The sequence below is a fragment of the Mixophyes fleayi genome, chromosome 1 (genome assembly GCF_038048845.1).
Source record: "Mixophyes fleayi isolate aMixFle1 chromosome 1, aMixFle1.hap1, whole genome shotgun sequence".
NCBI classification, from domain to species: domain Eukaryota; kingdom Metazoa; phylum Chordata; class Amphibia; order Anura; family Limnodynastidae; genus Mixophyes; species Mixophyes fleayi.
In genome coordinates, this window is record NC_134402.1 from 284,976,213 (window position 1) to 285,078,882 (window position 102,670).

The window sequence follows — 102,670 nt, forward strand, 5'->3', positions numbered from 1 at the left end:
CAATTTTATATTTTTTTCATGTTATTGCAATAACTAGTAAAAAAATGCAAAGTATTTTACACAAATGTCAGTGACACATAAGGTATCAAGCGCACTATGCAAACTATTTGTATGCTTCCATCCCAAAATGTTTTTAAAAAAATGTGTCTTGATAGCATTTTAGAAAATAAAATACATTTTAGTTTTATACTTGAGTTTATACACATGCATCATATAAGGTATGTAACTGGATTTTTGATAAAGAACATGTACTGCAGTTTAAATTTGATAAATTTAACTCTTGTCTGAAACAGTGCTTTTAAACATCCACAGGTGATTGTGTGAAGATGTATACAAACTGAACTATATATGCTCTGCAGTATGAATATATATGATATACTCTATGCTATATATATGTGTATATATATATATATATATATATATATATATATATATATATATATATATATATATATACTCCCTCCCTTATGTCATAATGTAATAGTTTGATTCTGTGAAATGTGATAAGAAAATGTCAAATGTCCCTTTCCATTTGAAAATGTTTATAACCCACCTCTTTCTTCATTGCTGCCGTCCCATTTCAAAGTCAGTGATTTGGGTTCAGTTTAATTGTAATACTGCTTTTTGAGTAAACCAAATTTACCCTTATGTCTGATATACTCTTTTCAATAAATATTGCTTAGTAAGTAAATGTTCTATATTTTATTTTAACTTGACCACTGAGAGCACTGTATTACTTAAATCTATGTCTGATGCTTTATTCCACATAAGTAATATCCAATACCCATTAACAGAGAAATAATGTATTTTATGAAGAAACATTTTTGGCTATATATTATATATTTGTATATAGTTCTTATTTATTTTGGCTATATGTTTATATTTATGTATGCTACATATTTATTATAGAAATGACCCTATTTGTAAATAGGTTATAGATTAATTTACTATAATATACTGTCTTTGCATTATGGGATTTTAATTACTTCTTAAAGAACAAATACCTACTGTAAATATTTATAATGCAGATAAGTTGAGTCCTTTGTGAACATTAGTTTAGTATGTTTCAATTTCTATTTACAAAAATATGTAATATATATGTAAAGTATGCAATTACATACTGAGAAATTAGTTTAAAAAAAATCATTGCTCAATAATTAACATATGCATTTGTTTTTGCCCTCAGTACAAATTGAAGTAGAAGAAAATGCAGGTAAGACATAACTACTTAAAATATACTGTACGCTATACATATTATATAAACAAGTAAAATAATTGCAAGAAAAAAATGTAATCACGGTTATTTACTAATATTGCATTTGGCTGCAAATGTGCACTAAATCAAAGCAACCAATTGACTTTTATCTGTCTAGTGGAAGTTAGGCAAAAAAAGTGAATGTCTGATTGGTTAAGTGCAAATTTAAGCATAAATGCAATATTTCTGAATAACCCACACTGTAGGTAACATTAAAACAGATGGCAGATTCCTACAATTAAAAGGATATCACTGTGCAGTTAATCAGGAATACAACCATTATTTTCATGGAGTATATAAGGAAAGATTGGCTCTAAAGGATGAAAAGAAGATCTTAAACAAAACCTCCTGTAGCTTGTTGTTTCTGATCTTAAAAACACTCAGAGGAAACCCTGGAAATATGTTATTGGAAATTATCTTGCCATAGTTTGATGAAAGTACTAGGAAAATACACATTTATAGGGTTAATGTTTCTTTAACTGTTTTAAAATGTTAAAAGTACACTGTATGTGATTATGAACAATTATTTTGCTACATATATTAAAAATGAGTATTTCAAATCATTCTAGTGACCTCCATGTGCATTTCTGGCAAACAGCAAATTAATTTTAACTATAACTTTTCTAGAAGTGTCCAAATGACATTAGCAAAGGCAGAACATCCTATTCACATAAACAGACTGGGCTTGATAAATCATTCTCTTTACTTAACATCAGAAAGCAAAAAGTTATTTCCTGTTCAACTATTCTGTTTGAAAATGCAGAATATGAAATATTTCAAAAAGCATATTTCCTAAATAATATAGTACTCTACTCATTTTCATGAGGCTCTTTAAAATTCCAAAAACTCACAAAAATCCTTTTTTATTTAGAAATAATAATGGTAATTTTTGGAAAACAATACCATAAAATATTTTGTGTAATATTTTAACATAGAATAAATTATCATAACATTTAATAAAGCACATTATTAAGTAGAACAAATAGGGTATATTTGCAATAAAATATATAATATTAAAATTATTCATGTGAAATAAAATTCTTTGTAACAGGGCTTCTTCTTTGTAATAGCTTTTAAATTACCCTTTTTAATTAAGCGGTATGTTTACTAAACTGCAGTTTTGAAAAAGTGGAGATGTTGCCTATAGCAACCAATAAGATTCTAGCTGTCATTTTGTAGAATTTACTAAATAAATAATAACTAGAACCTGATTGGTTGCTAAAGGTAACATCTCCACTTTTTCAAACCTCCAGTTTAGTAAATATACCCCTAAATGTAATTTAATAAAGCACTCCCCAATTCTTTATTCACCACTTCATTATAGAATAAAATCTTCTTTCTTAGTCCATCATAATCCAAAGGGAAATTATTCCGTTGTTATAATCCAAAGAGAGAAATCCCCAATAACTGCTGATGCAACTGTTTACTATTAACATCTGCCACTGAATTACTGTGACTTGAAGTAATCGAGACTACCATTAGCCATTCAGCCAATCAGAAGTATTTTCTCACACTAGCCGCTTCTGATTGAATAGCAGCTAAAGTAAATCCAGTTAATTTATCGGTAGTTGCTCATAGCAAACAATTGTATCAGCTTTTATGGTTTGAATTGTTCTCCCAGTGGATTAAAACCACAGAAGAATTTCCATATAGATTACAATGAAGAATGAAGAGAGAAGATTTTATTTTTAAATGGTGAACAATTGCTACCAGTTAATGTTTCATTCAATTAAACATTATATTGAATTTTTTTTTATTGTGGAACTTCATGTCACAGCATGCTTTGGTAGTCATTTACTGGTAGGGCATGCTGGTGCATGTGGTTCAGAATTAGCTGCTGAGTTACCTGTTGCTCAAAGTTGCATGGGTTCTACGAGACTCCATTGAACTGGGGGATACTTTAGATACGATAAAAGGAATTTGATGTGAAATGGTGTGCTTTTTCCAGAAGCAAAAAGTGCAACTTATTTTGCTGAATTGAATCGGACCCTATACTGGGCTATATGTTATAGCACTTTACACTGTAAACTAGCATTAAAATAAGTTATTGAATATAGTACATTACAGTGCTGCAACAGATATGTGGAAGAGCTGTAGGGAAATACAGGTCTGTAGACACATCATATTGATTCCATGTTGACAGAAAGTATGGAGATGAGCTGTGTGCAGTGCCTTACTCTGCTTCGTAAGTACTGAAATTACTTGCTGAGCAAGTATAAATAAAAATATAATATATATATATTATGGGGTGGTTGTAAATGGCTGTTTGCTTGTGTGCAGAATTTATTATTTTTTATGAGGAAATCCTTTAAAAAATTGTTGAAATTTCTTCTGCCAAAGGGGAAAATGATGGCTCGGATGATGAGGAAAATCAACCTCCAAAACGGCGAGAAAAAAATTGGAGAGTACCAGATATGAAGCCTTGGTTGGCAGAAACTGATGATGAGAACATAAATGCCACAAATGAAGAGATAAATGAGGATGGAGAAAGCCCTCCCTCTGGGAGGAGGGGGAGAAAGGGAAGGAAAGGACCTAGACCAGCCAAAGGAAAAGCAAGGGACAATGCCAAGAAGAAGGACAAGAAGAAAAAGGATGGTGATGGGTAACTTCAGTATTGACTTATTTTATAGTCTACGTTATTTATTTTAATTGTATATGGAGTAAAGTACACTGTTGTGTAGATTATGAGGATATTTGTTATTGGAACACAAAGGTAAATATAAATATTGTTGTAATTCAAAGAAGCACACACAATTTTGTTTGTTATAGAAAACAATAAGGGCCTGAATTTAAGTAACCTTCTTGCATCACTTCTGTAACTGATTCGCTGACAGTCGGCATGAAAGAAGCTTGCAAGTAAGAGCAACCATTTCTCTAGAGAACCACAAGTCGCAATTTTGGAAATTCTGATGGCCCCCATCTCAATGCACTCTAAACAGTAGAAATAGATTATTAGCAATCCTGAAAAGCGTAATATGCCCCTAGTAATAATCAATGGCAGATTAGCATAGGGAAATTTTGTAGACTGCCAGGGCTACAAGGCTACAGGTGTCCATTTGAAAGAATTTATTGCTCATGTTTTGCTGGCATTCAGTAGCTTCTTAGTGCCTGAGACATGGTCTCCCCTTACCATGACAAGGAGTGTCACATTATGTGATGTGAGGGTCTATGGCACAGTTTTCTAATTGGATACTGCTGGGCATATTACATCTTGCTCTACATTGGCCACATTTTGGGCATATTACATCTAGCTGACCACCTAGTGGTCATATTAAATCTTGCTTTCCTCATATTGCCATTTTACATTTTGATGGACAATACTTTGGTATTGCCAATTACTTGGCACATAACATCCTGCTTGGTAATGAGTTTTGAAGATATCTTGAAGGCAGGATGGGGTCTCATGTCTTGATTACTGCGTAGAGTTCAACAGAATATTAAATTACCACTAGCACTATACCAGTGTTACAAATAGTGTAGAGAAATAAATCTCTTCTATATTAGGCACCCTGCAGCCAGTTGTTCTGTAGCCGGAGTGACTGGAGTGCTGTGAAAGCGTATATTCATTACTTATGAAATGAAAGTAGGTGACAATAAAGACGCAGAATGAGTGAGATTGTCATCATCGTCATCATTGGATATTCCCCCTCGCGAAAGTCACACTCTCACATCCCAATTCAACTTCAGAACTACCTGGGCCTCTTTGCTAAAATCTATATTCCTGACATTCCCTAATTATATCGTGGCTGGGCAGGATCACTGCCGTGAAAATTACTGTCCTTCTTTAGCTCTACCTTTTTCAGACAGCCACTGTCTCTGAATTATCCATTTTTCAAAAGCACTTGACTAAATTTATCTGAAACAACAGGTCTCCCAAGATGAGTGCTCCTCAAGAAACCCAAAATTTGTGGTGGTAGGGAGTTTCTTGACCTCAAAGCCTATTACTGGGCAGCCTATTTTAGTCAAATTGTGGCCTCTTTTACTCGCCTGACCTCTCTCTTCTGGGCAGTCATGCAGTCCATTTATCTCAAAGTAACGACACCACTCTGTACCCCTCCCTCTCCTGTCTATCACACCCTTGTAGCTTAACCCCGATTTCCTTCTGGGACATTTTAGATTTTTTTACCAAACTAGATGGACTCAGGTGTACGTTCATTTAGGACCATTTGAACCAGGGAACTCCTATATCCTATGACGGTCTCCAAGCCAAATATCCTGACCTCAATCTGAAATTTGCTTAATATTTGCAGATTAGGCATTTTCTTAACTCCCTCCTGTCGGCCGGTCCCCTTCACCCGATCTCACATTTTGAGACACTGTGTCTCTCCTCTTCATTACATAAAAACATGATTTCATTCCTTTATAATATTATCTATGACTACATACTAGACTAGGAGGGAGTGGGAGCAGGACATGCACCTGCCCCCGGAAGAGGACTATTGAGAGACCATCAGATTGAAGGTGGCTTCCAGTTTGATCTCTACCATGATCAAAGAGAATACCTATAAAGTTTATTTAAACTCTCTCAATTTTATCCACCTACCTCTTTTGATTGCTGGTGAGGCTGCGGGAAAAGGGGTATCCTTCTTCACATATGGTGGTCCTGCCCTAAGATCCTTCTGGGATAGGGATTGGGTCAGTAGCTTTCTATCCTCGCTCCTCCAGTGCCCAATTAGGAAGGACCCTTGGTCCTCCCTAATGTCGACACTTTCACATCATGGCCGTGTTACTTGATGGCCATATCACAAAAGTGGGTTAACCCTCCCTGCGTCATTACATTTAAATCTCGCATTTGTTTAATATCTCATATGGGAAAAAATCACCTTCCAACTGCATGATTGGAAAGATAAATTTCACCAGATTCGGACCCCCTGGCTATTCATGTAACCCCCCGCCCCTTTTTGCTGTCTGACACCCAGATGCACTGACCATCTCTCCCATTGCTTACCCATACATTGAGTTACATTTCCTTTCTCATGCCGTCTTTGACTATTCTAATAGGTCACGGTCCCGTGAGTGAGTGTACAGCAGAAAGATGTGGGGGAGTCAGGTGAAGTGGATGGAGATGATGGAGTCCACAGATGAGTGGTATAAATACAGACACAACAATAAGTACTGGAGCAGCAATAGTTCAACACAGCCAGAGGCTGAAGGCTGACTGGAGTGGTGGAGGTAACTTGTAGTAACAGCTGATGAGTCCCAGATGAAATAGCAGCTCTGAACGGTAGTGATGAGAGAACTGGAGCTGTCACAATAGAGTACACTGGAGATGGTAATAGAGGTACTGGAACAGCGATAGTTCAACACGGCTGCAGACTGAGAGCAAACTGGATTTGTGGAGGTAACTCGTAGTAACAGCTGATGTGTCACAGATGTAGTAGCGATTCTGAGCGGTAGCGATGAGAGAACTGAAGCTGTCACGATGAAGTACACTGGAGATGGTAATAGAGGTACTGGAACAGAGATAGTTCGACACGGCCAGAGACTGAGAGCAGACTGGAGTAACGGAGGTAACCCGTGGTGACAGCTGATGAGTCACAGATGTAGTAGCGGTTCTGAACGCTAGTGATGTGAGAACTGAAGCTGTCACGATGATGTACACTGGAGATGGTAGTAGAGGTACTAGAACAGCGATAGCATAGCCGGATTAAGGGGGGGCACAGGGGGCAAGTGCCCTGGGCCCCCCTCTCTCTGAGGGCCCCCCGCCGCCAGTATGACTTTCTCTACTGTCAGTTGTGGTCTGACAGCAACTGACAGCTACCGCTCCGTGCCCCCCTCTCTCCGCAGGTGTCCCCCCGCCGCCAGTATGACTTTCTCTACTGTCAGTTGCTGTCTGACAGCAACTGACAGCTACCGCTCCGGGCCCCCCACTCTCCGCGGGTGTCCCGTCCCCCCCTACCTCCGCCGCCAGTATGACTTTCTCTACTGTCAGTTGCTGTCTGACAGCAACTGACAGCTACCGAACCGGGCCCCCCTCTCTCCGCAGGTGTTGCCCCCCGAATTACCACTCCTGTTTATAATCAGCTGTCAGTTACTGTCTGACAGCAACTGACAGCAACCGCGGCCATCTGACAGCTGACGCATGCGCGATGTGCGCCCACTCTTTCCACCACAGCTGCTGTAATACCTCAAATGTACGAAATGGAGCTGCTGCGCATGTGCAGCTGCAGCAGCTCCTCCTCAGCATGAAGACCGAATAGAGAGGTGAGTGGGAGAAAAAATTATACTAAAATACTAAAACTAAATATAGAAAACCCTTAATAACATGGTTATTTCTTATATGTAAAGTGTAGCCACCTATAACAGTAAGAGTATATATATATATATATATATATATATATATATATATATGTATATATATTCTGGCTACATTTTACATATTTAGTCAAGCAATCTAGTAATAATCATGCTATGAGGGGTCTTCTTAAATATGTATATGCATATGATTATTAATTTTATCAGTAGTGTTTCAATAAATATACATTAAACTGTAATATTAGGCTGGTAGAGCCAATGTCAGAGTGGCAGATTCTATTTTATTAATCATTAGTAATTACTGAAGCCGTCCAGTTATATTAAAGTTTGAATAAAATTGTAGTACATTATACATAATTTATATTTATATTTATTTATTTATATACACATATTTATGTAATCTAATTAAAGCTTTATTATAAGTGGCAGATTTCGATAATAACTTTAATAATGATTAATAAAATAGAGGGTCCTGCATGATTTTATATATATATATATATATATATATATATATATATATAGTCAAAATTGGTGTAACATTATCAATGTTTATTTTTTATATTAGTTTAAATGTACGGTATCATTGCTAGTTTTAATGTGCATTATAAATTGTATTTTTAAAGTGCGGTATCATTGCTAGTTTTAGCGTGTGGTATCATTGCTAGTTTTAGCTTGCGGTATCAGTGCTAGTTTTAGCTTGCGGTATCATTGATAGTTTTAGCGTGCTGTATCATTGCTAGTTTTAGCGTGTGGTATCATTGCTAGTTTTAGCGTGCGGTATCATTGCTAGTTTTAGCGTGTGGTATCATTGCTAGTTTTAGCTTGCGATATAATTGTTAGTTTTAGTGTACGTCATCAATGGTATTTTTAATGTGCGTTATCAATGCTAGTTTTAATGTGTGGTGTCAATACCCATTTCAATGTGGGCTTTTGATGATTGTTTTAATGTACAGTATTTTAGTTTGTGTAAGCAATGATTTGTCTTATGCAGACAACCTAGGCGAGTCCTCTGGGAGAGCTGTAAGTGTCATACTGTGAGCTGTAGGTGATGTAGAATGTGTCAATGATTATAGCCATATACCCAATGGCGTTATTTTACATGCGTTTTATACAGAGGTGCTTGTACATTTTACAAGTACCTGTACTAATATTAATATATATCTATATATATATAGATATATATTACATCCAGCGTGACGGCATCATGCCCGACATTCAGTGAGCAGCGGCAGGAGAGACGATGCTGGGTCCCAGGCACTGCCGAATTGGTAAGAAGAAAAGACAGAAGAAATAGAAGAAAGAAGGTCAAGTATGATCAGTAAAAAAAAGGGAGGGGAATGGTGATAGGAAACAGCAATGGAGGGGCAAAAGAATGAAGAAGGGGGCAGAGTGAGAGGATGCAGAGGGGCACAGAGGGTGTGGATGCAGAGGGGCACAGAGAGTGTGGATGCAGAGGGGCACAGAGAGTGTGGATGCAGAGGGGCACAGAGTGTGTGGATGCAGAGGGGCACAGAGTGTGTGGATGCAGAGGGGCACAGAGTGTGTGGATGCAGAGGGGCACAGAGTGTGTGGATGCAGAGGGGCACAGAGTGTGTGGATGCAAAGGGGAACAGAGTGTGTGGATGCAGAGGGGCACAGAGAGTGTGGATGCAGAGGGGCACAGAGTGTGTGGATGCAGAGGGGCACAGAGTGTGTGGAAGCAGAGGGGCACAGAGTGTGTGGATGCAGAGGGGCACAGAGTGTGTGGATGCAGAGGGGCACAGAGAGTGTGGATGCAGAGGGGCACAGAGTGTGTGGAAGCAGAGGGGCACAGAGTGTGTGGAAGCAGAGGGGCACAGAGTGTGTGGATGCAGAGGGGCACAGAGTGTGTGGATGCAGAGGGGCACAGATAGTGTGGATGCAGAGGGACACAGATAGTGTGGATGCAGTGGGGCACAGAGTGTGTGGAAGCAGAGGGACACAGAGTGTGTGGATGCAGAGGGGCACAGAGTGTGTGGATGCAGAGGGGCACAGAGTGTGTGGATGCAGAGGGGCACAGAGTGTCTGGATGCAGAGGGGCACAGAGAGTGTGGATGCAGAGGGGCACAGAGTGTGAATGCAGATGATGCAGGGGCACAGTGTGTGTGGAGATGATGCAGGGACACAGAGTGAGTTAGCTGTAAATTGGATTTATGTGTATTATTTTTGCATACAACTAAATGAGTATTTTTGTCCTGATCTAAATACTTATTACGCTATTTTGACCCAACTACTGCAGGACTGCTCAGTAAATATTTTGGAGGGGTGCCTTGAAAAAATTATGGAGACTCTAAGGGCTAGATTTACTAAACTGCGGGTTTGAAAAAGTGGGGATGTTGCCTATAGCAACCAATCAGATTCCAGCTGTCATTTTGTAGAAGGTACTAAATAAATGAAAGCTAGAATCTGATTGGTTGCTATAGGCAACATCCCCACTTTTTCAAACTCGCAGCTTAGTAAATCTAGCTCTAAGTGTGACGCAAAATGTAAAAGTTGGGGAACCACTGTCTTAATTTTAGATCTTAGGGGCCCCCCTGTTTTAAGTGCCCCGGGCCCCCCAAAGCCTTAATCCTGCTCTGAGCGATAGTTCAACACGACCAGAGACTGAGAGAAGGCTGGAGTAGCGGAGGTAACCCGTGGTAACAGCTGATGAGTCACAGATGTAGTAGCGGCTCTGAGTGGTAGTGATGAGAGAACTGAAGCTGTCACGATGATGTACACTGGAGATGGTAGTAGAGGTACTAGAGCAGCGATAGTTCAGCATGGCCAGAGACTGAGAGCAGGCTGGAGTAGCGGAGGTAACCCATGGTAACAGCTGATGAGTCACAGATGTAGTAGCGGCTCTGAGTGGTAGTGATGAGAGAACTGAAGCTGTCACGATGAAGTACACTGGAGATGTTAGTAGAGGCACGGGAGCAGCGATAGTTCAACACGGCCAGAGACTGAGAGAAGGCTGAAGTAGCGGAGATAACTCGTGATAGCAGCTGAGGAGTCACAGGTGTTATAGTGGCTCTGAGTGGTAGCGATGAGAGAACTGGAGCTGTCACGATGAAGTACACTGGAGATGGTAAGATGGTAAGTGAGGTAATGGAGCAGCGAAGGTTCAGCACAGACCACAAACTGAGAGCAGACTGGAACACAGGCAAACCAGAAGGAGAACAGGAACCAGAACCACAGGCTACAGGAAGTGAGCTTGAAGAACAGGCATCAGACAGGTGAATCCAGGAGGTTTAAATAGTGCTCCAGAAGTGGTTAGCCAATGAAAAAGAGGGAGAAGGTCCTGAAGTGCAATAGTCTTGCACCTGCACAGGTCTGAATATAGCTGAATGAATGAACTGAAGAATGTCTGATGCTGGGACATGGCAGTTTCCAGATGAATGGACTGCTGGTAACGAGACAGGTGGGACCGGAGCGTTACAGTGGTCAACAGTGTCAAATGCAGCCGAGAGATGCAGGAGAATTATAAGAGAGTAATGGTTTTTTCTTTTTGCTGTGATCAAATCATTGACAACCTTGGTCAGCGCAGTCTCTGTGGAGGTTGAGAGCGAAAGCCTGACTGAAGAGGATCCAATAGGTTATTTGCTGTAAGAAAGTGTGTGAGGCGAGTGTAGGCAATTCTCTCGAGAAGCTTGGAGGGACATGAGAGCTGAGAGATGGTGCATTAATTTGCGAGAGAGTTTGGGTCAGAATTTTGTTTTGTTAAAATGGGAGTAATCACTGCATGCTTGAATAGTGATGGAAAAATACCAATAGAAAGAGATAGATTAGAAAGAGATAGATTACAGATTTAGTTAGAGGGGGAATGAGCACAGGAGACAGGGACCTATTCATTTGTGAATGGATGGTTGGATAGTATAGAGTAATGATGTGGGGAGCCATGTGGGGGAGTGGGTGGAAGTGTTGAATGGAGAGTAATAAAGAGCAGGTGATGGAGTAGCAGAGTCATGAGAGAGGAGAGTGGTTCAAAGTCAGTATCATTTCTTCCTACTTGTGATGGCAGACAAAGCCTTAAGTAGAATTGAAAGTACAATCATGAGATAGGGGACTGAAATAGCTGTAGCATGGGGAGGGAGTGGCTGAGCAAGTAGTACAGCAGGCTGATTAAACAGAGGGGATTTTGCAGGGGAAATAAACTGACAGATAAAACAAACGTTCATGAGCTGAATAGAAAATAAGAGCAGAGTCCAAAACAGTTCTCATGTTGAGTGAAGCTTGTAGCCAGGGAGAGATGGAAACATCAGGAGCAGAATATGTTTTTTCAAGTGAATACTGACTGTTATCCTTGTGTAACTGTGATAATAGGCAGAATGTTCTTTTCCTGTTTCCTCCTGTTATAACTCTGAATTATGCTAGTTAATTTTTTTAACACTTGCAACTATACACTTAGAGCTTTGCAGCCATTCTACAATGAATATATATAGTTAACAAACACATGTGATCAGTGTTCTTCAATCAGCCCCTCAATAAACTCCCCTAACACTAGCAATAAAAGGTTTAAACAAACAAACAGTGAAAGGACAGCATACCATTAGAAATAAAAATGCACTTTCTTAATTCAGATCAAATTCTGGTACAATAAGGTTGAAATAATTACCATTAGAAATAAAAATGCATTTAAAAGGTCTTATGAGGAAATTAATGACAAGCAAATATCTCACCACTTCCCTACCCCAAAAATAGTAGACTATGGTAGAAAAGGCTCCAGAATAAAGTCGCTGGTGTCAGTTTTCCTTAGCTTTGTCAAACATAAATCTCTTTTAAGGGTAACACCCTGTAGTATCCCTCACTTTTTCCCTGGTCAAACACTGTTTAAAGTAATATACATAGATAAAAGCTCAGTGTTGTTAATATTTGTCTGGTCATCAAAGGATTATAAATGTTCTTTCAATTGAAATCCCTCAGTTTATGTTTTTAGACACTGACTGTACATTACTGAAAGGTGAAGTGTATGTCTATATTAATGCAGGTCTGACTCTGAAGATGATGACATAACAGAAGAGGAATTAGACAAATTAAAGGAAGCAGTAGAGGAAAAAAAGAAACTGATAACAACTATAAGGAACAAACCTTGGAAGATGAAACAAAAGTTGGAAGTCCTAAAGTAAGATCTTGCTGGATGATACTTACAAGTATTGACTTTTGACAGACTATTTGGAATTGATGCTGACTAAAGTTATGTAATGAAAATCAAGTGAGAGGTTTCTGTGTATTAAATATCTGTATTGGAGGTCTGTGTAATCAATTTCAGTGCTCATTTACTGTGTGGATATAGGAATGAACAAGGTTAATGGGAATCTGGATATACCGGTTTCCCTATGTTTTCTATTAAAACAAACGTAAAAGCATCTGGTGTCTTTAAGATTATTGAAGAAAGTTTAATGTTACATAAAGTTATGTTGAGAGAAATACGATTTAAAGAAGCACAAATGACTAATTGATGTGCCACTGTCCTGTATATTTTGGAGATTTCACACATATAGGTACATTTTTAATTTAGTCGGACTATAAATAAAGACACAAAAGTAAATATTTGTTGGAAAAAAAGTAATTTCAGCATGCAATATTTATTATAGAAAACACACACTGCTTATATATAGTTAGACTATTTGATATTTAATGTATCCAGTGAAGTTTATATAGGCAACTTAACCATTAACATTCTAGAGAACATAAACATATACTTCTTAGCTGAAATACATGTTCAGATATTAAAAATACATTTTAAACAGGATAACATTACTAAATGTAGACATATTTTCTGTACCATGTACTGTTTTGCTTGAAACGTAAATATTTTGAAAAGCATTGCTGTTGGCTATTTCAGTGCTACAAAATAATTTTTCTAAACTGTAGGGATGCTCAGCAATTTGTGGAAAAATTTGAAGGAGCACTCGGCAAAGGAAAGGGTAAAAAGTTGTATGCATACAAAGTCATGATGCTTAAAGTAAGTCTATGTTAATTCGTAAATGGAATATAATGTTGTTTAATGCACATTTTACTGTACCAGATTTAAAGCTGTTGATAAAATATTTAGCATAATTATAATAATTTTGTCAAAGATTCCACAGAAGTACAGTTCACATACTTTATTTCAAAATAAAGCAAACTTCCGATCTTGAAGAATTGATAACCCAAGGTCACCTGCACTAACGTTAGGCATATAATGGTTAAATCATTTCTTAAAAGTTGTTGCCCATTGATCATTGCAAGGAAATTCTTTTTCTCTAGAATTACATTTGAATTTGTTGTTATTCAATTAATTATCCATAGTAAACTAAAATATTACACGTACCTAAATATACAGGTACAATAGATGATAACATTTTAATGTGACTGCAGGATGCACTAACTGTCTGATAGTAATTATAGATAGAACCATGACAAACTGTATTTTGTTTGTTTTGTCAGTTTATTCTTTATGTAACTGGCATAAAGGATATTTTATCTTGTGTAACAAAACATTTAAATATGGTTTTACTAAAATGCACATTTCTCCTAGAAATGGATGAAATTTCAGAGAGATTTTGAGAATTTCAAAACTGCCTGTATACCATGGGAAATGAAAATTAAAGAAATTGAAAGTAAGTGAATTTCCTATACCTTAACCGGATGAGTTAAAAATGCAAGTGTTTGAATTTAATATAATTTCTTGAACGTCTAGAAAAGCACATCTAGAAATTAAATGTAACAAACAAATGTTAATAATTGCATCAAAAAATCATGATCATGAATGTGTTCACCGGTTTCATTTAGTACACGTTCAGTGGTGTTAAAATTGACCCACATATTATTCTACAGATACGTACAGATGCTATTAATATACGACAATGGTAGCAAGTTTTATCTTCTATGCAAAAAATCATTTAGTGATTGTTGTGGATTTAGCCACTTGGGTTTCACACTCTCAATGAAATAAAGTCTTCTTCTATAGGAAGCTCTACTCCCAGTTCCAGCTTCCCACCTGTCTTCAAATGAGGCATTTATATGTGACTAGCATGAAGCTGTCACGAGCCGCGGTGGTACGTCGCATCCTGGCGTGATTTGGTTACAATGCACTGTTATTTTTCCTTGAGCTTATCTTTGTGGCATAGAGTAGGAGGGTGTAGAGACATCCTCCAACACCAGAGCGAGCTCTCCTATGATTTAAATTGGTTCATTTATATATTTATACATGTTCCTGGTTTATGTTATTACCTATGCCAGTTCTAGCTAGTAAATTAATCAGCAGCCTCCTGAGGCTGATTGTCAGCCCTGTCCTCCTCTTTTCTGATTGGCCATTCATAGTATTTAAGGCAGGGAGGGCTTAGCCTCACTGCCGGTTATAGCGTCCAGTTCCCTGTCTGCTAACCTGCTCCTGTGCTGTTTGGTGTATACCTTCTGGATTGAACTTCTGTGTATGACCCCTGCCTGTACCTTGGACCTTGCCTGCTTGCCTGTGACCCTGATTCGTTTGCCTGTACCTTGGACCCCGCTGTATTGCCTGTGACCCTGACCTTTGGCGTGTTACCTGATCATTCTGCTTGCTAGTGACCTCTGACCGCTGCTTTCGTCTGACCATCCGCTGCCATCTACGCTGCCTCCTGGCCTGCCGCTACGGTTTTGTATTACAAACTTACTCTACATCTGAAGTTAAGTCCTGGGGGCATCTGAGTACCGGTGAGCATGTTAAGCTCTATGGGAAAGGCAGCTGCTAAAGGTGAAGACCTCCGCCAACTAGTTCTGTAAGTTTGTGAACAGACCATCAGCGTAACAGAAGCCAAAACACTTTTAATTATTATTGTTGAGAGCTCACACTTACTACCCTATTAATTGCATGAAAGCCTGTTTAAGTGTGTTATTCTTAAGCAAACTAACTATCAACAATACTACTAATAAATATCTAGCTAAATAATTTGTTAAATGTCTAGCTAATACCCCTTTCTCACCAAAATCCCGGGGATAATGAACATGGCTTTAACCTGTGTTGCAACCTTCACACCTCACTTCGGTCACGGGTATATCCCAGGTTGCCGCCTTTCACACTGGACCTGTATCATCAAGTTGAGTCATTAAGGGGACAGCAGAGGCTCATATAGATTACAAAGCAGAGGCCAATGAGCTGCTTTTAACAGAACCCAGGTTATTCTAGAATAACCCGGGAACACCTTTCACACCGCAGTGCATTCGGCTCCAACATGGGAATAACCCTGGTTGCGACCAGGGTCGTGGACAATCGTAGATAATTCTATCTGTTGATATTGAATAGCCCTTACAATTGTAATGACAATAATTGCAATACAACTACAGCTACACAAAATTTCTATTCCCAGGTCACTTTGGTTCTTCAGTTGCTTCTTATTTTATTTTTCTTCGCTGGATGTATGGAATCAATATGATACTCTTTGGACTGACATTTGGCCTAGTCATGGTGCCTGAGGTGAAGTATTAAACTGGTTAAACTAGATTTTGAACATTTATATTTCATCATCTAATGAGTTTCACATGATCTTTAACAAGAAATATATGATTCATCATTAGATAATGTATAAAAATAGGAAATAAGGCACTGAAAGCCCAACCAGTTCTATATAAAACAAATATTTACGTAGAAGAAATATCATTAATATTATATAATGTTTCTAAACTGTTATGAAATATTTTATTTTAATCAGTGTGTTTAAAGCCATTATATAAAAGAGACCAGTATACTTAAACTCATGTTTGCACAAATAACTAAATATCAGCTAAACCATGTTCTAATGATATTTTATAAAGCTTTCCTCCATATTCAAGGTTCTCAAATAAGGTTTGTGTATTGTTACATCTATAATACTTTTCTGGAATAAATTCTATCAGTTCCAAATTTGTCCTACTGTTTATCAATGGTTGATATTTAATTTTGTCACATCAGAGGATACAACATGATAGCCCTCATTTACTATATATCAAGGAATGCAAAATGCAGAATAATCAGTCTGTCTGTGCAGTATAGCTGATACCTAGATGCATTGCTGTTGGTAGCTCAGTACACCAGGATCACTCACAGAGGAACAATCTTCCCTGTCTTTTTTGGCACAAAGCCTTTTATTTCTACAACACACTGGCACAACACAGGAGTGATAATTGCAACCTTGGCCAGGAGTAAATTTTGCAAAGGATACAACTACTTCTCTGCAAAATATTCTATTATGCCATGGTGGCAATGTAATAAAATCCGTTGTGGCAAGAAAAACTTGTGATGCCTCCATATCTCTTCTCCTAATGTTTTACTTAACATTTGTAGAACATTAAAGGGAACCCTTCTGTTACATACAGTTTGATGCATTTCCCATTCAGTATAACTAAGTAGAATATTTTGTGTTCAATGTTGTAATAGTATTTTCATGCTGTATGTTCCTATTTGTAGGCACTAATGGGGAAGCCGCATGGTTCAATTCCAAGGAAAACAGTTCCACGTGCCGAACAAGCCAATGCTATGAATTTTGCCACTCTGTGGGACTTTAGTGTAAGAAGCATTTAGTATATAAGTTTACAAAACACAGTGTAATGATCTCATAATAAAACAACATTTTGGGTGTGATTTTCCTCCCATGTCACGGATGACATTCCTCTGTTTGAAATCATACCAAAATAGAAGATTGTGCTATGGAATCAGTTGAGGCAACGCCAAAATAATATCATCATATCATATTAAATAATCACATATAATTTCTACAGTGTAATCTTATAAACATAATACACAGAGGTCATTAAATAAATAAGTACATTTTAAAAGTAAAAACGGCAAACTATATATAGGCTGCTTAAAGAAATATATTTTTAAATGCAGTCCTTTTCTCAGCTTGTGTAGATAAGAATAACAGAAAAACTTTAGTGCATAGTTGTGCAATGTGCTTGGAGCAAGTAGTCATGAGAATTATATTATTGACAACCTGTAGAGCTAGTCACATACTAAAATGTCTGTAATATGTGTTTCCTGCTCTCTTCTTGTTTTTATTAAATCTAGTGATGTATTTTTGTTTTAGGGGTTTGCACAATATTCTGTTCTCTTCTATGGTTATTATAACAGTCAAAGGACCATTGGATGGCTCCAGTTTAGGTTACCTCTTTCTTATTTGCTGGTTGGAATTGGCACCATTGCATACAGCTTCATGGTTGTCATCAGAACGTAAGTTTAGTACATTTAAGTTTTTATTACAGCTTAGTTATACAGATAAGGAACTTAGGAAAGGATACTATTTTGCATATTAATGGCTACAGAAACAATATGACAAAATTATACACAAGTAGAAATGTGCACTTGGTTTGCCCAAACATTTTGCCCAAACATTTATACAAACCTTTGCACATAATTGATTTGGAAAACTGCCCATTAGTTTGGAACTCTGGTGGAGGCCAGACACTGGAAGAGAGAAAGAGAGAGAGACAGAAAAAGGGACGAGGTTAGAGAGAGACAGAGAAAGGGACAGAGGGAGAGGGAAAGAGAGAGATGGATAGGTAGAGAGTGAGAGGTAGAGAGAGAGGAAGGGTGAAAGGAAGCTAGAGGGTGAGGGAGAGAGGAAGGGAGAGGTAGAGAGGGGAGAAGTACGAAAGGACAGACATGGAGAGGGAGAGGGAGGTAGAGAGATGGGTGAGCTAAAGATAGAGGAGAGGGAGGATGCAGATGTGAGAGGTAGCGATAGGGGTAGAAGGAGGGAGAGTTAGAGATGTAGAGAGAGAGAAGTGAAAAGATGTCAAGATAAAGATAAAGAGAGAGAGGAAAAGAGAGTTAGTGAGAAGGAGAGATAGAGAGGGAGAAAGTGAGAGGTAGAGCGAGAGGGAGAGAGAGAGCGAGTTAGTGGTAAAGAGAGATGTAGAGGTAGAGAGGGGGGGGAGGTAGAGAGAGGAGGAAAAGGAGGTATAGGCAGAGAGAGAAGAGAAGAGAGAGAGAGAGAGGGAGGGAGTTAGAGGGAGTGAGCGAGAGGTAGAGACAGAAAGAGAGATAGTCAGAGGGATGAGAGGTAGAAGAGTAGAAGAGGTAGAGAGCAGGAGAGGTAGAGAGAGTGAGATGGAGAGAGGGAAGTGTAGAGAGATAGTAGGAGAAGGAAAGAGAAATAGAAGAGTGGGAGATGTAGAGGTAGAGACAGGCCCGGAGCTCCCATTAGGCAAGGTTAGGCAATTGCCTAGGGCGCCGGGCTCTGCAGGGCACCTCGAACTAAAAAAAAAGGGAAATCCACGGGGAGGAGAGGAGGGAAGGGGCTATGAATCTTACCTGCATGAAGCTGCTCCTCTCTGCTCTGTCTTCTCCCCTCCGCTCACTGACAGTGACAGGCTGTGATGATGTCATCATCGCGGCCCGACAGTGTCTGTGAGTGGAGGGGAGAAGACAGAGCAGAGAGGAGCAGCTTCATGCAGGTAAGTTAAAGAAAGACATGGGGAGGGACGCGCAGCGGTGATTTTTTAAAGGGGGGGGGCGGCGATTTTTAAAGGGGGGGGGGGCGGCGATTTTCAAACTTTGCCTAGGGCGCCAAGGACCCTAGCACCGGCGCTGGGTAGAGAGAGGGGTAGAAGGAGGGAGAGTTAGAGGAAGAGAGATATGGAGAGAGAGAAGTGGAGATAGAGAAAGAGGTGGAGAGAGAGAGATAGGTAGAGAGAGCTTGTCACAGTCACAGAGCATCCACATATGTTTTTCCTCAAGTAAAAACCAGTATGCATGAGAGTAAGCTCCTTTTTTAAAGATATAGGCATGTGACATTTTTTAATGCTTGCTGATTGGCTTATATACATTCCATGCAATTTGATTGGTCTGAATCTCTATTGGGTATTAATTATTCACTGAATTATGGGTCAATCAATTCAAACATTGTCTGAACTTTGGAGAGCTGGCCGCAATCATTTAGCGATGTCAACATTTACGCCAAAATGCGCAGGTGTAAAATGTTGCCCTAAAAAATGGAGCATTTACGTGTTTGTATTCAGTTGAATATATTCCATCAATTGTACTGGGAGCTCAGTTTTGAATATAGCACTCAACTTACCTAAACCTGACTTATTTCAATATTGTTTAAAGTAAGAGATTATCAAATAAGTAAGACGTGTTAAATGCTCATACATTTGACCAAAATGTTCCTAGTAGAGGCAGCAGAATTCAGAGCTAAGATTGAGATTTACATAAGATAAAAATGTCTTTCTTACCCTAAAATCCTCTTCCTTCTCATCTTACAGAATGGCTAAGAATGCTAATGAGGATGGCGGAGGCGATGATAACAGCTTTAATTTTAGCTGGAAAATGTATACAAGTTGGGATTTTCTCATTGGAAACCCAGAAACAGCTGACAATAAATTTGCATCTATAACAACTAGTTTTAAAGTAAGACTATGATCTGTATTTTCACTGTTGAGCTAAAACACTAGACTGATGACTCCGACTCAGCCGATCAGAGTGTTTAGCACTCAGTCACATGAGTGATGCCTTCTTATATATTCAAAGAATGCAGTATTGATAAAACACAAACTTTTACTTATTTCAGGGTCTTGCACCAGCTTGTGAGTGTTGTGTTAGACTAATAGTGCCTTTGCCAACATATTTATACTGCTAAACCATCCCAAAAGTTCAGAGCAGACAGTGTTAGAGTATATACAATATATTGTAATAAAACCAGTGTTGTATAAGTATATAGTAGTATCCAGCCATAAAGAATAGACACACCGTTTTTGGTTTTTTTCTAAGCTTTTTTTTTTAACTCTTACATTACAATAACTTTAATTCAAGTTAAAACTATCTACTGCAGGCCTGGCAGGAAATAAAGGATTTATATAGTTTTGCTGCACCAGCACCCTCTGCTGGCTTACTACACCACTGCATCAGGTGCAGTGATTCCAGTGTACAGAGCATTTCCATTGCTCATTATTTGTGCTTCAAGTTAGATCTTCAGGTCCTGCATTTTTCCTGAGATCCTCATTAGTAAACTGCATTGTTCTCTTACTACGCAAGGTATTTACTGCTAGCGTACATTTACACTTACCTCCCTCTACAGTGTGCCCCACTAAACAGCAATGTTGAAATAAAGAACTACAATGAGTAGCAGTGAATATAATATTGTAAATAATTGATGTTGTAATGTCAGAACAAGCACTTGTTAAAATAAAGATACTATATATATTTTAGTATACGACTATCTGCCTATTATTAATATTAGCCGTTATTTATATAGCACCTAGATATTATACATAGATCATACTTGCCAACTTTCTTCAGCTCTCTTCCAGTGGAGGTGGGCGTGAGGGGGGCGGGGCGCGAAAAATTGTGTCATTGTGGCCCCACCCCCTTGACATCATGATGCAAACGCGTCATTTGACAGCGGGTGGCGGAGCCAAATGCCGTGATTCACCAGGAATCGCGGCGTTTGGGACCTAATTCTGCCCACTTCACTAGGAAGTGGGCAGAATATGGGAGATTGCCACACTCCCCCGGGAGTCCGGGAGACTCTCGCAAAATGCGGGAGTTAATGGGTTAATGTTATCAGTAGCCATTTAACCTACCAATATGTTTTTGCGGTTTGGAAATAAACCAGAACACTCCAAGGAAACCCACGCAGACACAGGGGCCCGATTCATTAAGGAAAACAAAGCAAAAATAAGGAGTCAACTTGAACCTTGGCAAAGCCATGTTGTATTTGAGGGGAGGTAAATTTAAAACTCGGGCACAGATTTATAGTTGGGGTAGGACATGTCCTAGATCAACTTTAAATTTGGGCGTAAAAATAAAGCTATCAGATATTTGTGTGCTATTATTTTCCTTATGTGCAAAATAATAAGCAACTTTGAACCCCTTGCATTGTAACATGGTTTGTCCAGGACTAAATTTACTCCTTTTTTTTTACTCTTTTTTTGCCTTACTTTCCTTAATGACTCAGGTCCTGGGAGAACAAATTCACATACAAAAATACATTAAGTATATCATGCTAGCCAACTAGTTCTGTTTTTCATAATCAGAAGAGAAACCTGTACCCCCACTCATATTAAAGTTTGATTAGATAAAATAAATAAGTCCTCATCTTGATGTGCTATAGTACAAGTGCACAAATGGAACTGAGACTCGGTGGTAGTCAGTTTAACGATCCTGTAAACACCGACAGTGTTTACAGCGACACAAATAATCAGAATCATAACACACCGACATGTCACAAGCACAGACTTTCATATACACAGACACACCACGGCCCGGCGTAGGATCCGGCGTAGGATTATGTAATGTAAGTATGAACTTTACCGTACTAGGATTAGGGTTCGGGTTAGGATTAGGGTTAGTTTAGGGTTACATATGCCGGGTCCGTTGCATTGCCGCTTTAAATATGCAAGTCGCGGTTCAAAGCGATGTCATTTTAAAGTGTTGGGTTCTCCTCACATCGGATCAGTGGTGTGTCTGTGTATACGAAAGTCTGTGTGTTATGATTAGAATTATTTATGTCGCTGTAAACACTGTCAGTGTTTACAGCATCATTAATACGTACTACACCCCTGAGACCCCCCTTTGCCTTTGATTAGTTGGTGCTTACCCATATTTATTGTCATCTTTTTTCATGTAGCTGCTGTGAAAGCAAATGTGCTGTAATTCCTGCTAAGTAAGAGCAACTGTGTAACTTCATAGAAGAAAGTAGCGGTTTTGCCACTATTTAGTCTTTTACTAGAAGACACCATGTTCTCTTTGTTTTATGTGATAGTGTTACTTATATCAATTCATATTTTCAGAAGAATTTGATTTGTTATCACCTCTATTTTACAGGAGTCAATCTTAGAAGAACAAGAGAACAGGAAAGAAGAAAATATTCACTTAGTCAGATTTCTCAGAGTTCTTGCAAACTTTCTAGTTATGTGCACTCTGGCAGGAAGTGGCTATCTTATTTATTTCGTTGTGCGAAGGTCCCAGCAATTTGCTTTGGAAGGTCTGGAAAACTATGGTTGGTGGGAACGGAATGAAGTTAGTATTTTCAAGTTATAGACCAATGTTTTGAGTTACTATTATTTTTTTTGTCACTGTGCACTTTTCTTTAATAGTTGATTTCACTGTAAATTCCAAACATTTACATTAGTACTTTGATCAACCTCATTGCAACTGTCTGCTATCTATGAGCAGTCACTTAAATAAAGTTTAAAGAGCAGCCATTTTCATGACTAGAACCCAAAACATGATTAATTGTTTGTTGTGATCACTCATCATTACAATATTTCTTCTTTTATTTTAGTTACTATGACAGTAAGGTTATTTATAATTGTAAGAAATACACTGAAAAGCTCAGGCAAATATTATTTTAGATAATATATAAAAACATATTTTGTCTTTACTTACAAACTGCTCTACTACCAAAAAGATATGATGTACCTGTGCTTGTGTTGAGCCTCTTCTTGTCCTTCACAAGGGAGCATGTCTGGATTGGTGGGTTTTATATAGTTTAGGTGCTCCCAGTGACTGATGAGCCCGTGTTCGGTCACATGCCTGTGGTGTCACGCACTCTCTAATTACACCACTCAGATTATTCTCTGGTGCGTAAGTAACAGATGGTGTTTGCATTCATTTGGTATCATTTAGAGTTAAACTGTATATTAATCATCATTTCTAAATATTGTCTCATCTGCTATATATATCAGCTACTGACTAGTGAGGTTAGTTCTTGAGGCCATCAGCTGTGAGTTCTCTGTAACGAACCACAGTAATGCTTTGCAAGGGTTCTTGGTGAAACCTGGGGTACCTATTAGACTCTGCACCTCGCACACAGCAACACCAATCACAGCAGAGTGGATTCACACCCTAAGCTATTTGTAACAGTTTGCACAGGAAACAGACCCCACTGACATTCCACTGTCAGTTGGTTAACAAAATAACCCTTAGTTCCAAAATAAGCCCAGTGGTCTGTTGGTATGTTTCTGTTTCAAGGAATAGGAATTAAGAAACGACATAGGCTTTTTGCTGTAAAGAAGCAAGAGTTGTTGGGAACTGGGAGCCAAATGAACTTGTACTGTCTTTGTAAAATGATTAGTCTATTGATTGCATTCTCTAAAATGGAGATTCACCTTCTTGTATAGGGGAATCAGGTCATCAAGAGTATCTGGGAGATCCTAAGATGCCAACTCATCCTTGATGCATTTTGAGAGACCCATTAGCAAAGCAATAACTAAAGCCTCATTGTTTCAGTCCAGTTTTGAGGCTAGGGTTTGGCACTGTATCATCATCATCATCATAATTTTATTATATTGGGCAGCACAGTGGCCTAGTGGTTAGCACTTGTGCTTCGCAGCACTGGGGTCATGAGTTCGATTCCCGACCATGGCCTCATCTGTGTGGAGTTTGGTTGTTCTCCCTGTGTTCACATCAGTCCCTGCCCCATTGGAGCTTACAATCTAAATCCCCTAACATACACACACAGACACACACACACACACACACAGACCAAGAGAGACTAAAGGCAATTTACAGCAGCCAATTAACCTTCCAGTATGTTTTTGGAGTGTGGGAGGAAACCGGAGCACCCAGAGAAACCCAGAATATACAAACTCCCCACAGATGAGGCCATGGTCAGGAATCAAACTCATGACCCCAGCCACTTTTGCTAAAGACCTTGCAGAATGCAGAATCAAAACAGAATACATTGTTTTAATATGTCTTTTCATGAAAAACATTATTTACATCTGGTTCATTGGACTCTAGAGCAGCTGTTTACCTAATTAAATACAGTCTCATTCAAAAACTTGGAATCCCCAAAGTATCCTTGGCTCTTGGTGTTTTAATGGGTGTCTCATCACTAGAGTTTCTGTTCAGTTTAGAACCATTCCAATTACCTTTCAAATGTCCAATTACCTTTCAAATGTCCTTTTTTAAGGTTTATAGAATCCTTAATGAGCTACTTCTTGGCCTTAGACTGGACTGGCACTCAGGACATTCTTTTTCGGGGACATTCTTATTTCATGTCTTGCCTATATAAATTTTTCTCTACCTGTGACATATATGAAAATTATCTTGACTATTCTCATATATTATTCCCAGTACTCTGCTATTTTCTACATGCAATGCTGAGACCTTGCCACCTCATCGTTCCTACAGTTGTGTCCTCAGTATCTATTCATCTAAGTGCAGACTATACTCTTTATCCATTGCCAAAAATAGAGCAATATTTGATTATGTTAAAGAAAACTCGAACAGAGGTTCCATCCAAAAATCCATCTCTTTTTCCGGTACAGGTTTCTTCATTGTTGAGGAGAATCTTCATGTTCTCAGCCTGTTCATTGACTACTGAGGCCTGATCAAAATCACTCTCAAAAACCGTTATCCTCTTACTTTGACATTTGCACTAACTTTGAACTCCTAGTGCTTCAGTATTTATAAAACTATTTGGAAGTTTATAATTTAATCTGGAAGGAAATTAGTGGAAAACAGCTTTCAATATTCAGAGTGGGCACTATGAATACTTTGTAATGCCCTTCCACCTCTGTAACACACCAGCAGTGTTTGAAAATTTTGTTAATGGGGTTTTATATTATTTTGTCATGATCTACTCGGATAATATTTTAATTTTATCTTCAAATTTCCCCTCTCACAGGAAACATGTTAAGACAGTAATGGAATTCCGAAACAACAACAGCCTTTATGAAAAATTAGAAAAAAATCCATTGCTTGACTTCACCAAAGATTATTTCTCTTCATTGTCTCATTCTTCTTGGGTTGCTCCCATTGCCAGATATTTCTCCAGTTTGCCAATTATTATTGCTCATATAATTTCCTTTTACCAAGAAAGAAGCTAACTCCAACTCCAAGGGCTAGATTTACTAAGCTGTGGTTTTGAAAAATTGGGGATGTTGCCTATAGCAACCAATCAGATTCTAGCTTTCATTTATTTAGTACCTTCTACAAGATGATAGCTAGAATCTAATTGGTTGCTATAGGCAACATCCCCACTTTTTCAAACCCGCAGCTTAGTAAATCTAGCCCCAAGTGTTTTTTCTTTGACTAGGGGCAGCGTTGGCTAACCTGTGACACTTTAGGTGTTGTGAAACTAAAAGTCCCAGCATGCTTTACCAATATATAGAAGCTTATCGCTGGAAGGGTATGGGACTTGTAGTTTCACAACACCTGGAGTGTCACAGGTTAGCCATCACTGGACTAGGGTAATCTAGCACATAGCAGTTACCTTTGTTGCTAGAGGTAAATGCTTCCACAGTTGCAGCAGAATGGTTTTATCTAAATTTAAGAAAAGTCATCCTTGCAACTTCTTTTTCGAATAATTTCTTATTCTGAAATCCCTGCAGCTGATGACACCATTTACCAATATTCTTCCTATCTGGTCTGAAGGCCACAAAAGCATTAACAAAGCTACTTTCCGTCAAACGCAAGCAATCAATATACATCATAGACATGTCACTCAAATAATACCAGGAGATTGGCTTTCTACCAGGAATATCAAATAGAAGTGTCTTCCATGGAATTTGATCCATGTATAATTGGTCCGTAATCTTTGAACGAATCAACCTTCCGTATTCCATGCATCTTTGCTAAAACTTATTCTTAATTGTTTTTTCAATAAACCTCCGAAAACACTGAGTGTGGACGATCAAAAAGGGATTTGAAATGAGTTACGTCATAGATTCTACATTATCCTAGGACTAATTATTCTATTCAATGGATTGGAAGGGTTACAGCACTGAATAACACTTTCTTCTATCAAGGCATTCAAAGCTCATTCTCCACTTTTGGTCCAAAAATTTTATTGGACAAATCCTCTTAAGCCAATCAGATAGTGTCTGATTGGCTCGAGAGTGACCACACGTTAAAAAGTAGGTACTATTACAAACCTGTCCTTGTATGCATGCTGACTCAAGTGCTGTAATTCTTCATGCCTTCACTCTCAGATAAGTGTATTTTACATAGCAGAGCTCAAATAGTTGTTTTTATACACTCACACCCATTTAAATTATTCCATTAACTGTGGTTCAGTTGCATGCTGTGGTTTCAGGTGTTTTCTATTAAATTGCTCCAGTGCCTAAACAATGGCTTGTGTCTGTATTCAGTATTATCTACCTCACCTTATGGTACTGACTTGGATTGTTTCTGACTCTGATTGTTTGATAGTTACCCTGATCCTATTTACAATTTCTGAATGTGTTCTTCCTGCTATGACCTTGGATTGTATATTGACCACAATTTCTGTCTTGTTTCTCTATATAGTCAGCTGATGCCTGGTTAGGCTAGTCCTGGGAGCCATGGATTTCCCACAGCAAACTAACTTGCCAGAGTCCATAATGAAAACAATGGTCCCAATAGAATTAGCTTCTCAGATCTAGATGGCTTCAGTTACTTGCAGCACAATGGTTTTACATCATAGATTATTCATTCATTATTCAAACAAAATGACTGCTCCTTAAAATTTCTTAATTGTGTATGTTATTACATAATAATGTAAGATTGTTTCAGATATAAGAGTGACAGATGAAACAATGCATTATTTATAGGTAATATATATATATATATATATATATATATATATATATATATATATATATATATATATATATATCTGAATGTCTAATACTTGCAGTTTCTGTTTAAGATGTATTGTTTCCTGACTCTCAAAAGAAACATGTGTCAGTGTACGTTTTAAACATATCTTAGCATTAAGTAATCATAATCATAATATATATTTGTGCTTGTTGTCTTGGTAGGTGAATACGGTCATGTCTCTGTTAGGAATGTTTTGCCCAACAATGTTTGATGTGGTCAGTGGACTGGAAAACTACCATCCTCGAATAGCATTAAGGTGGCAACTTGGCCGCATATTTGCTCTGTTCCTGGGTAACCTGTACACATTCCTAATTGCTCTCATGGACGAAATTAATCTTAAGGTATAGTAAAAGAAATATTAATCAGATAGTAAAATAATATTAATCTTTAGTCATAGAAAAATAAATCTTAAGATGATTGTTACCTAATAGAAAAATTTTCTCGTATTTACATTTTGTTCATATTTTCTTTTTCCCAGCGGCAAGAGGAGAAGATCGTGCAGCATAATATGACACAGTGGTTTGCAAATATTTATAATGCATCTTATTCCGAAAATTCTACAGGTCCTCCGTTTCAAGTTGACCCAGCAGATGTTCCTAGAGGACCATGCTGGGAGACAATGGTGGGCCAGGTCAGTCAGTTTACAATGGAGAAATATATTCTTGGCTAGTGACTTTAAACAGGTAACAACAATGCAGAGTAAACATTAGATGGAAAGAACGGGATGTGTAGAGTGGATGAATGGTAAATGTATAAGTGTAAGAAGTAGAAATGTCTTGAGGAGATTCCAAATCAAATGGAAAATATCCCCCCACTGATAATAGTGTTGTATGTATAGTTCAGACAGCTGTGTGTGATTGATAAAGATGTAATTTGTTTGTGACAGTGTGGGTGTGATTTTACTGCTGTAGCTGTCTGAATACATTACTCCATCAAAATGGAGGGCTGTTGGGCCTGGTAAATATGCAAACTATGCTATACAGTCGTTCAATGGTTTACTCCAGCGAATCCCAAACTTTCTCAGTTCGAGGCATCCTTAGGCTCTCCATAAGTTTTTCAAGCACCCCTAAGCAAAAATAATTAAGTAGTCCCCTGTCTTATCACCTGCCCTGGCCGAGGCACCCCTTTGAGATCGCTGCGGCACCCCAGGGAGCCGCGGAATACAGTTTGGGAACCACTGGTTTACTGATTTTTCTTGGATTTAAAAAATGAAATAGACCAGCTACAAAACTAAAACCAATATGAAATAAAATGTATGTTTTTTCCTGAATAATACTTCTTTAGAACTATATTTATATATACTTACATGTTCCAGACATTGCTAATTTATGATGAAATATATCCCCCCTAATTATGTGGTCTCATCCCCAGCTCCCACTCCTCCAGGCCATATTTAGCGAAATTGCATATATGATTTATTTGCTCTATGTTATGTTATTATCAAGTTAACATTACTATGTAGAGTGATAATCATTGCTATACAAAGGTAGAACAGTACCATGTTAGCAGATTAGATTAATAACCAATGACTGCAGTGCAGCTTGAGAGAGGGGAGTGGGCAGACTGGGAAGACCAGATATGTGATGAGAGATTAAAATGGACATTTATATGAGTGAGATGCTGGGGACTTGCCAGCTAAAGGTCTTTGGAATATTAATATGCTGTGTTGACAGTTTGGCAGGGAGAAAGGAACTTTGGCAGTATGCGCTAATTATGTCTGTGGAATTGTAGGAACAGTGGGCAATTAAAACTTACATAGTTACTATCTCTGCTCTGAACCCTTTAAGGCAGCTTGGGTGGTTACAGCTGAAGTTACGCCTAAGAATGCTTCATTAATGGCCATCCATCAGATGATGAAAGCGTTGCTATATTTACTGTGGTAGTAACCATAGGGCCCCTGTTCTGTACAGACCTCTCAACTTCTAATGGAAATAATTGCCCATTTTCTACACTTATACTAAAGTTTTGGAATTATAAAGTCATATAGAGTGTGCTAGGAAAAACAATAACATTGCATTGTACAAAAACGTATATAACATAAATAACAGAAAAATACATTTATAATTTTGCGCAAAATGTTCTTCTGATTCCAGGAATTTGTTCGACTTACTGTAAATGATATTATGACGACATATATCACTATACTAACTGGGGACTTCTTGCAAGCAGTGTTTGTACGTTTTTTTAATTACTGTTGGTGCTGGGATCTGGAATATGGATGGGTATGTAACTATTTATTTAATTTGATGTATTTCTGGATAATAGTTATTTCGCTACGTACAAATAATGCATTTATTAACATTTCTTACTTAAATATTGCATTTTCAGGAAAAGTTAGCAACTTAATTGCCAAATACCTCAGACACTGGAGAACTAGAAATTGTAGAAAAATACAGAAGTGCAGCAATAAAACTATTACTCCTTCTTTTGTGAAAGCACGCGATGTGCAAAAATTAGCACTGCAAAGTGATGTCAGTTGCAGACACAGCACATTTTTGCTATTTCTTCCATCTGGGAGATCTGCAAAGCTGCCGCGTCCTGGGCGCATGGCCATGTGAATCTCGCCATCCTGGCCTATTAAAACAGGGGGCGGGGCACGGATGACGGGAGTAGCCCCGCTCCCACCTACTTTACTAACAAAGTGGGCAAGACGCGGGAGGTAACTCTGCTCTCCCCAAAATTTCGGGAGTCTCCTGGCTATTCCAGGAGAGTAGGCAACTATGATATTATAAGAGTCAAAGGGGTAGAGAATGAACATATTTGAGTGCGCAAGTAGGAGCAATTGCACAAAAGCAAACTTAATGGTGTCACAAATAATGTATTGCGCTGTGCTGGTATAGTGTTATTAGTTATTATTTTGTCATTGTGTTAATATTTTGTTGTCACTACATACAACATATTGTCCTATATTGTTCTGACACTATGTACTGCTTTTTGGTAGATACCATATTAGAATTGAGAAAACCCAGTTGCAAAATCTACCATTGGTATCATTAAAACAGGGCAAATTTACTGTCAAATCTGGCAAACCTGTACATACCTGTGTGAATACTGACATCTCCATCAATGACAATCTTTATTTTTCTAATTGTAGCCTTCATATTGTGAATTTGATATAAGTGGTAATGTATTGGGCTTGATTTTCAATCAAGGAATGATCTGGTGAGTACATGTTATGAATACTGAACTAAAAAGGTAAAAGCACATGCATATAACATATTATAATTTAATATTATTTTTGCTTTTTCATTTGAAAAACACAGTTTTAGGATTGCTAGATTACAATATGCACACATTCAATCCGATCCTTTAAAGAAATTGTGTTGGCAATTTACATTTCATTATATTGTAAATAATCAGAATGAATGATGCCACTTAATTACAGAGGGGGTACACAAATCCAGTTCCTAAACATGAAGAGGTCATTGAATATGAAAGATATTATTTATCCATTACATTTTTTTTTCGAAGTAGACAATTGGAAACCCTTTTAGTATGAAATTTACTATACATGATCAAACCTCTATGCTAATAGCAAAGTGTGGGAAGACTGATTTCTGGGAAATCATATTTTAAATGGATTTTAATGCAAAAAAAAGGAACAAATAGTGATCACTGAGATTTATTATTGAAGATAGTCCTGTGTTTGGCTACAATTGCCTGTTAAATGAGTGCTTGTGGAGCAGTGTTCCTCTAAGCTGAGCAATCTGGAAAGGAAAGAGTTAAAAGGTCACTCTAAAGAGGGCTCCACCCGAAAGGTTTGCATTCACAATCTGCAGGATGTTTTGTTTCCTAGTAAGATACAGGTTTAACTCTATCATTTCCAGATTGATCAGCTTAGAGGGAACAATGTTGTGGAGCCCCCCTCCACCAACCTCTTGCAGTCACTCACTGTGCTTGTTTCCTGACTTACCCTGTCATTACCCTGTTTATTCAGTAAGACGCCTCTCATATGAGGCATATTGGTGACGGTGGCATACAATATAAGTGTAAATGTTAGGCAGTGTAGCGCTATGTATATCAATATAATGGGGAAGATGACTGCTGCTTTAGAGGGCAAACAATACTGTATATGCTTCAACTGCAACTAGAGATGATCAAATGCTCGTACCAGTTTGTTTAATCAGTTCTATAGTTCTAAAGTTTGCAATACATTTTCGAACTGTAAAGAAACTAAAAAATGTAGGTTTTTCTGAGCTGGGTCAAAGGCTTAAATGGCTACATTGCATAGTATTTTTTAAGGTTTTCTGCGCTAACGGCAAAATCGATCTTCAAACTTGAACATAGTAGTATGCATTGTTTTAACAAAAATAAAAAAATTGAAATACAATAAAATCTAGCCAATATTTTATATTTTAAGATCTCTTGTTCTTAACTGCAAACTTCAATTGTAAAATAAACGTCTACCTAGAAATTCAAACTGCAAATTTGGCTGCAGTAGTCAAACTCAAGGTGAACCGGTCCAAAAATCCTGATTATATCATTTGAGGCCATTAATCGAAGTTCTAACTGGTTCTAATAATTTGAGCATCTTTATCTGCAATATCTCCAAATCTACTGATTTAAATAATGTAATTATACTATAACCAGTGGTTGAAGTGGGCTGGTATATGATGGTACGCCATACCGCCACTTCTACTACTGCCTTCATTGTAAAACATATCCCATTCACTTACATTTTCCGTACTGCCACTTCTAAATTTCCCCTTCGACCACTGACAATAACTATGAGGACACCAATTATTTAGAGGTCAGCAGAGTATTTCATAATACATACAGTGCATTCCAGTCTTCTTCTAGTGCATTAGGTTTGATATGAGAATGTGAATAAAAACTCTATAATATAATATGATAAAAAGATAGTGTACTTTTCCAGATAAATCATATTAATAAATTATATTTTCATGTTGTTATGTTTTTTTTAGGATGGGATCATTTTATGCTCCATGCCTTCCAGCCATTAATGTGTTCCGTCTTCATACATCCATGTACTTACAATGCTGGGCAGTAATGTGCTGTAATGTTCCCCATGCAAGGGTGTTTAAAGCCTCCAGGTCCAACAATTTCTACATGGCCATGCTGCTTTTCATCCTCTTCTTAGCCATGTTGCCAGTGATCTATACCATCGTTTCCATCCCACCATCTTTTGACTGTGGCCCATTTAGGTAATACATTTCATATCAACTTTTAAATGTATTTTCAATACATATGCTACATTATTTATGTAGACATTACTGTAAATAGTGGTTTCATAAACTGTACTTTCTATGTCCACACACAAAGGAATATGAACCTGTAGAAAATGGGTGCAATCATTTAAATCCTACTTATTTAATTTAATTTAATTAATCTGTAGTATTTTATTTTTTATTGTACAGTAGCTTAACAATGTTCACAGACTGCATACAACAGGCAGTATTTGGTTCTGGGAGTCTGCATAAAGTATTTGTTATTGCTACTCATTATCAGCACTTCACTTTTAGGGGTCTGGGGCCTGATTCATTGAGGATCTTAACTTGAGAAACTTCTTATTTCAGTCTCCTGGACAAAACCATGTTACAATGCAAGGGGTGCCCACAGCTCTCTAGTTCTGCCTCTGAGGGAGGGGGTGTGTGGCAGATGGGTATCTGACAGCAGGGAGGGAGAGTGTGGCAATTGGGGTGTCTGACAACAGGGTAGGGTGTATATTTACTGACATGGTTGACAACCATAAGAAGAGCATTCTAGGTACTTATATACAATGCACAATTTTCAAATAAAGGTTCATTAAATAAATCATCATCATCTTCTTAATCTATTTACAGGTTGCCACAGAATCTAAAGCACCACGCAATAAGCAAACAAATAAACAAAACAATATAGATAAGTAAGGGACAAGAGAAACAATAGAACCAGTAATAATCAGTACCAGAGACTATAGATAAAAACTACATAAAAAGACACAACTAGAACAAAGGCAGTGGCGGATCCAGGGGGGCGGGGGGGGGGGGGCGATCAGGGCGTTTTAAACACAATCAGAGCATCCGGGGAGCACACTGTCCCTGCCTGTCACTGCTGAACGGACCTGCACATAGTGTGCAGCAGCCGGCAGCCTCAGATGTCAAAAAGGGGGCAGGGCCTAAATCGCCTCCCTCTACATCGCCCCGGGTACAAATATTCTCTAGATCCGTCCCTGAACAAAGGAAACATTGAAAAGAGGATGAGGAGATAAGAGGGAGAGAGGGGCAAACTTGTGGGAGTTAACGTTAAAAGGAGTAGGGTAGTAAACGGAGATGATAGAGGTAGAGAGAAAGGGGCAGGTGGAGCATGAGGAGGAAATTGTCTTAGTATGGAGCTGTGTTGCCAAGTGTGAAAAGTTGAGTTTTTAGCTAGTGTTTGAAATATTCGAGGATGATTGGGTAAGGGAGTTTCAAATGTTAGGAACAGTTCTGGCAAAGTCCTGAAGATGGGAGTGTGAGATGGTGATAGGTGATGAGGAGAGGAGAAGGTTATTGACAGAACATAGAGGACAAGTACAGAAGGAGGGGGCCATTAAAGAGTGCTTTATAAGTGAGAGTGGGCAACTTCAATTGTATACTCTCATGTAACATGTAAGGACTGGCAAAGTGGAGATGATGTAAAAGAGAGCTCAATCACAGTAAGGTTTACAGTAAGATTCTCCTAGGCTCGGAAGCAATAGCTTCAAAATGCAAAGCAGCGGAGAAGCATATTTAACAAGGATGGTGATAATGAAAACATTTTTAACCTTAGAAAAGCATTTTTTCAATGGCCAAAATGTTAACATATTTTTTTATTTATTTTTGAAAATAAATATTTTCATCTGTTTATTTATAATTTTATTTTTTTATTATTATTATCATACTGTTTGTATACCTGTTGAACATATATAAAATTGTATGCATAATGTAAGAGTAACTTGCACAATATTTTAAACATTGGCATCCCGAATGATTGAGATTGGTTGAAAGTGAGCACTGAGTAGGGGTGGTGAGGAAAGAGATATAAAGAGATATAAAGGATGTACATAAAGAAGCACCGCTGCAATTTACTATGTCAGGGATACTCTAGAAGCACCTGCTTTGACTTCCTTCCTCAATGAAGACTTTTTTCAGTTCACTGGTAGCTTAATGCTGCTGGCGAACAGAGAAAGCGCTATGTCAGAGAGGCTTTTGCTGGATCACATAAAAATAGACCAGTAACGTCATCCTTAGGTGGCGCTACTTTGCTTGTGAAAATCATTGCTTTTCGCAGCTTAATAAATTAGCTAATGCGGCTGTCCCCATGCAGTAAGTGCTAATGATTAGGTTAGTGCTAGAGGAATCTATGACTTCTCCAGCATTAACCCTTTGATATATAAGAGTGGTGAAAGAGCCTTTAGTTGTCGTTTACGCTGGCAATTTGACTTTTCACCGCTTGTTAAATAGGCCTCCTAGAATAGAATATGAATTAGATTAATTATAACAACTCTTTCTGCAACGGCACCAGTTCCTTAAGTGGAGCATCATCCGATAAAAATAAAATACTTCTACATATGCAGAAGAAGGGGGTCAGAATAGCCTTGCATATAAGTATGCCTGTGTTTGTTCAGAAAATAATTAAAAAGTTGCTCTTTGGATGCTGTCTATGAATAGTAGGAATCCAGATTACCAGACTAGCACCACTTTATGAACACTGGATCATCTTGTAAGGTTTTGCAAAAGATCTTGATGAATAATTCAGACTGCTATGGCCTCAGTTTCCAGGTAAATAAAGATTGTAAAGGGGAGAGGGGTGTTTAAATCTAAGGTGTGAGGTGTTGATTGGCGTGAACTGCATGTGAGAAATGTTTTTGCTGGCTAATAATTGGGCTGTCACGTTAATATAGAGAATAATTCAACTCATTAACTGTCCAAGGATGACTCATTGTCTGCAGCCTTTACCATGGGAATATATCATGAATAAAAACTTACTACATTTTTCTTTCATGTTTAATTTTTTATTTTGGAGAACAACTATTCTCTTATATTTTAAAATTAATTTCAATTTATACTTCTCACAGTAACAACTTTGCACCTACCAATTTTGTGGGCCCTCCCAAGCCTATTGGATAATAAGGCCCTGCTCATTTGTTTAGCAATTTCACTTTTAATATGTTTACTTTATGTTAAAAAAAAAACCATTAATAGTATTTCTATTATGACACTAGGCCACAAGCTGAAAGTGCCCTCTACTTTCTTACAACACATAAGCACTCCTAATAACATCACTAAGTATCTTTTTATAGATTTTATTTTATTATGTATTAAAGTCACTTGAGTATTAAAATCTGACTGAATACATTTACATATAATAAAAATAATGTATAACTAGCTCAGCACTCACCATTACTTATAGTTAGAACTTAAAAATATATGTAGGTGTTTAGCACCACCTAGTGGATGTGAATGGATGTACATGGCAATAACTCATGGAAGAAAACCCTATACACAGTGTATACAAAAAATAATGCAAATGCTTTACAAAATGTATCTGTTGGTCTACACATTAAATGATGCATTCTTACTTACACAACACAGGTTTTGGATGTGTATGTATCCAAAATACACATCTCTGACTTTTGATGTGCTTTCTCTAATGCTTTGAAACACATACGCTAACTAAATGCACTTGAAATTGGAATAAGTTTAATGCTGTCATTTTTATCAACAATATCTACATACAGAAAAAGAGCAAAACAAAACACATAACAGGTGTGCCTCTACCCCTAAAGAGAATATGACAAATATGAGTAAAACCTAAACTTAAATAATGATACCTAATTACTAGCGAGTGCATAGTGATAATAGTACAATTTAAAAAGAAAACTCAAATGAATTCTAATGGCAAAATAAGAATGAAAACTCTGCAAGGCCCTAGCCCAGTGGTTCCCAAACTTTTTCAGTTTGCTGCACCCTTAGAGTCTCCATAATTTTTTCAAGGCACCCCTCCAAAATAATTACCAAGCTGTCTCGTTTTATAAGTAGTTGGGTCAAAATAGAGTAATAAGTATTTACGTCAGGACAGAAATACTTTTTTGCAAAAATAGTACACATAAATCCAAAGAAAAAGAATATTTTTATGTATTTTTTTCAATTATATTTCTGTCAAAGAATAATTTACAGCTGATATTAAAAGGAATACGATCAAACAAAATAAAACAGCATGTACAAAAATCATCACACTGTGCCCCTTCACCCTCACACTCTGTGTGCCCCCCTTCACCCTCACACTCTGTGTGTCCTCCTTCAGCCCTTTAAACTTTCACCATGTGCCCCTTTATCTGTGGACCTCTGTGCCCCTTTTATCTGTGTACCTCTGTGCCCCTTTTATCTGTGTACCTCTGTGCCCCTTTATCTGTGGACCTCTGTGCCCCTTTATCTGTGGACCTCTGGGCCCCTTTTATCTGTGGACCTCTGTGCCCCTTTATCTGTGGACCTCTGTGCCCCTTTATCTGTGGACCTCTCTGCCCCTTTATCTGTGGACCTATGTGCCCTATGTGCCCCTTTATCTGTGGACCTCTGTGCCCCTTTATCTGTGAACCTCTGTGCCCCTTTTATCTGTGGACCTCTGTGCCCCTTTATCTGTGTACCTCTGTGCCCCTTTATCTGTGGACCTCTGTGCCCCTTTATCTGTGGAACTCTGTGCCCTCTGTGACCTGTGCCCTTTTACCTGTGGACCTCTGTGCCCCTTTATCTGTGGACCGCTGTGTCCTCTGTGATCTGTGCCCCTTTGCCTGTGGACCTCTGTGCCCCTTTATCTGTGGACCTATGTGCCCTCTGTGACCTCTCTGCCCCAAGGAGAATCAGTTCTCCTTGTTTTGTTCTGCCTCTTTCCACCTCCGTTTATTTTCTTACCTTTTACTTGCCCTTCTTTCTTCTGTTCTGTCTTCTTCTGTTCTGTCTCCTTCCGGTGTTGCTCCTCACTGCACTGTTCTTCACTTCTGCATGTCGGGCGTGATGACGTCACGCCCGACATGCAATGCAACAGAGCAGGGAGGAGTTTTTGTTTTTTTTGCTGTCTGGCGACCAAGCGGGGAGACGGTGGCAGGCAGAGGGGAGCGCATGGCGCACCCCCACTTTGCCCACCCCAATCACCGCAGGCTCGCGGCACCCCTGTGACCACGGCGTGGCTCCCGCACAGTTTGGGAACCGCCGCCCTAGCCTGTTCCTCCCTTAAGGCCTCTTCTGCAATGGCACCAACCAAGGGGCAGCAAAGATGAAGTTTTCACCTATTTTCTGATCCTCCTGCTTCCCCCAGTCACTGACCACTCACTATAGGAAAGAGCACTGTGCAGGGTTCTGGCTGGGCTGGGGACAGGATGCCATCTTTCTCCTGGGACAGTCCCATAGTGTGTCATCTTGTTCCCCATAGGCTGCTGAGCCAAATCTGGCCTCCCAGGCTAAAATTTGCCACCTTGTCCCAGGTGCTGTGACTGAAAGTGACAGGAGTATGGAGAGAAAGCGGAGAGGAAGTATTCTTCCTTTCCTGCTCCTACTCCTATTACAATATCAGTCCTTAATTTTTATGAAATATGTCTCATAAATGTAATGATTCGGGTTAATCCGATTAATCCCAGTTTTACATCAAATCAAGGCTCGAAAGGGGGCCAAAGCTTAATTTTTCCATGATCTGATCTCACGAGATTCTTCTGACTTTCTGGGAGTTATAGTCCATGTCGTTATTGCAATCCTTGTTCTTTATCATGTGTTTAATGGTCCATTTGTTTATATGGTTTGCCATAACCTTGTACTGTGTGTAATGTCATCATATATATATATATAATCTGATGTCTTTTGATTTGAATTACCTATGCTCGGGTAATGGTGATTATTGGAATATTTCTGATAATCAGAATAGATGATGAGAAAAGATAATAAAATATAATACATAGACAGAAACAAAGTCACAAATGTATATATTGTGTAACTATAATACACTGAGTGACTGCTTATACAAACAAAGAAGTGTATAACATGATAAATTGTATTGGTACAAAGAGGATATCACTGAAACAATAGCAAATGATCTATAAATAGACTGCAAATGAGTGTGAATGCATATAAATTATATAGCTACCAATGTAGGCAAAGAAAGAGTTTCTTAAACTTTATGTGGTTTTAGCATTTTTCACCAAATGTACATTTTCTTTTTTTATGGAAATCCAGAAATTAGAGCAAAATTTCAGTCAGATTTTGTCAGAACCAAAAGCAAGACCAAAATATGAGGTTGGTTTTGGAGACAAAACCGAAACATGTTTTGGCTCGCTCACCTCTAATTATTATATTTTTAAGAATCAAAATTACAGTGCAGCCTTGTAATGTAATGCTGCGGATACCACAATTCTAGACTAAATGTGATTGACTAAGTAATTCCTTGATATTTTAAAAAAATCAAACTATACCATGATTAGTGTACAGATAGCAATATCCAGTAACTAAACAAGAAGTGTGAGCTAATGAAATGCTGCACGCTAACTACCGTTCTCTAGATACAATTCATAAAACATAACTTTTATTGATTCTTTAAAGTATGAGGATTGTGATTACATAAATGTAAACCTTAATATGGCATAAGTCAAGCTCTCTAATGTGACAAGATCAAGCAAATATCTTGCTGCTCATATAAAGTGACCTATAAAAGAAAGACTAAACGTGTCATCATTAATAGCTCAGAAGACTATAGGATTAACTCCATCATATCCAAAAATGTGCTAAAATGTTTAGTTGAATTAAGAGCTAAGAGAGACAGGAGTTAGTAACACATGTTTTAAACACTCATTTCCTCTTTCCAACATGCTTTAATGCACTAGAGCTTTACCCATAAACAAAACAAGATTCAGTTCCCACGCACATCACCGTACAATGCAAATATATTGGCGCTTGTATTTCATGCAATATATATTCTACTATAGATTCAATAGATATGTTTAAGAAAGGGTTAGATAAATTTTTAGCGGAAAGGTGTATCCAGGGATACGACCGTTAATTAAAATGAAGGATAGTAGTGGATATAGGGTAAAAATAGGACTGCAATATTGAGTCTGGGGGGATTTTTCACAATTGAAACAGATTGGCGGTTGCTTACTCTGGATTAATTTTAAATATAAGTGCAGAATCGCAGGAGATCCAAAATAGGTTGAACTTGATGGACTGGTGCCTTTTTTCAACCTCATCAACTATGTTACTATATTGCAAACTGCATATTAGATTTAACCATATATCAAATTGCACCCATTTTGAGTTTAATATCTGGGTTAACAACTTGTTTTCGTAAACCAAAATAATGTTTTAGAAATGACATTACACAATCCTGTGTGTTACAGTTATTGTACATATTAGTAGGCACTTTGGAGCACTATGCTTCATATCCCATGTTGCATTCCTTTCCATTTAAACTCTGTGTTCATATATATATATCACATATTTACAATCTCATTCTATTAGAGGGCACTAGGATGCTTGTGAATACCAACAAATAAAAGATGACAAAACATGAAATAAATAAAAGAATGCAACATTAACAACATTTTTCAACTTTCTTTTATTATATTTATATATGCACTCTTCTTTATAAAAGTCATACAGATTTTTCCAATTACTCTAGTGCAAATTAATGTAACAGAATGTGTTGTAGAATTAGAATGTAAATAAACAACTGTAATGGTACAGTATGCTGTAACAGCTCATAAAGTATGCTACTTCTATTTTGATCAATTAAGGATCTCATTTATTATAATATGAAACAATATTTTAGATGACATTTTATTAGTTAAGGTGTGGGTGACACACCTTGCTATAAATTAAAAAGATCAAACCATGGGGTATATTTACTAAACTGCGGGTTTGGAAAAGGGGAGATGTTGCCTATAGCAACCAATCAGATTCTAGCTGTCATTTTGTAGAATGCACTAAATAAATGAAAGCTACAATCTGATTGGTTGCTATAGGCAACATCTCCACTTTTTCCAACCAGCAGTTTAGTAAATCTAGCCCCATATGTTATATTTACTGTATGTAACATTTTCATCTATATTCACCAGTTTTTATATAGCTACGTGAAGTAAGCCATCTTCTGTAAATATTCCTGAGTATCAGTGATGGTGTGAACATTTCAAGTACTACGGGGTCATGCTCATTTTGCTCCCGAGTAGTTTCTGTAGCATCCTCAGCTTGTAGGGAGTGTTCCAGTTTTCAATACAGGCTCCTGATTAGGCCTGAGTTATCTAAAAGTCGTGTCACAGGATATTCAGCCCAGATGATAACCCATGCCACCAGCTATTTTAAATAAGACATCATAGCAGACAATACAATAGAGAGATAGAGACATACATGTTTGCATAAGACTGGTGTGTACAGTAATATCTGTGTATTGCAAGGATTTTACTCAAATTGTCAGTTGACAATTTTTTCGTTGTGATTCTGTAATCAGTAAAAATCACAGCTGAAAAACACTGGACATATGCTGCTATAGACATTCATTAAATATAATTGAGGATGTGACACCAGGGATTCAGTGTCAATGACTGATGACAGAGTTTTGGTCCAACCGATAAATGGTACTGAAAATACACCTCTGTTGAAATAATGGTATATAACAATTATCTGGCACACAGAGAATTTTGAATGCTGTTAAACATGTAATTTACTCAGTGAACTTGAACTTTTTACTGCGTAAGAAATCAACTACAATTGTACTATTTTTATTAATGGCATAAACCAACATGTGCGTTATGTGTATTGTGTGGTTAGTAAATAATATTCATTAATGTTTTTTGATTAGTGGAAAACAGAGAATGTTTGAAGTTATACAGGAGACTCTACAGAATGACTTTCCTGCATGGTTTGCAAAAGTATTCAGCTATGCCTCAAACCCAGGACTTATCCTACCTTTCATTCTGCTTATGGTGTAAGTATACTTATACTAGTGAGATGGTAAAAGCTAACAATTTCTTTTACTTGATTAATACAAAACATGTCCCAACTAGTCTGTACTGCTGAAAACAAGTTTGTGTGCTCCATGCAAAGCTGTCGGGAGCATTGTGTACTATGTGAAAGAACCATTACCACTTGAGTAACATTACTTTATTTAGCACTTGCCAATATGGTTATATATCTCTCTCATTTCATTAATACTGCATTGGTTACAAATGGATATATTGGTATTTCATTATACCAGTGATTACATGGTAACATTACTTTTCCTGACCAGTAATTACATCGGAACATTACTTTTCCTGTGATAGATACATTTTTACTTTTAAAGGTATAAAAAAACCTGTAGGTAGGCCACTCAAAAGCTCCATGGTAACTTTAGAAACTCAATATGGCTTCCCTTGCAGAATAACCCAAATTCTCAACAGTTGAAATCTTATCTCCCTTTTTTAAATGACAAACTAAATATATTTATAGTTACTGTTTATTTGGAGAAACATGCCAGATATCCTCTCAATTGTTGTATGCATAGGCTCATAGTTCTATCATTTTACTTAAACCACTGTTAAATGACAATGATTGTAATGTTACAATAGACAGACCCCAGTTATATTTCTTATAATGTTCACATTCCGCTATGTTCTTGTATATCATTCCTGGAACTCATATTGACTGGGATTTGGAACATCAGTGTTGATGAACTAGTTGATACAAGTTCCGTCGTTAATAGTTTTTAAAATGATTCAAGCCTATTCTAGCACTAATTATATTTATAGATTAAATGTCTGTAACTAAAAACTTTTATTTATGGCTCATTAGCTCTGAAAGCTTCATGCAAATAGTTTTCTGTACAAGTTCTTGCAACATCCTGATTTGAATGTAACTGAAATTTTATATGGGAACAATTAATAATATTAATAATAATAATAATAATAATAATAATAAATGGTTCAGAAATATAAATCATGCATTGAATAAATATAGATTAGACAAACACATGCATAAATAATAACAACAGCCTCAATATTTATGTATCAAAATGACCAAACCTACAAATGCTCCCTGAATTTTAATATTTTCTAGTTGAATATTAAAATACATGTGTTTGAGGGACCAATGGTTGTTGTTTGGCCCAGACCATTACCACTTAAGCTCAGTGATGCATTTATGACCTTGAAATGAGTTAATGTGAGCTCTATGTGTAAGGTTGATGTATGTTCCCCTAAACTTGGGAAATGTTCCTGCTGTTTATTGCAAAGTACTTTAGGTATCTGTGTATATTAGTATATTTTGGGTGAAGGTCTTGTGTGTTTTACCATGTTTTATTTTTTTTAAGTAGACACTTTTGAACTTCTCATGGGAACATATTTAGCACTTAAAAATGATCTTGATGTATGGAGCTATTTGGTTGACCATTTGTGTTGTTTGCTAGTTTTGTGTGCTTGTTTATTTACATATTGTTTTGTTGGTTGCATTGGTGTACAACCTATTTCAATCCCAGCTCAGTGTATATGATGTCGGAGTGACATTGCATTCAGTGAATTTGTGCTCAATGAGACAAAACTGTAGTGGCAATAGCAGTGGAGAGGATGACAGACTCAGTGGCCGCATCAGGTACTCGAATCATAGAACAGAAATGTAGGCCTTGCCAAAGACAGGTGGCAGCTGCGGATCAGAACATGCAGTGCTGAAGACTAAAGACAGAACCAGACAATGCAGCCAGGCCTACATCATAAAATGTGGAGACTAGTACAAATGAAACAGGCAGGGCCTCCGATGCTCGACCCCCATCTCCCTAGGCCTGGTGGACATAGAGGAGGAGCCATGCACATGGAGCAAGTGCATGCTATGACCCTCTCCTGTAGGTGAACTGTGTTGCTCTCCTAACTTATTGCAGCATTCACCACCTACTGATTTCTTCTCTGGATCCTGGACTATTGGGGCCTGTTTGAAAAATGTATAAATACATGCATTCTGTACTGACCACAGTACAGAGTACAGATAGCACAGTATATAACTCATACAACCAACCTTTAAAATGTCTCCCCGTTTCCCCACTAATGATAGTCCTGATCATACTCATTGTGGGTGTGTATTTGTGTATGCACAGACCCATCCTGCCACTGGGATCCTCAGCGATCCCTGGAGTCTCCTGACCCCTTAGAGGAGTAACCCCGGTAGCGTCTTGATGGCAACCCTGAATGCAGCTCTCGCACTGATTCTTCTATCCCCTAGACCTATGAACAGCCTCTAGAAATCAATTGGAGAGGTTTAATATCAGCCTACCTTGTTAAATCCACTGCTGTACTACCAACATGTTCTGTACTTATCAGGCTGTGCCGTGTGGACAGGAGTGTGTAACGGGCATGCAAATTTCCCTATCCTGGAATTTAAGGTTATGCTTCGGGATGGTGGTTATACATCTACAAAAGAGAAGCTAATTCAACTTGCATAAAAAAATGTGGGTCATGGTGCTGCAACACTAAGTAATATATCTGCAAAATAGGACATTTTCCTTTCAGATCGCACTGATTTTCAATTTAAGTGTAAAATGGAATAGAGTTTTGCAACTTCTCAGTTGGGTATGACTGTGGTGTCTTGGGTTCTGATCATGAGGATCTGATCATTTTGTCAAAGTAAACAGGATTTTAGCCCCACCTGCAGGAGCAATGGAATCAGTATGATCTACCCGAGTTGTGCTGCTCAGGCACACCTGCCTGTGATTGATGGGGCAAATTTGATGCATATGGACTGGCAAGAGAAATTGCAGGACTATGAAACATGGTTAAGAGTGTGTAAGACAGACAGACCACAGTGGATTCTCTCAGTGGAGCCCCATTACAAAATTTGCTGCTGGACCCCCTCTATATACCACATGGCTAAGATCGCTGTCAGAGCTTTCTACCAGGATTTTTTTTATTCAAGTGTATGTTTGCTCAAATCATATACATTAGGTCAGTTGCCTTGCATCGAAGAATGATTTATGGAAAGGGCACATGCAAGAAGTTTAATAAGATGCTGCTCTAATTGTTGTAGACCCTGGAGCGTGAGAAGAATACAGGTTAAAGGAAGTATATTAACAAATAGTATGGATTCCACATAGTGCACTGTACCACCAGGTAAACAGGATTTCAACATCATGGATTCAGGAGCATTAGCCTTAGTACATGAAGCCGTCACGCAGCAGTATTGGTTGCAAGCCTTAGAATTTAATGTGATCATCACAGGATTGGCTCACATCCTAACCTGCATCTCTCTTTTAGACTAATTGGACCAGACAGATTCCTCCAGCTATTCACAAGAAATATTGCAATTTGGCCTAGGTTTCAATCCCTTTAAAAAAAGTTCTTAAACACATAGGGCCTGATTCATTAAGGAAAGCAAAGCAAAAAATGAGTATGTTTTCCATGTTACAATTTGAGAGGTGCAAACTTGTTTATTATTTTGCACTAAACTTAAACATTGGCTGTTTTTTCATGTAGCACACAAATACTTGATAGCTTTATTTGTACACTGAAATTTAAAGTTGATCTAGGACATGCCCTAACCCAATCATAAATCTGTCCCTACATTTTAAATTTACCTCCCCCCTCCAATGAAACATGATTTTGCCCAGGTGAAAAGTTGCTCTTTTTTTGCCTTACTTTCCTTAATGAATCAGGCCCTTACTATATAGCTTGACATTAAGAAAATGAATCCTGACCAACCAACATATAATGGATGTACACCCAACTTTGTTGTTTTGTAACTCTCTTGCCTTTTTGTGAATAGGATGTAAAATATTAGCATTGTTCAATTACTTATTTTTCTTGTCTAGGATGAGTATCTATTACCTTAATGCTACATCCAAAGGATATCAAGCATCAATTCTAGAGCTAAAGAAAAAACTGCAAAGCGTAAGTGTAAATAAGTATTGTACTCTGACATCACTTTATGTTAGTAATGCTTTATATTTTATTCTGATTTTTGTCATCTAGCAAGCTGAGGAAAATAAGAAAAGAAGCAAGAAAGCAGCAGAAAAAGCTGCAGAGTCACAAGAGGACTCATCAGCACTCTCTAAACCAAAGGACCCAAGTAAAGATAACCCCCCTGGTAAGTCTACAAACAAGCTCGCCTAATGTATCTCTTTTATTGATATTGATGATCAAAGAAGTAGATTGGTTAACTAAATAAAACGAGGTGCTCAAGGTCACTATTGTCACTGTTGTTATGGCATATTTCAGGCAATCCCCAGGTATGTTTTTGTCCATTATTGTCTTCAGAGTGACTACCTAGTTCCAACTGAAGCTATACGTAAAATCAATTTTTTTTCCAAACCCAGTTTCCTTTACTACATGACAGCCAGACCATTAGAGCTGATCATTGTATATAATGAGTGTGGCCAGGGGTTAATACGTTGACTTAAAACAGTGGGATGTTCAGGATCTACAACACTGGCACAAGTTTGGATAAGAGCAGATCACCTGGTCATACACAAGGATCAGAATTCAGAGAAATGCTGGATAATGGCTTTGAAGCACAATAATATGCCAGCTAGTACAATTAACCGCCAGCTTTATATGCCCCCAGAACGCAGAGGATTGGTTACAGGCAGGAAGTTGATGATAGGCTGAACTGAGCATGCTTCAGGTAAATTCATAAGGCACAAAGTCTCTAGAATAAAAGTTGAGTTTAAAGCGGATAGATTGGCCTCTGTTCCTAAGCTCACAAAAGCAGGAATAAAGTCCTATTTTTACTCCTGAATTATACAGGGGCCGACCATCTAGGTGATTGACACAGTGAAACATGACACTCACATGCAATCACAAGCTGTTTGCTCTATAACCCAGAACACCTCTCAGCATCACATCTATTCAGTAATTCCTGCCTGATTGTGTTTAATATAGCTATTGGCATTGTAACAAAGGAAGTAGTCCAACTGATTTAAAGCATATTATAGTAGGAATCATTGATCCCTATGAGTAACACATATAAAATACTAGCTAAAGTACCATGTTTAAATCTTCAAGTCATGAAGTTATCAATGAGTTGGATGTAACGGTCAACATTTAAAAAATAATTAGCAGCTTCCAACGCACCAATTAGGTGGCTGCCCAGTGTCAGTTTTGTTTTTTTTATATTAAATGTTTTTCCAAACTATCCAGTGGAAGGCCTAGAACAGGCTCCCCTGGTCAAAGTTCTGGTCAGCATACACCAACGAGAGGTCTGACCAGGTCTTTAAACCCCTTAAAATCGGGCCGGGATCCAACTGGACCCCCTCGTGTTAGTTTCATCCGAATCGGTGCAGGAGTGTTGTAGATATTCGCCTACAAGCAAACACAAAGCAAACAAAGTTCCCAAACTTCTTTATATCTACTATATAAATGCCTAGTGGCGTGTGTGGGGAAAAAAACAACAAGCTGCAGCGCCACCTGCTGGGCAGAGTTATACACTGACCTATATATTTCTTGAAGGAGAAGTGACAGTTGGAAGTGGTTGGTGGTTGCCCGGGGTGACAGTGGGGAGTTTTTAACACCTTATGTAGCTTGATGAAGGATGTGGCGATGAAGATGAAGGATGAGGTGATGGAGAAAAATGATGAGGTGGTGACATGTGGACAAAACCACGTTAAAAAAGGGCGCTTGCATCGGGAAGTAACCCTCTTCCCCTGAGGAGGCCTGGGCTAGGCCCAAATGCATGACAAGAGCCTTTTTAACACCTTAAGTAGCTTGATTTGACTAGAATGCATGAGTATCAAGCACGGGTTAACTTGTGTATACATATATATATATATATATATATATATATATATATATATATATGAGATACATTTATTTATTTATGTTTGGAGTATATAGTTTTCTGTAGGGATCAATAAAACATACTACAATATATATAGTGAGTCATAATCATTAGAGCTTTGGTGCGGGATACACACACGTCTGTACAATCTCTAGTAACCACCATCAAATATTATTTACAAATATGTAAACATCTGAAATTTCTCATAAAAATTATATTTCACTATAAATGTAAGCCATTATTTAAATTATATGTCCATCTGAATTCCTGTATGTCAGATATTGAGGAAAACTACATGGATTTATAAAGAGCCACTTACAAGAGATTATCTAAGACACTTGATTCAACTGTACTAGTTAATAAGTGTACTGCTCATTCCATGTAAAACATTCTAATGACGTAAGTAACTATAGCAATAGATACCCATAGGACTCCAGACTGCAGAATAAATCATGCACTTCTACAGGTTATCTCACTTTATCTGCATATTGATTTATTAGCTTAGTAATTGTATTTACCAACTTTTGAGGGTAACTGGAATGTTTATATAGTTCTGGGATCCAGTGTGATGTAAGTAATGTGGTGTATATTTTTTGGGAATAGATGATAATTTGTTGTATTGCTTGCAGTGAGTAGGTTTGCTTCATAATTTTGATATGGGGCTCAGCAATGTATACAGTAGTTATGCCCGTAATCATTTCTCTCAAATTATGATAAATTACACTTTTAATTACTATTTAATTATTTCTCTGTATTTAGCTATTTTAAAAAATACCATATGTTTATGGAATGAGACTAATACCAGGCCCAGTTTCCTTAGAGAGCCCAAACTATGGGCCTCATTTTGAGCTAGGAGCAAAGCAAAGAAATGGAGCAAATTTGCACCTAGATAAACCATGTTTCAATGCAAGGGGTACAAATTGTCTTATTTATTTGCACGCAAGGAAAATACTGGCTGTTTTTTTCATGTAGCACACAAATACTTGATAGCTTTATTTTACACTCAAATTAAAGTTGATCTATGACATGTCGTATCCCCAATTATAAATCTGTCCCTACATTTTAAATTTACATCCCCATCTAATGCAACATCGTCTTGCCAAGGTGCAAATTTGCTCCTTTTCTTTGCTTTGTTCCTAACTCAAAATCAAGCCCATAGTTTGGGCTCTCTAAGGCTACTGGGCCAGGTAGTAGTCTCATTCCATAACCCTATGTGTTCATTACGACCTGATAATCACAATAGTATAGCTTTCTCATACATTATGTTATTTGTACTGCAGGAGGACGGACCAATAGGAATGAAACTTCAGCAGCTGGTGCTAAAGGGAAGAATCTTGAAGTTCCTCCTCGTATTGCTGTAACTAAACCACCAACAGCTAAAGGACCACCTGTTCCCTCTTAAAGACCATAATTTGCCCAAAATGGCTAGCAATATAAAACATAGTGCAGAAAGTTCTTTTTGATAAAATAAAAACCACGGACAGATTCAACAAAGTTAAACATTTTATACATAGCAAAAGCTTATTAATACTGTCTGTAGCATGGAATAATTAGCATTTTGATTGGAATAATAATCATAATACATGTAATATCTCCTCTGTTGTTTATGGTATTTGTACTTCTGTTTCACTATAGTATTTAAACGAATAAGCCATATCTTTAAAAAGAGACTTTTCTACATTTATAAAAAAAAAACAAGAGCCAAAGTATCCCAGGAACAAAAGTCAGATAAGTACATAAATCAAACAATCTATCATTACCTCCTGGTTATCAAATTCATGACTGAAGAACTGACTAAAAATCCACTGTGCTGGGTTGGTATATTTCAATAAATCATTCAGTAATTAATTTGTCTCAGTGTGCCTTACTCTTAAGCTCTGACTGTTTTACATTTCTGATATATTAGTTTTACCTCTTATGGTTGGACTAAACCATAGGGAACTAAAAAGTCTCCACAGATTATTGCTAACATGCATCATAACACGGAAATGTGACTTTAATGCTGTAGAAAGGAGCAAGAGGCGACCAGTTGCTACTTTGGTATTATTATTATTATTATTATTATTATTATTAATAACAACGTTGATTTGTAAGGCACCACAGGGATCCGCAATGCCAGATAGTGGGAAAAAATACCTATGTAGAGCAGAGACAAACAAGATAGACAAAATAAATGCAGACATGAAAATAAAGGGTACAGAGAGCCCTGCTCATGAGAGAGCTTCCAAGCTAATAGGAAAAGGGCAAAGACAAAAGGAGAAAAGGAGCTCAGAGCAGAGATTGCGACAGTTGTGTACCAGTGTGAGTAGTATGGTGAGAGTAGGGAAAGCTCTAATTAAGATTTTTTTTTTTATAATTTTTTATTTTCGATGGTCAATCAAGAAAATACAAACCTAAAAACAATAATACCAGGTAACGAACATGGTAAAGCCAAAACAGTAATTACAAAGTATCGAATTCGAGGACAACATTAGATTAAACATTCAAAATAAAAAAAAGAAAGTGACCAGTTTTTATATTTTTAGAGAGCGATATTAAAAGTAGGATACAATAACAAAAGGGATTGTTAGGGAAGGGCAGGGAAGGGGGGGGACACCACAAAGTTAAACACTACGAGTTTTCAGAGGGTAGTTAGGGTATAAAGAGCCAAGAGCTGAGAGGGAGGCGTCCATTGAGCGGACTCCGGTCATCGCACATGGGTCAGGTCAGAGGAAGATCAAGTTGGGGGGGGGGGATGCATTTTCCGCGATTAGCCATGGAGCCCAGACTTGGTTGAAGACATGGCCTCTATCATGGAGGTAGTAAGTAATCTCCTCCATGGTGGCCACATGCCAGATCTGCCTTTTAAGGGCCAAAAGGGACGGAGGTGAAGTATTTTTCCAGTTAAGCACTATAAGTGATTTAGCTGCTGTCAGAATGTGGGAAGTTAGCTTCTTGGAGAATTTGTCCATATCCTGGGGAGGGTAACACAAAAGAAAAACCCAGGGATCTTTTGGGATGGGGCCTTCAAATAGGGTGTTTAGGAAACTATGGACGGAGTCCCAGAAGGAGGTGATCTTAGGGCAAGTCCACCAAATATGAAGCATTGTGCCCCTATGGCCACAACCTCGCCAACAATAGGGTGAGGTAGAAGGGAACATTCTGTGGAGTCTTGTGGGAGTGTAATACCAACAGTAATAGATTTTGTAAGAGGTCTCCTTCAGTTTGGTTGAGATTGAGCATTTAGCTATCCCCAGTCTCATGTCCTCCCAGGCCTCCTCGTCCGGAGGGGGACCAAGGTTCTTTTCCCACTCTTCCTCATAAGGGTTTGGAGATGGAAGGGCCGAGGTGAGAAGAATACCATATATTTGAGAGATCATGCCCTTGTCCAAGGGGTGACGCCTACAGAGAAGCTTGAGGGAGTAAGGTCTCTAAGGACATATGTTGGCGGAAGGGATCGTAAAAAGTGGTTCATTTTGAAAAATACAAAGGGGCTGAGAGTTTGGGACGGGGATTGGAGTTGGAGATCTGCAAGCGAAAGCCATCGGCCTTGTTTGGAGAAGTCTACAGGGAATTTAAAGCCTGCATAAGTCTACCTGCGGTGCATTGTGGTGGCGCAACCAGGAGAAAACACCGGATTGTGCCAGATGGGGGTTAAAGGGGATATTGCGGTTGAGAGTTTTAGTTTGGCGGAGTGGGAGTCCCAGAGCATGGTATCAAATTTAATAGAGGGGAGCAGTTTAACAGCAGGGGGACGATGAGGAGGTGTCAATCCCCAAAGAGGGGCGAGCTCAGGAATAGTTAGGTAGGCCGACTCTATGTCTAGCCATGAGATGGAACCTGAGGGGGTGTATGTGGCTACAATTTGCGAGAGATGGGAAGCCAGATAATATAGTAGATCAAAGCAAAGTCCCCTTGGCGCACAGTGTATACACTTATTACTAAATAAATGTCTTTTATTGCTCAATAATTCAAACGTTTGATATAAACAATAGAAACAATTTGCAGTAAAGGTTGCAACCTTGTAAACACAAAGTATCACTGATTAAATAAATACATTTGCAATAAAGTGTACATGGATAAGTAAAATGTAAAGCAAGTTACAGTGGGCTAGGCTAGTAGCCTTCACACACCCATATATAACTGCATAATAAGAGTTCAGTATGTGTCCAAATGGTGAACCCTCTTAGGCACCAAAAATCAATGTCCCAATGGTAAAAACAATTAGATGTAGCTCCCAACGGAGTCCAGGGTTAAACGGGTGCTAGAGAGTATAAGGCAATTCCAGCGGTTCTCAATGGTATGTTTAGTCCAAAAGCGTAGGCCCAAAAATCGGTATTGATAGTCCAAAGACTAATAACTCATAAGAGCAGTCTGGCTACTATCCCGATAAATGCTGCGGGTTTCCGATAACATCCACTGAAATCATAGCAGGGAGATAAGTCCAAAGGTCCAGCCAGTGGGTCAGGACGCTGTGGACACTCACTTACCCTATCTAGGGCTGGTGTGCTCTTCCCGGAGGCTGCCTTGTTGCGTGTAGCTGCAGCTGGGATCCTCGATGTGGGCCACAGTCGCGGCCGCGGCTGGGTCAGTTCTGCGCATGCACATGCGGCAGTGTGTAAGGAAACGGTCCTCAGTAAGTTCTTATGTAAAGAACAAATGGTGGTCTGAGGTCCAGTATCCAACCAACGCGTTTCGCTTCAATGCTTCATCAGGGAAATGGATGGATCCTTAGGGAAAGAGCTTTTTCTTAAATACGCCCAGGATGGGATTAAGTGGCGTGATTGGTTGTTAGAGGGCCTATCTCCAATTAGCTCAGGGCTATGATGGATTGATAGACAGGCCTATAGGTTTCATAGGCAGGGTTTCTGTGCTTTTTGTATTGACGATAATGTTACTATAAATACAAGCAAGTGATACAGATATGTTACATTGAAGTATAGTACAATAAGGGTTCAATATAGGTTAACAATATAGGTTAACTCTGAGGGCAAGTTATCAGAATTCATAAAAACTGGTTAAGCTCAAAATCTATATTGAGACCTTTGGGTGCTAGTGTTTGCAGGCTGTAGATAAACTTGGATTCCTCTTGTGATATGAGTCTGATGTAGTCCCCACCCCTCCATGGTTTGTCTACTTTTTTGATGCCCATAAATTTCAGCAGAGAGGGGTCTTGGGAGTGCTGTTTGCGGAAGTGTTCAGATACGCTGTGTTGTTCTATACCATTTCTGATGTTCCTTTGGTGTTCACTTATGCGTATATGCAATTTTCTGATTGTCCTTCCAACATACTGGAGGCCACAGGGGCACTGTAATAAGTAAATCACCCCTGTGATATCACAGGTGATTTTACTACACACATTGTGTTGTTCACCAGTACTGTGTGATATAAAAGTGACAGTTGGTTTAGTGTTATGCACATGGATTGTTTTGCATGCTTTGCATCTATTGCAATGATAAAATCCTCTGCCCCTTTCTCCTAGCCAGGTTTCTGGTGTGGAGTGATTGTTGGGGGGGATAGTACTACTCACTAATTGCTGTTTAAGGTTTTTGGCCTTGGTATAGAAGAATTTGGGTCTTTCAGGAAGTATATTTTTCAGTTTTTCATCCCCTAGCAGTATGTTCCAATGTTTAATGATAATTTGTTCTACTTGTTTTGAATTTTGATTGAATTGGGTGATGAATGGAACTAAGTCAGAGGTAGTGTTGTTGTTTGTCTTCTCCTTTCATGTTTCTAGGAGTATGTCTCTGTTGGTATTCCTGATTGTGTGTTCGGCCTCTTCTATAATCCTCGGGTTGTAATCTCGTTCTAGGAAACGGTCTCTTAAGGTAGTAACTTGTTTGTCGAATTGATCTACCTTCGAGCAGTTCCGTCTAAGCCTTGTGAATTGGCCCTTAGGTATATTTTGTATCCAGTTCTTGTTATGGCTGCTGCTGGACGGAATGTAAGAGTTAGAGTCTACTGTTTTGAAGAAGGTTCTGGTTTCAATGTTTTCCTCATCTATGTAGATTTCTAAATCTAGAAATGGAACCATGAGGTCACTGATATTGGCCGTGAATATGAGGTTTAGGCTATTATGGTTGATGTAAGTCAAGAACAGATCTAGATCGCTTCTATTGCCTGTCCAAATGAAAAAGACGTCGTCAATAAATCTTAGCCAAGTCAGGATGTGGTGGGAGAAAGGGTTGTTGTTCCAGATATTGAGGTTTTCTCATTCTGCTACGAACATGGATCCATAAAGCCCTAGACCACCCACCAGGGAGACCCATTGTCTCAGGAATATAATCTCTCACCCCCAACCTATCCTAGTATATAGACATCTTCCTTCAGCCAGTAGTCACCAGATAAAATAGTTACTTAAGAGACACGGGCCACATACTTGAGGTACTAAAGAACATCAACTGGAAGACTGGGTACTTTCTAGTTACCTGCGACGTCACCTCTCTATATACCATAATCAAACACAATACAGGCTGTACACATGTGAGGAACATACTCACTAGAGAGAGCCAAATTCAAATTGAACAAATTAACTTTATCCTGGAAGGGATTACTTTCATACTCAACCATAACTACTTTTGGTCGGAGGGAAAGCACTACAGACAGGTTCGCGGGACAGCAATGGGCGCGAAGTTCGCGCCCAGCTACGCGAACCTGTTTGTAGCAGAATGGGAAAACCTCAATATCTGGAACAACAACCCTTTCTCCCACCACATCCTGACTTGGCTAAGATTTATTGACGACGTCTTTTTCATTTGGACAGGCAATAGAAGCGATCTAGACCTGTTCTTGACTTACATCAACCATAATAGCCTAAACCTCATATTTACGGCCAATATCAGTGACCACATGGTTCCATTTCTAGATTTAGAAATCTACATAGATGAGGAAAACATTGAAACCAGAACCTTCTTCAAAACAGTAGACTCTAACTCTTACATTCCGTCCAGCAGCAGCCATCACAAGAACTGGATACAAAATATACCTAAGGGCCAATTCACAAGGCTTAGACAGAACTGCTCGAAGCTAGATCAATTCGACAAACAAGTTACTACCTTAAGAGACCGTTTCCTAGAAAGAGATTACAACCCGAGGATTATAGAAGAGGTGGAACACACAATCAGGAATACGAACAGAGACATACTCCTAGAAACACGAAAGGAGAAGACAAACAACAACAGCAACAACACTACCTCTGACTTAGTTCCATTCATCACCCAATTCAATCAAAATTCAAAACAAGTAGAACAAATTATCATTAAACATTGGAACATACTGCTAGGGGATGAAAAACTGAAAAATATACTTCCTGAAAGACCCAAATTCATCTATACCAAGGCCAAAAACCTTAAACAGCAATTAGTGAGTAGTACTATCCCCCCCAACAATCACTCCACACCAGAAACCTGGCTAGGAGAAAGGGGCAGAGGATTTTATCATTGCAATAGATGCAAAGCATGCAAAACAATCCATGTGCATAACACTAAACCAACTGTCACTTTTATATCACACAGTACTGGTGAACAACACAATGTGTGTAGTAAAATCACCTATGATACCACAGGGGTGATTTACTTATTACAGTGCCCCTGTGGCCTCCAGTATGTTGGAAGGACAATCAGAAAATTGCATATACGCATAAGTGAACACCAAAGGAACATCAGAAATGGTATAGAACAACACAGCGTATCTGAACACTTCCGCAAACAGCACTCCCAAGACCCCTCTCTGCTGAAGTTTATGGGCATCAAAAAAGTAGACAAACCATGGAGGGGTGGGGACTACATCAGACTCATATCACAAGAGGAATCCAAGTTTATCTACAGCCTGCAAACACTAGCACCCAAAGGTCTCAATATAGATTTTGAGCTTAACCAGTTTTTATGAATTCTGATACTTTGCCCTCAGAGTTAACCTATATTGTTAACCTATGTTGAACCCCTATTGTACTATACTTCAATGTAACATATCTGTATCACTTGCTTGTATTTATAGTAACATTATCGTCAATACAAAAAGCACAGAAACCCTGCCTATGAAACCTATAGGCCTGTCTATCAATCCATCATAGCCCTGAGCCAATTGGAGATAGGCCCTCTAACAACCAATCACGCCACTTAATCCCATCCTGGGCGTATTTAAGAAAAAGCTCTTTCCCTAAGGTTCCATCCATTTCCCTGATGAAGCATTGAAGCGAAACGCGTTGGTTGGATACTGGACCTCAGACCACCATTTGTTCTTTACATAAGAACTTACTGAGGACCGTTTCCTTACACACCGCCGCATGCGCATGCGCAGAACTGACCCAGCCGCGGCCGCGACTGTGGCACACATCGAGGATCCCAGCTGCAGCTACACGCAACAAGGCAGCCTCCGGGAAGAGCACACCAGCCCTGGATAGGGTAAGTGAGTGTCCACAGCGTCCTGACCCACTGGCTGGACCTTTGGACTTATCTCCCTGCTATGATTTCAGTGGATGTTATCGGAAACCCGCAGCATTTATCGGGATAGTAGCCAGACTGCTCTTATGAGTTATTAGTCTTTGGACTATCAATACCGATTTTTGGGCCTACGCTTTTGGACTAAACATACCATTGAGACCCGCTGGAATTGCCTTATACTCTCTAGCACCCGTGTAACCCTGGACTCCGTTGGGAGCTACATCTAATTGTTTTTACCATTGGGACATTGATTTTTGGTGCCTAAGAGGGTTCACCATTGGGACTCATACTGAACTTTTATTATGCAGTTATATATGGGTGTGTGAAGGCTACTAGCCTAGCCCACTGTAACTTGCTTTACATTTTACTTATCCATGTTACTTTATTGCAAATGTATTTATGTAATCAGTGATACTTTGTGTTTACAAGGTTGCAACCTTTACTGCAAATTGTTTCTATTGTTTATATCAAACGTTTGAATTATTGAGCAATAAAATACATTTATTTAGTAATAAGTGTATACACTGTGCGCCAAGGGGACTTTGCTTTGATCTACTGTCTATACCTTAAGGGTTGGAACTTCCCTTATTTTATCCCCCAGGCTGCCTACACTACGCCTCAGTAGGGAGCGCTCACCACAACCCCTCTTCCTTAACAGCCAGATAATATAGTTTAAGGTCGGGGAGGCCTCTACCACCTCCAGGAATTGGACGCTTTAAAATGTTGGCTGAGATTCTTGGGGGTCTATGATTCCAAATAAAGCGGGTGAGGGCCTTTTGGGTGTTAGCAAGGAAAGAAGCAGGGACAGCTACTGGTAGGGTTTGGAAAAGGTATAACCATTTAGGGAGAATATTCATTTTGACAGCTATGATCCTGCCCAGCCATGAGACAAAGAGGCGGTTCCAAGAAGATAGATCCGCCCGCATCCTGGAGGTAAGAGGTAGGAAGTTCTCACGAAAAAGGAGGTCATAGCGGGATGTGAGGAAAACACCCAGGTACTTGATCTTCCTGTGCAGCCATTTGAAATTAAAATTATATCAGAGAAGGTCGGCATCCCGAGGGGGGACATAGAGCAGCATAGCCTCCGATTTAGCATAGTTTATCTTATATCCTGAAATCTCACTGTAGTTTTGGAGGGAGGCAAATAAGTTGGGTAAAGAGATCCCTGGCTGGGTAAGGGACAGAAGTATATCATCTGCAAAGAGTGAGATCTTGGAATCCGTGTTACCTACTCTAATCCCCTGTATGCTAGGGTTGGATCTGATTTGAGAGGCCAGGGGTTCAATTATTAGCGCAAATATTAAAGGGGAAAGGGAGCAAACTTGTCGTGTACCATTATGAATGGTGACAGGCTCTGAAGGAGTACCATTAATCAGGACTTTAGCAGTGAGGGTAGTGTATAATGCTAGGACGCCAGTGAGGAAATCGCCAGCAAAGCCAAAGGATTCAAGAACTGCCTTCATAAAATCCCAGGAGATCCTATCAAATGCTTTTTCGGCATCTAGAGAGAGAATGATAGTTGGGGATCCCCTGGCATTTGCAATATGGATGATGTCGATGGCACGTCTTGTATTGTCCCTTGCCTGGCGTCCCGGGATAAATCCTACCTGATCATAATGGATTAGGGAGGGGATTTTCAAGTCAAGGTTGAGGAGAGAGCTTGGCCTATAGCTAGCGCAGTGGAGCGGGTCTTTACCGTCTTTAGGAATAACTATGATTTTGGCTTCAAGCATTTCTGATGGGAGAGGGTTGCCTCAGAGGGTGTTGTTATAGAGGGATTTAAGATGAGCGGCCAATAAATCTGCAAATTTCTTGTAGTATGCGGCCGTGAAGCCGTCAGGGCCTGGGGATTTACCATTTTTTTGTCCCTTGATGGATTGACGGATCTCATCTAACAAGATTTCTTTGTTATGAAGTGTAAGGGCCTGATGGGATAATTTAGGCAACCTGGTTGCAGCCAGAAAGTCATCGATTAAAGTGGAGGGAGCTCTGAGTGGTGGGGACGTATTGGGAGCCGGAAGGTTATATAGAGCGGTATAATAATGTTGGAATGCTGTTCTGATATGTGCTGGATCGTGAATGAGTTGGTTATGGGAGTCCCGAATAGCTATAATATTTCTATGGGTTCTAGTTGCACATAGGCAGGATGCAAGAATTTTATCAGCTTTATCTCCCTTTTCATAGAAGATCTGGCGGAGCCATTTAAGGCGTTTGGCTGCTTGTTTAGAGAGGAGGAGATTTAGCTCGGCTCTAGTTTTACGGAGGGCAGTGAGGTTTGCAGGGTTCGGGGATGCTTTATGTTGTGCTTCTAGGGTTTGGAGTTGGATAGAGTGCTCATTGGTTCGGGCGAGGTATTCTTTTTTCTGTCTGGATGCCATGCTGATCAAGTGTCCCCTCAGGACCGCCTTGTGTGCTGTCCACAGAGTGGCTTTGGAGACTTCTGGAAGATCGTTTAGCTCAAATTAGTCCTCCAGTCTTGTCTTAATCTGAGATACTATATTCGCATTGTGAAGAAGGGGGTCATTAAGACGCCAGGTCATTGGTCGGGGTTGGGGTAGTAGGCCCGAGATATCAATTGAAAAGGGGGCATGATCCGACCAGGTCAATGGATGGATCTGGGCCGTTTGGAGGTTTAAGGCCAGGTCATGGCTGAGCAGGATCATATCAATGCGGGAATATGATTAATGGGGTGGAGAGTAGAATGTGTAGTCACGTGTGGACGGCTCCTTCACTCTCCAGGAGTCATAGAGAAGCTGGGATTTCATGAGACTGAGGAGAGCTTTGGTGGATTGTGGGTCACCTGGAAGCGAGGCAGTGGCCGACGGGGCAGAATGGTCCATAGCAGTGTTCAGCACAGTATTAAAGTCACCTGCTACAATAAGGTCTCCCTGTTTAAATCGGGTCAGTAGGGAATCTAGCTTGGCGAAGAAGTGGTGTTGGCATTGATTAGGAGCGTAGATATTTACTAGCGTACAGAGCTTGTTATTTAGTTTACCTATCAAAATAAGATAACGTCCGTCTTTGTCAGCGAGAGAATTGTCAAGTTCAAATGTGAGGTAACGTGCAAATAAGATAGAGACCCCTCGTTTTTTAGCCAAATGGTTGCAAGCATGGTATGATGCAGGATATAGTTTGGAGCGGAGCTCGGGGTGAGAGTCGTGCAGAAAATGAGTTTCCTGTATGCAAATTATATCTCCCCTGTGAAGTTCAAGGGTGGCATGAAGTTTGCTTCGTTTCTGGGGACTGTTTAATCCTTTTACATTAAATGAGAGGACCCTAAGACCCATGTGCGATGAGAGAAATGGAGAGGATGCGTGGAATGAGCTGGTGAGGTGGGTGGGACCTCCAAAGGGTACATCGTGTGCGGGTCGAAACAACAGTAGAGACAGGGTACACATCGTTCCAGAGATTCTGAGATGGGAAGCTGGAAGTGGAAGGATTGTGAAGTAATGGGCGAAGCTGCCGGATAGTATGGGGAGGGGGCATGGGGAGACAGGTTAGAATAGATGGATGGTATAGGGAGGGGATATTAGGAAATAGAAGGGGGGAAGCTGTGGGGAACAGAGAAGTATATATAGCATTATACAATAATACAAGTAATCGCTTAAATTATACAAGATGGATTGCTATTACATTAACTCGTAATAAACTAATTGACATCCTATCCTGTGATGCTGTCGTATTACACCACCCGGAGGATAGCTGAAGAGAAAATGAAAAGATATCATATGACAAAACAGGCGTCGCGATGGCGGCCCGAGCAGCAAATATAATAGAGGGGTGCACGGAGAGAGCGCCACAAAAGGCATAGAAATAAGTAGGAATTGTTGGGCGCTGGGAGTCAGGGGGATCAGCCCTCAATAGAGGGGGAACCTCAATCCGAATCCGGAGCCCAACAAACAACAACGAATAGCAAGAACATCTTGAAAGTATAAGTCAAACATATCAACAGTGAGGTAACCTAAAGAATTGCGGGGAGGGCTCTGAGTGTCATAATTTAACAGAAAATGGTGGCAAGTGTAAAAAATAGACTGGGTCTCACGAGAGGTGGTAAAGCCAAAGTGGCATGGAGCTTGGAGGACGGGTCCTCCATATGGGGATGCAGGTTACCTATAGTGGGACCGAACAAGTAGGTTTATACGAGAGCAGTATAATAACATAAAGTGAACGTCTAAAACATGCAGACCATTAGTAAGGAAGACTGGGATGATAATTGTCAGATTAGGGCCATAGGTCTAAGGCACAAGTGGGGTTCCACGGTAGGTGTGGGTTTATAGAAGGTATGCAGACTTCCTTTCCCCCATGGGCCAAACCAGGACTCACTTACTGAGGAAGGGAGTGGCAGGGAGAGGAGGACAAAAAGATAAAACCTGATATAACGAGTCAAGTCCCCGAGGAAGCAGTTGGTGAGGCTGAAGAACCCGGAACAGTGGTCCATTCTGATCGCGGGGCTTGACGTGCGGGCAATTTTGGTGTTCTCTTGGGAAGAGGAGAATCTTCTGAGGGACCAGCGTTTACGTTGCTGATGCCGAGCTTGGGGAATAACACCTGAGCTTCGGAAAGAGTTCTGGCCATAAGCATAGATCCCTGATGCCAAATCAGAATACGAAAAGGGAAACCCAAGCGGTATTTAATGTCCAGTTGCCGGAGAAGTGTGGTGAAGGGTTTGAATTCTCTCCGCTTGGCCAGGGTGAGGGGAGATAAATCCTGAAAGATTTGTAGGTTGGAGTCGTCGAAGACGATCATCTGAAGCCGACGAACCTCTTTCATGATGGCTTCTTTTGCTGTAAAGTAGTGCATTCTGAGAATGACGTCCCTGGTGTGAGAAGGGTCCTGGGACCGCGGTCTCAGCGCTCGATGAGCTCTATCAAGAAGAAGATAGTCTTCAGGGGTCGAAGGGGAAAGCTGGACAAACAGTTTTTTGAGATAGAGTTCCAGGTGGGTGGGTTCGACCTGTTCCGGCATCCTCCGGATTCTCAAGTTGTTACGCTGTGCATGGTTTTCTTGATCTTCCTGGCCATCTTTCAGCTCAGTGATGTCGTGGCGCATTTGGTGAAGATCAGTTTCATACGATTGTTGACAGGTCACCACCTCCTCCACCCGATGTTCCAGGTGGTTTGTTCTATCCCCTATTTCTACAATGTCCGCTTTCAGGGAGTGAAGAGCCTGTACAGAGGTTTTGACATCTTTTACCTCTTTGAGGAGAGATAAGAAGTCCAGATGGGTGATAGGCGAGTGGTCGTCATCCTCGAGCTCTGAGTCGGAATGATCATGGGACGACTCAGGTCTGTCAGTGCTCCCTTTGGCAGGCGTTTTGTTTCTAGAAAGATTGGGCAAAAGGTCGCCTCCTGTAGGTTTTCTACCTCCTTTAGGCATTGCGGGAGAAGAAGGGAATAACAGAAGGGAAAAATAGTGTTGGGAATGTAGGTTGGCTGCGCCGCTGTGTAGAACTCAGCACCAAGGGGGATGCATGGGGACCGTCTGCCTCAGGTCATCCTCAGCCTGTGAGGAGTAAAAGTGACGGAGAGAGACGCCAGTGTACACCTGCACGGGTTGGTGTTCGGGTTCAGTAGGCTCTCAGCGTTGATCGTGTAAAGGTCCAGTAAGTAAAGGAGTTGTAGTGTAAGCATCAATATAGAAGGGGCAGTATTTCGGTTTGGCCACCAGGTGGGAGCAGAGAGCTACAGCTGGAGATCAGCAGGGATTAGTGTCTATTGCTGTGGATCCTCAGGTGGTAAGTACCTGTTTATTGAATAGGGCTCTCCTGCAGTGGGGACAGGTGGGCTGTGAGCAAGTTAGGAATGGGAAAATCACCAGCTAAGATGTAGGGATGTAGGTAGCTCACGGAGAGTGCTGTCAGCTAGGATGGCATCCAAACCACGCCCCAATCCTTCCTTATTTTACCACTTATTTTACAGCCAGATAGTGCACTGGTGAGTATTTTCACTGTAGCGCCGACCGCAATAAAGAATTTTTTTTTCAAAGAGCACTATAAGATTTGAAGGCTGTGGGAATGTCTGAATCAGCATAGTAGGAAATTCCATAAATGAGCAGTGGCACAGGAGACGTCTTGTAGGCGGAGGTGAGTGGGCATAAGGGAGAGTATTACAAGATAAGATTTTAAATGTTTGAAGTGGTGTTGTTGTTGTTGAGGGCTATATAAGTGAGGGTAAGTAATTTGAATTGGATTCTGGAGGACACAGGGAGCTAATGTAGGCATTTACAGAATGGTGTGGCAGATGTGGAGTGGTAAGAGAGGAAGTTCAGTCTTGCTCAAGCATTTAATATGGATTAAAGCAGGGCTATATGGGTGTGGGATATGCCAGATAGGAGGAGATTGCAGTTGTTGAAGCAGGAGATGATGAGAGAATGTATAAGAGTTTTGCTTGCATCTTGGGTATTCTGCCAATATTTTTGTGTAGACGACAGGACTGGGAGAGAGAGTAGATATGAAGAATAAAGCGAAAGGAGATATCTAGCATGACACCAAGTCAGTGGACTTAGGAGGCTGAAGAATGTGGTTTTATTAACAGTGAGGAAGATTTGAGCTTAGATGCGATTCTGGATGGAGGGAAGATGATAAACTCTGTTTTTACCATGGTATGCTTTACGTAGTGTTGGGATATGCAACCCGCAGGCTACTCGTCTCACCACCTTTCCAGAGGTATCCAACCCTGTAACCCACAGGCTACTCATCTCACCACCTTTCTAGAGGTATCTAACCCTGCAATCCACAGGCTACTCCTCTCACCAGCTTTCCAGAGTTATCTGACCCTGCAGTTCGCAGGCTACTCATCTCACCACCTTGCTAGAGGTATCTAACCATGCAATCCGCAGGCTACTTATCTCTCCTCCTCTTCCAAAAGGTATCCACCCTGCAATCCGCTGACTAATGCTTCTCACCATCGCTTTACAGTATTGCCAATTCCGCTGTTAAGATTTGTGGTTATATTACTGCCTTACCAGTTATTACCTGTGTCTCTAATAAAACCACTTTGTTCACCTACTTTCTCTCCGTGGTCTTCGTTTGGGAACCCTGACAAAAGGTGTGAAGGAGAAGGTGATCAACAGTGTTCAAAAGAAAGGTCCAGGAGGAGTGACCCTTAGACTTTGCAGCAAGTAGATCATTGATCACTTTTGTGAGAGCATTCTCAGTTGGGGATGGAAGAGATGAGATGGCAGTGAGAGGAAAATGTGAGATAGACAGTTGAAGTTACTCAAGTAGTTAGGACTGGAGGCAAAGGGTTGGAGAGAAATAGGTTGATAGTTGAAGACAGAGTCTGTATCAAGAGATTGTTTCTTTAGGCTTGGTGAGATGAATGCATGTTTAAAGAAGGATGGAAATGTGCCAGTGGAGAGATACAGGTTGAAGAGGTATCCTACAGTTGGACATGCAGTGATGGAAAGGGAGCAGAAAAGTAGGGATGGTCAAGGGTGCATATTTTAAGATAAGATGAAATCCTGCATTAAAACGTGTGCCACTTTGGACTTGGGATTGGGAGTGCATGGATGCCAGAAAACAGAGCTAATTATCTGAGGTGCACAGGCAGCAAGATGACAAAAGGGAGTCTTGGAGAAATTGGCTGTGTGTTGGGTGGTATAGCCACTAAGTAATTTCAGCCTTTGGCATCTGCCAGGACTTATAAATGTTGAGACTGACAACACACACTTAAGAGGTTATGCTGATCTAAGAGAGTAATGGTGACAAAACAACTGTGAGTTAAAGGTTTACAAAGGTGTCTCTTTTATGAGCTGGGCACAAGGATCACTCATTCAACTGATTGTTTAGTAAAAAGATTTTAAGTAATGTAAGTGGGAAGGCGGAACTGATGGGGGATATGATGAGATATGTCCCTAGAAAGTTTGGAGGCCCCTTTCCCGCCATGTGCCCACACATTTCTAGTAATGTCCCTGCTATTAACCATATAACATTGACGCTCATGGATTTGCTGAAGATCCAGGATTAATTCCAACTGTCTGATTTATGTGACCTTGGATAAGTCACTTTGCACTCTTAAATACCTCTGACCAACATTGCTGTGTGAATGAATCATATAGCTCACTAAGCACTTTTTACTTTTGCATTGTGGTTGGACCAATGTGTTATATGTCGCACTTAACCTCATGTATCAAACTCCCATGGTCCCATAGATAAGTAGCTTGCCAGCAGGGTCCTCTTACCTCTGTCTGTCTGTCTGTATTACCCAATACTGTTCTGTTACTTTGTTTGATCCCAATTGTAAAGCATTACAGAATATGCTGGAGCTATATAAATAAATGCAGTTGCTGCTGCTGATTTTTCACACCAGCCCTCTTTAGTGATTTAGCGATAGTCTTTGGTATGTTGGGAGTTTATCTCATTATTAGGCAATGTCCACATGGATGTTTATAATCTGCTCTTTGGAACTGTCTTGAGTGCTAACAACCTGAAGTACTCAAGATGTCCGAAAAAGCAGAACAAATGTGGAACTATATGCAGGCAGGATATTTTCCCCACATGGCTTTGGAGAATGCCCTACATATGGATAAATAGTAAAATGCACCAAAGAAGTGCACAATCAGTACCAAGCTATCGATTACAATGCTTACGGAAATATTGTCACCTTCCCATAACACAAGTAAAAGAAAAAGAAAAACCTACAAAATAAAGAGAAAGAACTTGAATGAAAACATTGTTTATTCACAGTAATATTGTGATCACATTGCTTTACCCTACTGTATCCACATACCCCGTACTCTCTTTTTTAGCAGAACATGTGCTTTCAAATGCTACTATTGATTATGTTTACTATCTGACAAGGAGTATATAGCATGTAAAACACATAATAATAATAATAATAATAATAATAATAATCATAATAATAATAATAATAATAATAATAATAAAGTAATAAAAAATGTATCAGAAATTAATATCATTGTTTAAAACTGTATACGATCATGTAAAATAAGCAAACATATTGATTATAATAAACCAAAATAATAACATTTGTTTACCTATTATTTGTACATTTAGTTTATATATATTTTGTGCAACTCTGACATCTAGATTAAAATATAATCACAGTTTTTTATCCATTGTTATAACCGGTTGTGACAACAAACTGTCAACCTGTACCTTATTTATAAAACTGAAGTGGCATATTTTATTGAGTTTTTATTGTGTATTTTAAATGCTAACATTACTTAATGCTTTGTTACTAGTTACAAATGCTGTATACAGTATATGTTACATGCATACTCTGTGTCATTTTAAACAAAAGGCAGAGAAACCCAATATCTCACATTAACTTTTTATTACATTTCATTGTGTCAGACTTGTTTACAAAGCAGGTGTTATACCGACAAGAGGTGCAGATATGTGTTTTAAAGTATAAGAGGCATTTGTATATGTCCATTATTTCATATTTATATTTTACAATAGTACAATAGATTCTCAGTTATTACCTTGTGTTGCAGCCGTTAAGTGGAAGTTTTACAGAATGAGAACTGCCTCTACGTGTAGTGGTAGATTATAATAACGATGTATGAGGATACCCCCAGTGGCAAAGTGTTGTCCCATCAAAGGACCTGTGCATTGCAACCTCAACTATTGCCTCTTCTCTGGCATAACTGTCTCCCATAGTCCAATGTCTGCACCCTACTCTTCACAATCTGTAGATTCATTTCAGGGATGAGCAGACTGGACTGAATGTCTACCACATTTTTATAATATATTAATAACTATAATTGAAAATAAGGTCTAAATATTGTCTTATATATTTATTTATATGTATCCATTTCCAATTTAATGTTCAATGATTTGATGTGCAATTGTAATTGGTTCCCTGGGGTCGTTGAATCCTTAGACATAGTTTCCTGTGAGCTGCTGCCAGTTGGATTTTTGACAACACTTCACATTTCCAACTTCAAGACTGCGACTGCATTTCAGCTGTGCACAACTCAGTCTTCCTGACAGTGCTCCATAAGTATATTAGCATCTGCAAATTTAAATTTCTTTTCAAAGAAAAAATAGATAAACAGCTTCTCATGCATTAGAGTGTAAAAAAAATGAATAAACCACAATCAAATATCCTCCTGTATAGTCAATTTATATCGCATTTAGCACCACTCCTTGTTACTTAAATATTGGTTTTGATCTAAGTTTGACTGGAAAATTTGACTGTCTATAAGCTCAATTGGAAAAATTAAACTTTTAGTAATACCATATATATTTATGACATCACACATCTACGTTTGCAGCAATGCACCAATTTTTACCGGCAAGCGCTTTGGAAACGTCGGTCAATATGCTGGTGTCTGCAGGAGTGCAGTACTTGGCATCTTCTAATGGGACAAGCTAGACAGATCAGTGGCATTACTTGCTGACTGCAGGCTAGGTGAATTAATGCATCTACTTATAACATGCAAATATGAGATTTAGTTTAGTAGGACTAGATTATTTAAATGAAATCCAATAAAGAGGTAGATGTTTGCTCTGGTAGCATTTGTCAGTTAGTTTCATTGGTAGCATTTTGCACATTTTAGGTGTACTTCGTGAAAAGCGAAATCCTATTCAAATATTCAAATACATGAAAGTGACACATATAATATAAATAATCCTAATGGCACTTCACTCTCATGATTAATTTAATAGATACGGGAGGCTAAATGGACCACTTTCTAGGAGAAAAATGGAAAAGTTTAATTTAATTAAGGGGGTGTTTCTAAAGCTGTAATAGAGAGGGTTTTGCAATTCTCCACCATGCATGTTCTCAGTCAAATCCAAAGTCCCACAGAAGAAGTTACAGATTGATTTAATGGGATGCGGGAGTGCATCTATGAATGTGTTATGCGCACACTTAGGAACATTTGTGCAAACAGAAATGCTCTGCATTTTGCAAGGATTGTAAATTGGTGAATGAGGGTGTATGGGGCAGGTATTTTTAAAGGAGCAATTTTTCACACTGTCAGTGTGTTTATTTTTTTATGGTGTGATCCAAGACCCAGCCAGCCCTAGTTAGATGCCTGGGCATATGAGAGCTTGTAGTACTTCAAATAAACAAAACCAGGCACACACTTGGGGGTGGTTTTCTGCTTCCCAGAAACCCCATCTACACAATGGTTTAATTCCTTTTCTGCAATACATTACTAGGTTGCAATACAATCCCTATGGCGCGCTACAGCCTGATTAGTTGTTCATTAGGAGTTCTTGCTGCAGTGCATGCCTTCCTGCTAGGAGAATTTTCTCTCTAGACAGGCCTCTCTAGTCTTGTAAGAACCCCTTTGGTAAAATCAGGGCCGTCGAGAGGGGGAGGAGCGGGTACATTTTACCCGGGCCCGGGCTTGCCAGGGGGCCCGGGCCGGGCCCTCGCTGCAATTTTTTTAGTTTTTATTTATTTAAAAAAAATAATTCATCTTCCGTTTTTTCATTTTCATTTTTTTTTTTCGCGGGAGGGGGGGGGGGGGAGGTCCGGCAAGATCGTTGGTGGGGGGAGCTGGGACAAAAAAAACAAACCCCAAAAAATTAATACTCACGTGATCGGCGCCGCGTCCCTCCTCTCTCTTCTCTGCACCATTGACACTGACTGTCGGGCGTGACATCATGAAGTCACGCCCGTCAGTCAGTGAGGAGCGCTGCAGCCAGCATGAAGAAAGCAGCATGAAGACAGAAGAGAAGAGAAGAAAAGGAAGAAGCTGACAAAGGTAAGCAAATAAATGGAGAGGCTAGGGGAGGAAAGAACAGAAAGGGACAGTACTATAAAGAAGGGGAAGAGAGGCACAGAGGAAAATAAAATGGGAAGAGAGGCACAAAGGAAAATAAAATGGGAAGAGAGGCACAAAGGAAAATAAAATGGGAAGAGAGGCACAAAGGAAAATAAAATGGGAAGAGAGGCACAGAGGAAAATAAAAGGGGAAGAGAGGCACAAAGGAAAATAAAAGGGGAAGAGAAGCACAAAGGAAAATAAAAGGGGAAGAGAGGCACAAAGGAAAATAAAATAGGAAGAGAGGCACAAAGGAAAATTAAAGGGGAAGAGAGTCACAGAGGAAAATAAAATGGGAAGAGAGGCACAAAGGTGTGAAAGTGTTCCTGTGTTTCCTCGTGTATTCAAAGCAGATTCCTGTCTACTACGATTGTGGTTTCCAGACCACTTCAACTCTCCTGTGTTCCTCGTGTATGCACTCAGCTGATTCCTATCTGCTACTGCTGCCGGATTCCAGACCGCCTCAACTCTCCTGTGTTCAGCGTGTCTGCACTCCGCTGCCTCCGTTACCTCTGCCGGGTTCCAGACCGTCTCAACTCTCCTGTGTTCATCGTGTCAGCTCTCCACTGATTCCTATCTGCTACTGCTGCCGGATTCCAGATCGTCTCTACTCTCCTGTGTTCAGCGTGTCTCCCCTCCGCTGCCTTCGCTACTACAGCCGGATTCCAGACAGCCTCTACTCTCCTGTGTTCATCGTGTCAGCTCTCCACTGATTCCTATCTGCTACTGCTGCCGGATTCCAGATCGTCTCTACTCTCCTGTGTTCAGCGGGTCTCCCCTCCGCTGCCTTCGCTACTACTGCCGGATACCAGACAGCCTCAACTCTCCCGTGTTCATCATGTTTCCAGTTTTACTTACTACTGCTTCCTGAGTATTGCTCCGTTGATTACCGGTTACCTTTCGTGCGCTGCACCAACCTGATTACCGCTTCCATCCTCCAGTGGTCTCTCCTCCTGCCGGCGTTCAGCCATTCAGGTATCCCTGCACTTCTCCTTGACAGCCTGCTCTCCTGAACCGCGGTATGCATACTTTCCATTGACTTTGCTATTGTATTGCATATCCGTCTGGACTGTGTTGTGGTCATCTCCGGAGTCTTCCATCTACTGAAGCTATTGTTACTATTGACTTTGTTTCCTATTACCTGGATCTCTATAGTGACTTTGTATACTTCAAGCAACGCTTGTCAGTTATTATTGTATTGTGGTTATCATCGTGGGATCAAGTTCCGTGTGTCCCGTGTATCCTCTGTATTCCATTCATCACATATATATAGCAGTGGTACAACTTGCTGAACGCAGACCACTGACTCCTGTTTCCCATTGGCACCAGTTTCAAGTATCCTCTCACATAAGCAGTGGTACAACTTGCTGTACGCAGACCACTGACTTCCCCGTTACCTACTTGCACCTGGAATCCATTCCTTCACTATAGACAGTGGTACAACTTGCTATACGCAGACCACTGACTTTCACTACCTCCTCTCTACTCCTGGACATTCCTCCTCATTATAGCAGTGGTACAACTTGCTGTACGCAGACCACTGACTCTCCTCACGTTTACTTGTCCATCTGGTTCCTCGTGTTTATACATCTAAGTCATTACCAGTTGCTGCTAGTCATAGACTTTCCTTGAGCATTCTCTCACCATCTGCTGATTCTCCTGTTCCGTTGTCACCCTGCTACCAGAGGACCATAGTACCAGCTATATTACTCTGGTAAGAACATCATCTGGTGATATCCTGGGCAAAGACTCCTAGTGCCCGTGACAGTAAGATCAGGCCATGACAGACCCAGGATCGGAACCTACAGCTAAAGAGATGCTGCAGTATCTGGTTACCCGTATTGAACAACAGGATGTTCACCAACAGCAATTGCTGCAATGTTGCCAGGCGTTAGCCTCCCAAAGAAATTCTGCGCAAAATATCACAGCTACTGTTGATGCTCCTGTGCCTTCATCTGTTTCCCCAGTGCCATCCCAGGTGTCTACTGCTTCCACGCTACACCTGCCTACTCCTTCAAAATATGATGGAGACCCCAAAACATGCAGGGGTTTTCTAAATCAATGCTCAGTTCATTTTGAGTTTCAACCTCACAATTTCTCTACTCATCATTCCATAGTGGCCTATCTCATTTTCTTGTTTTCCGGACAAGCTCTCGCATGGGCTTCCCCTCTGTGGGAAAGAAATGATCCATTATTACAAGATAGTGCCAAATTTATTTCCACGTTTCGAAGTGTATTCAATGAACCTGGTCGTGTTATTTCCGCTGCATCCAGCATCCTCCGTCTACGTCAGGGTTCTCGTACTGTAGCCCAGTACGTCATTCAATTTCGGATATTAGCCTCTGAACTTCAGTGGAACACTGAAGCTTTATTTGCCGCCTTCTGGCAGGGGCTTTCTGATAAAATTAAAGATGCACTGACTACTCAAGAATTACCTACTTCTCTAGAAGATTTGATTTCTCTTTGCCATCATGTAGACATGAGATTTCGTGAAAGAGAGTCTGAAAAAACAACTTCATATAAAGCACCTCTTCATTCAAGTCATCAAGTTCGCCAAGTTTCATCTCCGGTAATACCTATGGAGATAGGTCGCTCCAAATTAACATCAGAGGAGAGGGACCGAAGAGTATAAAATAGACTTTGTATCTATTGTGCTGATTCTACTCATATGCTCAATTCATGCCCTAAAAAATCGGGAAATTCCAGGCCCTAACCAGTTCTGGAGAGGTGAAGTTAGGGTCCCTGGAGTCCTCTCCATGTTCTACGAAATTAAAAGTTTGTGCTTTTGATGTTACTGTTTCCTTTGCTACCAAATCTTTCATATCCCAAGCACTTATTGACTCTGGAGCTGCAGGAAATTTTATTTCTAAATCCCTCGTGAATCAATGGTCCCTACCAGTGATTACTTTGAAAATACCTATTACTGTGACTGCTATCGATGGATCACGCATTATTAATGGTCTCATCACCCAGAGTACGTCTCCAGTAACCCTTCAAATTAGTGTATTACACCAGGAAGAAATTTCATTTTTAATTCTTCCTGTTACTACCAGTCCGATTGTATTAGGCCTTCCATGGCTTCAACGTCATTCTCCCCAGATTGACTGGCACACTCCTCAAGTTACGTCTTGGGGGCCTGAATGTCATCATCGTTGCTTCTCTCAAGTTGTTCCTCTCAAGATACAGCAATCCTCCATTTCACCTTGTTCACCGGGACTTCCTCCTCAGTATGCTTCTTTTGCCGATGTATTTGATAAACTTCAGTCTGAACGTCTTCCTCCTCATCGTTCGTGGGACTGTCCGATTGATCTTCAACCTGGCAAGACTCCTCCCAGGGGTCGTGTGTATCCACTTTCGTTACCTGAAACTCAAGCCACATCTGAGTACATCAAAGAGAATCTCCAGCAAGGATTTATTCGACCTTCTACCTCTCCCGCTGGAGCAGGTTTTTTCTTCGTAAAAAAGAAGGATGGGTCATTACGTCCTTGCATAGATTTCCATGGACTTAATGCCATAACTATCAAAAATCGGTATCCCATTCCATTAATTACTGAGTTATTTGATCGTATCAAGGGAGCCCGGATCTTTACCAAGTTGGATCTTCGTGGTGCCTATAATTTAATTTGAATCAGGTCCGGTGACGAATGGAAGACAGCTTTCAACACCAGAGACGGGCAGTATGAATATTTAGTAATGCCCTTCGGGTTATGTAACGCCCCCGCTGTTTTCCAGGGTTTCATTAATGAGATCTTCCGGGACTTGTTATATGTTTGTGTCGTCGTCTATCTGGACGACATATTAATCTTTTCTCAGGACCTGCCTTCTCATCATCAACATGTGGCAGAGGTCCTTTCCAGACTCCGGAAAAATTAATTATTCTGCAAATTAGAAAAACGTTCATTCGAGTTGCCCCAGATTCCATTTCTGGGATATATTGTCTCCGGAGTTGGTCTTCAGATGGATCCAGAAAAGGTGAATGCTGTATTACATTGGCCTCAGCCAACTACTCTTCGTGTAATTCAGCGTTTTTTAGGTTTTGCCAATTACTATAGACGCTTCATTCAAGATTTTTCCTCGATTGCAAGTTCCTGCTGTAGAGACTGTTTGTCAGACCTTCAAAAATATTTGGTCTCAGGTCAAAACCTGTTTAAAGAAGACATCTGCCAAATATAAGTCTTTTGCAGATAAAAAGAGACGGGCTATTCCACCACTTAAAATCGGAGATCGTGTATGGTTATCAACCAAAAATATTCGTTTGAAGGTCCCATCTATGAAGTTCGCTCCTCGTTTTATTGGTCCATATAGGATCATTCAAGTGATAAATCCAGTTTGTTTCAAACTTCTACTACCTAAGAACCTTCGTATTTCCAATGCCTTCCATGTGTCTTTGCTCAAACCTCTTATCATCAACCGTTTCTCGGTTCCTCCTTCAGCACCTCGGCCAGTTGAAGCTCATCAAGAGGAGGACTTTGAGATTACTCACATATTGGATGCAAAAATTTAGCGAAGAGTTCTTCGTTTCCTCGTTCATTGGAAGGGCTTTGGTCCTGAAGAGCGTTCATGGATTAAAGCAGAAGATCTCAATGCTCTAGCTCTTCTTAAGAAGTTTTATTCCAAGTTTCCGGACAAACCCGGTTCCATGTGTTCTGTGCCCACCTTTAAAAGGGGGGGTACTGTCACTCACCGGACTGTGAGTGCCATTTCTCCTGTGTTCAGGAACCGTGGCCGTCCGCCATCCTGAGGGTCTGCGCATGTGCAGTCCTTATGAAACCTTCAGTACCTGTTGCTTTTAATTGATTGGATGATCAGGCAACCCTCCCTATTTAAACCACCTGTGATCATTACCTAGTGGCCTGATCTTGGAGTCTCATTCCCCATGAGCCTCTGAAGGTGTTCCTGTGTTTCCTCGTGTATTCAGCTCCAGCTGATTCCTGTCTACTACGATTGTGGTTTCCAGACCACTTCAACTCTCCTGTGTTCCTCGTGTATGCACTCAGCTGATTCCTATCTGCTACTGCTGCCGGATTCCAGACCGCCTCAACTCTCCTGTGTTCAGCGTGTCTGCTCTCCGCTGCCTCCGTTACCTCTGCCGGGTTCCAGACCGTCTCAACTCTCCTGTGTTCATCGTGTCAGCTCTCCACTGATTCCTATCTGCTACTGCTGCCGGATTCCAGACCGTCTCTACTCTCCTGTGTTCAGCGTGTCTCCCCTCCGCTGCCTTCGCTACTACTGCCGGATTCCAGACAGCCTCTACTCTCCTGTGTTCAGCGTGTCTCCCCTCCACTGCCTCCGCTACTACTGCCGGATACCAGACAGCCTCAACTCTCCCGTGTTCATCATGTTTCCAGTTTTACTTACTACTGCTTCCTGAGTATTGCTCCGTTGATTACCGGTTACCTTTCGTGCGCTGCACCAACCTGATTACCGCTTCCATCCTCCAGTGGTCTCTCCTCCTGCCGGCGTTCAGCCATTCAGGTATCCCTGCACTTCTCCTTGACAGCCTGCTCTCCTGAACCGCGGTATGCATACTTTCCATTGACTTTGCTATTGTATTGCATATCCGTCTGGACTGTGTTGTGGTCATCTCCGGAGTCTTCCATCTACTGAAGCTATTGTTACTAGGGATGTGCACCGGCGACTTTTGAGGTCTCGTGTTTTGTGTTTTGGATCCGGATTTTCGTTATTTTTGAGGTTCGGATTTGTCTCGCAAAACACTTGACGAAAGGTCTCGGTTCGGATTTAAGGTATTGGATTCGGATTTTTTTTTAAAAAAAAAATAAAAAGTTTAAAAATCAAGTTTTTGGGCTTATTTTCACTCCTAGGCTATTATTAACCTCAATAACATTCAATAACAAGCATTTCCACTAATTTACAGTGTATTCTGAACACCTCACAATATAGTTATTAGTCCAAAACGTTGCAAAAAGGTATCTTTCTGGACTGCGTAGAGGAGTGGGTCACCACAATATATATTAAAAACCCTGAACTTTTATGATTCGCACCAATAATTGTACCTGGACTGCGTAGAGGAGTGGGTCACCACAATATCTTAAAAACCCTGAACTTTTATGATTCGCACCAATAATTGTACCTGGACTGCGTAGAGGAGTGGGTCACCACAATATCTTAAAAACCCTGAACTTTTATGATTCGCACCAATAATTGTACCTGGACTGCGTAGAGGAGTGGGTCACCACAATATATTAAAAACCCTGAACTTTTATGATTCGCACCAATAATTGTACCTGGACTGCGTAGAGGAGTGGGTCACCACAATATATTAAAAACCCTGAACTTTTATGAATCGCACCAATAAATGTACCTGGACTGCGTAGAGGAGTGGGTCACCACAATATATATAATAAGAAAACCATCAACTTGTTTGATTCGCACCAATAAATGTACCTGGACTGCGTAGAGGAGTGGGTCACCACAATATATTAAAAACCCTGAACTTTTATGAATCGCACCAATAAATGTACCTGGACTGCGTAGAGGAGTGGGTCACCACAATATATATAATAAGAAAACCATCAACTTGTTTGATTCGCACCAATAAATGTACCTGGACTGCGTAGAGGAGTGGGTCACCACAATATATTAAAAACCCTGAACTTTTATGAATCGCACCAATAAATGTACCTGGACTGCGTAGAGGAGTGGGTCACCACAATATATATAATAAGAAAACCATCAACTTGTTTGATTCGCACCAATAAATGTACCTGGACTGCGTAGAGGAGTGGGTCACCACAATATATTAAAAACCCTGAACTTTTATGAATCGCACCAATAAATGTACCTGGACTGCGTAGAGGAGTGGGTCACCACAAGATATATTAAAAACCCTGAACTTTTATGATTCGCACCAATAAATGTACCTGGACTGCGTAGAGGAGTGGGTCACCACAATATATTAAAAACCCTGAACTTTTATGATTCGCACCAATAATTGTACCTGGACTGCGTAGAGGAGTGGGTCACCACAATATATTAAAAACCCTGAACTTTTATGAATCGCACCAATAAATGTACCTGGACTGCCTAGAGGAGTGGGCACTGGGCACCACAATAAAATATATAAAAAACCTTCAACAGGTCTGCATTACACTACACATACGGCTGCTCCTCCATCCTCTCCATCATATACATGTTGGAGTTTTAGCGTGTGACAACCTCTTGTTTTTGATAATGTCAGTGGATTTTGAATATTTTTCAATTTGCCCCACACCACTGAATGTACTTTATCTATGATACGCATCTATCTATCTTGACTGCGTAGTGGGGTGGCCCCGGTACCCAATTTGATACCGGGGCCACAATAAAATAAATACACCCTCCACGTGTCAGAATTCCACCAAACAAGTATCTGGACTGCGTAGTGGGGTGGCCCCGGTACCCAATTTGATACCGGGGCCACAATAAAATAAATACACCCTCCACGTGTCAGAATTCCACCAAACAAGTATCTGGACTGCGTAGTGGGGTGGCCCCGGTACCCAACTTGATACCGGGGCCACAATACCTCCTCCAAACATGCTACAGACAATTCGTCTTTGAGATCCCATCAAGTATGTTAAAGACAGACAGGGTCCAAGTGTTATTAGTTGACTTTGTAAAGAAAAAAACTGTCCCTGTTGCACATAGTCGTGTAATGAAGACTGACTTTTTCATTTAAAGGCACGATCTTTCAAGTGTAGTGTTTGTAAGTCTAAGTCATATTATACTTTTGGTAAAATTGGTTTTTTTTGTTCCTCTTTATGGTAATTAATTAGTAATAGAATTAAAGTAGGAAATAGAATTAAATAGAATTAAAGTAGGAAATAGAGTGGTATAGAGTTGTAGTGTGGTATAGATAGAGTGGTCCACACAATATAATAATAAAACCCTCAACTGGTCTGAATTCCACCAAACAAGTATCTTGACTGCGTAGTGTGGTGGCCCCGGTACACAATTTGGTACCGAGGCCACAATATAATTAAAAAACCCTCCACGTGTCGGAATTCCACCAAACAAGTATCTGGACTGCATAGTGGGGTGGCCCCGGTACCCAATTTGATACCGGGGCCACAATACCTCCTCAAAACATGCTCCAGACAATTCGTCTTTGACAGACCCCAGACAGACAGGGTCGTAGTGTTATTGTTTGACTTTGTAAACCCAAAAAAATGTCCCTGTTGCACTTGCACATAGTCGTGCAATGAAGACTGACTTTTTCATTTAAAGGCACGATCTTTAAAGTGTCAGAAAGAGAGAGAAGACACAGGAGAGGAGAGTTGTAGCTGGGGACCTGGGGTGGAAGCTCCCAGGCTCCCCCAGCATTGCCTGGAAGTCTGAGCGTGGTGACTGAGCCAGGGCAAGGAATGTGTGCCCTGGATGAGGGGGAGAACTCCATGCCACTATAGTGAACCCAAGAGAGAGGGGGACACTGCACATGGAAGAGGCCCTGGAGTGAGGGCTGCTACAAGAGGCATGGTAGCTGTAGTGTCAGATCCTGAGGCTGAGAGTACACAGAGTGACGTGTCAGAGCACAGGAGACATTATCCCCGCAGAGGAGGGATGAGCTGCAGTTGAGAGGTCTGTTGTTGAAATAGGACATGCACACTTTAACAAACCAATCATTTCAGCGACAGGGCCTACCAAACAACTTTGACTGAAATGATTGGTTTGTTTGGGCCCCCACACCAAAAAAGCTATTCATCTCTCCCTGTACAGACTAAACAGGCTCTACTGAGGCAAGATGTCGTCCTCATCCTCAACCTCTGATTCCTCTCCCCCTACAGTGTGTACTTCCTCCTCATCACACATTATCAATTCGTCCCCGCTGGACTCCACAACCACAGGTCCCTCTGTAGTATCTGGAGGGCAGTGCTGTACTTCATTGAGGAATTGATTATTCATTTTTATAAACATCATTTTTTCAACGTTGTGAGGAAGCAACCTCCTTCGCCGCTCACTGACCAGGTTCCCCGCTGCACTAAAAACTCTTTCCGAGTACACACTGGAGGGGGGACAACTCAGGTAAAATAGAGCCAGTTTGTACAGGGGCTTCCAAACTGCCTTTTTTTCCTGCCAGTAACAATATGGACTGTCTGACATGTCTACTTGGATGGTGTCAGCAAAGTAATCATCCACAATTTTTTCTATTGTCACAGCATCCAATGCAGCGAGAGTAGACATGTCTGCAATGGTTGGCAGGTCCTTCAGTCCGGACCAGATGTTATCAGCATCCCCGCCAGTGCCTCTTTTGGGAAAACTGAGCTTTTTCCTCGCAGCCATAGATGTGGAAGAAAATGAGGGTGGAGCTGTTGGCATGTCACGGTCCTCTTCAGAGGACAATCTCCTGACCAGCAGGTCTTTGCACCGCTGTAGATTTGTGTCCGCCGGAAACAGAGACACAACATACGCTTTAAACCGAGGATCGAGCACGGTGGCCAGAATGTATTCCTCTGACTTTAAAAGAGTGACCACCCTCGGATCCTGGCAAAGCGTACGAAGGGCTACATCCACAAGAGCTACATGCTTGCTGTAATCGCAATGGCTTACCAGCTCCTCCCTCACTTTCTCCAGCTGCTTCTGCAACAGCCTGATCAGGGGAATGACCTGACTCAAGCTGGCAGTGTCGGAACTGACTTCTCGTGTGGCAAGTTCAAATGGCTGCAGAACCTTGCACAACACGGAAATCAGTCTCCACTGCGCTTGACTCAGGCGCATCCCCACTCCTTTGCCTATGTCGTAGGTGGCTGTGTAGGCCTGAATGGCCTTTTGCTGCTCCTCCATCCTCTGCAGCATATAGAGGGTGGAGTTCCAGCGCGTCACAACCTCTTGTTTGAGGTGATGGCAGGGCAGGTTCAAGCTTTTTTGATGTGCCTCTAGTCTGCGGTAGGCACTGGCTGAATGCCGAAAGTGTCCAGCAATTTTGCGGGCCACCGCAAGCATCTCCTGCACACCCCTGTCACTCTTGAGGTAATGCTGCACCACCAAATTAATGGTGTGGGCAAAACATGGGACGTGCTGGAAATTGCCCATATTTAATGCCCGCACAATGTTACTGGCATTGTCTGACACCACAAATCCCCATGAGAGTCTAAGTGGGGTAAGCCACTGGGAGATAATTTCCCTCATTTTCTCTAATATGTTGTCAGCGTTGTGCCTCTTATTAAAGCCTGTAATGCACAATGTTGCCTGCCTTTGCATGAGCAGCCATTTTGTAGATGCTGCTACTGATGCAGCTGTTGCTGCGGAAGGGGATGCATCTACCCAGTGGGCTGTCACAGTCATATAGTCCTTCGTTTGCCCAGAACCACTTGTCCACATGTCCGTGGTTAAGTGGACAGTGGGTACAACCGCATTTTTAAGAGCACTGAGGACACTTGATCGTACTTCTCTGTACATTTTTGGTATCGCCTGCCTAGTGAAGTGGAATCTCGAGGGGATTTGGTACCGGGGACACAATACCTCCATCAACCCTCTAAATCCCACTGCACTGATGGCGGACACCGGGCGCACGTCTAACACCAACATTGCAGTTACAGCCGCAGTTATACGCTTTGCAATAGGGTGACTACTATCGTATTTGGTGGTCATGGCAAACGACTGTTGGACGGTCAATTGTTTGGTGAAAGACTTAGCGGTCTTACGACTTCCCCTCTGGGAAGATGACCGACTAACAGCAGCAACAGCAGCAGTGGCAGTAGTAGGCGTACCGCTGCAGGATTCCTCGGATGAATCCCGTATTGAGGAGGACTCAGTCTGGCTGGTGACTTGGGCTGCAGGACTGAATCTGATGGAGATTGTGGAGGAAGTTGACGAGGAGGGTGTTGCTGGTGTGTATCCAACTGGACCACGGGATTTAGGTGTCCCTGTACCGATGAGGGTCCTAGCCCCAGTTCCTGAACTAACCACTGAACTATGAAGGTTATTCAGGTGACGTATAAGGGAGGATGTTCCTAGGTGGGCAAGATCCTTACCCCTGCTTATTTGAGCTTTACATAAGCTACATATTGCCATACATTGGTTGTCTGGATTTGGATAAAAATAACTCCAGACCGAAGAGGTGCATTTTTTGGTCTTCTGACCAGGCATGACGATGGGCTTTTTCATCCCATGGACATCAGCTGTTTCCCCCCCTGGTGCCTCATTTACAATAACCACATCACCATCCTCATCATCAAGTTCCTCCACAGCGCCAGCTACATCATCAATAGCCTCCTCCCGAGCCACCTCTTCCCGTACAGTGATGGGAAGGTCAGGCTTGACAACCACCAACACCCTTGGACTCGCCTTGGGGATTTGTGATAATTTCTCTTTAGAAGGCAGAGTTGTTTGCTGTTTTGTTGCTGACAGCATAACTCTCTTCAATTTTTTGTAGGGGGGGGGAGGAGGAGGAGGGCTAAGATCCGTGGGTGAAGCTGAACCACTAGTCATGAACACGGGCCAGGGCCTAAGCCGTTCCTTGCCACTCCGTGTCGTAAATGGCATATTGGCAACTTTACGTTTCTCCTCAGATGATTTTAAGTTTCTCTTTTTGCTACTTTTTCTTAACTTGGGCTTTTTGGATTTTACATGCCCGGTACTACGAGATTGGGCATCGGGCTTGGAAGACGACGTTGATGGCATTTCATCGTCTATGTCATGACTAGTGGCAGCAGCTTCAGCATTAGGAGGAAGTGGGTCTTGATCTTTCCCTACTTTATCCTCCAAATTTTTGGTCTCCATTATATGTAGCACAAGATACTGCAGAATGTGTGAACTTGGTAATATTGCAGTACCAATGGACTTATAATGCTGGATTGGTTTTGCAAATTTGGTTATAATTATTATATTTATTTTTTTTTTAAAATTTTTTATTTTTTTTTACTTTTTTTTTATTTTTAAAAAACTTGGGAATAGTGGGGAAATAACTATGCCCTTAGAAGCACAGAGCACAGGACACAGCACCACTGGACTGAACAGGACACGGCACAGGACCCAGCAGCACTACGGAACTCAGCAGGACAGAGCACAGGACACAGCACCACTGGACTGATACTGCAGAATGTGTGAACTTGGTAATATTGCAGTACCAATGGACTTATAATGCTGGATTGGTTTTGCAAATTTGGTTATAATTATTATATATTTTTTTTTTTTTAAATTTTTTATTATTTTTTACTTTTTTTTTATTTTTTAAAAACTTGGGAATAATGGGGAAATAACTATGCCCTTAGAAGCACAGAGCACAGGACACAGCACCACTGGACTGAACAGGACACGGCACAGGACCCAGCAGCACTACGGAACTCAGCAGGACAGAGCACAGGACACAGCACCACTGGACTGATACTGCAGAATGTGTAAACTTTGTAATATTGCAGTACCACTGGACTTTTACTGCTGAATGTGTGAACTTGGTAATATTGCAGTACCAATGGGCTTATACTGCAGGATTGGTTGTGAAAATTTTGTGGTAATTAAAAAATATTAAAGTAGTTTTTGGTATTTTTTAAAAAAACTTTTTTTTATTTTTTTAAACACAGGGGAATATTGGGGAAATAACTATGCCCTTAGAAGCACAGAGCACAGGACACAGCACCACTGGACTGAACAGGACACAGCACAGGACCCAGCAGCACCACTGACCTCAGAAGGACAGAGCACAGCACACAGCACCACTGGACTGATACTGCAGAACACAGCACAGCACAGCACAGCACAGCACAGCACAGCACAGCACTAAACAGCACAGCACAGCACAGCACTAAACAGCACAGAACTAAACAGCACAGAACTAAACAGCACAGAACTAAACAGCACAGAACTAAACAGCACAGAACTAAACAGCACAGAGGACCACCTAACACACCCTCCCTCTACCCTGATCAATGCCCGAGTGAAGATGGCGGCGACTAGCGGGGAATTTATAGGATCCGAGTATCGCGAGATCCGACAACGGGATTATGAGTCAGAGCCTCAGTTTCACTTTTGAATTTGGCGCCAATACCCGGATCTGTCTCGGATCCGACTCGGATCCGCAACGTTCGGGTGGGCTCGGATTTCAGAAATCCGAGCGCGCTCATCCCTAATTGTTACTATTGACTTTGTTTCCTATTACCTGGATCTCTATAGTGACTTTGTATACTTCAAGCAACGCTTGTCAGTTATTATTGTATTGTGGTTATCATCGTGGGATCAAGTTCCGTGTGTCCCGTGTATCCTCTGTATTCCATTCATCACATATATATAGCAGTGGTACAACTTGCTGAACGCAGACCACTGACTCCTGTTTCCCATTGGCACCAGTTTCAAGTATCCTCTCACATAAGCAGTGGTACAACTTGCTGTACGCAGACCACTGACTTCCCCGTTACCTACTTGCACCTGGAATCCATTCCTTCACTATAGACAGTGGTACAACTTGCTATACGCAGACCACTGACTTTCACTACCTCCTCTCTACTCCTGGACATTCCTCCTCATTATAGCAGTGGTACAACTTGCTGTACGCAGACCACTGACTCTCCTCACGTTTACTTGTCCATCTGGTTCATCGTGTTCATACATCTAAGTCATTACCAGTTGCTGCTAGTCGTAGACTTTCCTTGAGCATTCTCTCACCATCTGCTGATTCTCCTGTTCCGTTGTCACCCTGCTACCAGAGGACCATAGTATCAGCTATATTACTCTGGTAAGAACATCATCTGGTGATATCCTGGGCAAAGACTCCTAGTGCCCGTGACAGTGTGTGATGGCACAGGGGGCTTATTGCAATGTAGTGTGTGTGAGGTAGGTGGTGGCTAATTATTGGGTGCTATTTTGTTTGTAGGGTGATGGTGAGGCATTTTAATAGTGGGGACTATTAATTTAAGATGGGGAGGTTTGGGGGCTATTGAATGTTGGGGTGAGTTTAGGGAGAATGAGGTCTATTTATTAAATCTGACTATGAATTATTTAATGGCAGTGATGGTTGCGGGAAATAGGTATTGCTGGGGCTGTTTACAGGAAGGGAAAAAGGTTTATTTATTAAATGTGAATACTATTATTTTAATCAAAACACAAAAAGAAAGAGCGCCAAACATAGTGCATTAAATGTGAGACTTAGTGAATGATTTCCACAAAAATGTATTCCCGTACCAGAGATCCAAGTAATGACAGCTTGAGTGAATAAACTGGAAGATCTTCTCTAGGTACCGTTTATAGTGGACTTCTGGAACCCCAAATAGTGATTCACATGAATAATCCTCCCAACAGTAGTAGCTCCAGGATGGCTAGAACTCAAAGAATGGCCACAATAGTATAATACCACCAAGTAAAGATTATTAAAGTAATTCTATCGTTTTAAAATAAGCATTGCCCAATCAATTGAATGTGTGTCCAAAGCACAAAGTGATTTATTTTTAACAGATGTAAATAGTCAACAATTCAATACATTATTATATCATGATAAAGTACAGTACAGCACAGCCAATAGCAAAAGATAAGTACATACCAAATGCAATCGCTTGCGCACGCTGCGCAACCACCGGACCCGATGGACAATATTCTGTATAGAATATTGTGTCAGAGTTGACTGAGGCCCCAGTGAGATGCAGCTAATATATATACAATCAGTGTTTCATTGTGAACAATAGAGATGACGTAGATTGTTTCTATAGGTCCAGACGTTGGGTGGGTCCAGGCCAGACAGGTAATAGGTTGATTCAATCTAAGGAATCCAAAGGTGGGGGTCTTCTCCCCAGGGGGTCTGCTCCTTTTCATAGCCAGTATCATACAAAGGTTTACTCTCTAATATCAATAACTAAAGTATGCAATGTGCGATCTCTTCGCCGACTGCACCGGACAGCTGCTGATGATTAGGGCTTCAATATGATATCAGGCATGACACCTTTCCTATTACCTAAACCTTTAATAACACTACAATGTACATATAATCACTATATATATATATATATATATATATATATATATATAGACTAATAATAAACCGAATACTATCTGCTCCTGAATTACAGTGTAACAGAACCAATATGAAATTATATAAATAACTAACTGTTGTAATGCGAGTGTGTGCGTGCGTATTTTACCGTGCAAACGCACCACGTCACGTAACACGTGGTGTACGCTTCGCAATACGCACGGCAAACCAATATTAAACCAATATACTTTTGTTCATCCAATTATACGACTTCAACAGTCTACCCTTTGATAGTACAATAAACTATCACCTTAAAGATGTTATAAGCAGGATATCAGTACCACGTTTCATTGTTATGTAATACAAATCCCCCTTGGTGTATGTCCACGCTGTTTGTAGATCTAAACAAGTTATCATAAGAGAGAGTCTTAATCCTCTAAACGACTTCTTTTTTTACTATAAACCGTACACTTCTGGAGCTTGGAGATAACCTTTTGTATGCCCTTCAAGGGTGCAATAAAACACTTAATACATTATTTGGAAAGGTACATGGTACAGTAGAACGTTTATCAGCTATACAGAATTCTCTACTACAGTTCTTCAAGTTTAACAGGTTCTTCTGTCCAACGCATGTCTTTAAGCTCAGAATACATTTAAACACTTCATGTTCATCAATAGCATCATCCTATGTCTATCAATAATGTCATATGCAATCTCCTTCAGCTTGCGTTAATATACACACATCTAATAATGTCACCAGTTCTTTTCATCAACACTTGTGGGCGGGCTATTGTCTGTTCGTTCTTCCCAGTCTCCCAATACCCAGATTTAACAGTGATCGGCTTGTAAAGCATTGGGAGACTTCAGACTAAGGGACCTAGGTGTCCTACTTTTTCCCCTAGTGACCTCCCACCCATAGTTCGGGTACCTCAAGAATATTTAGTGGAAAGAGAACTAATCCTACTTCATATAATCACTGAGGCACGCGTGAGCACGCCCAGCACTTTGTTTGGTCTAAAACCTTACCCTCCCAAGAATGATAATCATTCTCAAGGATGCCTGCTCAAGTCCGAATATTACTGGACTGGCATCGCTGGGTGTGTCTCTTTTTTTTTTACTATGGGGTCGCCGTACTTACGGACGTAATGCTACTCAGACAATAGCCCCTCGCACTTTCTCCAAGCTCCAAGGTTTCCAAATTTTCCTTTACCCCTGAATTGAATAGAGTAATTGGCCGGACTGATTATGCTACTAACTTCTTCCTCCCCAATACCTCCTTATCATTACCTGAGCCAGTCTCTGTCACCTGCTAATAATCAAAAGAATTAACCGTCCTGAGAAGAGAGTGAAATGAGAGAACACAAAAGAGGAAAAACTACAACTTCATGCTGGACAACAGTCTTAGCCTTTGGCTCAGGTGCTACTAACTGCATCCGAGGCCTTCCAGTACAGACTCATGAGTGCCCTTGGACCCTTCTCTGAGTGTTGGCCCCTCTGCAGTGGGTGGTATGGGCACCAGTGTGTCTCTGCTACCCTTGAAGCCGTGAGGCTGGTAGCCTACACCTGGTACCTGTCTGGCAAATAACCTAAGCTTAAGAAATTTCTGCTCCACAACTTACTCTCCCGATCCACCATCCTGACAGTTAGTGTGACCTTTCAGGAAACAGTGTTTTGGACGTTCTTGGTTACTGTCTCACTATTTACCTTCTCTCAAGGTCTAACCTAGCCTTTCAGTTACAATCTCATCTCATGAGGGGTCAAGAACATTTCAAAAACTGTCAGGTTAGGAGTCTGCCCAGGGGTGATCTCTTGATAGCGGGAAAGGACTAGTGGCACTTTAATCAAGTTCCAACTCTTACTCCATTCAATTCATTCTACCGAGTACCACTACTTTATGTTCACACTGGTTTATGGCTAACTGAAAGTATGTGATTTGTTACCACTACTCATAAATTATACATCTATTATCAATAACATGAATACCCCTATCATTATAACTCTAGGACTATCACATTAAATAACAAAAGCTTTAAATATGATACAGTAATACATTAGACACATTTCAATACACCTCTACCCAGACATATCTCATTGGTACACCTGTGTATACTTGAGGATCCTGCATGGTGGTAATTGGATGACGTGTATTTGTTTTACCTGGAGGAAAACCCATCAGCAGGAGGGATATGGGATGGCTCTATTGGTGTACCTTGTCCATCTCTCCAGAGTCCACCAGACTCCTCACCACATCTCTTCACCTTCCAGACAGTTTATCCCTCAGGTAACACAAATCTTCCTATATTAACCAATATGTGTATGCGTGCATGTGTGTGTGTGTGTGTGTGTGTGTTCACCTTTTTAAAACTAAAACAATACAACGAAAAACAAAACAAAACATAGATTTGTTAACTGTCACATAAAACCCTGTTGTCTATTTGACGGCTATGTTCTCCCTGGTGTGACAGCCATGTATGGTTGTGCGTGTAAGTGTGGACCTTACTAGCAGCTACTTCAGTTGGTAACTGTGTCACTGTATAAATTCCTCTATGTAGTGTCCTAATCATGTGCTGGTATTGCTATATTTCTCAGTCACCTCAACATCGCCCTCTAGACTAGAAAAATGCTAAAGACCAATGTATATCAATCGATTTTCCCTCTGCCAACTCACATGTCATTCTCAGTACCTCATATTTAGCTACTTGACTAAGTGGGAAAAGGCAAAGGGGTCTCTTTCTATAACACTTTCTTCAAATATAACAGTATCCAGTACATGCCTGTCTAACAGTGAAAATTATAAAACATGAAAATTCTACATTTTCTAGGGTTTCACATTATGTCGTATCTTGTGGTAAAAATCCTACTCCAATGTTCTACACAGAGATGCATATCTGTATGCCTATCCTCTAGCAATCTCCTGTCTCCACCCTTTGTGCATCCATAAAAAGGCACATTTTTGTACAGGAGGCACGAACTAAAACAAAAAAACAAAACAGATATGCAATCTATAAAACATGAATCGTATTTCCACAACAGAACCTTCTGCTTTAAAAAATCAGCAGTTTCTATACACATGAAAACAAAATCCCTGACTGTTTCTGTAACTTATGTCAATCTAGTGTGTGTATCTCTGAATTTGTCTTATGTAAAAACATAAAAATATGTTTTAGCCCCATTGTTGAGACTGTGTCTGATTTTATCTCTACCAGAGCAGAGAGAGAGAGGGAGAGAGAGGTAGAGAGAGAGAGAGAGAGGGAGCGGGAGAGAGAGAGAGGGAGCGGGAGAGAGAGAGAGAGAGATGGAGAGAGAGAGAGAGAGAGGGGGGGAGAGAAAGAGAGAGGTAGAGAGAGAGAGAGAGAGAGAGAGAGGGAGCGGGAGAGAGAGAGAGGGAGCGGGAGAGAGAGAGAGAGAGAGAGATGGAGAGAGAGAGAGAGAGGGGGGGAGAGAGAGAGAGAGGGAGAGAGAGAGAGAGAGAGGGAGCGGGGAGAGAGAGAGAGGGAGCGGGAGAGAGAGAGAGATGGAGAGAGAGAGAGAGAGAGAGAGGGGGAGAGAGAGAGAGAGGGAGCGGGAGAGAGAGAGAGATGGAGAGAGAGAGAGAGAGAGAGAGAGAGAGGGGGGGAGAGAGAGAGAGAGGTAGAGAGAGAGAGAGAGAGAGACTAGCGTTTGTGTAAAGAATGAGAAATAGGAAAGCAATGAATGATGGGAATACAAAGGTTTGAATACAAACATACATGTAGAAAGGGAGATTTTTACAACAAAATGACAGCTGGATTGGACTCTGACTCTATGGGGAAATGGCTGTAATTATTCCACTGTTCCCCTTAGCTATTTGCTAACTATGACCCCTCCCCATACTTGACTAGGGGTTCTTAGCAGTGCAATCCAGTGTCGTCCGTCATTTGTTCATTAAGAACTCGGTATCTCATTGACTACATACCTTTTCAACTGACTTTTCTAACTTATAATAGAGAAATGTAAAAATGTACTCTTAGTGACTCATATTTTCTCTGAAATACATAAAACGATATTTTGGAGCAAAGTATGTACATACTTCATTGTTGGATAATGATTCTCAGCCAAACAAATTATCATGAGTCACTGCAGCCTAAAACAAAAGAGTGTTCCAATTGTCTATTGTTAATTAGTCTTTCAAGAGTAATTCTTCTATTTCTCTATCTCACCCCTTTTAAACACTTGTCTATACTTCTTTTGTGTCCCCTTTATCTGTGAAAAGAAAAACAAGATAGTTATCTTAAAACAGCAAACAAAACAAACATTTCTATTCTTTGCCGTCGGCTAGTGATTTAGGAAAACAAACATGTGACAACATAAAACGAACAAACAAAATCAACAAAGATTACTTTTAAAAAATAAGTTTCTTTCTACATTTTGCACCTTAATGCTCACCACAGATTAACTCTAGAGTCGGCTATATTTCTCCCCCAGAATATTAGTTGTTACAGAGTGTGCAATCAATTAAAGGGGAACCTCTGAGAGAAGTGTACGCCTCCTTTGTGGATGTCTATGTGATTTCCAACCCAGGTATTCATTCTTCTCTCTACACAGTTCCTCCTCATGTGTCCCTTCTTATGGCAGTAGAAGCACGTCCCTGTCATGTCTGCACAATGTTTTGCTAGGTGTCCTATTTTATTGCCTTGAAAACACTTCCTCAACTCGTGTTGTTTCTCTTCCTTTTTACAATCTTTCCTAATGTGTCCTTCTTCTCTGCAATTGTAACATCTCACTATTCTGGGTTTCCTGTTATGTGGGTTGTATTCTGGTGGTCGTGTGTGCAGTCCCTCTAGTGCTGGGATACTTATCATCATTACCCTATCACTTAGTGTCTCTTTCTGTTTGTTTATACTTTTATCATGTTCTATAGCTGACTCCCTGAGAGCACTTACAGTGGTTCCTTTCCAGTATGGTAATGAAGTTTGCACCCTTCTTTTCAAGTTTTCCCTGAGGCCATCCATTAGAACTTTAACAGCAACCTCTCTGTAATATAGATTATCTTTTATGTCTGGTACCCCAGTATATTTGCCCATTGCTATCAAAGCTCTGCAAAAATAGTCTGCTGCATTTTCACTATCTTTTTGCTGGATACTAAAAATTTTACTCCAGTCCACTATCACTGGGAAATATATAGCCAACTGTGTGATTATATGTCTAATATTGTCCTGATTATCATCCTCGGTTAAGGATTCATCCTCCTCCAACATACAATCATTAATGAACTTTTGTATATCAGTATTGAGAGGAAGACAGGTCTTCAATAATACTCGCCAATCTTTATTAGTTGGCTCATACACATTACCATATTATCTAATAAACTGCTGACATTTGGTCAAATCTTTCCTAGGATCAGGGAAATCAGACAAAATTGAAAATGTTTCAGACCTAGTGCATGGATCATGCTTTGCTACATGTTTTAAGGGAACATCACTATTCCTGTCTGCTTTCCCATTGGGAACTGCTGCTGTGCAGACAGGATGTAAGTCTACCAAATCACTAAAACTAGTTGCTGAAATTGCTGCTGCAGTACAATGGATGTCTCCCCCTGTGTTAACCTTTTCATTATCCTCACCACTTTTAGCAGCTGACCCTGCTGGTGGGACCGTTCCTCTTCTTTTTCCTGAAACATTACTTTTAACGTTACTTAAAACAACATACAACTTACTAGTTACAGTTTTTACATTTTTGGTATTGGCTGTACTTCCCGCCCCGACCGAATTTATCGGGGGCGTGTTTGCGCTCAGTTCGCCACGCTTAGCAACGCACACTTCTGGAATGCTTGTTTCCGGTACGCTTACTTCCGCTGAACACGTGTTTTTCCTTACACTCACTTCCGCTGTGCGTTCGCTGCTCTGCCACGTGTTACCTTCCATTTGCCACGATTTTAAACAATGATTATGTGCATTTCTCACTTTCGTTGACTTAATCAACCGTACTTTATCTTTTACGGTATTTAGCACCTCTGCATTAAAACTCCCTGTTGTTGGGAAAGGCCTATCACAATCTTTGGTCATTTCGACCCACGTGTCACAATACACAGTTGCGTATGCACCATATTTTGCACACATGAGAAATCTCGCTGACTCAATAAGACCTTCCTTAGGCAGTAAATTGGCAATCTCTAGCGTATGCCTAGCACCCATGTTGCACAATATACTTTCTACCCGGAACACAGACACACCGCAATGCTCTGTTCCTTCCGGCCAAATGTGAAACACAGACACACCGCAATGCTCTGTTCTTTCCACTAAATAATTTCAACTCTGTTGCTATACTCACCGCTAAAGATCTACTATGCTCGGTGAACGTATTTCCTTTAGCCGCGTTCACTCGCTTTTCTCGCCCCTGGCGAGGATCCCTAATACAGAAATATCACTGTGGGCCCCAAGGGCTATCAGCTCCTCGATACCCTGGCTCAACCACAAAAATCTGCTGAGTTTATTATCGCTGGGAGCGCAAGTTAATACAATCAACCTGCCTTTCCAGTATAATTCCTCCTAGCTGCTTCACCAATTCGCACTAACGGTGCGATTGGATCGCACTGCCTACCAATACTAATTATTAGCAAACCTTGCGATCTATTGGTAGCGCTTTGCGAAAACCCGGTTTTCGCATTCGGTATACCTGCCCTGTATACCGTCCTTCAGTTGGGCAATCCGCCTCGTCAGACAGCAACTGAGCACCTCAACAATAAACAGTGTATCTACGTTACAAAATCGCACACTATACACCTTTTCTGCGCAGAAAATTGAAAGTTCCCAACAACCGTAATAATGTCTCAGAGGCTTTCACAAGTAATTATACTATGCATATAATAACTATCAAAACAATTGTTCAACCACGTGGCAAATCTACCGGAAGTTTGCGTACGCACAGCAGGAAGTACACATACGCACAGCAATGCAATACACTTTAAACCATTAAAACGACAATAAAAAGAAACATTTTTCTTTCTTGTCCCTAGATTCTAATTAGCGTTCCTTCAGTCTATGCAACAACGGACATTCGGTTTCGCAACACACAGTGAACCACAGGTATTAGACGCATTACGTTCTTTCCTGCTTTATGCGACGCGTCCGTCAATCCACCCTTTGTTGAGGAACCGAATATCGTAAGCGTTGCATACCTGCCGGTAACGTAACTCCTAACTCAAGAGCCCCCAAATTATTAAAGTAATTCTATCGTTTTAAAATAAGCATTGCCCAATCAATTGAATGTGTGTCCAAAGCACAAAGTGATTTATTTTTAACAGATGTAAATAGTCAACAATTCAATACATTATTATATCATGATAAAGTACAGTACAGCACAGCCAATAGCAAAAGATAAGTACATACCAAATGCAATCGCTTGCGCACGCTGCGCAACCACCGGACCCGATGGACAATATTCTGTATAGAATATTGTGTCAGAGTTGACTGAGGCCCCAGTGAGATGCAGCTAATATATATACAATCAGTGTTTCATTGTGAACAATAGAGATGACGTAGATTGTTTCTATAGGTCCAGACGTTGGGTGGGTCCAGGCCAGACAGGTAATAGGTTGATTCAATCTAAGGAATCCAAAGGTGGGGGTCTTCTCCCCAGGGGGTCTGCTCCTTTTCATAGCCAGTATCATACAAAGGTTTACTCTCTAATATCAATAACTAAAGTATGCAATGTGCGATCTCTTCGCCGACTGCACCGGACAGCTGCTGATGATTAGGGCTTCAATATGATATCAGGCATGACACCTTTCCTATTACCTAAACCTTTAATAACACTACAATGTACATATAATCACTATATATATATATATATATATATATATATATATATAGACTAATAATAAACCGAATACTGTCTGCTCCTGAATTACAGTGTAACAGAACCAATATGAAATTATATAAATAACTAACTGTTGTAATGCGAGTGTGTGCGTGCGTATTTTACCGTGCAAACGCACCACGTCACGTAACACGTGGCGTACGCTTCGCAATACGCACGGCAAACCAATATTAAACCAATATACTTTTGTTCATCCAATTATACGACTTCAACAAGATGTATACAAAATTTTAATAAAAAAGAGGCAAAAGCCTCACACAGCAGCTTTGATATATAATGCTCGTACATGAATTGCAGTTAAAACCAGCTTATCTGTCCTTTTCCTCGTGCGATGAAAACATCAGGTAGGGCAAATCTAGCCAGTTAGCCCAAACTGAAAACACGGGTCCTGGACAGCGGTCCCACAACTCCCCAACGCGTTTCGTCCTCAAATGTAAGACTTTCTCAAGGGGTCACAGATAGAATACAGGTGCTCCGATCTTAAGCAGTTGCAGTCTTACTCCAAACACCAATCGGTGCATCGGAGCGTGGGCGGAGATTACCGGAGGCTGCGATACCTCACTTCCGGTATCTCACTTCCGGTCGGCAAATCGTGTGTAATATTAAAACGAATACATACATAACGTAACATAAAAAATTATTAAAAGGATAGACCTAGCTGAAGATAGAAACATACCATAGAAAACACCAGCGGGCAATAAAATAATAGTAATTAATTTTCCACAGTATACATGATTCTACTGAGGCGCCACCTCATGGGCAATCAATGTAAAACATGTAATAAAATGGAACATACCATAATAACTAATACATATAGCTCCTCCCTAATTGAACAAAAATGTGCTCTAAGTACATCACCTTGATGCCATTAATTATATATGGAAAGATCACATAAAAACATAAAAACATAAAAGGACCCAGCCACATGGCATCTAATTAACATATATAGTAAAAATACATATATATATATAAAGGTATGACCCATCTAGAGCATGCTGATTCTAACTAATACAGAGACCTCCTACCTACATAATATAATTTAATTAACAAGCATGCTCTAGAGGATACCAAATTTTCAACACCTTACAGCATATAGGTGATACAACTTCCTAGCACATATGGTGCCTAATAAAAGCGAGATGATTAGTCTAACATCATAATGTGGAGAATACACAATCCACATCAGATGCAGATGATGAACCGGATGCAGCCTACGAGAAATAGAGTACAGTTAGTAGCACATCAAAAAACACACTAAATTAAAAACGAGGTCATTTCAAATGCTTCATTTAAGCCTTTAGGTGCCAGAGTGTCTAGTCGATAGACCCAATACATCTCTCTATTACTCAGTTTTTTAGCCAAATCTCCCCCTCGTGCACCCAACACCACGTGCTCAATTCCTTTATTCACTCAAGCTGTCATTACTTGGATCTCTGGTACGGGAATACATTTTTGTGGAAATCATTCACTAAGTCTCACATTTAATGCACTAAGTTTGGCGCCCTTTCTTTTTGTGTTTTGGTCAATTAGGTTGACATCTGCAGATAGGTGTCAAATGTTGGGAGCTGCCATCCCATTTACTAAGTATCATTTTTCAATATTTCTGATTGTGTTTCTGCACTTTAAAGCGCCTGTTAGCTTAAAATTTGTCTGGGAGACTATTATTTTAATGTTGGGGCTGGAGGAAGGCCTAATTATTAATCGTGGGTGATATTGATTTAACGCCGGGGCTGGCTGTAATTTTCTAAATGTAGCCATTTTTTTTTCCAAATAGGCCCTTCAACATTGCAGGATCCGGACAAGCCGCAACAAAAGAAATCAGCAGCCACAGGTGGAGAAAGTGAGAAGAACAGGTAGGAGAGAGCAGCATAGTGTGTGAAATGTTGTGATTCTACAAGGGACAATACCAATTTTTGGTGAGTGTTGTGCCCAATGTAAGGTGCAGGCCATGACTGAACTGTGTGTGTACACACTGCATTCCTTGTATACTACACTGTGGTGCTAGATGTCCTGAAAGTCAGGAGTGCTTGGACATATGTGACGCTCCAGCGAATTGAAAGCCTAGTGATTTTGATGTTAGCCACTCCCCAATGGCGCATTTGTCACGCCCCCAAATGCATGACCACACCTCCGAAAAATTTTGCGCCGCCGTTAGGCTAGCCACGCCCCAATGGCGCATTGACACGCCCCTGAATGTATGACCACACCCCAGAAATTTTTTAGGGCTTACTCGACTATGAGGGGGGCCCCATGAATTTGTTGTACCCGGGCCCTGAATTCCTCTTGGCAGCCCTGGGTAGAATGAGGTGGGTGTTGCCTTAGTTTTTTGATTCACACCCTTTGGGTGGTTCTAAATTCTTCTGTCTATTGTTGATTTTGTTTACACATGCTGTTTTGTCACTCAGCATGATTTACCAATTAGATTGCTTTTCAGGTAAATTTCTTATGAATTTATATACAGTATATTAATCTATTGGTTTGTTAGTTTGTTAATTTACACTGGGGTGACCACTGATATTAGCAACATGCTTTTCTTGTATTAGCAATATGGATCATTATGGGCAGTCTTATATTTTATATTTTACACACCTTGGCTTTATCTGTGTGGAGTTTGTATGTTCTTCCTGTGTTTGTGTGGGTTTTCTCCGGCCGCTCCGGTTTCCTCCCACAATCCAAAAAACATATTAGTAGGTTAATTGGCTGTTATCAAAATTTACCCTAGTCTGTCGTCTGCATGTGTGTGTTAGGGAATTTTAACTGTTAGCTCTATTGGGGCAGGGACTGATGTGAGTGAATAAATAAATGATGATGATGATGGCCTTTCATTATATATGCTTCGGAAAATTGTACTTTTGTCTGGATGGATTTGCTTTTTGGAGGAGACAGTCAACATGTGATCATTGTTATGCATTATTTTGATTTTTTGATGCATCTATTGATACATTGTTTTTATTTAAACTATATGGCTAGTCACTATGCAAATTGTATTATATAAATATTTTTTATATGATAACATTTTGTTTAACTTATATGTGTGGGCAGTATGTATTAATTCACACAAGGTCTGGCCCTATGACATTGTGGGATATAGGTGTATACTTGGTTTTTGTTTGGCCTTCTAAGAGAGAGGGAGAGAGAGACCGAAGGAGGGAGAGAAAGGGAGAGGGAGAGAGAGGGAGAGGGAGAGAGAGGGAGAGGGAGAGAAAGAGAGAGAGGAAGAGGGAGAGAGAGAGAGAGAGGGGGAGAGGGAGAGGGAGGGAGAGAGAGAGAGATATTCTTCGAAAGCACATATATGGAAACACCCTCTAGAAATACTGCATTTGCCTCTACAAATGAATGCCTCTAACATTGAGACTAAACCATTGTAGTTCGATTTCTACATTCAATTCCAAATTAACAGCAGAAATAAAAAAAACGCTATAAAATTTCCTGCCTTAAATGTATATGATCACTTTTATGAACATGATCAGGAGTTTTTAAAGAACATTTTAACTACAGATTTTACCTGTCCTTTCTGCACCAGATAAAATTCTCATCTTACGGTGTCTTGGACAAGGATTGGGTGTGACTCTTAGTTTATTATTTAACATTAGGTCAGATTATGTGACACCAACACAATGCATTGTGTTTACAGTATAGCTGCCTACTAAAAACATTAGTCATAAGCCTGCCAGATGCCAAGGATCCTGATATAGCAACTACACTTATCTTACCTTTAAATATGGCTAGGAAATCTAAAAATCGTTTGGAGATCCTGATGGATGAAGGTATGTGGGAAATACTTTTTTATGGTGCTTTGGTTGATTGTATATTCAGCTATTATGTGATTTTGAACTAAGAAGAGGAAAGGCTCAGGTGCTTTACCAAAACGCCAACAAAATGTGTGTTCTTTAATGTAAGAGTTTTGTGATACAAATATTAATAATGTATTTTAGTTTCAATTTATGAGCATGAATGCATCATTTTGATCAAACTCTCTGCATACAGTTTACAGTATAATATAATTTTAATCCCAAATACAAAAACAAGCATAATGTACAGAATTTAGTTTTAAAAGAGCTTCAATGAATTAATGTAAAAAGTGAAATTATACTTTCCATGGATATGCAGCTTACCGGAATGGATCCAAGCCACATCCCTTCTCCTCCTACTGCTAACATCTTCCAAGCAGATTCTGGTGGAGTTATCCTTTAAATGTGTCATTCATTTTCAGTTAGGGTGCTTGTTTTCAAAAGTCAACTATGGATTACACTGGAAAAAAATCTACACTGCATTTCTATGTAATTGAGTTGGCTGTATTAAGAAAAACTGTATGGTTTTTTTGGTTTTTTTTTTAAAAAAATCAAACTCTCTCCCTTCAAATAATTCAACTTTGGGGTTCCATGCTCAAAACCATAACTAGACAATTTAGTGATCTGTGTAAGACAGACAATTCCCCCCCCCCTTCACCCTTCATGGGAAAGTACCTCCAGACGGGAGGTACCTAGCCCTTTACAAGCGTAATGCAATTTTACAAACACTGTGCTCTCCTACCTGTTCTTTACAGCTTGACTACATGGTGCTGCTGCTGGTGTCTTAAAGTCAAACAGTGAGTGTACAATTTAGGCCTCCCAGTAGATTTTTTTTGGTTTATAAACACCAAATCAGCCCCAAAAATTAATTAATAGCACTCACAATTAAATTTACATATTTCCCCCTATGTAGCCTCTACATTAAATTAAATTAATAGCACTCAATTAGGCTTCCTACCCCCTAATAAAGAGACTTACTTCTCCCCTAACCAGCTCCCAACATTAGCATTAATAGCATTCCCATTTAATAAACAGATATATCCTCATTCACCAACTGTACATTAAATTAATAGCATTCTCATTTCATTACAAGACCTACTTCACCCCTCATAAGCCCCAATATTAAATTAATATCATTCCCATTTAATAAACAGCTATATCCCCCTCGCCAACCTGACATTAAATTAAATAATAACATTCACATTTAATAAACTAACTGATTTCACCCCTCACCAGAGAGTTTATTATTACTAATAAACACATCACCGCCTTTTGAATATAGTATTAATTTATGCTATATAGTTAATTACTGTTTTTGGAGTATTTACATAATATATATTTATGTTCTTCTTATATCTGCTTCTTATTACTTTGTCGTCTTGCTGTGTCTTCTTCCTGCGTCTTCTTGCTGTGTGTTCCTCCTGCATCTTTTTCCTGCGTCTTCTTGCTGTGTCTTCTTACTACATCTACTTGCTGTGTCTTCTTCCTGCGTCTTCTTACTACGTCTTCTTGATGTGTCTTCTTCCCGTGTCTTGTTGTGTCTTTTTGCTACGTCTTCTTGTTGTGTCTTCTTCCTGCATCTTCTTGCTGTGTCCTCTTCCTGCATCTTCTTGCTGTGTCCTCTTCCTGCGTCTTCTTGCTGCATATTCTTGCTGTGTTTTCTTCCTGCCTCTTCTTGCTGTGTCTTCTTCCTGCATCTTCTTGCTACGTCTTCTTGCTGTGCCTTCCTCCTGCGTCTTCTTGCTGTGTCTTCTTCTAGAGTCTTCTTCTAGTGTGTTCTTGCTGTGTCTTTTTGCTGTGTCTTCTTCCTGTATCTTCTTGCTGTGTATCCTTCTTGCCTCTTCTTGCTTCATCTTCTTCCTGTGTCTTCTTGCTACGTCTTCTTGCTGTGTCTTTTTCCTGCATCTTCTTGCTACATCTTTTTGTTGTGTCTTCTTGCTACGTCTTTTTGTTGTGTCTTCTTCCTGCGTCTTCTTGCTGTCTTCTTCCTGCGTCTTCTTGCTACGTCTTCTTGCTGCACCTTCTTGCTACGTCTTCTTGATGTGTCTTCTTCCCGTGTCTTGTTGTGTCTTTTTGCTACGTCTTCTTGTTGTGTCTTCTTCCTGCATCTTCTTGCTGTGTCCTCTTCCTGCGTCTTCTTGCTGCATATTTTTGCTGTGTTTTCTTCCTGCCTCTTCTTGCTGTGTCTTCTTCCTGCATCTTCTTGCTACGTCTTCTTGCTGTGCCTTCCTCCTGCGTCTTCTTGCTGTGTCTTCTTCTAGAGTCTTCTTCTAGTGTGTTCTTGCTGTGTCTTTTTGCTGTGTCTTCTTCCTGTATCTTCTTGCTGTGTATCCTTCTTGCCTCTTCTTGCTTCATCTTCTTCCTGTGACTTCTTGCTACGTCTTCTTGCTGTGTCTTTTTCCTGCATCTTCTTGCTACATCTTTTTGTTGTGTCTTCTTGCTACGTCTTTTTGTTGTGTCTTCTTCCTGCGTCTTCTTGCTGTCTTCTTCCTGCGTCTTCTTGCTACGTCTTCTTGCTGCACCTTCTTGCTACGTCTTCTTGCTGCGTCTTCTTGCTGTGTCTTCTTGCTGTGTCTTCTTGCTATGTGTTCTTGCTACATCTTCTTGCTACGTCTTCTTGCTGTGTCTTCTTGCTACGTCTTCTTGCTGTGTCTTCTTCTAGTGTCTTCTTGCTCTGTCTTCTTCCTGCGTCTTCTTCAAGTGTCTTTTTGTTCTGTCTTCTTGCTGCATCTTTTTGCTATGTCTTCTTGCTGTGTCTTTTTCTAGTGTCTTCTTGCTGTATCTCCTTCCTGTGTCTTCTTTTTACATCTTCCTGCTGTGTCTTCTTCCTGTCTCTTCTTGCTGTGTCTTCTTGCTCCATCTTCTTCCTGTATCTTCTTCTTGCATCTTCTTGCTGTGTCTTCTTCCTGTGTCTTCTTGCTGTGTCTTTTTGCTGCGTCTTCTTGTTACGTCTTCTTGCTGTGTCTTTTTTCTGCGTCTTTTTGCTACATCTTCTTGCTGTGTCTTCTTGCTGTGTCTTCTTCTAGTGTCTTCTTGCTCTGTCTTCTTCCTGCATCTTTTTGCTACGTCTTTTTGCTGTGTCTTCTTCCTGTCTCTTCTTGCTGTGTCTTCTTGCTCCATCTTCTTCCTGTATCTTCTTGCTACATTTTCTTGTTGTGTCTTCTTGCTGTGTCTACTTTCTGCATTTTATTTCTGTGTCTTCTTCCTGCATCTTCTTGCTGTGTCTTCTTCCTGTGTCTTCTTGCTGTGTGTTCTTCCTGTATCTTCTTCTTGCTCGTTTCTGCTTGCATCCTAGCTTTCGTCTGGCCCTCTATTCTGACAGCATCCTGGTGACATGTTTGCACATCAGCGACACTGCAGTGATCAGAGAGCAGGGAGCCGGCTTTTTGCTTGTCACAGGACTGGTGCTGACCCGTGACATGTACTGCATTAATGATTTTCTGGGGGGCTCAGCATTTTGCATAAAGTGGGCGGGGATTACGCACCACCCTTGTTACAGTCCTGCCAATGCACCCTATGGGTTGAGAGGAATCCCCCCTCTGCTGACACTCTCCTCCTACTTGTTCACCTGCATCAGCCGTGTTTGCTTTCTGCATCTCCCTGCAATCCCTGTTTTATATTTACACCATCCGGTTTGTACCATACTGCATTTTCTGAAAACATATCTGCAATAAATATTGTGTATTTCACCATATTCCGGGCTCCTTAGCTGTGATTTTCTGCATTGAAGCGAGACAGTATTAGTGAAAAAGCCATGTTGACAAACTACATATGTGGCAGAGTACAGGATATCAAGGAAAATAGTAGGAGAGATGGGCAGATGCTCCAGTCAAAATATATATGAAATAGAATCCATAAGAGAATTGGGTACACGTGGATAAATAAAACCTTTTTAGCAATTAATTTTTAAATAATATGTACCCCCAATATTTCAGTTGTGGAGCAGAACATTCAGTAGATAGTGCCCATCCTCCTAAGCAGTCTACTTCTTACATGGATTTATGATAAAAAAAAAAACTGCATCAAATTTTTGAGAGCAACTTACTATTTACTGTTTATATGTTATTAAAATGTACAGTAACAGTATAACAGACATTTTTAAATACAATTAAAGTATAAAAATAAACATATTTGAACATTAAAGTTAGTGTCTGTAACAAATACACTTTTCTATGTGTATGCTAGGTCTGTAATTTACAGCTCTGATACATTTTAATACATTTTGTAATTGAAGACCTTTAGGTAAGATTGTTTCTAAGACTTTTGGTAATTTTCAGCTTTAGCTAGAGCTACTTTTGCTGAAATCTTTTTCTACAACCATGATTTGTTAGTCTTTGCCAATGATGAAAAATGAATGGAAGACAGAGCTATATGTCAGGACACAGAATGCAAGAAATGGAGACAAGGTGGGTAACGATATACAAGTCAGGGATCAGAGATCAAGAGCAGATTGTTCATACATAAGCTAGAAGTTCAAAGAAAAGGAACTGCAAATCAGTAACAGGAGACACAATGAGAACAGTGGGTCAGGTTCATACAAGTAAATGTGGGAAGCAATAATTACAGAGACATTGGAGCAGATCCACAAGTAACAACCACAGGGACAGATAGAGAATTAAGCAAGCAGAATCCAGGAATAGATTGTGAATTGTGTAATACTTCTCATTGACACCAGTGGCAGGTGACAGAATGTCTAACCACTGAAAGGAAGTTTCTTGCTTTGAAAGCTAAACTTGGGATTGTTAACCGAACATCTGTGCAATAGGTAATATTAATGAAAGCCAAAGCTACAGTGACATATCTATAATGAGAGCAGAGTATGCATTGTAAATAAACACAAGAGTCAGGGGGGGGCACTGCAACAGCCCTTTGACTTGTGGGCACATCCTGCGCCATGGTGTGGTCTTGTAAACTCCTGTTGTCTTTTTCCAATGAAGTGCGCTCTCCGGTCCTCTCCCTGCTACAGTAGAATATCTGGAGTCCAATGTGATGTGGTAGCACCCAGTGACCTCATTACATTGCAGTGCGCTATCAGTGACTGAAAGCTGCTGCATCACGTGAGTTGGTGCAAGTACCCCTGGAAGAGATATTTGAAAATAGTGATGGAGTGAAAGAGCAGGAGGAGACGATCAGGAGAGGCAGAGAAACAAAATTGGACAACAGGGAACTGAGTGTGAAAGGGGAGAGCATGAGAGGACCAGATCAGAGCATTAGATAAACATTAAAAAGTGGAAAAGATACAGAAAGAACTCAGAGACAGGGGAGTAAGGACAAAATAAGAACGAGAAACTTAAAGAGATAGCAAACAATATCTGGAAACAGCGATTATATGACCAGGAAATGTGCCTTCAGCCACCGCTCCTACTGTTTGTTTAAGGTAAGTGAAAGGGGGGGGGTGAAGAGGAATGGGTAATGGCATTGGATGAGTTGAATAACAGGAGTGAGGGTATGAAATGAAAATAAAATGTTGCACATTTCCGTCCCACCCCCCCGTTCACATATGTTTCCCCACCATTCTCTCCTTGTCACGTGTGCATACCTTACAAAGATTTAGATGGAATGGTCCCGACTTGAGGGGTCTGTTGCGCTGTCCATTATAAAAGGACTTTTGTCCTGATTTAGGGACAATTGAGAGAAATGTCCCACTAAGTGATTGCCATTCAATGATTCATATCAGAGTCAGGTGCTTGGTACTGAAGTGGTGTTCAAGAGGAGTGGCTGAGGACAGCCCAGAACTTCTGAAGTGTGTTCTCTGTCCCAATTCTTCAGTCAAAAATACAATTTTGGGAAATATGCATATGGTGGGGGGAAGAACTAATCTTACACACTGGTCCACTCATTTCTTAAAAAGCCCCTGCTCAGCTATAACTCAGGACTATCATGCATTCTCCTCAGCTTAAGAAATAAGGAAAGTAGAAAATCTACATGGGGTTTTGAGTTTGAATCCCAGAATGATGCGATATCACTTCCATATTTATAAGGTCTATTTTGAATGTTGAACAAACAGTGTCCTATGGATTTTATTTTTTGTGACAAAAGACATATTGATCTATCTAAGTTAAGAGAAAATGGGATCTATGGATCTACAATAACTCAGTGACCCTTTGTGATAGTACGTGAGCAACAGCTGTCTGTGGAATTAAAACGATCATCAATGTCTGTTTCAACAAGATTACAAGAACACACTAGTGTGAGTGTCAGTAAAAGGACCATCATTTCCTGTGCCAGGAAGTTGAACAACTGTGTATTTGGTGTCATTGACAATAAATTCCTCAAGATGTGATGCTGTTAGGAACTCCCAAATCAGTACAGTGAAACTCGGGAACTACTCTGAAGGCCAGGTGTTCGCTGGAGCCCCTAGTGGTGGGGACAGACTGGGCTGCGGGCCGACCGAGGGTCGAGTAACGTATACTGACTTAAAGGACTTCCCAGAAGTGGAGTGATTGGTGGACTGTAGTATAAGAAGAATCCTAGGTCAAAAGGTCAAAGGCACAGATGCAATATCCAAGGGCAAGCGAAGGGTCAAACTCACAGGCAGAGAAGCAAAATCCGAATTCCAGGCAAAAGGTCAAGGTCAGAAGAGAAGGGTCACAGGTCCAATAACAAGCAGGGGTCAAAACACGGGTAGTCAAATCCAAGGTAGCAGGAACCAAAACGGATAGCACAAGCAGGCAGCAGGACTGAGGACAGAACGCTATAACCGGCAGTGAGGCTGCAGACCTCACTGCCTTAAATACCAGTAGTGGCCAATCAGAGCCTAGCTCTGAAATCACATGGGCAGGCTCAATCCTGCCATATTAATCAGCCCACAGGTTTGTGGGCTGTTCCCAGCTGCCGGGACGCAGCGCCCCTGTAAATAGCGTCCGACCGTTGCCCTGGCAACGGTCGGGTAAAGGCAAGAAGTAACGTCCCGGTTGCTATAGCGACGACCGGGACGCCTGCAGGAACTAGGTGAGAGTCGCGGCGGTGCCAGCGGCCGCCGCGACTGCTAACAGTACCCCCCCTTGAGGAGGGGTCAAGGAACCCCGACATCCAGGTTTAGTAGGAATTTTTTTTAAAAATTCCTTCATTAACCTCTCAGCATGGAGACGCCTCTGTGGTATCCAACATCTCTCTTCTGGGCCGTAACCCTTCAAGTGGACTAGAAATTGAACTTGGCCTTGAACCATCCTAGAGTCGAGGATCCTGTCGATGATGTATTCCTGGTCTTCGTTCACAATCAAAGGCCGGGGCCTGTTAGAGGAAGGCTGACTGAATTTGCTGGGAGCCGCAGCTTTCTTTAGAAGAGAACAATGGAATGTTGAGGGTATTTTAAAGGAAGGTGGTAGTCTCAGCCTGAACGCCACTGGATTTATCTTTTTCTCGATTGAAAATGGTCCAATGTATGGGGGCCCCAGCTTCCTGCAAGGTTGCCGCAACCTAATGTTGCATGTGGACAACCAAACCCGATCCCCCACTTTCAATGAACATGGCGCACAATGGCGGTCAGCGAAAATCTTGGATTTTTGGGAGGCTAGACCTAATGCAGAGTGCACCTTTTTCCAGACACCCCTCAACCTGGCAGTAAAAGCAGGTGTTCCAGAACCCCACAGGAAACAGCAGTAGAGAACGAGTTGGATTTCGGATGGAACCCGAGGTTGCAGAAGAACGGGGATGTGTGTATAGTGGAATGGCAAGAATTATTATATGCGAATTCCGCCCAGGGTAAGAGAGAGGACCAGTTATCGTGGAATTTAGACACATACATGCGTAAGAACTGTTCCAAGGCCTGATTGGTTCTTTCTGTCTGACAATTCGACTGAGGGTGATATGCCGAGGACAGACTGATAGTGATCCCAATGGATTTACAAAAAGATCTCCAAAAGTGTGCAATAAACTGGGATCCTCGGTCCGATACAATGTCTTCGGGGAGCCCATGGAGACGAAAGATATGTGTGAGAAACAAGGTGGCCAAGGTCCTGGCATTAGGTAATTTGGGTAAGGATATAAAATGTGCCATCTTACTGAATCGGTCCACCACTACCCAAATGGTGTTATGACCTGTAGATACTGGCAGGTCAACAATAAAATCCATCGAAAGATTAGTCCAAGGCCTGGTTGGAGCAGGTAAGGGTAACAGTTGACCAGAAGGACGATTTCTAGCAGATTTATTTCTGGCACATTCAGGGCAGGCACTGACATAAGTCTCCACATCATCTGATAAGGTAGGCCACCAAAGCCAGCGAGAAAGAATTTCGATAGTCCTACGAATTCCTAGATGACCAGCAGAGCGGTTATTGTGACCTTCTATGAGGACCGATTTCCTAAGGTGCACCGGAACAAATAATTTGTTGGCAGGTGTCTGTACCGGAGCGATTTTCTGGAAGTGACGGATAGTGGCTCCTAAATCCTGGGTGAGTCCGAGATGAATCGTGGTTGAAGGAACAATAGGCAACGGGTGAGGTGACTGAGGATGATGGGCCAAAAAACTTCGGGACAACGAATCGGCTTTAGAATTTTTGGAACCTGGACGAAATGTGATGATGAACCTAAATCTGGTGAAGAATAGGGCCCAGCGAGCCTGCCTGGGATTCAGAGTTTTTGCGGTCTGAATATATTAGAGGTTTTTATGGTCTGTGAAGATGGTAATGGTATGTGCAGCTCCCTCCAACCAATGTCGCCATTCCTCCAATGCCAACTTAATGGCCAATAATTCACGGTTTCCAATGTCATAATTACATTCCGCAGGCAGAAACTTTCTCGAGAAAAATGCACAAGGATGTAACTTTTTACTCTGTGGGTCTTTCTGAGAGAGAATGGGACCAGCACTGACATCCGAAGCGTCCACCTCCACAATAAACGGAAGTCCTGTGTCAGGGTGTCTAAGGACTGGAGCGGAAATGAAGGCAGCTTTGAGAGCTGAGAAACTTGCCAGTGCTTCTGTGGACCACTCCGCTGGGTTAGCTCCTTTTCGAGTGAGGGCAGTGATAAGAGCCACTAACGAGGAGAATGAGCAAATAAACCTTCGGTAATAATTGGCGAAGCCAAGGAATCTTTGGATCGCCTTCAAGTTAGTAGGTAGTACCCAATCTTGAATTGCCTGCACCTTGGCGGGATCCATAGCGAATCCTGATGAGGAGATGATATAACCCAGGAATGCCACTGTGGACACCTCAAATTTGCATTTCTCCCATTTTGCGTACAGATGATGTTCTCGTAATCTCAATAAAACCTGGTGAACG

The 102,670-nt window shown here is 40.4% G+C and overlaps 1 protein-coding gene across 1 annotated transcript; it reads left to right on the forward strand.

Annotated features, from left to right (window-relative positions):
- Positions 1-8,907: 8,907 nt before the first annotated feature.
- LOC142108060 (transmembrane channel-like protein 1) lies at positions 8,908-48,328 on the forward strand. Its single transcript, XM_075191734.1, has 18 exons — positions 8,908-8,926; positions 12,509-12,629; positions 13,382-13,472; positions 14,028-14,109; positions 15,838-15,944; positions 16,914-17,012; positions 17,533-17,675; positions 19,712-19,856; positions 22,272-22,466; positions 27,197-27,376; positions 27,514-27,666; positions 29,129-29,257; positions 30,130-30,197; positions 31,961-32,200; positions 40,833-40,958; positions 44,802-44,880; positions 44,962-45,076; positions 48,046-48,328. The coding sequence occupies exons 1-18, from the start codon at positions 8,908-8,910 to the stop codon at positions 48,165-48,167; spliced, it is 2,214 nt and encodes a 737-aa protein (XP_075047835.1). The 3' UTR covers positions 48,168-48,328.
- Positions 48,329-102,670: the final 54,342 nt, after the last annotated feature.

Bases quoted from the DNA above. Each gene is read 5' to 3' on its own strand.
- LOC142108060 (XM_075191734.1), top strand. The intron at 12,630-13,381 runs GTAAGATCTTGC...TCTAAACTGTAG, and splicing joins CAAAAGTTGGAAGTCCTAAA to GGATGCTCAGCAATTTGTGG. The intron at 27,667-29,128 runs GTCAGTCAGTTT...TTCTGATTCCAG, and splicing joins GGGAGACAATGGTGGGCCAG to GAATTTGTTCGACTTACTGT.